A 108,707-nucleotide genomic window follows, 5' to 3' on the forward strand; every position below is an offset into this window, starting at 1 on the left:
AAATCGTATACCAAAAAAACAAACTTTTAAATGTATAAGATAATCGCTTACGTAGTAGCAGTGACGGTCCTGCAGAGTTGCCAGGCACAAGTTTCAGTTGCATATCGAACTTCCCGTACAGAAATTCATACTTGGATTGGAAGCCTGAACCAGAGGCTTTGTCGAGGGAGAGAGTAAGAAGCTGTGCGTCGTTGAGGATTTTTGCACGACCATCTCCCCATGTGATATCGACATCCTGGTTAAAGTTGCCTGCAGAGGCAACCATTAAAGTTTGAACCACGAGAGCACCAACGAGGAGCATTTGTAGAGCATTTGGAAGAGTGGAAACTGTATCCATTGGCTATAGGTTAGAGAATTGATGTAAGATTGAATTGTTGTTACACTATGAAAGATTTGAGGTTGTGGTTAGTTATTTATAGGAGAGCGGAGAATATTGGATATTGTAAGTTGGTTGTTGGGGTGATCTACGAACTGGACATCTGGATGGCATAAACAAGCACAATGATTATAACACAGTCCAATGGAAGGGATTTTCTAGGACCTATAATCTATAAGATTAGTTGCTTCCCAGGTTGTAAATGTGTAGTCAACCTACCCACAAATAAGCGTGTGCTGTGTTTCTAGTAGTTTCCAGCAAACAATGTATGAGTCGATCATATGCATAGGGACGATAAGGGTCGGATCCAATCAGATTTTTAGTTTTTTTGAACTTTATTAAAAAATATATATATATTTCTATTAGTAAAATTAGCCCAATAACGATAATACCAAAATATTTTGAAACATAGCGTTGGTGGAAATTTATTTTGGGATATGTGATATTTATATATATGTGAGTATGATAAATTGTCGAATTTTAATAAAATATAATTCTTTTATTAGAACTCATCATGTCCCCATGACAAGTTCTAAAAATATAATATATTTTATTAAAACTCGTCACACCCACATGACGACGTGACGAGTTCCAAAGCACTGTAAAAAATGTCATATATCTAAAAATATATTTGAAGGTGCCCTACTTCGTAATTAATTATTTCTCTTGTATTATTTAGCTGATTTCTTCCTTTCAATTATTATTTGATTCAAATCTAAAAATATTTCATCTAATCCAAAACTAGATTCTGATTTCTCCCCATGACACCAAGCAATTTTTTTTCTTCATATTTTTATATTATATTCAACTTAAATTATAGATATAATTAATCATAGTCAATAAATAATACATTTATATGTCAATGAAATATTTTTAATTTGTGTTACCTAATTTTTTGAACTCGTACTTAAAAAATAAATATTCAAATATATTAACATATAAAAAATATCTAATCTTAATTAATAAACCTTAATAATAAATATTAACCTAATGAAATTTAACAATAGTGTAGAAGTGAATTCATTAGTATAAAGATAATATAGAAAAGTTAAGGAATACTCATTATAACTTTTGTCATACATTATCATGAAACATAACCTAAACACTCCAATATACCTATATAAACTAACACCATTAGGCTTTTCGACTCATGAAACTAATATGTATTAAATTATGTTATTGGTCTCTATAGTTTTATTTTTTTAAAGTATATATTTTTTTAAATATGCTTTTAGGGAAGGCTCTCCTTATGAAATGTGCTTTCCCAAATGTGCTTTTGATGTGGCAAGAAAACCTCTAGAAGGCGCACCCCTTGCAAAGTGCCTTCTCACGTAGTGTCATGTCAACATTTATCCTATAAAACAATCGCCAGGGGACACGTCTTCAGTCCTGTAACAAACTCAATACCGGGTTAGTGACTAAATTGTAGAGTTTTAGAATTTGGTGATTAAAGTATAATAATTGATTAGTTCAAGGACTTATATGAAATGTTGTGTAGGATCAAATTGTAAAGAAGGAAGAATAGAAGAATAGAATGGTCTTTTGCAAGGAAAATGATTAAAGAAGGGATTTATATATTAGCTCCATGTGGAATAGAAGAAAGAAAAACAAGGTTCTAGAGTTCTCTTCTTCTCTTCTTTTCTCCCAAATGTGAAGACTCATAGAAAATGTGAGATTTTTCATAAGCTGATTGTTAGTTAAAATTTAAGTTTGGTTTTGATCCTTGGATGTTAATTAAGTTAAAGAAAGCTTAATTTGCTTTAAAACAACAAGATGAAGGGTGTAGGAAGAATTAAAGATTAGGAGTTCTTGAATGAAATTTTGAAATAAAGCTCATAATGAGAATTGGAAGTTGAATTTAACTTGTCACCAACTTGATTAAGATATACGAAGTGTTAGAACTAGATTCAGAACATGTTGGAATTTGAGTGAGATTCTTGAATTCTATGTGGAGGATTGGATTTTTAAGTTTAAGAGGTATTGAATGGGTTAATTGGTTTAAATAGGTGTATAAGAGTTAAGAATATTAAATGAGGTGAAAGATGAAGAGTTAAGCTAAAAAGCGAGTGAATTTCGTGCTTAAATGGAATTTATGGGTTGTGTGCATCGATGCATCTTCAATGTGTGTCAATGCACTCTCAAATAAATGAGCATCGAATGCAATTAGTGCATCGATGCACCCCCCTTCAAATACAAACATCGAAGGTGATTTGTGTACCGATGCACAGGTAGTGCATCGATGCACACGTTAAGGAATGCATCGATGCACTCTACAGTGTATCGATGCACTGTAGAGTGCATCGATGCATACCTTCATTAAAAGATGAAAATAGCTTTCTTTTAGCCTAAGGAGTGATAGTTTAGAATATATCAATTCGTATGCTGATAAGTATCAATGTATTACTATGTAGATATAGAACGTAATTTCGTTCCGGAACAAACGAAGGATTAGGATCGAGTCAAAACAAGCGAGGCCAAGGTGAGTGCATATCCTAGATAGAATTACATTGAGATAAGACTTGCGATAAGTCTATCTCTTTTAATTGAATTTATGATTTCATATTCGTGTACATGCATACATATATATGTGTTAATGTTATAGTAATTTCATGCATATTTCATTTGTGATTTAACATGATATTATATGAATGAATACCATTATCAAAGAATCCTTCCAGGTATGTGAAATAATGGAAATAATCATATGAAGTGACCTATGTGTTTACATGGACAGTGATGAAAGAGATATGAAATGAGAAAAATATTTATAATTAAGCCAATGTTATTTAATATGAGAGCTATAGGTATAATTGGCATACCAAGAGTCGAGGGATATACAATGGTCCTTCGGGACATAGTGGTCATTCGGGACAAATATTCAGTGCCCCTAGTGGGATTTTATTCGAGCTGTGGTGACAGTATTGTGCACAACCTCAGTGTACTCGCGTACCTTCTGTTCTCAATAATGTACATGGGCGATCCAAAGATAAATTAAAGTGAAATTAGCATAAGAGTATATTTTTATATGTGCATGTCACCATCATATATGTTATAGTGTAATAGATGCATGCAAATGAAAATGGCATGATCAGATGGTAAGAATGCACATTCATGAATGCATTGTTATATCTATATGTTTGAATTATGCCTCACTAACTCTGTGACTTAGCGTGTAAGTGATTTACACGTAGGTACCAAGAATCGGGAATAATAGAAATAGGAGTGGCAAGAACAGCAGCACTGCTAGAAGATCATATCAGAAGTAACTGATAAAGTATGTATTTTGTTGTGTATACTGTGTTGGCATATAAGAAAAGTGTCAGTTATGAATGCTCTGATCGATTTTGTTTATTCTGGTCAATTTATGTAAATAAACTACTTTTATTTTAATGAAAGTTTTAAATTTCCTTGATTTTCGTCAAGAGTCAAAGTTTGAAAAGTCAATGTGACACCTCAGACTCGTATCCGGGTCGGGTACGGGTTGAGGATGTTACATTTAATGGTATCAGAGCTACAGTTTTGTCGATTCTCGACATAAACCGAAGTCTAGAGTGTCCCATAAGGTATACATGCCAATAAAATAGTGAAAACTTCTGATCTGATATAATAATAAGTATGATGTTTTGCTGATAGAATGATATGGGTATGTTTTTATAGATGTCCAGACATTGTAGCTCTAGAAGTGAAGCGAGAGACGATAGGCCCGCTGAAAGCAGTAATTCGCATGCCCTGTCTAGGAAGAGTGAAGATCAGACACCCTCTGGATTGCCTGTGAGTGATCAAAATGTGTTCTTCAGAACACTAGACGCGGTATTGGCGTGTTTTCAACCTTCTGTTTCTTCAACTCCGAGAATGAATGTTGCAAAGGAGTTGAAGGGTTTAGGAGCACCAGAGTTTAGAGGTGAAGCCGAAGAAGGACCTGTTGTTGCAGACATTTGGCTTAATGATGTGAAAATTATGCTTGAGGGACTTCATTGTTCTGATTTTGACAAGCTGAATGGAGTAGTATCTTTGCTCCGAGGGCAAGCCAGGATTTGGTGGATCAATGTTACATTAAGAATATCTGGTGATCAAGTAACTTGGTCCTTGTTCCTAGAGGAATTCAAACATAAATACATTGGAGATCAGTTCATCCGATAAATGAAACAAGAGTTTATGAATATGAAGCAATGGAACCGTACAGTTTATGAATACGAGTGTGAATTCAACAAGTTGAGCCACTTTGGTGTCGAGCTTATTCCTACAGAAAAGGATGTTTGTGATTCGTTCGTGGAAGGTTTACGTCCAAGACTGAAGGAAATGTTAATTATATTAAATCTATTCTCGTTTCAAGAAGTGGTGAATCGTGCTAAACCTTTGGAAAGAGCTCAGAATGAGAGGTTTGGAGATTTTCGAGCTCAGACATCGAAAAGATCGCACGCATTATCGAGTGTTGCACCATCAAAAAGGGGCAGAGATGTTGGTTCTCGATCTCAAGTGAGATCAGAGTCTGTGGCATCCTCTACGAGGGGATCAAATATGATAAGGGGACGACAAACACAATCAGTGGGATCTGAAGATGGAAGATCTAACCCGACCCAAGTCAGACAATGTCCGCATTGTGGAAAGAATCACTCGGGGATTTTCAGGATGATTTTTGGAGCTTGCTTTAAATGTGGGGACACCGGGCCTTTTCTTAGGGATTGTCACATGTTAGCTGGTGGATCTGCTCAGCCAGAGAGGTCTGCCTCGGTTACCTAGAGAGGAAGAGGCAGAGGAAGAAGTCAATCAGAGTCATCAGCTCCCCAAGAGATATGTTCTACAGCTCATGTGTATAATCTCAAGACTAGCGAGGATCGAGATGACCCAAAGATAATAGAGGGTATCTTTCAGTTGTATGACAAGAATATATTTGTATTGATTGATTCGGGGTCTACGTATTCTTACATTTATAGTAAGTTAGTGAAAGAATTGAATATTCCGTTAGAATCTACTAGCAGTGAGGTAATAGTGACTAATCCGTTAGGACACAATGCTCAAGTCAATATGGTGTGTCGAGGGTATTCCATACGGATTCAGGGAATTGAATTCCCTACTAATCTGATGGAATTACCTTTTGACGAATTTGAGGTGATACTGGGAATTGACTGGTTATATTGTTACTATGCTAATATGGACTGTAGATTGAGAAGAGTAATGCTGAGAAGTTCAGAAGGGGTAGAAGTCATTGTATTTAGTGAATGATGGAACCCATTGGCTAATGTAATATCAGTGATATCGACAAAGAAGTTATTGTTACAGGGATGTCAAGGGTTTATTGCTAGTGTGTTGGATGTCAGAGCTAAAGAGAAGAGGATTGAAGAAATTCTTATAGTCAGAGAGTTTCCTGACGTTTTCCCTGTAGAATTACCGGGTTTCCCCCCAGATAGAGAGGTAGAATTTAATATTGAACTAATATCAGGAACAACGCCTATTGCGATAACACCATATTGAATAACTCCAAAATAATTACAAGAATTAAAGATCCAATTATAAGAATTACTAGACAAAGGGTTTATCAGACCGAGTGTCTCACCATAGGGAGCTTCTGTTTTGTTTGTTAAGAAGAAATATGGATCAATGCGTCTTTGCATTGATTATAGGCAACTTAATAAAGTGGCCATCAAGAATAAGTATCCCCTCCCCCGAATTGACGATTTGTTTGATCAGTTAAAGGGAACTTTAGTGTTTTCGAAGATTGATTTATGTTCTGGTTACCATCAATTGAAGATTCAAGATAAAGATATTCCAAAGACGACATTCAGAATGAGATATGGTCACTATGAGTTTATTGTGATGCTATTTAGAGTTGCGAATGCACTAGCTGCTTTGATTGATCTCATGAACAGAATATTTCAACCCTATTTGGATCGATTCGTAATAGTGTTCATTGATGATATTTTAGTGTACTCAAAGTCGGAAGAAGATCATAGTTCACATTTAAATATCGTTCTACAGACTTTGAGAGAAAAGAAGCTTTATGCTAAACTCTCTAAATGTGAATTCTGATAGAATGAAGTGACGTTCATTGGACATGTGATTTCTGCCGAAGGAATTCGAGTGGATCCCCAAAAGATTAAAGCTATTTTAGAGTGGGAAGTTCCAAAGAATGTGTCAGAATTCTGAAGTTTTTTGGGGTTAGCTGGCTATTACCGAAGGTTTGTTAAAAAAATTTCGATGATAGCATAACCCCTAACCAAGTTATTGAGGAAAGAGATAAAATTTGCTTGGACTCTGGAGTGCCAAGAAAGTTTTGAAAAGCTAAAGAAGATTTTGACAGAAGCTCCAGTCTTGGTTCAACCCAGATTTGGCAAGAACTTTGTAGTGTACAGTGATGCGTCTCATAACGGTTTGGGATGCGTGTTAATGCAAGAAGGCAAGGTGGTGGCCTATGCTTCGAGGCAACTAAAACCACATGAGAAGAATTATCCAACGCACGATCTGGAAATTGCTGCAGTAGTGTTCGCTCTTAAGATCTGGTGTCACTACTTGTATGGGGAACGATGCTACTTGTATACGGACCATAAGAGTTTAAAGTATTTTATGACTCAGAAAGAATTGAATTTAAGACAGAGGAAATGGGTGGAATTCTTAAAGGATTACGATTTAGTGATTGATTTCCATCCGGGGAAAGCGAATGTGGTAGCGGATGCTTTAAGTCGAAAGACATTTGCAGCCTTACGAGCTTTGGATGCCAGACTATCGTTAAGAAGAGACGGTGTCATATATGCGGAATTGACTCTCAAGCCATCATGGCTAGATCAAATTAAAGAATTGTAAGCTATAGATGAAAAGTGTTCAAAGAAGCTACAACAGAAAAGGAATGAAGAGGTTACAGATTATGAATTAAAGGCTGATGGGAACCTATATTATCAAGGGAGGCTAATGATTCCAGATGATGATGAATTAAAGAAAGACTTGTCAATGGAAGCTCATTGTAGTCCATTGACTATGCATCCGGGATGAAGTAAAATATATATGGACCTCAAGAATCGATATTGGTGGCCTGAAATGAAGAAGGACATTACGAAATTTGTATCCAAGTGTTTGACTTGTAAGCAAGTCAAAGCTGAACACAGGTTCCGTCAGGACTGTTGCAACCTATGTCTATTCCCAGTGGAAATGGGAGAATACAACAATGGATTTTGTAACGAGGCTGCCTTCGACTCCAAATAAAAGAGATTCAATCTGGGTTATTGTAGACAGATTGACTAAGTCAGCTCATTTTATTCCAGTACGAGTTAACTTTTTCATGGATAAGTATGTCGAGTTATATATCAGGGAGATTATACTTCTACATGGTGTACCTGTTTCTATTGTTTTGGATCGAGATCCTAGATTTACTTCACGGTTTTAGAAATCATTACATAGAGCGTTGGGAACTCGGTTGAACTTTAGTACAGCGTTTCATCTTCAGTCGGATGGACAATCTGAGCGAATTATACAGATTCTAGAGGACATACTAAGAGTCTGTGTTATAGAATTCAAAGGATCGCGGGAGAAATACTTGCCACTTGTTGAATTTGCGTACAACAATAGTTATCAATCAAGCATCAAAATGGCTCCCTATGAAGCTCTTTATGGAAGAAGATGTTGTACGCCTCTAAATTGGTTTGAGCTTAAAGACAAAGAAATTCTTGGTCCGGAATTGATCCAGGAAGTGGAAGAAAAGGTTCAAGTAATTCAAAGTAATCTCAAAGCAGCAACTGATAGACAGAAATCATACGCGGATCTAAAGAGAAAAGAGATAGAATATCGAATAGGAGATAAAGTGTTTCTCAAAGTGTCTCCTTGGAAGAAGGTTTTGAGATTTGGTCGAAGAGGAAAGTTAAGTCCTCGATTTATTGGACCTTATGAGATCGTAAAGAGAGTTGGACCAATGGCATATCAACTGGCGTTGCCACCTGAAATGGAAAAGATTTATGATGTCTTCCATGTCTCAATGCTTCGGAAGTATCGATTTGATCCCTTCCACACTGTAACTCTAGAAAAGATCGAGATTCAACCGGATTTAACATATGAGGAAGAACCGGTTCAAATCTTAGCTCATGAGATTAAACATATAAGGAACAAGACTATTCCATTAGACAAAGTATTGTGGAGAAATCACAAAGTAGAGGAAGCAACATGGGAGCGTGAAGAGGATATGAGGAATCAATACCCCCATCTCTTCGTGCAATGAAAATTCGATGATGAATTTTCTTAAGGGGGAGATTTATAATATTCTCAATATAGGGTTAGTGACTAAATTGTAGAGTTTCAGAATTTGGTGATTAAAGTATAATAATTGATTAGTTCAAGGACTTATATGAAATGTTACGTAAGATCAAATTGTAAAGAAGGAATAATAGAAGGATATAATGATCTTTTGCAAGGAAAATAATTAAAGAAGGTATTTATATATTAGCTCCACTTGAAAGAGAAGAAAGAAAAACAAGGTTCTAGAGTTCTCTTCTTCTCTTCTTTTCTCCCAAACGTGAAGACTCATAGCAAAGGTGAGATTTTTCATAAGTTGATTGTTAGTTAAAATTTAAGTTTGGTTTTGATCCTTATATGCTAATTAAGCTTAAAGAAAACTTAATTTGCTTTAAAACAATAAGATGAATGGTGTAGGAAGAATTAAAGATTAGGAGTTCTTGAATGAAATTTTGAAATAAAGCTCATAATGAGAATTGGAAGTTGAATTTGACTTGTCACCAACTTGATTAAGATATACGAAGTGTTAGAATTAGATTCAGAACATGTTGGAATTTGAGTGAGATTCTTGAATTCTATGTAGAGGATTGGATTTTTAAGTTTAAGAGGTACTGAATGGGTGTTAATTGGTTTAAATAGGTGTATAAGAGTTAAGAATATTAAATGAGGTGAAAGATGAAGAGTTAAGCTAAAAAGAGAGTGAATTTCGTGCTTAAATGGAATTTCTGGGTTGTGTGCATCGATGCATCTTCAATGTGTGTCGATGCACTCTCAAATAAATGAGCATCGAATGCAATTAGTGCATCGATGCATGAGGAGTGCATCGATGCACCCCTTAAAATACAAACATCGAAGGTGATTTGTGTACCGATGCACACGTTAAGGAATGCATCGATACACTGTAGAGTGCATCGATGCATACCTTTATTAAAAGATGAAAATAGCTTTCTTTTAGCCTAAGAAGTGATAGTTTAGAATATATCAATTCGTATGTTGATAAGTATCAATGTATTACTATGTAGATATAGAACGTAATTTCGTTCCGGAACAAACGAAGGATTAGGATCGAGTCAAAACAAGCGAGGCCAAGGTGAGTGCATATCCTAGATAGAATTGCATTGAGATAAGACTTACGATAAGTTTATCTCTTATAATTGAATTTATGATTCCATATTCATGTACATGCATACATATATATGTATTAATGTTATAGTGATTCCATGCAAATTTTATTTGTGATTTAACATGATATTATATGAATGAATGCCATTATCATAGAATCCTTCCAGGTATGTGAAATAATGGAAATGATCATATGAAGTGAGCTATGTGTTTACATGGACAGTGATGAAAGAGATATGAAATGAGAAGAGTATTTATAATTAAGCCCATGTTATTTAGTATGAGAGCTATAGGTATAATTGGCATGCCAAGAGTCGAGGGATATACAGTGGTCCTTCGGGACAAATATTCAGTGCCCCTAGTGGGATTTTATTCGAGCTGTAGTGACAGCATTGTGCACAACCTCAGTGTACTCGCGTACCTTCTGTTTTCAATAATGTACATGTGTCATCCACAGATAAATTAAAGTGAAATTAGCATAAGAGTATATGTTTTATATGTGCATGTCACCATCATATATGTTATAGTGTAATAGATGTATGCAAATGAAAATGTCATGATCAGATGGTAAGAATGCACGTTCATGAATGTATTGTTATATCTATATGTTTGAATTATGCCTCACTAAGTCTGTGACTTAGCATGTAAGTGATTTACACGTAGGTACCAAGAATCGGAAAGAACAGAAATAGGAGTGGCAAGAACAACAACACTGCTAGAAGATCAGATCAGAAGTAACTGATAAAGTATGTATTTTGTTGTGTATAGTGTGTTGGCATGTAAGAAAAGTGTCAATTATGAATGTTCTGATCAATTTTTTTTATCCTGGTCAATTTATGTAAATAAACTACTTTTATTTTAATGAAAGTTTTAAATTTCCTTGATTTTCGTCAAGAGTTAAAGTTTGAAAAGTCAATGTGACACCTCAGACACGTATCCGAGTCGGGTACGGGTTGAGGGTGTTACAGGTCCACCTAAGAAAAGGCGCGTTTCAAGAAACATTTCTCCCTCTTTTTTGTCAGAATGAGTGTTACTTTGGTTAATATTCGAGAAAATATTTTAATATGGTATTTTTTAATTTAAGGGTGACTTTATGATAAAATTGCCTCTGAGGGATGGATAGAGGGGTGTTAGAATGCAATCCGTCGTACGGTTTATTCTATATATTTTTTATTAATTATCTAATTTTGCACTACTACAATTTTATAGCTTTTCACCCTTAAAATTTTTAATATAATTTCTTTAATTTTATCAGTTTATTCTTTAATTTTATCAGTTTATTCCAAAATTAACTGTACAAATCAGAGATCGTAAACTCTCGTAAAAGTATACCCTTTTAAAACATATGCATTATTCAGTGTACCAAAACGAATTAGTCTTTATAACTAAAGACCAAATATGTTAAGGGTAAATTACACAGATGATTTCTTAATTATAGGATATTATTTTATTGAGTATCTTTACTGTAAAAAGTAACAAAATAGTATTCTAACTCTAGGGTGTTGTTGAGTCTCCCGACTACTAAAAGTTATAAAATGACCGTTCGACTATTCATATGTTTCAAATCATATTTTTCCTTAAAAATTGACATTCATTTGAGATGAGCTTTAACTCGTTGACTAAGATATGATAAAATTTGATCTCATAAGTTGTATTTTGTGGATCTATTCTCCGTTTACATTATGTCACCGACCTGGTTATTGAAATATAATATTGTCGAGTCAGTGCTTGAAAGCAACCACATCGCCAGTAGTCATCATTAAGATATGATTTTATCATATCTCAAATCAACAATTTAACGTCCAACTCAGTAGATCGTCAAAATTTTAACGAAAAAATATGAGTTTTGAACAAATGAATAGTAATGTGGTCATGTTATAATTTTGAATAGTCAAGAGACTAAACAAAATAACACTCTATAGTTAAAGAGTCATTTTATAACTTTTAATAGTAAGGGCACTCAGGAAAATAATATCATATAATTTGGAGACCATTTGTATACTTTACCCATATATTAAATAATAATTTTATACGTTAAAAGTTGTAATAACCTATCCCAATTTTCAACCTTACCGAAATACCCTTTTCTCCGGTGCCTATTGTTTCGGGCATATAGAAAACCTACCATGGAAATTAAAAGGAGAAAAAGAAAGTCAAATTGGGGCATCTTTATATTCTACTGAGATTCCAAGAAAATGAAAAAATTAAAGTTAAAATAGATACTCAAATTATATTTTTTATTGATCTAAGTTCTTAAACAATTATATTTAAACATTAAGTCTCATCGTTTTTCAGTTAGAAAAATATTTTTTGACCAATAAAATATTGACACGTCACATAAAATTGTGTATTTATTTTGATAAGAAAAATAGTTTAAGGACTTAAATCAAAAAAGATTCCTAGTTTAAAGATTTATTTTGACAAAATATAATTTAAGTACTTAAAATGATATGTATAATAGTTTAAAGACAAATTTTGACAAAAAAAATATTTCAAACACTTAAAATGAAAAAACCCCATAATTTTAATACCTATTTCTAGTGTAAGCCAAAAAAAGGCTTAATGTCCAAATAAGTGCCCAAACTATACTTTTTTTGTGATATAAGTGTCTACATTTTTTTTTGCCCATCCGTGTGCCTAACGTTACAAATGTTAGCACTTTAGGTGCCCGGGCCGTCAATGGCATTAGTTTTTCCCATTAAATAAAACGTGTCATAACCTGGTAATTTTAAAAGTTTTAATAAAATTATATATTTTTAAAAAAATACATAAATTTTGAAATAACCCCTAAACTTTGAAAACCTTCAGTTCAACCCCTAAACCTACACCGATCACCGCCCTTTGTAGTCGAAGAAGCTCCACCCGACCTCCCCTCTCCCTGGCGACCAAAACCCCTATGAAATCGTGACAAATCGACGACAAATTGACGTTTTAAATCCCGCGAACCCTAGAATGAAAATCGCAATCCCACACGATCCCAATGGTAAATCGACAACAACTACGACATCATATAACTAGGATGATGGAAATGACTACGTCGATGACGGTGGTCATGGTCGGAGAGGGTGACAACGGCGGATTAAGGTTAGGATTTGAGATTTTGGGGCTTTTTTATAATATAAGAAAAGTTAAGTTTTTTTATAAATATAATAATATTTTTAATGAATTGCCCGTCTAACTCAGTTGTTAGAGCGCAAGGCTCTTAACTTTGTGGTCGTGGAGTCTCATGGTGGGCAATTCATAATTGCTGGAGGTCTTCCACGGAAGTTGCTCTCAACCTAGCGTTGGGGGCAGTCTACTACCCTACTACCCTACCTCCCCCTCACCCACATTACTTATGAGAATAGGGTCAGGTAATTTATAATAATATTTTTAATATTTTTAATATTTTAAAAAATAAATGTCAACATTACGAAGTTGTGACATGTGTCAATTAACAGGGAAAACTAGCCCGGGTACTTAAAGTGCTAACATTTGTAACGTTAAGCACTCGGATGAGCCAAAAATAATTTAGGCACTTATTCAGCACCATAGGTATAGTTTGGGCACTTATTTAGAGATTAAGCCAAAAAATAATGGTTTGTACAAGCTTCCGTTTTCTTGGAAACCAAACAAAAATATTTGAAGCATTTAAAAGCCGCATCATTCTTGAATTACACTTGTGAAAACCTCAAGCTCGAGCTTGTCCGGTTTTGGTTCCACCCAAATTAATTCATATTATTATTTTAATAATTACTAGAACGAAAATTGAATCCTAAAACAAAAACAGAGGGGAAAAACAACTGAAATCCTCCATTGTATTCGATCCTCTTTACATTACAAGTACTACGAGGGGGAAGTATCATGGTTTTCAGAATCGGACCGGTTAACGAATCGATTATGCTATCGGTTTACTGGTTCAATCGGTCGAACTGGTCCGACCGGTAGTGTAACATCCCAAAATACGGGTTAGTGACCAAAATTGTAAAATTTCAGAATATGGTGATTAAAGTATAATAGTTTAATAGTTAATGATTTGTTCGGAAATATTTCCTAAAAGTTTATAGTAATTATCCAAAGAATTAAAGGGCAAAATGGTCATTAGACTTGAAAATTATAATTAAATGATATATATATATGGATAAGGATGGGAGATTTTCCAGAAATCTCTTCTCTCTTTTCTTCTTCATTTTTCTCTTCTCCACGTGTGAAGCCAAGCAAAGGTGAGTGTCTCTTGAGCTGATTATGTGCTGGAATTTAAGTTTAGTTTTGATTATTAGATGCTAAGTAAGATTAAGGAAGGATTAATTTGCTTTAAAACAACAAAATGAAGAGTTTATGAGGATTTAAAGATTAGGAGTTTTTGAATGAAATATTGAAATAAAGTGTATATTGAGGATTGAAAGTTGAATTTGACTTGTCATCAAGTTAATTAAGGGATAGGAAGTGTTAGAATAGGAATTTGAACATGTTGCAAAACTAGTATAATTTTTGCAATTACATAGGAATGACTAGATTTGAAGTTAAAGAAGTGATTATGGAATAGAAATAAGTTTAAGTATGTGTATTAAAGTTAGGATCATTAAAGGAATTGAAATAGGAAGGTTTGAGTTGAAAATTGATGATTTTCGAGCTTAGAATATAATTTCTGGGTAGAGGGAACCGATACCCTATGAATGGGAATCGATTCCCCCTCTTGAACGAAAAATTCCAGTATGTTCAGGGGGTATCGATTCCCCTGGGGGGGGTATCGATTCCCCCATAAATGAAAATATAGAATTTGATTCATTAAACCGGTTTAAATTATTAACATCAAGTTTAAAGTTTAGGCTTCTGATAGTTGTTTTGAAATGATATATTTATGTAGATATTGAGCCTAAATAAGTTCCGGAATAATCAAAGGATTATAATCGAGTCAAAGCAAGGCTAAGGTGAGTGCAATTTAAATTGTACTTATGTGATTGATCAAACATTGGCTTGCGATGAGTCAATAATAGAGTTACTATGGTAAGAATTAACTTATATAATGTTATGTGATTACTTTGTGTGCATTAGTACATAGAAATGGATGTATGTTTATATGTTACATGATTTACATGCTTACATGAAAATGCAACATATGATATTAGATATGTGCTTACACATACATTTGGTATGTGATAGAAGAGAATGAACATGTGATTATGAGATCAAGGATTACACGTACATGTGATACGTGACTGAAAAGAAAAGATATGTGTTTATAAGAGAAAGAATATGAATAAGTAATGTGAACGGTCATAAATGATAATGCCCATGTTATGTGATATGAGAGCTAGGGGTATAGTTGGCATGCCAAGGGTCGAGGGTTACCTATGTTCTTCGGGACATATGGACTGTTTACCTATGTTCTTCGGGACATATGGACTGTTTACCTATGTTCTTCGGGACATATGGACTGTTTACCTATGTTCTTCGGGACATATGGACTGATTACCTAGGTTCTTCGGAATCTATGGACTGGTCCTTCGGGACATTTATATGAGCTGTAGTGACAGCATAATAGTGCACAACCTCAATGTACTCACATACCTTAAGTTCTCAACAGTGTACATGGGCTAATAAAGAGATTTAATAAGTATATTGAATATGATATGTATATGTGATTTGTTATATGTAATAGATCACAGGATTTATGTAAGGATGTTAAATTGCAAGAATATATGTACATGTGAGTATATGTTATAGAAATTACATGATGAGTATATGGTAAGTTAAAGGGATTAATGATAGTATTCGCAGACGTATGCCTTTTATTTATAAGAAATGATATATGTTTATATTATATGGTTTATATGCCTCACTAAGTCATCGACTTAGCGTGTGATTGTTTCACACGTAGGTATGGAAAGCGAGAAGAGTAAAGAGTAATGCAAAGCAAGACAGGTCAGTTCTCCTTACCAAATGTCAGATCAGAAAATATAGGTATTGTATATAGAGTGTAGTTGGCATGTAGTCTAAAGATAAAAATTGTATGAACTCTGATATATTTTGTAAATGTTTTGAATAAGTTAAATGTTATCAAAGTTTTTAAATTACTCACTATTTTATACGAATAAATGTTTGAAAAGTCAATGTGACACTTCGGACTCGTATCCGGGTCGGATACGGGTTGGGGGTGTTACAGGTAGGAAGAACCGGACGACGTCATAAAATCAAGTGAAACAAAATGATTCAAATTAATTATAAAATAATATTTAAGGTAAAACATATTAAATAATAAATATAATTATATAACTATAATTAAAAAATAAATTTGGGGTTAAAAAATCATAAAAAATGATATTGTTTGGTTTAATTTTTTTTTAAACAATCCCACATGGCTAAGAAACATGGAAGAGCATCCCAAAAGTGTAAAGAGTAAAAATATGAGAACAAAACAATCTCACATTGCTAAGAAACATAGAAGAGCATCACAACTAACTTTTATAAATAATAGAGGTAATTTGACATTTAAAATCATGGAGCCTTTTGGTGAGCATTGAGTGAACTATTCTTTCACTTCAATCAAGCTCAAATTTTAGGCTTCAATCGAGCTTCTAAATTTTTTTTAGTTCAAGCCTTTTTGAGTTCAAGTTTCAATATTATATTTCGAGTTTGAGTTGAACTTGATAATTTTTAGCTTGTGAGTTTGAGTCGAGTTGAGCTTACTTTTAAAGTTTTCAAGTTCGAGTCGAGCTCAGCAATATTCGAGTTTGACTTGGCTCGTTTAACAAACGACGTTGTTTGGTTTAATTTAAAAAAAAAAAAACAAAATTTTCGGTTTTTAGCCGGTCCGGTTCGAACGGTTCAACGGTTCTGACCGGTTCACTAATAGCGGTTTAACCAGTTTAGATTAAACCGGACTAGCATATGGTTCTCGGTTGAACCGACCGGTCCGATCCGATTTTTAAAACATTGGGAGAACCCTAATTTTCCTTTACTTTCCCTACTAGTTTCTATATTTACACAAAAAGAAAAGAAATCCCAAAAAGAAACGACGTCGTTCTACTCTACTACAAATCCAGAAAACAGTCGTCGGATAATGAACGGAGGTGATCCTGGAGGTCACGTGACTCGGCCCCGAGTCTCAACGCTTCCATAACACGTTCGAAAATCAGCACGTGACAGGGAATATGAAGCACCCCTTTCTGGTCATATCCATACTCATTGGCGGACTTGTTGAGCAAGCCGACGAAAACCGGATGGTTCAGCAACTCCGCGTCCACCACGAACCGCTCCATCTCTTCCCCGACGTATACCGGCACGTGGCCCTCGGGTACGGACCGGCGCAAATGCTTTTTCAAAGAAGCGACCGCGATGCGATGGCGCATGGAGGCGGTGTCGGAACGGAGAGGTCTGTACTGCGAGGAAGTGTCGGCGACGCGGGTGAGACGGCGGATGAGATGCTTCATTGAGTAATCAATGAAAAGAAAAGAAAAGAAACGAAGAGAACAGAAGTTGTTGGGTTTAAGCAACTGTCATGTTCGTCGGAATCTGGAAATATGACATGGTTCTGTTTGCTTGGAAGGGAGAGGAGAATTGGGGAATATATAAAGCAGAGGGGAGGGAGGGGAGGGAAGGTACGGATAAGAGTACTTTGAAGGTACAACAAAATTAGTTAATTTTAATGCTTCCTTAGGATTTTAATTCTATTTTCTTTTATTGAGGAATTATTCGTAAATTTTATGAATAATAATTTGATAATTTTTCATCAGTGACAAAATTATGATAAATATTCTTATCATTAATTTAAAAATAAAAATAGAATTTATTATAATTCTTAAAATGATTATTATTCCTAAAGTTCCTGAATGTATTATCATATTTTAGTACGAATTAAACAATCTCAATAATTAAAAGTAATAATTAATATTCATAAAGATCTCAAGTCTGAACGCATGATCACATTTTAGTGTCTATTATCAAATTCTTGAAAAAAAATTAAATAAGAAGTATGTATAAATAAATAAATAAAAAAACTCATACTATATTTGAGGTAATAATCTAGTGGAGGGATGCTCTCTTTATTCCGTGGTTCGTTGCCGTGCAGTTCCATGACTTTCGTTGTCTTTATTATTATTATTTGTAACAAAAACTTCGATGATTATGTAGTGAAAGAAGTTGAAGGAAATAAACGTTGTGTTCAAATCACACCAAATAGAGATTTGATTTCGTCAAGGTAAACACTGATTAGGTGATGGTTGGTTTCTATTTCTTGTTAATGTAGTAGAAATTATAAGTTATACATGCAATTCATACAATATATGTACATCAAGACTCATTCAAGAGTTAAAGAATACAAAAGAAGAAGAAGAAGCATAGAGTACATAATATACCATCCCTTCTAGATGATGAGCACGTTTTAAACTTGAGAAGAAAGTGTCAAAATTGTAGTGATTTGGTGATTCAAAACTTTTCAAGGCATCATCTTTATTTCTTAACAATTCTCAAATCTCAATCACACCATCAATGAAAAATAATAATAATAATAATAATAATAATAATAATAATAATAATAATAATAATAATAATAATGAAGGATCAAATGCCCTATGGTCCAAGCTACCACATAGAATTAATGAACAAAACAAATCAATGTGGAAAAGAAAAGAGAGAGGCAAGCTTCAGTCCAAAGCTTGACATTTAATTGATTTGAAAACTAATAATAGAGTCCAACCGTGCACGTCCCATGCCACGGACAATAAATATTATAATAATTGTGTAATGGAATTGAAAATTATAGTCAATATGTGTGTAACAATTTCTTTATTCATATTGGCCCACAAATTTGCAAATGTTGACCGGCTCAAGCTTGGGATTAGGGCAAGTGGGGTTAATGGACCAATGCTCATGATGGGACATTTCTGGCCCAATACCCCAAGTGGTTTGATTTATTAAGGTATTAAGCCAACTCATATTTTGGGAAATACGATAATGTTACAGTAAATATGGAACTCGTCATCTTGATATTATTTTTAAATTGGCTCCATGTAGTGGATCCCATGTGATTATTATTTTATTGTCATTAAGATGACTCGTAACATTAATAGGCAAATGTCAACAGTCACTTTGGAACTTGTAACCTCAACGGGACGAGTTCGGCCGGATAAAATTTAAAAAAAAGAAGAAAATTAAATTTATTTATATTTTAAAAAATAAAAAGTAAATGAATAATTGCAAAAATTAAATTGTTTACAGAAAAATTACTTAGAAAATTTATCTATATTTGTAAGTTCTTGACGATGTGAGGAGTTATCGAATGATAATGGCGTGGGGCTCGTCGAGTACGTCGGGGTCGTAGGCCTTAATCGTCGTCGTCGTCTTCATCTTGATGAGGAGGTGTACTTAACGCACTCTGTGATTCGCCTTCGATATACGGTGATGGGTGTATGGTACTTGTCACCATCATTGTCGTAACTAGTTCGACTTAGTTGCCACTTTGTTGACCATATAGGATATGATCTCACTCATTCACAACCACATGTTCTATCGAAGATGCTTGAGTGTATTACGGTGCATCCCATGAACCTCCAACCCAAGCCGGTCGAGTCCTCGTTAAAGTATGATATGGAGGATAGAAATCAAAAATAGTTTGAGATGCATAATAGTACTCTTCAGCTACTGACAACGGGTCGTTTTGATGTAAAATAAAGTTTAGCCTTAATCTCAATAAAAGAATATGAAAGATATTATAGAGAGAGTAAGGGTCGATTTGCAGAGACTAAGAGGTTGACGAATTTCTTGCTTTTGATCTTGATTCTGGCGTGATTTGTAAAGATAAATAAAATGGGGTTTTGAGAGTTGAAATAAAGATAAAATTTGATTCAAAGAAAAATGAAGAAAGTAAATTAAGAAGATTAAAGTGAAAATTCAATTGATAAATCCAGCCTTAGGCTAAAGCTTTTGCCTTAATTCAAATCGATCATTGAATAGGATTTTACCTTAGGGATAACGCCGGTTACAGTCTACATGGCCCAACCCCTATAACTTGTTTTTCTCTCAAATGAGTCGAGCATCTAAAATCAATTTTTAGATCTAAAATCGTTACCAATTCAACACCTTTAAATTCTGGAAAAACCTGACTCAGATTGTACCGTCTCAATTGAGAATCTAACCCGATTTTAGTTTCTCTTAGCGGACTGCCACTAAGTGTGTTCACAGAAAGTCAAATGTGCCACAGGCTGATCCTTCCTCCCAACTATTAATCGAAACCAAAATTCAATTCCAACGTGCACTTTTTGAAATTAAATCGCATTGATTGTAAAGGATAGTCGATTATTAATCCTTGATTTTTGAAAACTGAAAATGTAACCCTGAAGAGTATAATGTGCTTTTCAATTCTCAAGATTTAGAATCGAGTCATCGCTTCAGCTTTTGGTTTTGGAAAACTTAAAGTAAAACTTGAAAGGTAAATAAAACGAAAGAAAAATAAAGACTTTTATAAAACTAAAAAAGTGACAAGAGAATTCAAGAGTTGAATGAATCAAAGATCAATTGAGGCTTACCAGGTATTTATAGTCCTCAAAAACCCTAAAAGATTACATTCAAACTAAAAGATAATTATGAAAGATAATTCCTAAAATTAAAAATAAATTCTAATTTAAATTTAAAAAATGCAGTTGAATCTCCTATTTCCACCAAGCTGCTGACTGGGCCTTCTAGAAGTTGTTGACTGGACCCCACATCAGACGTGTCATACATAAAGTCATGCCCACTAATTTATTCACGACTCAATAAAATAAAAAATTGCACAATTTCATCAATTTTAACAATATTTCTGGACTCTACTGACCTGCATTAAAAATGAACGAAAAAGCTCAAATTAGCAACTTAAAATAACTAATCAATGAGTAATTATTAACAAAATAATGCATAATTTAAGCACTAATCACCTGCAGATATTGAAGCGGAAGAAGATGACGACAATACTTTTTTCTTGGACTTGGACTTAGACTTAGACTTGGCGCATGTGGCCTGATGATGTTCCCATTCTCCCCTCTCTTACGATGTTGTGAAATATGGTTTCCCATTTGCCTCATAATTTCGGAGATAGGGAATATGGTTGAAATCCAGGTCTTGCGGTGTAATGTCATAACGCGGGGGATCGATAGTTGAAGCTGATTCCATAGCCCGATGTAGTAAGCGCTTCTCACCGACCAATTTTTAGTATGTTTCCTACGCATATTGATTGTATGGAGAACTTCCATTTCAATGCTTTACGTAGGAATTAGGTGATGCGACGCAAACTGTCGCATTACTCTATCAGCGTCGTGCCACTCAACAATCGTAAAATGTAATAGCAACGTCATGACACACCATAACTCGGACCCCTCAAATATTGCGGTGGAAATAATTGGTTGATCTCGTCATCATCATATGGAAGTCAAGAAAACTGTAAATATTAAATGTAAAATTTAGTATATATAAAGTTAAAAAAAATTAAAAAAAATAATAAAAGAACAAATGCATATTGCATATCGATCGACGATGTTGATCCTCATCCGTATATCCCGTGTAGTGGCATCCGCTAACTTTGTATTGATTATTTTATGACGTCATCTAAAATATTTTTAAAAAAATTATCAACAAATAAAAATAATTAAATTAATCAAATTGAAAAAAATAGTTAAATAAATTACCTTGCAGCCAGAGGAACCTCGACCGAGGCTGGGGTAATTGGAGTAAAAAAAGGAATCAATACCAAGCCCAAGATTGTAGCAGTATTAGATAGTTTGCTACAACGTCTTTGCAACCCGATTGGGCAATTGTAACCTTGCAAAGCTCCTTGTACAAAAAGGCTAAAATCGTCGAGCCCCAACTAGTATTACGATACACAGCGAAGTCTAACAAAAATCATAGATACTGAGTGTGCGCCAAATTACAGGATTTATCTGGTAATAATACTCATCCGATCAGTTGGAGAAGATATGCTCAGGACGCAAAAATAACCTCGTCCTCAGTAGAGTCGACAGTCACCTAGATTTAAAAATAATATCCGAGGGAACTCGACACCTCCATGTGCACCGTAGCATTTGTCGTATTTCTCAAAAATAAAATCTGGACCCGCCTAATATCCTAATAAAATAACCCGCTTGGGGTATGGGGGAAAATCACATGATGGGTGCCCTTCCACCTGCGCAGCTGCCACCATGGCTTTCTACAATTTTGCTATTTAGAATTTGGTTTTATAATTGTGTCGTCGAAATCAAGAGAGACTTCACTCACTATTTTTTGAATTAATCACTTGTATACGATTTATTGATTGATTAATTCAGATTGAGTATTATAGAAACTCGTTACTGGGTGATCCTTCTAATTTAGTTTATTCCGTACACAAATATCAGGATTCGAACATTTAACCTTACTTAAAGAATCTAATACCTCATCCTACTAAACCAACTAATTGTTGATACTTCACTTACTTTGTTTTTATTTCATTAGACCTCCCTAACAATTTTCTCAATTTGTACCATTCATGCCCCAATACCACGACTATCAAAATGATAAATTTCAAACCTCATGACATTCTAGAATAATGCTTCACTTGGATTTTTTTAAAGATATTTTTTATATTTATTTTAAAAAATATATTCAAATTTATAACTAACGTTTGTAATGTTTCCTTTAAAATTTGAACTTGAATTCTCTCATTAAAATATAATGTGCCTTATTGCCACACCCTACTCATTAATCTTTATTTTTATTTTCATACAATGTTTAAATTATACATAACCTTTGAACCCCAATTATATTAAGACTCAATTAATTATGTCAAGATATTTCTTTGCTATTACACATTAAGTTGCACGCAATTTCTTTTAAGCTCAACAACGAAAAATTTACTCCGACCCTTAAAAATTGTACTTTTACTCTCTAGCTATGACTTTGTAATTACAAGGGAAAGTTCTCTTGCCATATGAACTATTTGATCTCACCTAACATATGACAAGTTTCATTGAAATTTCTAAAATTTGATTATTTGGAAATAAATAAAGTGATAATAGAAAGCCAAGAAGAGGGGTTGGATTAACAAGTAGGGAATTGAAAACGGTGTGTTGAGTAAAGAATATATGAAGAATGGAAGATTGATTAATAAATGAAATAGCAATCTATAGGACCCCTCGTTTGTGAATTTGAGCATAGAAATGTGAATTTAAAATCAAAACGACTAGACAGAGGCCTGGCTTTACGAGGAAATCAGTGCTTTTTGGCTCAAGATTTGCACACGACTTTTCAATGCATTGCCTGGTATAATTAGACTACTAATACTTCTATTGTCTCAAGTTTACTTTCATAATACGTATTAGCATCGCTTTTCTTCTTGGAAAAAAATTGATCTGAAATTTCAAACATGATAATATCAAAATTCGTTATATTAATTGCGATTAACCTTTGGGTTTATAAGGCTCTCTCTCAATAATATTTTTATAAGATTTAAATTTGATTTCTTATCAATTTTTTAATTGTCTGACTAATCAAAGATGCTCATATTGTCTCATCTTGTGTGAGTTTGAATCTCGACATTGATGTAACCTTTTTACTTAACTAAAAATACTTTTTTCGAAAAATAAGAATAATATATTTTATGATCATCTAATATTTGTTGATTATATATGAATACACACACACATGCACATAATGTTTCCTTAAATAAATCGTCGTGGGAAGTTGGAGTTAAAACGACCCAAACTTTCCACTAAGAAATAGTGGTAGAGGAAATGTGAAGTTTGAAATTTGTGTAGGTTAACACATTAGGTTGGAAATTTAGGACGACGACAAATTTTAGGAAGGGCATTTAAGATGAAACTTGAGAAATAAAATGTTAGGCACTTCTTATGGTTGGCAAGGGTTTAGGGTTTGAATTTTCGATGAGAGGTTACCAATGATATTTAGTTAAATAGATATATTCACGGTCTAGGTTATGTATTTTTAAGTTATTCGAGTTAATTAATTCTATTTTATAACTCAAATTTTATTTAATTTTTTAGTCGATTTAAGTTATTCGAGTTTCTGTTTAAATTTAATTGTAAATATTTATAATATTACGATGCTATTTTATTCTAATTTATGCATGTTCTATAACCATACATAATACATATATATATATATATATCCATTTCTTTATTTGTGATATACATATATCATACAGAATTAATATACTCGACTCATACTCGAGTAAAGTTATTTGTTTGTTTAATGCAATGGTTTCAATGATCCCGTGGATCTGTTTTTTTTTTCATCAATGATCTCATGGGATATGGTGGGCTGCCCTGTTACCTGTTGTCTTCAACAATTAAGCACCACATTGTGTCTCGGTCTCTCTTTCGGACCACAAATGGATTCAATTCATTTTTGTTATAAGGGAATGATGTGACAGGACCAACGCATCCTTCAGCGACGTAGAATATCATTATTTTTCTGAAATGAAATGTACAAAATATGACAAACATGCTTAATTAACGGAATATGTTATAAATACTCAACTAGTGGATACTTAATCTGCTGTGTACATTTTCTATGGTTTTGGAATTGTTGCAGGTGGTTCAGGGATTTCCTTTGGTGTATATGGTCATTGATGCTTTCAAACAGAATCTCTTCGACGTCTCCACATTAAAAGATCTTTCTCAAACGATGAGTCGCAGAGGTGAGACTTTGCATCGTTAAAGTTGTATTCATTCACTCGTTCAGTTTAGTCTACCTAGCTGCCTAAAAATGTATTCCTATTCTATTTCATATTATTGTGAAGCAGAACCGAACATCTCAAGCTTATGTCAGGTTGGCGCTACAATTAACGTTCTTTGACGTCTTCACTTACCCCCAAGCTTCATTAGAAAGAGCTATTATGAATTAGATACTATAGTTGTATTATTATGGTTAGATAATATATATTTTTTTAATATGGTATAGTATTAATTATACACTTTAACAATATTGTTATTTTAATATGGTATAATATTAATTCTACACTTTGACAATATATTTTTAGTAAATTGTTAATATTATATCAAGTGAAACTACTTATAATATTAATTATAAGCTAAAATATAATTTAATTCTAATAAAATTATTTTAATAAAATTTAAAAAAACGCAGGAAAAATTCATAAAATATGTATACTTGTTTATTGAAAATAGATACTGAGGGTTGGAAAACTCAATCGTATTGTCTTCTTTTAAGGTTTCACTTAACCTATCTATCACCTAGACTGAAGCATGTACATAACCGATAGATGAACTCCTTAATTCTCCTCAGTCCTCAGCGAACTCCTAAACCTATTTCATTTGTTTAAGACCTAATCACATAAAACCCGTCGATATTAAAATCCCAAAGTGGTATTGAAACCCACAAACGAATCTCTACTGTAATTAGTACGGAAACAAGAGTAGCGTTGATTTTTTAGTGTGATTTTGACCATCTTTCCACTGAAATTGGGTTTTGAGCTCTTCAAATCTGTTGTCCATACTAAATTAGCTTTCCAATGATTTACAGTGCATCTCCAAATGAGGTTTGCAGCTTGAGATATCCGTTGGAGATGCACTGTACATCATTGGAAAGCTAATTCAGCATTTTTGTCCATACTTATTCATATTCAGAATGCAACGAAAGTCCACTTGGCTCGTTTTAACCCATGGAGTTGTGGGCCAAGTACTCTTAACAAAAGAAACAACATTTTGTTTGTTTAATGCTATCTTCCATTTCTCCAAGATAATCAAAACAATTGCCTTCCCCTCCGGTCTCATGCAATGTTTATAAATTTTGTATACGATAAATTCGGTTTGTCGAACTTGAATAGCTTGTTATCTATTTCGTCTCATTTACCGCGGTGATATGGTTTGGCTGCCCTATTACCGGTTGTCTTCAGGCTTCTTCAGCAGTTAAGCTCCACATTCTGTCGCTGCCTCTTGTTTTGTCCATATAGGACCACAAATGGGTTCACTCCATTTTTTGTTATTCCAGAAGGGAATGCTGTGGTGGGCTCAAATTCAAATCACATGGAAATGATTACACACAGAACATGCGATATCTGTCCTAACCGGTTTTCGTCCGGGCACGCATTTTTTACTTGGCGGGAAAAATAATGTGGATAAAAAATGATTTTAGTAAAGAAAGGCTTCGTGGTCGTTTATAATTAGGGAAGGATTAGCACCCCCACAACGCCCAAAATTGGTACTTATTAATTATAAATTGTCTCTATTTTTAGAAATTTAAAAATTTGAAGATATATTTAATTTATAATATTGTTATTTCAAATTTAAAAATATATTAATATATATATATTTTATAAATAAGATATTTATTTACTTAGAAATATCATAAAAGGGCTTCTAGGTGCTTTAAGACAGCTCTTTCCTTTGATATTAAAAAATAAATAAATATTAATAAAACATTTATCTAAAAATAATAATTTAAAATATTTATTTATTTATTTAAAAATACCAGAAAACGGACATCCAGTTGCTTTAAGACTGCCCCTTCTTAATATTGAAAAATAAATAAACATTTTTCTTAAAAGTAATTTATAAAATTTAAATTCATAAATAGGATTTTAATAGAAAACAAATAAAACAAATAAATAAATATTATTTATTATATATTTATGACTAAATAATAATAACATAATAATTAAAGTAATAATTTAAACTTATTGAAATCAAAAAGATAATAAAAAAATAAATTGCAAATAATTAGTGACTAAAATAAATAAAATTAAAAATAACATAAACAAAATGCAAAATATCAAAATTTAGGGACATAATTCGAATCATAAAAATATAACTACTACTAATGTAATTAGCCCTTATTTATTAATAGGTGATTAAAATAAATATTAACTAAATTATCAGGGACTAATCATAATATTTAACCTAAATATATATAACTACGGTGCAATGACTAAAATATAATAAAGTATAATTGAAAGTCGAAACTAAAAGACACATAAACTGATTTCAGTGACTAAAATGATTAGATTACAAATTGTAGTGACTACGGAAAGGGTTTACCCTTTTACCCAAAACGACGTAGTTTTAGTGAGGGTTTAAATACCCTTTAATTGGCCCAAATGAGCCATTATCTCTCATTTTTTTCATTTTGAGTTCTCTCTCTAAAGAGAGAACTCTCTCCCTTATCTTTAGATCTCTTTCAACGGCGAGAGTCCGGCCACCGTCGCCGGCCATCGTCTATGGTGGCCGGAATTTACAAAAATACACCCGAAAAATCCTCTTTAGATCCTAAAGCCGATTCCGGACTCCTTTTTTCCTAAAAATTCCCCAAACTCCGTAGATCTAAATTTTTACCTTCGGTTTTTCGGTGGTTTACGGCGGTTTGTATGCTCCGACGAGGGTAAACTGCTCGGTATCTTCACTTTTTTTTGTTTCAGTTTTGTAGTTGTGTGTTGTTGGTGATATCCCTTTTTTTCAGGTTCAGTCGATGGGGCTTTTTATAGGCTCCTTCGTACTCCCTTTGGACCGGTTAAAGGAAGGTAACCCGGTGAGTCACCCACCTATGACGGTGGCCGTCTTAGGGGAGATAAGGTGTGCGGTTGATGCTTGCTGGAAGCTGCTTGAATGAGGACGTGGAAGGGCTGCTGGCAGTGCTGGAAGCTGTTGGAATTTGCACGTGGAGGGATGCTGGCACTGGAAGCTGCTGGAAATGCACGTTGAGGGGCTGCTGTCGTTGGTTGCTAAATAGGGGAGGTAAAAATGGTGATTACAGCTGCCCCTCTTTGCTCGTTGTTGTGGAACAAGAATGGAGCAAAGACAAAAAGCACCATTTTTAGCTTGAATTGTCCAAACTTTTGAGCTATAAGTTCTTCGTATTATGAACTCTTCTGCTGGGAATGACGATCCACCTCCTTCTGTGATGGATTTGACAAAAGGTTAAACAATGTTGATGTTGATCTATTTCTCTCTGTGATGAGTCGAACAAAAGGTTGAATAAGTTCTTCACATTATGAACTTCTTCTTCTTCTTCAGATGAGTTCTTCTCATTATGAACTTCTTCTGGAAATGATGATCCTCAAAAGAGGTGTTGATTCAACTTCATATGTGATGAATTAAGGCAAGGTTGAATAAATTCTTCTCATTATGAATTTCTTCTCCCTCTTCAGATGAGTTCTTCTCATTATGAACTCTTCCGGAAATGTTGATGCTGATATATCTTCTTCTGTGATAGAGTCATGCAAAAGGTTGAACAAGTTCTTCTTATTATGAACTTCTTCTTCGTCAGATGATAAGTTCTTCTCATTATGAACTTTCTCTGGAAAAATTGATCCATCGAGTGATGAATTCAAGCAAAAGATTGAACAAGTTCTTCTCATTATGAACTTCTTCTTCATCTTCAGATGAGTTCTTCTCATTATGAACTCTACCTGGCAATGTTGATCCATCGAGTGATGAATTCGAGCAAAAGGTTGAACAAGTTCTTCTCATTATGAACTTCTTCTCCTTCTTCAGATGAGTTCTTCTCATTATGAACTTCCTCTGGAAAAGTTAATCGATCAAGTGATGAATTCAGGCAAAAGGTTGAACAAATTCTTCTCATTATGAATTTATTCTTCCTTTTCAGATAAGTTCTTCTCATTATGAACTTTCTCTGGAAATGTTGATCCATCAAGTGATGAATTCGAGCAAAAGGTTAAACAAGTTCTTCTCATTATGAACTTTTTATTCATTCTTCAGATGAGTTCTTCTCATTATGAACACTTCTGGAAATGTTGATCCATCAAGTGATGGATTTGAGCAAAAGGTTAAACAAGTTCTTCTCATTATGAACTTCCTCTTCCTTCTTCAGACGAGTTCTTCTCATTATGAACTTTCTCTGGCAATGCTAATCCATCGGGTGATGAATTAAAGCAAAAGGTTGAACAAATTCTTCTCATTATGAACTTCTTCTTCCTTCTTCAGATGAGTTCTTCTCATTATGAACTCTACCTGGCATGCTGATCCATTGAGTAATGGATTCAAATCTTTGCTAAAATCTTTGAAGATCCTGTCAAATATTCAATATGGATAAAATGAATGAAAATGCACCTATTTTTGCAAATGCCTAAATATGATGCATGAATGTTAAGTTCATCTTTGTTTGATTTCAAAGTGGTGAACTCGGTCTTCCTTCACTTTGGTTAAAACGTCATTTCAAGCTGGCATTTCTGATTTGGAAGAGCAATCTTTGTGTCTTCATTGCTTTATTTGCATCAAAGTCTCAGAAGAAAATGTTTCATTTATGGAACTCTTGCCGTAGTCAGAACTATGACCTTGATGCCCCTTTTTGTCTTGGATAAAACCAAATTTCTCTGCTTGGACTTGTGCAGAAATTCAATAAAGCTTTCATCTTTGAAAAGATAATCTATCATCTTTGAAGAGTATAGATGTAAATATGTCAAACTTTGCAGAGATTAATTAGGAGAGTATAGTCTGTTCTGATTTGACTCTTGAAACACATCACAAGGAGGATTTATCCTAATTCTTTTCATGTCTTCACATCTAATCAGATCTCGAATAAGGCAACTTGGACCATATCATGTTGAGATGTTTAACAACAACCTGTCGTTCAACATTAGTTGGTTCCACTAGTTTCTTGTTGTTAAAATTTCTATTTCCCTTCTATGGAAAGAAATCTTCATCATATCTCACTTCTGACCTTGGTGTTGAAGAAGACAAACTTTATATTGGATCCATAAATGGAAATACCATATGATTGCAACATTGGTTCAGTACCAGAATAACTGGTTCGTAACACATTTGACAACACATTCATCATCTCATGTGGTTTCTGCTCAGATGTTTGTAAAGTATTTGACAAACATTCATTATTTCTTGTGACTTCTGTATAGATTTCTGGTCAGTGAAGCTCTTTGCACAGTGTTCAAAGCTTTTGTATGATGTCACAAGACCACTTGAAAACAAAAGTTAGTGGGAATACAAATGGAATGCTGGTATGACCAAAAAATTGGTCAAATTCACAAGATATGCTAGTGTCGAATTGAATAAGAGATACCAACTGATCTTGATATCGTCTCAGGAAAGGGTAAGTGTGATATTGATCACATTTTCTTCCATAACAAGTGTTGTAGGAATTATAAACACATCAGCTATAGGGGCCATGTACAAAACGATATCCATGGAATTCTTGCAGCTGGGGATGAAACGCACAGGATAAAACCAAAATAGATGAAAACTCAATTCACCCTGGCTGGCAATGATAACCCCAATAACAACGGGAATAAGAATAACATAAGTTAAGCCTCTTTCTTCAATGTCATCAAGTAAATGAAAACTGATGTGAAAAATGACTTCGTAGCCTCAACAGTATGATTGAAACTAATTGTCAGGAATCTCAAAGAAATATTTCCAATCATCACTGACATACAGAATACAAAATTCAAAATCAAGATTTTGAGGAACTGAACCCTAGATCGAATAGTCCGCCTGGGGACCATCTTTATCTATGTAACCGTGATATAGCTTAACAAAGAACACGTTGTCATGTGACACATGATCAAGAAGATTGGGTATTTGAAACCATACTTGCTGAGTAAATATTTGTTCAACAACAGGACCCTAATACAACTGCCTGATGAACGAAGTAATTATGTATAGTCAGCTCGACTACCATTGTTTCTCCATTTTCATTCTTCATACCTTTTTGCCTCAATGGAAATATTTGCTCAAATCAATGATCTTTTTGTAAGATGATATGGGTTTTAGCATGCCCCAGCATTGGCTGATACAAACATTCAAAATGCGTCAACATTCTCCATTCTGATTGAAAAGGCTTTCAGCATGCCCCAACATTTGCTTCTTGTTAATCTGATCCTTCAAAATGCCCCACATGGATCTGTCTGAAGTGGCATTTGAAATGCCCCAACATTTGCATTCTATTTCTGGATGAAATGATCTTTCAAGATGTCCCGTATAGATCTATCTGAATTTGGCCTTCAAAATGCCCCCAACCTTCTAAACTGTAAGGCTTACTTCAATGTTTGTTTGATTCCAATATCATGATCCCCACGGGGTCCAATTTTGACAATGCACTGTTATGGGTACATGTGGATTTATTCGTGCCCCAAATCTATTTATCTTGAGTACTCTCATTCTGGTGTCACTAAACAGCAGTGTTGTCAAGTAACTGGAGGAATTCTCTTCACGTTGTCACAGACTTAAGAAGTAATCAATCATTCTGACAGAAACGTCTGAGATATGTGCATTTTCTGAATGAGGTGCCCATTTTTGGATCTGGAGGGATTTTAGTCGGACAGAGTGGTATAAATCGCTTGGTAATTCATTCCAGGCTAACATAGTGAACCTTGTTTTCAGTGAAGACTATTTCTGGAATATACTTTTTCATGCAACATGTTAATTCTGATAACTACTCATCTGATTATGAAGCGATCTTTCAAGATGATTTCACAGATATTGATAGTTCTTCTGATATTGAGGAAATCCTGAATTCTGATTCTGATGAGGAGAATAAACTATTATTCTTGATGAAAATGGGGTAAACATCTAGAGTTGGTGTCTCAAAAACAGGTAGAAACATTTCTTCAGAGTCTCAGATAAATGTACGGTCAAAATTTGGTTTTAGTAAGGATCAAGTAATTGGCATTGGATGGAAGGTATAATTTTATCACTTGCCAAAGATATATAATTCTTGAAAAATTAAAAGAATATTTAATCTACTTGATACTCAATAATCTCAAGATTAAAAATTGATTTCTTGCTCATAACCATAAAAGCAACACACATTTATTTATTGCACAAAAGCGGAGAAAAGAAACAAAAAACAAGTTCAAACAAGATGCTGAAAATAGAAAGTACTACAGTGGTAGATAACACTTCCACTTGTTTATGCATCATTACTCCTCTAATGTTGGGTGTGTACTTAGCCCAGGATTTTTATCCTTATTTGCCCCCCATTTCTTGATCATTTCTTGTGTCAAGACTCCCTTGTCGACGAGCGTCTCTATTTCCTTTAACAGTGACCAACAATTCCATGTTGAATGTCTAGATACCCCCAAGTGAAAATTACAGAAGCTATTTTGGTCATAGCAATGGGCATAAGGATTTGGTGACACCTTCACCAATCTTGGTGTAATATATTGACCTTTAACCAAATGAGGGTACAGGTCTGAGATAGATTCTTGAAACAGCTTCAGAGTTTTTCTCGTTCGCGAGGCTATCACCTTCTTTGATCGTTCTGAACGACTGAATGCTCTCATGTTATCGAGGGGGTTCTGGGTGCTCATTTCAGCTATAATTGGGGTAGTGTTCACCAGACTCCTTAGATTGCCCCTTGGGACCAAATCTTGAATCTGTCTTGAATTACCATGCTCTCTAATAGGTTCTTGATCATCAGACACTATCACATCGAGCTCATCATTATCATTCAGAACCTTATTCATAGCCTTCACAGCGGGATCCTTTAAGGGTTTCTCTCCATGGAGTACAACATTTATCAGGTCCATCAGTTTTGTCATTTGCTCTTTTGAATCATTATGGGATTTTTTTACTTGATCAATCATCTCTTGTTGAGTCTTGATAAGTTGCTCTTGTAGTTTCTCAATTCTACTAACCCTTGCTAAAATCTCATTCATGGTTCTTATCCTTGTTTAGGAAGACCAAGTTAGCTCCACTTTGATTTCAGAAATTCTGTCATGGAATCCTCCATGAAGTACTCTCATGTTTTCATGTTTAAATGTATGTAAAATAGTTTAAAACCAAATGTAATTATGTAAAAATGAAAATGTAAATACAAATGTAAAAAATACAAATGTAAATGCAAATGTAAATATATGAATGTAACAATAAAAATGCAAATTGTATAGTACAAAAGCAAATATAAAAGTATAAATGCACAATGAAAAATGCAAAGATGCAAAATGCAAATGCATGTATGAAAAGGTGTTTACTCAAGAGTGATCATCTTAGAACATATTTCATTGAACACAAAAGTTTCGGTACATCAAACAAAACTTTACATATAAGGATATCTTTCACTCCTAACTTCTCCAAAGCCCAGTTAGTTTCCATTCATGCTCAAAAAGTTGAGTCTTCAGTCTACTTCATCTCCTTGTAAAATCAGCTAAATCTATCACTTAAGAACCATATTATTTGTCTGAACTGCAACTTCTTCCATGACATTCTCTTTCATCTTTGTGTCATTTCTCGGAGTTGCTCATTTTCCCTTGTAAGAGAACCTTTCTGTCCAAGAAGTTCTTGAACAAGATCTTCATATATGTTGCAGTTCTTTTTTAGCTTGGTGACCCCTGTGATCCACTCTTCTGGGGTGTTTCCTATGCCAGCATTTCGAAAGGCTTGACTGATCTTCTGGAAATCTTCATGCATGGCTTCCATTTTTGTGCTCAATTTCTTGTTTTGATCATTTAAACAACATGCTTGAGCTTCATAAAAACCTCCTCTATTCTGCGTGTCCCAACTGATACTCTTATTGTAGACTGCTTTTGGTATCAATCTGGCAGGATCTTTGTGGAGTACTTTTGGTATTAATATAACAGGCTCTTTGTGTGCATTGCTTGCTTCTATCCTCAGAGTTTCCTCAGGATATCTTTCCTTGGCCGCATCATATTTTGTTTGATCATAAAACTTTTTGTCCATTTACTATTTCTTTCCAATTTGATGAATTGTATTTCAAGTAAACACCTTTTGGTTATGTCATGATCAAGCAATTTAAACAAAACAAATTAATGTAAACAAGTTAGAGTAATGTAAAATAAAAAAGAGAAAGGAAAAAAATAAACTGGTTAGTACCAATTAATAAAAAGAGGAAAAAATCCTATCTATCAAGGTATATAAATCCTAACCTCATGTTTTCTAGTTCCATGCTTTGTTTGGAAAAATTAACCTAACCACATGATTACCAATTCACATGCATTTATTCAGGAAAAAAATCAATAAAAAACAAAAGTTAGAACTTATTTCTCCTTTGTGTACACCTATTTTGGACAAAATTTCGGCATGGTTTCAGATCGGGAGAGTTTCTAGGGTTTATTATATGCAAAGTTTCAGTTCTAGGAGTAAAGGTACTCGAACTGTCCTTGTTGATGCCCCCTTGGGCTGCCAACCCTCAATCCTAGTCCATTACAGACTTTAAACGGATCGAGTTCAATTCGAGGGGACACATTTCTCTATGCCTGACACAGAGAATAAATTCTCACGAAGACATAGAGCATATGAACCTCGAAAGCTACTTGCTAGGTCTGACACAGAGAATAAATTCTCACGAAGACGTCGCTTTCACTCCCACTTAAAAAGGGACAAGCTTGATTAGAAAGCTTATGTTATGCAATGCAAGTGTTGTGTGTGAGGAGAACTGTTCAAACCTCTGACAAACAAATAAATAAATTTAATACTTGAAAATAAATAATATACATATAAATATTATGAAAATAATAAGTATATAAAAATTTTGAAAAGAAAGAATTATAATTAAATATATGAATTTTTTTTCTAATTAATAGAGACAATTTATAATTAATTTCAAAGCATGACCAGTCCCCAGCGGAGTCGCCAAGCTGTCGTAACCGATTTTTGCTCGGCAAGAATTTTTTACTTGGCGGGAAAAATAATGTGGATAAAAAATGATTTTGATTTAAAAATGTTTTGGGAGTCGCCATTGACCTTTTTGGGTTAGGTAGATCAAATAACTAAAAATTATCTTTTAAAATAATTTTTAAGAAAACCTAATTTAAAAGATAAACTGATATGCGTATAACCAAAAAAATTAGTAAAGAAAGGATTCGTGGTCGTTTACATTTAGGGAAGGATTAGCACCCCACAACGCCCAAAATTGGTACTTATTAATTATAAATTGTCTCTATTTTTAGAAATTTAAAAATTTGAAGATATATTTAATTTATAATATTGTTATTTCAAATTTAAAAATATATATATTTATATATATATATATATATATATATTATAAATAAGATATTTATTTACTTAGAAATATCATAAAAGGGCTTCTAGATGCTTTAAGACAGCTCTTTCCTTCGATATTAAAAAATAAATAAATATTAATAAAACATTTATCTAAAAATAATAATTTAAAATATTTATTTATTTAAAAATACCAGAAAACGGACATCCAGTTGCTTTAAGACTACCCCTTCTTAATATTGAAAAATAAATAAACATTTTTCTTAAAAGTAATTTATAAAATTTAAATTCATAAATAGGATTTTAATAGAAAACAAATAAATAAATAAATAAATATTATTATTATATTTATGACTAAATAATAATAACATAATAATTAAAGTAATAATTTAAACTTATTGAAATCAAAAAGATAATAAAAAAATAAATTGCAAATAATTAGTGACTAAAATAAATAAAATTAAAATACATAAACAAAATGCAAAATATCAAAATTTAGGGACATAATTCGAATCATAAATATAACTACTACTACTACTAATGTAATTAGCCCTTATTTATTAATAAGTGATTAAAATAATATTAACTAAATTATGAGGGACTAATCATAATATTTAACCTAAATATATAACTACGGGCAGTGACTAAAATATAATAAAGTATAATTGAAAGTCGAAACTAAAAGGCACATAAATTGATTTCAGTGACTAAAATGATTAGATTACAAATTGTAGTGACTGCGGAAAGGGTTTACCCTTTTACCCAAAACGACGTAATTTTAATGAGGGTTTAAATACTCTCTTTCAACGGCGAGAGTCCGACCACCGCCGGCAGTCGTACTCCGGCACCGACCGCCGCCGTCGGCCACCGTCTATGGTGGCCGGAATTTACAAAAATACACCCGAAAAATCCTCTTTAGATCCTATAGCCGATTCCAGACTCCTTTTTTTCTAAAAATTCCTCAAACTCCGTAGATCTAAATTTTTACCTTCAGTTTTTCGGTGGTTCATGACGGTTTGGATGCTCCGACGAGGATAAACTGCTCGGTATCTTCACTTTTTTTTTGTTTCGGTTTTGTAGTTGTGTGTTGTTGGTGATCTCCCTTTTTTTCAGGTTCAGTCGATGGGGCTTTTTATAGGCTCCTTCGTACTCCCTTTGGACCGGTTAAAGGAAGGTAACCCGGTGAGTCACCCACCTATGACGGCGGCCGTCTTAGGGGAGATAAGGTGTGCAGTTGATGCTTGCTGGAAGCTGTTTGAATGAGGACGTGGAAGGGCTGCTGGCAGTGCTGGAAGCTGTTGGAATTTGCACGTGGAGGGGATGCTGGCACTGGAAGCTGCTGGAAATGCACGTGGAGGAGCTGCTGTCGTTGGTTGCTAAATAGGGGAGGTAAAAATGGTGATTACAATTAAAGGGCGATGAGAGCACATATAGTTTGTGTGAGAGTGAGCAAAAGGAGCGCAGTTGCAGCAAGCGTAGCGACACTTCTGCACAAAGACGAAAAGTAGAGTAGTCTCAGCTTTGCCATCCATCCATGGCATCGAACTGAGTTGTAAGCATTGAGGTCCCTGAAAGTCTCCGAGTAACGGTTATTCTCCGCCGGAGGAATATGTTTGCAGAGGTCATTGAACAAAGTCACCACCGCCGTGTGACTCCCCAGCTGGTTGATGATAATCCTTTTCCGAACAAGTAAATCCACATCATCACTAGATTTTATGAGATATTCCATTAGAAAAACATAGTCACAGACGAGGGTTTCTTCCGGATAATAGCTCTGCTCCCACCCCATGATGTTTCGGAAAAACGGTTCCGTCGACTCATCCAATTTGATGTCCAGCAAGCACTTGCTCGAGCTCACTCTGAACTTCACCCCCGCTGCACGCAGTAGAGTTGCACTGTATAAATATTTACCTTGAACCCGACCCCGACTCTAGATCCGGGTTGTCCTCTGTCTTTTGGCACGATGAAAGCAATGAAGACCATTTGAGCTTGGGTTCCATTGCTTCCAGGGCTGTCAAATGAATGTTGTAGCTGAAGTGTTCTAAGCAAATCAGTAAAATGCTTAGCACCATCGAGCTTGGCTATAAAATCACCATGAGATTGGTTTTGTTGAAACAAATCATGGATGGATATGTTTTGGTTGAAATAAGGGTAGAAGAAATTGCAGCTGAGATGAATAAACGAAGGGTGATCGGGATTGTTACCAAAGGCACGATGATATATTTGTTTAAGAACAAACAAGGGGAGTTGATTGTGAGCCAAGAACAAGTCTCGTCTGATATCATATATCTTCCCGGGGCTATCAAAGACGAAATCGGTTTCCGATTCCGGCCGACCTTCCTTGTGATAGATTCTCAAGAAGAGTTCAATAATGAATGCTGCATCAGCTAAAACCATCTCTATGAACCACCGGAGGTTGTCGTCACTCGGCGGTATGTTCTGTTGGATTTGGTGTGCCTTAAAATCGCATCTCCGGTAATATGGTTCTTCGTATCGGCTTCGGATTTCGGGGGAGGAGTCTTTGATCGGCTTGCAAAACTCGTTCAAGCTAGCACCGATCCTACGTCGTTGGAGGAAGGAGGCTAGATATATTCGCTTCTGCAATTCCATGGGCTCTAAGAGAGAAGTGTAACAACGAAGGGGGCCGATGAGGACAAATAGCGGTCGGTAGGCTGCTTCATTTACTCGACGGAGCAAAGGGTTTACAGAGCGGATGATACAGTGTTGCGCGGCGGGAAGCTTGGAACTCTTAACGAACTCCAACGTCGATTCAATATCTTTCACCAGATGGTCTAGATTTTCAACGGAGGTGTTATTTTCTGTTCCAGGCTCATGGTTCTCCATCTGTCGAGTCTATATTATTTTTGCACTATAACACGAGACATAAGATGAGAAGACGGAACATAATTTTGGTTTTCCCAAGGAAGAGTAAGAGAGTAACTTATAATGGGTTAAAAAACTTCGATACTCGCTTAGTTACAGTGGCGTTCTAATTAACCATTGATTATTAATTTCATAAATTATGTCACTTAATTATCTAAATAATATCTAATGTTTATGTTTTATTTCATTTTAGTACCCTTACCGTAAAAACTAAACGCGTTTAGTACTTAAACTATCAATTCTTGTCCGTTTTAGCACTTAAACTTCTAAAAAAATTTCAAAACTTAACGTTAAATTTTAAATGAGAATGTTAAAATGAAACAAAAAAATAAAGTTTTTTAACAGCGGAGTACTAAAACGAAACAAAAACTAAACTTGAGTATGGTTTTGAAAAAAAATTAAAGTTTAAGTATTAAAACATATCAAAATTGATAGTGTAGGTAATAAAAATCCTAAAACCCTAAACCCTAAAAATAACTTAAAATTAATTATAAAGAAAGAAAGGGAAGGGGGAAGGAGATGAAGCTTACGGCTAACAAAAAAAGTTAAAGTTTTACTATTAGTTTAGGGGAATTTTTTTTTTTACGAATTATAAAATTTCATTAAATCTAGTCCATTTATTTATTTAAATTCAAGGTTGTAAATTAGTATAAATCTTATTAGTTTTACATAATGTAAGTGGATCCTATCTAATATATATATTATATATATTCACCCTGAACATCTATGAGTAAGGAAAAAAAGAAGGAAAAAAAAACAGAGAGGATAAAGTTATGGGTTTTAATTCATAAGTTTTAATGTTGTTGTATCAATGATTCAGCTAAGCAATATTCATGATAAAAAAAATGGAAAGCCAATCTGAGAAAAGAAAACTCAGAAGTACTTCCAGGGAAGAATGAAAGAAAATCACAGGGGAAGAGAAGACAGGATAGGGTACCTGTTGTTGTGGAGGAAGTCCACCACTAGGCGGGGAGAAGAGTAGCTTCTGCAATGGCCGCAGCAACCCTGGTTTCACTTACCCGGAATGGAAGGCACATGATATAATGAGAACAAAATATAATTAATACATTGTTTTTTAAACAAAATCTAGAAGAAATAAACAAATACTAGCACTGCCACTGTATCCTAGTCGGTCATAAAATAATATCTAATTGACCTGCGTCAACCTCTCAGCTGTTACAAACCAGACCAAATACCCAGGAGAAAAAGAAAAACAACCATATTCGACCAGTGATCGGCTTTACTAATGATTATATGTGATATGCATTCACATTCCAACTTGTAAATAACCCCCACTTTCCTTCAGCATTTTATTGGGTAAAATACCGTTCAAATCATTCAATTATGTGTCCCATTTTAAGTGAGTTGTTCTTTCTTCTAAAACTTACAAACAAGTCATTGACTATGGAATAATTATATAACCTAGTATAAGTAACAATTTTGGTCTCCAAATCATATATATATATATATATATATATATATATATATTCTATCAATTTGGTCCTAGTTTGAAACAAGTCTATAAAATTAACTCTTCATATTTAAAAAATTCTACCAATTTAGTCTTTGTTATTCTTCTAAATTGCTTTTAACATATTACTTTTCTGGTATAATAATAGTTTAACAATAACTCGTTGTTTTATGGCAAAGTACATTTATTCAAATAGTTTTAATCCAACGAACTCGTTTTCTTTGAAAGAATCATAAAAATATTATATTAAAGAAAATTTTAAATATTCAGGTTAAATTTATTGAATTATTTTAAACTAATATTGAATTAATATAACACAAAATTTAAAGACTACTGTTATTATACTAACTTTACATTAGTCGTCTGCTTCAATTTTAATTGATATTATTTTATTTGCAACAATTTTTTTAATTGAGTGACATGTATGTAGCGATGGGCATGGGTTGGGTTTGGGTCAATTTCGGCCAATCCGACCCGATCCGAAAATTTTTATATTCATCACCCGACTCGACCCGACCCAAAAAATAAATGATGAATTGAAGAAATAAGGAAATTATAAAAAAATGAGAGACTAAATTGAAAATACATTTGTATTCTAAAATGGTTTATGAGCAAATGGTTCAAATTTGGTTAAAAGTAGACTTCAAATGAAGGATAAAGTGATGAATAATGAAAACATAGATTAAATAAAAAACTGTCAAAATTCATAGTCAATTTTTTTTTGAGCAACTCGAAATTTTTAAATTTCAACTCGACTTGAACATGAAAATCGATTTGATAATTTGAGTTGCCTCAAATAATTCGAAATTAAAAAAAAACAATTTTTCGAATTAAATTTTATTCTAGGTGGGATAATTAGAGGAATAGAATTTCTCTACCCACTTTATGCCTTTATATATCCCCACCACTTATATTATGACCATGTATCAATAATATATTACCAAATTAAGAAAATTTATTATTAGTTTATTTTCCTTTCCATTTAATTTTATTTTATTACTAAAACAAAATCAACATTAGTATGATAATATTTTTAAATTTTGTCAGTATTATATTAATTTTAGTGAATTTAATTTAAACCCTAAACTCTAATATTAAATTCTAAATCCTAAACATTAAATCTCAAATCCTAAACTTCATACCTAAAATTAAACCTTAACCCCTAAAACACTAATAAATTAATATGATTTTATGAATTCCCTTACCAATGAACTTGGGGTTCAAACAAGTTTTGCCCCTGCACTTGAAGTTCAAGCAGATTGCACCAATAATTTGATCTATCAATGCTGTAATGATTGGCGTTTTTCCAAAAAAATCACCGATGACCAGTATATTTACCGATCTAACACATGTCAGACTATATTTCCTGATCTAACACATTTTGCAGTAAGGCATGCCCCCCTACAGTGCGCTATATGCTGATTTGGCGTCACGTGGGGTAAGACGCCCCCTGCGACACGCCTTATGCTGACATGGATTACACGTGGGTATAGCGCGGCCCCTGGGGCGCACCTTACGCCACGTAGGGTATAGCACGGGTTAGGGGCCGCGCCTGACCTTTATAATTATATATAGCGTGGGGCAGGTACCGCGCCTTGTATAATTGTTACAACTTTTCTCGGCTATAAATACCCTTCTCCCCCGAGTTAAGTTCCTCACATCTCTCCTCTCAACTTATAAATTAATACAACAATTCCGTCAACCAGTCAATAATTCTGACAATTTTCTCATATTTTATTCAGAAGTTCATGCGATTTTTCGTTATAAGGTAGTTTTGTGATAAATTTTTTTATTATATTTATTGTTTATTAAGATTATTTGAAAAAATATTATACTAATTATTGTCAATTAATTTCTGTATTTGTAAAATTAGAAAGCGGGAATATATGTCGAAATAGTTTTGCGGTACATGTAATAATATAAAATTATATTATTTAAATTATTTACGTTTAATTGTAAAAATGTTATTCTATTATATTTTCGTTCATATATTATTTATTTAATCAGCATTGTTTTAGTTTTTTTTTGGAGATATAATGTTGTCGCACTTTTAAACTCAAAGAATGGCACGACTTTCAGCTATTGTTTATTATGATGGTGAAATTCGAGAAGATGAAACCGGCATTGTTTTCATATCAAATGAGCGTGTTAAAATATCATTGAAGAGAAACATAATTCTTGAGGAGCTGATAACGAGGATTTCGAGGAAGATTCATATTGGAAGTAGTAGAAGAATGTCGTCGTTGCAGTACAGATTTTCAACATCATTGTTGTCATTAACTTATACAGCGTTCGAACTTTTGAACAATGATGATGTTGAAATGATGGTTGAAGCTCAAAGTAATTATTCAGATGCCGATATTGAGATGTATGCAAATTTTATTCAAGTGCGTGTCGTTCGGGGTCAATCGTTAAGCTCCCACTGTGGGCTGGCTGAACAAGTTGATCAAGCTGACAGCCCGACGACAGTAATGTGTAATGATTTTAATGCCATAATGGGGAGACATTCATTCGCAACTCTTTACGATATGTACTGAGGTGGGTCGACGAACAATCCGAATGGCAATATCGCATCCAATTCAAGGGGAAGACATTCATCTGCAAATCCGTTTGACCTTAATATGGAGATGCCATCGACGCAACCATCTGTGCAGTTTCCATTTGACACGATAGCTTCAAGCTCCAGGGGGAGGCATTCGACTGCGAGCTTTTTCGATCTGAATGTCGATATGCCTTCCAGTTCAAGGGGAAGGTGTGCAAGTAGTAGGTTCTTCGACCTAAATGTGGATAGCATAGAGGAACCATCATCTCCACCAGAAGAACCATTTCGTGAGCCTGGTGCAGATGATGCTGAGACTGGACTATTCATTCACCCAGAATCACCGCAATTCAACTCCGATGATGATGATGATATGGATGAAGTTTCAGCAAATGTGACACAAACTGACCCTCCAGCACACATGTATGAAGCTGATTATGGTGCAATGTATGGGCCAGAATTTGTGGATATGCCTCATCTTGGTGACTATGGATATTACTCATCAATAAATAATGGTGAGTTATATTTAGGCATGGAGTTTTCAAGCAAAGAAGAAGCGATGATGGCTATAAAAAATTACAATATCCATAATTCAGTTCAATCGAGAGTCGACCGCTCCACGACAAAAAAATATGTATGCTACTGTGCCCGACGCGAAAACGGATGTAATTGGATGGTTCGCGTATCGAAAAGGAAGAGAAAAAACTACAGATAGGAACTAACAGTATACAACGGTCCTCACACATGTTGTGCTGGAGGGGTCAACCAAGATCATCCGAACTTGGACTCTGAAGTGATATGCCAAGCCATCATGCCCATGGTAAAAGCAAGTTCTCATATAGTTGTTGTTGTATTGATTTCAACTATACAATCGCAGTATGGGTACACTGTCTCCTATAAAAAAGCTTGGTTGGCAAAACAAAATGCCATTGTCAAACTTCATGGCGAATGGGATGCATCTTACAACGAACTTCCAGGCTGGCTTAGGCTGGTGCGGAGGTTGAATCCTGGGATAATTGTGGACTTCGAAACCTCCTATGCCTACCATAATGATCGAGTTCTCCGTGATCAATGCCAATTCTACCGGGTTTTTTGGACTTACCCACAGTACGTTAATGTTGTCAAATACTGCAAGCTTGTGGTCCAGATCGATGGGACTTTCTTGTATGGAAAATATAAGCAAGTTTTATTATTGGCAGTTGTACGAGATAGCAATCGCAACATTCTTCCAGTTGCTTTTGCTCTTGTCGAAGGAGAAGATACAGATTCTTGGGCTTTTTTCCTCTGAAATTTACGTGCACGTGTTATCACCATTTCAGATCGCGGAGCTGGGATCAAAGCAGCAAAGGAGTCTTTGGGTCCAAATTGGCAACCACCCTTTGTCCAACATAGGTATTATCTCCGACACATTGTTGTGAACTACCATGGAAGGTACAAGAAGAATAATGAGCGTCAATTAATTGTGCGCATGGGTAAGTGAAACTGATGTAGTTTGTTTTCTTTCGATCGTTTTAATTTTGCAAAGAAAGCAAGTTAGTAAGTTATACATTTTTTTATCAGGTTACGAACTACTTCCTCGAACGTTTAAATCAATGCTTCAAGATTTACGGGCGAAGAACGAGGAAGGATACGATTACATCAGCCTCATCGATAAAGAAATGTGGACGAACGCATATGATGGTGGATATCGATATGGACACATGACGACCAACTTGGCAGAGGCAATCAATTCAACTTTAAAAGGTGCACGTCACTTACCAGTAGCGGCTTTGGTAAAGACTACATATTTTTGTTTGGGGGCACTTTTTGCAAAGCTCAGGGGACAAGCTCAAACCTGGATGCAAGGCGGTCATGTCTATCACCCTAGATTAGTTGCAGATCTACAGAAAAAAATTTCTGCATCAAATGGAATGTCTGTAACAAGCTTCTCTAGAAGGCATGAAATGTTCTGTGTCACAGAGTTGCCGCGACCTCTTCAAGGGATTGAAGTTGTGTCGTTAAGACTAAATCTAAGGGACAGAATGTGCGACTGCGTGTTTTTTCAAGATCTTAAGTAACCATGCTCTCATGTGATAGCAGCTTGCTCGTATACACGTCAAGACTATAACCATTTTGTGGATCTCGTATACCTACTATCTGAAGTTTTTAAGGTATACGAATTTTAGTTTCCCCCCATAGGTAATGACAAAGACCCTGATGAGGTTCAAGTTTGGCTTCCGATTGTACCAAATTCGAGTTTATTGAGGGAGCGTGGTCGTCCAAAATCCAATCGAATTCATTGCGATATGGATATTCGAGAAAGATCTAGACAAGACAGAAGATGTGGGCATTGTAGAAACCCAGGACACACTAGAAAAACATGTCTACTTCTGTTGCCATCAAGTAATAATTAATGAGGAAATGATGTATTTGTTTATCAAATAATAATTATTGTACTTTAATTTGCATTTACTTCAACTTAATGTCATTCGATAATCGCTGATAAAGATTAAAAAAATGATATAATAATACGAGATTGGACGTTTGCGTTATATGTGATTATAATAAAAGAGATAATAAGTGACAAACTTAAGAAAGTTATCGAACAATTTGGTATTTCAAAATAATGTTAAATACAACAAACTTACAATAAGTATTAAATGGTAAATGATAACCAAATTACAATAACTAATATTAAATGGTAATAAACAAAATTAACTGAAATACATTAAAAAAAGTCAAACAAATTTAACAAAATAAAGTAAGTATTAAATGAGAAATAATAAAAAAATTACAATTAAAAAGTCCAATAAACTAAATACAAATATAATAAAAACTAAATCTATCGATGCCTGCGACGCGAATGTGTTCCGCAGGGTGGTGGTTGTCGTTCTTGAGGTTGATTTCTTCGTATCACTGGTTGTGACTCCTCGTTGTCATTATCATCACCATCATCATCGTCATCGTCGTCGTCGTCGTCCTGAGTAGGTACATTAGGTTGATGAGGAGTTGATGACGATGAAGTACCTCCATAGAATAAGGACCCTAGAGGTGTATGACTGACTATCCCACCGGCCTACGAAAACTGGGAAAACTCATAAAACCCAGACATCGCTGAGTGTGAAAACTGTACAAGAGGTGTCTGTGTTGCGGCCATTGGTGATGAGGCTGAACCCGCCAAATATCTAGTATATGAACCCCAAGTCAGATCTATAAACATAAACCCATAATAGCCTCCAGGAGGGGTCATCTGTGACGGTGGCGACGATGGGGTCATAAAAGCAGGTAAAGGCGGCAGCGACGGCATCTGGTAATGGAAAGGCGATGACAACATCATATATGGATGCTGTATGTAAGTCGCTAGATACAGTGACTGCTGTGAAGGTCCTGCTGGTACAATTGAGGATGAACCGGAAGCACCTGCTCTCCGTCCATGAGTCGGGGGACGATGGTGCTGTGTCGGTGCACGTATATGTCAATGTCGTGGAAAGGTCTGCCCTCGTGCATCATCGGGAAGCAGAAACGGTTTCCCGTTACTGTTGAACCACTCGTAATAACCGTCAGCAACCATCAAGAGGTCAAGTAAAATAGGCTCTCTATGGAGAAGGCACCGATGTCGATCCTCCCATAATACGACCCACGCATGATGCCTCACCAGCCAATCTGTATATGTCTTGCCGCGTCTATCTGTACTATGCAACTCGTCCATATTGCGAGGTGCTTCCGGAATTGGTTGACAACAACCAAATTACCGGAGCACGCGATCAGTGGAGTGCCACTCGACGGTCGCATAACAAATCAAGGGGATCGTCGCCATCCAAACATCTTATAGGCCCCTCAACTCAGGTGGGATCACCGCCCTCACATCATCAGTAGAATATGACGCCCATTCAAACTAAAATAAATATATATAATTTTTATCAAAATAATAATCTAATTATATAACTATAATCTAAAATCGATTTTTAAACATTAAAATTCATACCTGTGTGCCAGCCTTCTGATCGATTAACACCCTAATTTTTTCTAAATCATCAGGTAGCTTCTAATGATTTTTCCTATCAGTAGACCACCTATTCAAGAAAAATAATTTTTTATTCACTATATAAAATTATTAATATACAAAATCAGTTTTATAATTACCTCAGAAGTAACGGAAATACGAATGGGTTCTTGACAACGGGACATAAAAAGGGCAATCGATACCATGCCCAAGACTGCAGCAGCAGGAGACATCCACACCGATAGCATTACGCCTATAATCAATGGCTCGACACATCTCCCTGTACAAGCAAGCCAAAACTGCCAAGCCCCAAATGAGTGATCTGGCCAGATGAAAGTCGCCAAGATGTTGCAACCATATACAGTGAACTTGGTTGCACGATTTGTCCGGCATCAGCAACCCTCCTATCAGTTACACTATGCATGCTCGTACATACTGTTTAACTTCATCGTCAGACGCGCCCTCGCTCAACTCCCGAAAATTGGCATCTAACCAATTTAATGGTATCCGTCCACCGTTAAAATTTTCCAGGACACGTCCTAGACTAACCCAGCACAAAGTAGTCCAAGAATTGGAAGTTATCCTTGATATCACACCTCCATCCACCGGAAGCCCTAGGTGCATAGAAACATCCTCAAACGTGATCGTGCACTCTCCGTATGGAAAATAGAATGTATGGGTCTCCGGCCTCCACCGCTCTACTAAGGCAGAAACAATGTCTGGTTCTATCTTACAGTGACCCTGATATATAACTAGGTGACCGAATCCAGCCTCTACTAAATACGTCATTACACGAGTAGGTATAACTAACTTAAGATTCCTAATAAAAGGATATAATATATGGTATGTCCCCTAAAATATAAATAATTACACAAATTAATTTTTAAACTAATAATCATGCATTAAATAAATTAATTAATTAAATTAAAACGTTAAAATGTTACCGTATCAGCAAAGTGTCGAGATATATGATTTCCATCCAACCAAAGTAGACCGCCTTCCATTTTATATCTGCAAAAAAAATTAATTAAATAAAAATATTAAACAATTAAATAAATTAAATAAATTTCTAAAAAATACTAAATATAATAAAATATACCTTAATAAGAGAATATAAGAGTATTTGAGATAAGTTGAAAGGATTTGGTGTAATGAAAGTGATTGAGAATGGCGGTATTTATAGGGAGGGATGGGGGGGAACGGGGGGGTAGGATGGTAATTAAGGGGTATAATGCGTCGCAGGGGCCGCGCCTTTCTGACGCGTGTCAGAATCACAGGTAAGGTGCGGCCCCTACGGTGCGCTATACCCTTAATTACCATCCTACGTGGCGCCAAATCAGCGTATAGCGTGTTTCAGGGGGAGCCTTACTGCAAAGGGTGTTAGATCAAAAATATAGTCTGACCGGTGTTTAGATCGGTATATACCGGTCACCAGTGATTTTTTGGAAAAAAACGTCGTAATGATTCTTATATAAAACTTAATTTATATAATATTTAATCTGTATGAACATAAAATTCAACATCATTCACTTGTAAGAACTTGGTAATTTATATAATTTTAAATAAAATAAATGGAATATTATTTAGAAATAAGAACATGTACAATATTTTATGTTAGGGTGCTAACTTAAAATATATTGTTTTTTAAAAAATTATTTTTTTATTAATGCTCAAATAAGGGTTCAACCTTTTAGAGGTTATTCATATAAGAATTTAACCTTTCAAAACAATTAAATGACAATCTAACTTTTGTAATCTACTCAAGTAAGGTTATTTGCTAAAATTCCGTTGACTTTGACTAAAAAAGTCAAATTTTTCAAAAAGTCAAATTTATGTTTTTTCACGTCATGATTCTGAATCTGAAGTCTGTTTTGTCAAATTTGCACCCGGTAAGTCGTTTTTCAGTGTTTTATCTTTGAATTCAAGTTGATTTCTCAATTAAGTTCAGTTTCTAACGTAAATTCGGTTGTTATGTATCCGAAGAATTATTGCTACCTTATGCATTCTTTATGGAACATGTTGTAAATTGGTATATACAATGATGAATATGATTAGTCTCATCTACATAGTAAATTATTTCTAAACTTGATCCAAATACGATAAAAAGTCGGTAATCGATTATGACTCATATGGCTCGCGTAAGAAAATGGAAGATCAATCGGAAATAATAATAATAAGTTATGTGATTCAGCAATAAATGTTTTGATTTCAAGATCAGTAAATTTTGATAAATTTTCTTTAAAGGCTATATATCGAGATCATTTGGCTATGAAATTACCAAAAATAACGTATGGGTAAAATTATGAAAATGCCCTTGTATTGTAAAAGACCAAGACTTCCTAGTGGTGAAAATAACCATCAGTGATCAAATGAACAAAATACTCTGAACTCTAAAGAAACTAGAATAATTTCAAGCCTAAGTTATCAGAAATAATGCCACCGACATAATTAAATGAAATGACGATAATACCCTTAAAGTGTAAAAAGGACTAGGATAACTATGATAATGGAGACAACCTGAGAACTTATATTATGATCTACTTGAATTTTGGAATCACCGATTAAAATTCTGATTTATTTGGAATGCCCCTAAATGTAATATGATTCGAAGCATATCTAAGCTCTGGAATAACTTTATACCCTCAGCCCTGAAATGAATAAATCAACCTCGAATAACAAAAAGACTATATTATATGACCAGGTGAACTGAATAGAAGTACCGTATGAATCTGAATTTCAAAAACGATTGAATTAACTGGAAACTCTGAAATGACCAAAATAGATTTAACAACTAAATGACCTAAATACCCTCATGACCTAGAAATAAGTGAATGTTTTGGATAAATTCTAGAACACCGAGAAACCTGAGTATTGTATCATCCCTAAAGGTTACAGAGTACGACTCAAGTATGTTGGTCATCTTGGACTGTTACAATTCTTAAAAAAGAAATTGTCATCGGAATAAGTAGAGTTCCTCAAGCTCCGTTCAACGATGGTTCTGAAGAAGATCAGTTCGACAAAAGTCAGTATTAAAGTATGAATACCCTTGAAGTGCAATGATTTGACCGGTTGTCAGGTATCATTGCTGGGATTTGTATAGTTTGAGTTAACTCGATATTCCGATAGATCGACAAATCGTAAATGCCCTGAATCTTTCGTTTCTCCCTTAGCTCAAATTACTAAGAATTCTCAAGGACCTAATGCCAAAATGCCTCTGATTTTCTGGATATGGAATTACTTATGTCATATCTGAAAACACAAATAATCTAATGGAAAGGATTATGAATACATTCTAATTACATAGTGTCTCCGAAAAATATCCAAATACTATATGATCCGATAAATCAAGTTATTGATAATTGATGAATCTGTCAACTGTTTAAACCCTATTTGGGGATCTAGTTTTGAATTTAATCAGTTTACAAAAGTTCATGATTATCTATCTAATAAATACCAATCATCTCCGAATAATATATGGAACCTCTAGTGTTCCCTGATTACACATATATTTTCTTTGATTTTAAAAGTATGTGTTGTTATCTGAAATACAGTATGATCTATGATTTATGTTCTGATCTCTAATATATGCTCTGATTTCTGATATCTTATTTATGGACTGAAATTATTTTATACGGGGTACTCTGGGACTCTAGTATGACTGAAGACACTGACAGGTTCAGTCGCTGTTGGTAATTCCTTGTATAGGTTCAACACTGAATGATAATTCCTTATAGACCTAAGACGACTCTTGGTGGGCTTCTAGGCTAATGGGCCTAGTAGTAAGACCTTATGGACCCTAAGGCATCCCCTTAGGGATAAACACCACTGCTATGTGTTTTTGGGTAAGACCTTATGGATTTGAGGGAACTCCCCTCAGGTGGGCACCTACGCTTCCTCTAGGGTAATCTTATGAACCCAAGGTTTCCCTTAGGTTGAACCTACGCCCTTTGGGCCTAGGGTAAGTCCTTATGGATGCAGTTCTGAGGAACTGCATATTGGCATTCGATTAGAGGGTTTTACTATGGCTTATGAAAAATATGTTTAAATGCTACTGTTTTAAAAAAAATGTATATTTTCACTGGTTTTGTTGGAATACACTAGACACCCTATTCCGATCTCCTGAACTTGGATCTCTGAATGTTTCCTCTGAAATGTAATCTTCATGCCTATTACTCGAAGAGAAATAACCATGAAACCTCAGCTCATTTGAAAACATGTATACGTTTGGATCCATAAGGAAGTTTTATGCTTGTCTATTACATGCATGTTCTCAGCATCATCTAGTAGTATGTATTATTGAGCTTCCCAAAACTCACTCTATTACTCACCATTTCTGGTGAAAAGGATCAAACCAGTGCAACTATTGACTTTAGTAAAGGAGTTCCCGGCATTGCTTGCGGAGTATTGTGCATGTGATTAGGGGGCATGTAGGTTGTATTTTGTTTTATATAAGAGTCTGAAATATGTTTTATTTTCTGAATATTGTTAAATTCTACTTTTGTATTAAAAAAATATTTTATGATTTAAGTGTTTTAACAAAATTTTTAATTTTCTGGGATTTTTACGGTGGCGCTCCGTGCCCTAATGTGACACCTCAGATCGGATTAGGTCACTCGCATCGGTCTGTGGGTGTTACAATAAATCTCTTAGACACTCGAACGAGCTCCGCAAATACTCATAGACAATAGAAACATTGTTGAATCATCAAATTAACAGTTTTAACTAAGTTAATTTACCATAGATGTGTTTGGTATCGTTGTTAAAAGCACTTTTACTTAAAAAGAAATTTGGTTTTGAACTCAAAAAAATTCTAAACAAATAAAAATGAAAAAGAAAAATGTTATGAAAATGGTGGTTTCAAACCAACTGTAGAAGCTAGAATTTATAGTTTTTTCATTTTCAGCTTTGCATTTATTTACATATTTATATTTTACCCTGACTAATGTATGGGCACCACTCATTTGTCTTCAAATCATTTGTCTTGGAAAAGAACTTTGAAATTCAATTTTGTTTATTAATTGTGTATTTATATATTAACGAGTTATCTTAAAATATTTTTATATTTTTATCATAGTTTAAGCTGATATATTTTATATAACATAGTATCTATAAGTGCAAATATAATTTAAATGCTATATTTTTAATCTATAATAATGTCTAAAATTGATATTTTATCTTCTCAAAATCACTTTTTCACTAATCTCAAATAATTAAATTTTGAAATATACTTTTATAAAGCATTTTAAAAGTTCTTTTTTGCCGATTTTTTAAAAGTCACTTTTCAAAACAACGCAAAAAATGTTAAATACATTTAAACTCATACCTTTCAAATATTAAAATAATAATGATAACGAATGAACTAAATTTCACTATATATATAATCTATATATATATATATATATATATATATTTCAGTAACATTAGTTTTTTTTTTTTGTGAAAGAAAAATTTGTACTGAACTCTGAATATTTGTAATGATATTAAATTCTTATGTGCCTGTGAGTGACATTTAAATCAAGGGTATGAATCATTTTTAAGCTTTAATGAGTCACATAATTTGAAAGGGTCGTGCATATACAAAAAGGTGTCATTTTAAACTTTTACCAAGTCTATAATTTGAAAGGGTCATGCATATAACAAATCAATGAAATCATGGAAGGAGGCATTTCTATGAGAATTTAGAGCTATGTATGCATGTAATAGATTCATGATAAGATTAGAATTATTAACTATTTTTTAAATAATTAAATTTGACTCTAATTATTGTAATTATAAATTTCAATCATTAAATATAATTAAAGGTTTTCAATTAGTCTATTCAATTCTTAAGGGAAGAAACGTGAATTGATGTAATTGTATGGGAAATTACATTCTTTAATTTATAATTAGTATTATTTTAAAATTAAAATTGTTTTAAGTGTACAACTATAATTTGTCTATCAAACATGACATATAATAATAATAATAATAATAATATACATTATTTTCTAAATTATTAAATTTAAACAACACTATTAAATCTAAAATTGTTTTTTATAATCAATAAAAAGTAATTTTTTTTGAAATTATAAACAATATTTTTTAAAAAAATAATTTATTTTTTTCTTCTAAAAGTTGAACTATTTTTGAAAATTAATCTATATCATTTAGAAATAATAATAATTTATGATGTTCAATAGGATTATAGGACCGTCGTCCATGACACGTGGGGGGGCGCCGTTGTCGGCGTTCGTATTTGTACAATCGCAACCAAAAGGTCATGGTTAGTGTGAGAGCCACCATGGCTTACCCTAAAACATCATTAAACTAAATAATTAAAAAATTAAAGGAAAAAAGAGAGGCTAAATTACTTTTATAAATCTATAGTCAATCCTCCCTCCTTGCTTTCATACCGCTACCATGAGCATCTCATGACGTTATGCAATCGTTGTTATGAAATTTAAATATAAGTTATAACTAGTTGTTAAGATGCTTGCATACGTGTTTGAATAATATTTAATTATGTAATAAATATTTGAATTTTTAAACAGGTTTATCTTCTTTAAATAAAATAAATAATAATTATTTATTAATATAGGGATGAGTTTGTCGAGCTCGACGAGCACCACTAACGATGAGCACCGCTGAGCACCATTAATTTAATTTATAAAATTTTAAAATTCTAAAGGACTCAATGTAATTATAATTAGTTAAAAATTTAAAGGTAAATTATTTAAAATAAAATATTAATTAGATTATTTTTCATAATTTTTAATAATAATTAGATCAAATACCAACCCTAAATTAGAAAATCCTAAATATTTTTCCTTGTCATTGAAGCCGTCGTCGCCGTTAGGCTTCCGCAAGGCGGCGATTGCCGGTGAAGCAGCACCCGTCGATGACGGCTTGGATGGCGAAATGACTTTAAATTTATTCAGAATAATAAATATCTAATAGGGCTTATTTTTTATATAAATATCATAAAGATAATTATAATATCGTTGTAAACTATTGTCATCCACAATCAATATGATATTAAAGTCAACTTTAGAATTTGACAAATATGTACAAATCAAAATCAAACACAATTATGAGAGGAAAGGAAGTAGATAAAATCCTTCCCTATATTCATACTTTCTGAGATATAAAGAAATAAATAATGGTTTAGTCAACTTCTATGATCCAAGTTGTCATAAAAGGCAACATAACTACTCTCTAAATTTTTTTTCATTCAATATTCAATCATAGAACAAACCTATACACAGACACGCATATATATATATACGTATGGATAGAACAACAAATAGTATTTGAAGAGTGATTGACGAACATGTTGATACCATTTAGAACAGAACAAGTTCTGGGTTTGAGTATTTACGTTCTTTGTGTTTTAGCTTTGCCTTTCGCGGCTGAAGCTCAGAATCGATCTCAACCAACTACTGATCCTGCTGAAGGTAATATTATGTTTTTGTGGTTGGTTTAGGGATTAGGTTTAAACGTATGGAATTCGATAAACCATGCATGATTGAGCTGCAACTTTTGTCGCTTCCTTGTTTGTGTTTCCTTCTTCAAGTTATTGGATACATTTCCTTTCATGTTGTTTGAGAGATTATATATACTGAGGTTACTCAAACATAGTTATAATAGCATTAGCATCCATGTGAATATGATGAATGAAAATCCTATTGCTTGAATTTTTGTGATTTTGCAATTGTCTATATGCTTTAGAATTCGATAATATTATTAATACTAACTAAATATGTTCATGAGTTAAGTTCGATTGCAATAGAATTTTATAATTGTTGTAAGTTTGATTAAAATTATTATTTAAATAGTTAGAACTAATATAATTATCTTTAATAATTAGAGATTTCATCATAAATGTTTTTATCCTTGTCATTTAATTATTGGATACCAGAAAGTTTTAGATTTTTTTTTATATTGAAAACATGTACAAAATTGATACCCTTGAATTGGAGTGCAGTGAGAGCATTGAACACAATATTTCAACAATGGAGAATATCAGCACGACAGGACCAATGGAACACAACCGTGACCCCTGCAGTGGAGCGGCGCTCGACTCCGACTCGACCGACATCGATGACCGAAATTACAACCCTTTCATAAAATGTGTGTGCACTTTCAACAATGGGTCTACATGCCACATCACCCGTCTGTATGTACCCGGATTCTTTCTCCCTTGATAATCTTGCCTTTTCATGCAAGCTATTTGATGGTTGCATAGCATCTGTTTGAGTTTATGTCTGAATGGTCTCGAAATTGCTTGCATTGATGCTATAACAGTCTCCATCCACATGCATATGGGTGTTTCTTCATGGAAAATGTCTATTCCTTCCAGAAATGCTGTTTTAGTTGTACTTTGGATGAATTTGATGTTATGATGAGAATTTAGCATCTGGATTTACTAACATATATGAAAATATTTTATTTTATGCTTTCTTATTCGAGATAACCTTCGTTTTTACAGGAAAGTTTATGCACTGAATGTTGAGGTGTGATCCCTGATGAGCTTTGGACTTTGACTTTTCTTACAATCTGTATGTATTCTACTTACAATTGCTCACAATTCTACATTTCTATGGATCTTATCATTTACTAATATCTCTGCTAAGATCAAGCTGCTGCAAAGCTTGAATTTTAAGTTATGAATACTGTTTTGCATAATGAATTGTCCATGTTTACTGATTATATGGTCACTGACCCCCACCATTTTTAAACCCATTTTCTTTCAGGATTGGGCCAGAATTACTTGACAGTCCCCTTTCTGCTTCCATTGGCAATCTAACTCGAATGCAGTGGCTGTAAGGATTTCCTATTTTTATAATTTGTAAACTCTCAATTATGACATTATTATAAGTAACTTTTGTGTCGAACAGGGACTTTGGAATTAATGCTTTATCAGGGGTTCCTAAGGAAATAGGATTGCTTACTGATTTAAGATCATTGTAAGCTAATTTCTTAAATTTCTCTCTTTAGTTAATTTTGCAACTTGTCTTTTCCACTGTTCCATGATTTTACGATGAACATCATCTCCAAAGCAGATTTTGTCTTTGTTTTAACATTACACAACATTCCAACAATGGAATTTATTTACAGATTTTTTTTTATCTTCCTTTTCCGTTTCTTATTAACTTTTTAGGGTTCATCTTTTCATATTCACTGTACTGATGTAAACTAAATCAATAAATTACTTTGAGTTGTACAGTTTTTTATTGATATACTTTTCAATATTGCAGTGCCTTCGGCACTAATAACTTCTCCGGTCCTCTGCCATCTGAGCTTGGCAACTGTTCAATGCTGGAACAACTGTAAGTTCTTGTACATTGCTAAATGTTTCATTTCAATGCAGATTCTGTAAGCTGTCTTAGGGAGCGGAAAAATAGATGTATAACATCTATGATCAAAATAGCAACAACTCCTATGGTTTGCAATTCCCCAAATATCAAGCTTTACGAGGAAAGATGTTTAATAATATAGTAAGAATATTATACATATAAACAGTCTAAACTCTAAAGAGAAAAACTTACATAGAGAGAATATCATAACAACCATTTAAAACCAAGAGTTTTAGTGAATAACATTATGTATTTACTATTTCTGTGTTGTAAAGCCATAAGTTTTCTGTAGTACATTGACAAATACGTGGAATTATATGCTAACTACAGGGCCATCCTAAAACATTGACACCTTATACCTCAGTCTAGTTCTTGGCTTCCAGTCTACTTGAATACATAATGCCTAACAATTTTAAGAATTACAGTGTCTGTAGGTTTACTTTTTTTTCTCATGTAGGTAGATGAAAAACTAATTTTGGGTAATTTAAAATGATAATTACTTTCAAGATCAAATACTGGTGGCATGATTTCCACTGGATACATTGATCTTTCGTTGCACTGGGTTATTGGTGTTATGAACAATTGAAGTAATGTTCCTTACTGGAGCTACAGTTTGTGAGAACCATCAGATTGATTTGCTTAGGCTTCTGAACAAACTACACTGTAACCCAAGTAGGTTAGAAGAATTTCTTTCATTGATGATATTCATATTTTAATTGAAAAAATAGGCACAAGAAAACAATTAAAAACAAGTACGTGGCAATAGGAACAACTAAATAATTAGATTAAATAAGAAGTTTAAGGCTATTGGAATTAGCCTAGAGTCAAATTGAAAGAGACTCACTTTCGTCAAGGTTCAATAGAAAGTGATTTACTGATTTAGTGCTTCAATTTTTACAGCATATTGCATATTTGCATATGCTTCTGACAGTTAAGAATGTTTCTTTTGAATGTATCATTGATGGTTTGATACTTACGTCCTATTATTTCCATTTTCCTCTTGATGAAAAACCATATAGACCATCAGAAATGATGGAACTTTGTTTATCCTGGCAGTTACTTTGATAGTTCTGGAGTAAGTGGTGAGATCCCTGCAACATTCGCTAATCTGCAGAACTTACAGACAGTGTAAGATTTTTTAGTCTGTTTTTCTATAAAGAAAATGCTATGTTCATAAAGAAAAAAGTTTATTCATGAAATTCTTTAAGCAATAATTCTATTTCAGGTGGGCATCAGATACTCAACTTATGGGGAGGATACCTGACTTCATAGGAAATTGGTCAAGGCTTACTGTCTTGTATGGTTTACTTTTCTTCGTGTTTAAACATCTTCACTGATTTGCGGTGGAGAATAATGAGATCAATATTGTCTTAGTGCATTTCTGCACGATTTATGATGTTTTGATCTATTCTTCATTGTAGGAGATTTCAAGGAAACTCTTTTGAAGGTCCAATACCTTCAACATTTTCCAATCTTACTTCTCTGACAGAGTTGTGAGTGCCTACATCTTTTAGCATTTGTTTTGAACTTGTTGGACTGTAACATCAACATTCTAATGTGATGCACTTATAGGAGAATAAGTGGTTTATCTAATGGAAGTTCTCTAGCATTTATAAGGGATATGAGGTCCTTGAGTGTCTTGTAAGCCAGCTTAATCCCAGCTTCTCTCACATTTTGCTCCATCTTCTCTCTCTTTTTCCGATAAATTAATAGAATTATCTCAAGAAAGGATATTTCATGCAGGGATCTGAGGAACAATAATATTTCAGATACAATTCCAGCCAGCATAGGAGAATATGGGAGTTTGACACAGCTGTAAGTTGCTCTCTTGAATGGTTGTTTCTTTGTATGTCAAGCATCTATCAAGGCAGGTTTAAAGTGTTGAACCAGAAAGCAGTCAATTGACCATTTGATTGGTCCTTCTAAATTGATGGTCAAATTTTTACGGGAGTCCTTTGTAAAGGTTAACTTAAACCCAGAGCCATTTTAGTTAAAATTGGGTTAGCAACCATTTTACAAAAAGCTTGGTTGCGTGTGTGTGTGTGTGTTTTTATGTTTCAGTGGAGGAGAGGTGGTTACCATTTGATGGGTTTGGATGAAACTTTCTGAGCTCCATAATTGACTTGAATATAATTAATATTATTTCTCTTATTACTTTTTGCTTGCTTCATACTTTATAATAACTCTTCGAATATTTTTTTTCTAGGGATTTAAGCTTCAATAATATAATTGGACAGATCCCAGAGTCACTTTTTAACTTGAGTTCACTGACTCATTTGTAAGACTCCCAACTTATGGAAAACTATCTTCATATACCTCTTGATTTTTTTACCGAACTTGTTGATTTATATATGAAAATATAAATCATTTTGATGTTTTTATCTGAAGGTTTCTTGGAAATAATAAGTTGAATGGTACACTTCCTGCAGAAAAGAGTTCATCTCTTCGCAATATGTAAGTACATCTCCTTCAACTCAATTTGAAGATGATACACTAAGATAAATATTTATTTGGATTAAAAGGTCATTACTGTCAATCTTTTCACTTATCGAATCTTAGTAACATCTCAAATTGTAATATCTTGTTTACAATATTCTGGTTCCATAGCCGTATCTTTTTCCCCACAGAATCCCCAAGGACCAGCTGCTAAAGGTGTGTAGGATGAAAGTAATACAATATGAACCGTAGGAACCACTTTCGGGAAAAAATGATAATAAAGTATAGCACACATGTATTGAAGAAATTAGATGCACGGTTGAATGTGACTGTTTCTAATGAATTACCCATCAAGTCTCATAGTAGTTCTTTATGCAAAAGGAAGTATTATCATATGAAAAATGTGTTCTTGGAAAATCATAATTATTTCTGGGTTGGATATCAGAACTAGAAACGAAGGCACATTCATTGTACCAATGTCGTCGCTGCTGGTTTTGCCGACGAAACTAGGGACCATATGCATAAACTTCAATGCCATCTAAGATTGATGGTGAACATAGATTCATAGGAGCTTTGGACGCTGTTTAAAATGTACATGAATGGATGTGATTTACCTTGTTCTTACTTCTCTTGAATATATGCCATTCTCAACATGCAACCCTTGCAGAGATGTGTACAACAATTTAGCTGGAAGTTTTCCCTCTTGGATCTCTGAGCCAAATTTATCAATGTAAGTTTCATATAGGTTTATGAATAAATACATATTCCAATTGTAATTTAAAGTTATTACCACATGTTATGATATTTTATACTCTTCTCAGATTTTGTCTTTTCCTTCTCTTGAGATTGATTGTCCAGTATTATAGAAAGCTTCAAAATTTTTACGCTGTGTCTTCATTTTATACACACTGAATAATCAAGAAATTGATTACTTTTTTCTATGGCGTGTATTATACAGCAACTTAGTTGCCAACAACTTCACAATTGAACGGTCAAACAACAGGTGATTCTTTTGGTGCTATCTTCTCTTTTACGTAATTGAGGATATGAAGTTGATTTAAAGTACTCTCTCTAGTTAGAACATTACACTTGTCCAGTTACTGCTATTAAGCCAGAAGGGTGTTAAGTGATAATCGAATATTCTTATTTGTATTTGGATTTTCGTATGTAGTCTAACATTATTAATTTGCCATCCTCATCCTTAAGCAATTGCATTACATTTTCTTATTTTCAGTGTTTTGCCATCCGGACTGAACTGCCTTCAACGGAACTTCCCTTGCAACCGAGGACGTGGAATCTGTGAGTATAATTAAAACTTTTCCTCTTCATGCTTCTTAAGGAGAAACAATAGGTTGCTTCTTAAGGTTGTTTCTCCTTAAGAAGAAACAAATAGGTTGGCACATAGGATGGAAAGACCTTCCTGAGTTTGGTAGAGTTATTTTGAGCACAATTTTGGATTATTATCATCCATAATCGAGTAAGAATGTGACATGCAAGAATTTCTATTTTTTTGGTGCCAATAGTGTACTTGATTTCAAATTGTCTTTCCTTCTCGTTCAAAGAAAACAAACTCCAGAAAACAAAATAAAACAAAGTCAAATATTTTCATAAGTATTCATGTAACATTTTTTTTAGTTGAATACTTTATTTGGTGATCATCTTGATTTGAGGGAATATCATTTGTAATCATCTTTCCACACTTTTTTCTACTAAAAGTACCCTTTTCAGTGCGGTTGATGAGTATATATCGTGTTTATTTGCAGATTTTAACTTTGGAATTAAGTGTGGTGGTCCGCAGATTACATCGTCAGATAGACTGTTTGAGAGAGACAACCAGACACTTGGTCCAGCATCATATTTTGTTACGGACACAAATAGGTGGGCAGTTTAGTAATGTTGGATATTTTTCGGGGTCCAATAATCCTCAGTACACGTTTAGTTCAGGATCTCAGTTCACAAACACCCTAGACTCGAGCTATTCCAGACAGCACGGTTATCTGCTTCATCACTAAGGTACTATGGTTGGGGCTTGAGAATGGCAACTATACTGTGAGGCCAATTTGCAGAATACAATAGTAGATATCACTGGATGGGAAAGTCTTGGGAGGCGTGTTTTCGTATTTATATCCAGGTCCGTACCTCATTGTCATTCTTCCTGTGCTGCCCTAAAGTCTTAAACAAGTAGCATGCTTATATATTGACAGTAGTCCATCTCTAGAAATAACATACACAGCTATCATGGAATTGTTCTAACTAGAAAAGACTCCCTTTGGTCTTAGCTACGAACATTTTAGCTTAAGAATGTTTATGTCTTTTGAGGTGATTCGTTTCATACTCTTTTATAAGAAAACATTGGCATTTATGTTCTTTATTTTTCAAATTTGTTTACTTTAGGGAAGTCGTGTTTTAGAGGATTTTGACATAAAGAGGGAAGCAGGCGGTGTTCCCAGACGAGCAGTTACAAGACAGTTTACAGCTGTGGTATCAGAAAACTTCCTTGAAATTCATCTGTTTTGGGCTGGGAAAGGGACTTGCTGTGTCCCGACTCAAGGTGCATATGGACCATTGATTTCAGCAATCAGTGCTACCCCAGGTCAGCAATCAACAAACTTATTTTGGTTTATGGCATAGTATTACAGTAATTCTAATTGCTGCTCGATTTATGCAGATTTCGTACCTACTGTTAGTAATGCTCCAACCAGCGGGGACAGTCGGACAGGTTTGATTGTGGGGATTGCTGTTGGTGCTGGAGTTGTATGCCTGCTGTTGGTTGCAGTTTTCTTCTATTTTACAAGACGAAGGCCCCAAATGCAAGATGATGAAGGTAAACTTCATAGTTTTGGTGTATCCAATCTACACCGACCGATCCGTTGATATTTAGATTAGCAATTTTACAATGGTTCTTTCTTCTTGAATTTGCAGAGCTTCTAGGAATGATGCTAGACCGTACACTTTCAGTTATGCCGCTAAAAGATGCTACAGAGGATTCAGTCCTGCAAATAAGCTCGGAGAGGGAGGGTTTGGGCCATCTATAAGGTAACTTTAGTTCTATTATCCCATAACACCGTTGGATCCATTTCTAACATCAGATTACAAACCTTTATGTCAATTTCAATTTCACAAAGTAGAAGCAGTTCCTCTTCATTTGTCTCTCTATCATTGTTAAAATATGGAAAGGAAAGGGAAGAGACAGTAGGATAATACATGAACGCTCGACATAATAATGATTGAATGTGACCGACATTAAAAAGACTGAATGAAAGGAACTCCAGGATAACAAATGATTTGAGTTTGTTATATCTTGTTGTTTATCCTTTTTTTATTTCACTACATAGGGAACACTTGATGATGGAAGAGCAATTGCTCAAGCAATTGTCTGCAGTTTCCCGGCAAGGCAAGAGCCAGTTTGTTACAGAAATTGCCACAATATCTGCCGTGCAACACCGTACCTTGTCAAACTATACGGTTGCTGCATTGAGGCGGATCAACGTCTCCTTGTTTATGAGTATCTGGAAAACAAGAGCTAGACCAAATTTTTGGATGAATGGTCAATAAATTATATGATTTTTCTTTCTAAGACAAATAGTTGGAAACATATTGGACGTATAGTTTACCAATGACTTTCATGAAGCAGGCAAAAAATTGAATCTCAACTGGTCGATGCGGTATGACATATGTTTGGGAGTAGCTCGAGGTTTAGCTTATCTTCATGAAGAATCAAGGATTAGGGTCGTGCACAGAGATGTCAAGTCCAGTATTTTGCTTGATTCTGATCTCACCCCGAAAATCTCTGATTTCGGTTTAGCCAAACTTTACGATGATAAGAAGACCCACATTAGTACCCGTGTTGCAGGGACAATGTAAGTTAACACTAGCAAAACTACTCTTTTTTACCAATTTATTGTTTTTCGATATGGTTTATGCATCCAGGTGATAAATAGTAACCGGTTCTTGTCATTACCCATGTAGTGGATACCTTGCGCCTGAGTATGCCATGCGTGGACACCTTACAGAGAAGACTGACGTGTTTGCCTTCGGTGTCGTGTGCCTAGAGATCGTTAGCGGAAGACCTAATTCCGACTCAGGGTTGGAGGAAAACAAGATGTACCTTCTTGAATGGGTATGATTTACTTTTTAATTGGATATACCTTAGTATTTTAAATGGAACCAACACGGCTAATGTTTTCTTTTCATCTATCTGGTCTATTAGGCCTGGCACCTGCATGAAAACCGGGAAGTTGAACTGGCAGACAGTAGTTTATCTGAATTCGACGAGGAAGAGTGAAGCGTGTTTCGGAATCGCTCTTTTGTGCACTCAGACATCACCAATGCAGGCCGGCCATGTCCCGTGTCGTGGCCATGCTTTCAGGAGACACCGAAGTGAGCAGGGTGGTTTCAAAGCCCATACTTGACCGAATGAGATTCGATGAAGACGAAAGCAGCTTCATGAGTAACGAGGCAACTAGAGCAGCGAAACCAGCTACGGTAGTACAACATAGCAGGTGGAGCAGAAACTTCACCGACAAATCTCACAAAACCAATGCTCCGTAGTATCATTGGAGAGGGAAGATGAGACCTTTAACCTTGTTATCGACGTTATTGTGGTGTAAATCTCAGTAATTCCATTCTTGATTGCAGATCGGTATATAAGTACAGACTAGAGGATGATTTATAGATTGGTTTACTATTACTTTCAGCTAGAAAATTACAAGTTTTGCGTTGGTTAATATGGATTGTGGAGTTTTGGATGAAAGTCAGTGTGTTTGGTTTGTTATTATATACATATAAACTCGTTCATTCATCTATCTGGTCCATTAGGCCTGGCACCTGCATGAAAATGACCGGGAAGTTGAATGGCAGACAGTAGTTTATCTGAATTCGACGAGGAAGAAGTGAAGCGTGTGATCGGAATCGCTCTTTTGTGCACTCAGACATCACCAATGCAGAGGCCGGCCATGTCCCGTGTCGTGGCCATGCTTTCAGGAGACACCGAAGTGAGCAGGGTGGTTTCAAAGCCCGGATACTTGACCGAATGGAGATTCGATGAAGACGAAAGCAGCTTCATGAGTAACGAGGCAACTAGAGCAAGCGAAACCAGCTACGGTAGTACAAGCATAGCAGGTGGAGCAGAAACTTCACCGATAAATCTCACAAAACCAATGCTCCGTGGTATCATTGGAGAGGGAAGATGAGACCTTTAACCCTTGTTATCATCGTTATTGTGGTGTAAATCTCAGTAATTCATACATTCTTGATTGCAGATCGGGTATATAAGTACAGACTAGAGGATGATTTCATAGATTGGTTTTACTATTACTTTCAAGCTAGAAAATTACAAGTTTTTGCGTTGGTTAATATGGATTGTGGAGTTTGGATGAAAGTCTGTGTTTGGTTTGTATTATATACATATAAAGAACTCGTTCACCGATGTGGTTTTATACGTCTATCAATTTTGTGCTCACGTTTTGGATATTTAATTTATTTTAAATAGTGGTTTCAGCTGTTTCATATAAAAAAATTATCCATTAAAATATGAAAAATAAAAATTATGATTATAATATTTAATATATTTTAAATATATAAAACACTGTTACATAATAATATTCATTAATAAATATACAAAATAATAATAATACATGCGTATTAATTAGTAAAGGATTAATCTATAAAATACAAAAGTCGATTAGGTCAAAATAGCAAAAAGAAATGTCAAAAAGACTTGATTAAAATAAAGAAGAAAATGGGAGATTAGGACGTAGATAACCCAAAATATGCTGAAGGCGCGAGTCATGGGCTCCGGGTCGTCTCAAGAGAGAGTCGGATCATTCCTTGGAGCGGATCGTGGAGCTTCCCAACCTTTGGACCAAATCGGAAGAATAAGTAATTATAGAGTAACAAATGCAGAAAATAGCACAACATTGGGGACTAAATTGAACAAATCAAAATATGCAAATAGCCGAGCATAAGAGTATCCCTTTAGAAAATGTGCAGATCTGCATTTACATCTAGGTCAGATCACGAGTCAATTTAATGTAAAACGACTTCGTTTCGATGAATTTAAAAAAATCGATTTCATTTTTTCTCATTTAATTGTTTCTCTCGTCTCTCTCTCTCTCTTTGCCTTCGATATTTGATTTCAGCTGTCACATTGATTTTATTTTGGATAATTCGATCCCTCTCGATGTAACCTGCCTTCTCATCTCACCTATTAGATTCACAGGTGGAATCCCTGATTGCTAAAAAAACCATCGATAATATTCTCTTTTTTTTCTCCTTTTTGTTCTTTGTAACACCTTGTTTTTACCCCAATTAAAAACTCTAGAATTTAGGAAATTTTGACCTAAATTCCTAAATTGAGATTAGCGACCAAATTAAAAATATGTAACGTTTAGATCCATTGTTTCAAAACTCTATAAAGTTAAATGACCAGTTATTAAATTAACCGATTTACGATATATTAGCTGTGCGCGCCGTTCTTCACTTTTTCCGTCTCTCGCTTCAAACCCTAGCAGCGCCATTCGTGGAGTTTTGCATCGTCGCGCCGCCATTCATCATCAAGGTAGGTTCGCCAGCCATTCCTCATGACCCCTTCGCAACCCCTTTCGCAGCCATCGTCGTTGGAGGGGTTATCAACAAACCCGCGAGCTTTGGGCTCGCAAACCCGTCTCTTCCGCCGCCTTGCTCGGCTTTTCGTGGCCGTGGTAAGGCGTATCTTCTCCGGGACACAGCTGGCTTGGGTTGCAGCTGGAAGCGCCGGTTGGCCGTGAAACCTTCCCCATCGGTTTGGGTGTTGCCGCCGTTTCCGTGTGGTGGCCTGCCGTTTAAGGCTCTGGCAAGGTCGGCCGTGACATTCCCGACTGATGGGGACTGCTGCTGTGTTTCCTCGTCGCCGACGATCTTCTCCGTAATACTGACAATATTATATCCGAACCAAACTGCTGCCGGCTCCTTGATCGAGTCGAAAATAAATTCAATTCTTGTTAAATATTATTATGTAGACTGAAATTATTGGATTGAGATAAATTTAGGATGCTATAATTTTGTAGGAGACTTTGACTCAGAATCAGAATTACTGCCTCCTCCGCCGTTACCCACAAACTTCGAACCGAACCATACTACTCGTGTTGAGCATGAGTGATAGTTAATACTTTTAGTCATCTAGATTTGTCAGTTATTTAGATTTATCTAATTATTAAATTAATTCGTATGAACTGATTCAGGTCAAACTGCTGCTCGAGTTGATCATGATAGGCGCTACGATCGACGTTAGCTTTTGTCGAGGTGTGTATCTGTTGATGCTATATTATGTTGTGTTGATTGATTGAAGCATTACTGTATTGTGGTATTGTTGAATTAATTATAATTTAGATAAGCATGTTGATTGGAAGTTTGATTTCGAGTGGATTTTGTGATATTGTTGTATAATATAATTCGAAAATGTATGTTATGTGAAATATGTTAATATGTCGGATTGAAAATTTATGAGATGCATTGGATTTTTGGTATATATGTAATTATTACATTCGAATCATTTCAGAATTCGGATATATGATATTCGAGTATATGTTATTCGGATATGTGCTATTATGATCAGATTGGATATCATATATGTGTGTCATTTGCATATCATATCAGGACGAATTTTTGTAGAGGAAGTTCAGTGCATTCACTCGACGGGGTGAATGTCACTTTTTTGGATTCAGTGGCCTCTGCCTTTGTGGCGGACCCTACTCATATGGTGTGTGTGCGTGTTGGAATTAGTGTGGTTCTAGGGAACTACTCATCTGGGTGTGAATGGAGTACGGGCGAGTGCATGAGCATTTGCATATCATTTACATTGTGATTACCGTTATGTATTACTGTTTGTTTCAGATTATGTTGTGACTTGTATTTGTTCCACTTAGAGACACAGTAAGCCTTGTAGCTTACTTCCCTTTAGTTTCTTCTTTAAGATTACCGAGCTAGGTGAATCGGTACTTGGAGTTCAATTATTTCGTATTCATTTTTATAGTATGGCATTTATTCGGACTTTCTGTTTATTTATTTGGATGATTTATTATGTTTAAATATTGTGGGACATTGGATATAAATTTTGTTTTGGACTTTGGGACTTGGACTTGAATTTTATAAACGTTCGATATTTTTAATTATTGTTAATTTATTTCAGTTATTTTAAGTATTCAAAATCAGTAAATACGAGGGTAAATTTTGAAGTATTTAAAACAACCTTTGTGAAAGGCTTTGGGGAATTTAGTTAATGTGTCTTCAGGATACGGTCTGTTTCGTCTAGGTCGGGTAAAGGGGCACTCTTTTTATTTTTTTTGATGTTTTTCTCACTTTCTGCCGGTGTAGGATTATGTGTAATCTGTGTTTGTAGGATTGTAGTCGATACGTGTGTGGGTCAGTGTAGTGGGTCTTCGGTTATCGTCTAGTGTTGTGGTCTTTAGTCGTTTGGCCAGTGAGCCCGTATGTGGTGTAGGAGCTGACAATGTTTAGGGATTTGTTTAGCGTTTGGGGGAAGGTGAGTGTCCTATTGGGAGTGTTGTAAGGACTTAGGTTCGGGTGTGAGGCCGGGGTGTATCCGGTTAGTGTCTCGGTTGCTGGTCAGGGACTTCGGGTAGCTGCTGGATAGGTAGCCGAGAGGCTTAGAGAATGGTTTTGGCAGTGGAATCAACGTGTTTTGGCAGTGGAATCAACGTGTGTTGGCACGCGGGGTATGGCACCATTGTCTAGGGGCCACTGTCTTTTCCTTCCGATTCCCTTTTGTTTTTTTAGTGGCTGTTCCCCCTGTTTTTTTTTTCACTTCGTTAGCGTAGCTATCATTGTTGTAGCTAACGGTCCTCCTTTTATTGCAGATTCCCAATATTAAGTTGAAGATCATCCTGCAAAATTGGCATAATTGAGTGGGATTTTGTGGATTGTTGGTGGTTGAGAGATTTGAGGAACTCTACTTAACTGAGAGTTGAGGTTGAACGAATCAGGGAGAAGTGTTTGAAGGTTGACTGGATTACTCAGTCTTGGACCCAGGTTTGGGTTGACCCGATTTTTACATTTATCATGCGCATTAGTGAGTCATTGTTTAGTTACAAAGAAACTTTCTGTGAAGGAAGCTTGTGAGACTAGTTGAGAAGTTTTCTAGGTCACTTGAGAACATGATTTTTGAAAGCATAAGGTGCAATGGGATGTTATTTGGACCATTCAATTCATTTCACAAATGAGATGGAAAAAAACCAGTTGTTTGAGCTCAGACTCGCCTGGAAACCAGAACGAGAGATTTAAAACTAGACAAGCTCATGATGCACATTAACAAACTCAAACCATCCTTGATCCACCAGCTTATGTCCTAGCGAAAGCGGGTCCCTTTGTCTCTGTGCAACTGATGTCATGGTGGAGAAACATTGTCAGTCTTAATGTGGGAATGGTTGAATTTCTTCACAAATATCCGCATGTGTTTGAGTTATTTGAGCACCCAATTAGGAGGAATTTATGCTGCAAGATAACTCAAAGAATGAGAAGTTTGATTGATGAGGAGGAAAATGTTGTCCAAGAATATGAAGCTGAATTGGTGCAAAGAGTAAAGAAATTACTCATGATGTCAAGAAATGGGACGCTTCATGTCCATGCTTTGAGGTTGGTTAGGAGAGAGCTTGGTTTGCCTGAGGATTTAGGAGTCTATTTTAAGAAGGCATTCAATGGATTTTAGATTAGCTGATTTGGAAATTGTTGAAATGGTTGACAGAAATGAGAGTTTGGCGAAGGCTGAAGTTGAAAAATGGAGAAAAAGAATATATAGATAAGTGTTGAGTGACTTTGAAACAATTTATGCATTTCCCATCAATTTTCTGACAGGGTTTAAGATAGAGAGACGATATAGGGAGAAATTAAAGAACTGGCAGAGGTTTCCCTATTTGAAGCCTTATGAGAGCAAGGAGGTTCTCAAAGTTTCTACTTGTGGAGGGACCGAGCGTTTTGAGAAGCGGGCAGTTGGGATTATTCATGAACTCTTGAGCTTGACAGTAGAGAGATGCTTGAAGTTGACAGGTTGGCTCATTTTAGAAAGGATTTTTCTATTGAAGTTAATGTGCGTGAACTGCTTTTGAAGCTCCCTGGCATTTTCTATCTATGTACCAAGGGAAGTACTGAGACTGTTTTTCTTAGAGAAGCCTATTCCAAAGGGTGTTTAGCTATGCCAAATCCAATTTATGTTGTCCGAAGGAAAATGTTGGACCTTATCTTACTAGGGTGTCGAAATACTAGATCAATGGAAGATGTGGAAGAAATTGAGGAAAGAAATGGCTCAGTTTTTAGAACATATGGGGGAGGCAGAATAGATGGAGACTGGGTTATCCCAATTTTAGAAAGTTATGATCAAAATGATTTTGGTAGTCTAGATGAACCAATGATTCTAAACAACCATTGGATGGACATGAGAGTGGAAGAAATTGAACTGTTGCTTTGAGGACGACTCTTGTTGATAACAAGGCATTGCACCTTTATCTTTGCAACATATAGTTCCATTCTCTTAAGTAAATGGATCCTAGCTTGAATGGAGACAGTGGGTGTTTTGAAAATCATAATGTGCTTCACAAGTAAAACTAAAAGATTACATCAAGGCAGCGAGAGAATGGTAAATATCTTGTTTCTTTCATTCTCTATTTTTCTTGTTGAATGCTCTGATTTAAGTATATCTTTATTTCGTTCTACAAAATTCCTTTCCAATTAGAGCAGTTTGCTTAAACACATGTCCAACATCTTATTTTGCATACTTTTGCAGTGCTGTAAAAATGAATTTTATTGTCTGACATGCAACCTAGGTTTTTCCTGGCTACATTCCTTTGTTCTCTGTAGACAGATTATCATGGGCAGAAGCTTAATTGACTATTGTCCTGCTTTTTCAAGTGGGTTTACTTGAATGATCCGAGCATGCACTTCTTAAATGTTAGATTTTATCGTCTTTTGTAGGAGATAGTGTTGAACACAGATGTTTGACATGTTAGAATTTTGATTTTGCCATAATTGAGTTCCTGGCTATTGGTCAAGGTGTGAAACTGTTCAGGGGCTCGACGTGGTATCTGAAATTTAAACTAATGGTGGAAAGCGATGTTGCGTCCGTTCTAGGATGGATCTCAGACCATTCAATGCCCCCCGGCCTTCATTCTTGATGAGCTTCGTTTGTTAAATGACTGGATAGCGGAGGGTTGGCTTGTTTTTCGTCACATCCCAGGATACATTAGTGTTGAAGCTGATGGTTTAGCAATTAGCAAAAGCTGCCTGGAATTGAGGCTTCGATTGAAGGTTCCTGCTTTTAACTTTGTGCTTGGTTTAATTTTTCATAAGCTCCGCTGAATGTAGTAGGTTCCAGAGTTGAAGTCTCACTGGTGCTGCTTAGGCGTGCTCGTTGTTTGGAGTTGCTTTTCACGTGGAAATGTTTCAGTGGAGCAGATGGAGGGATGACCAGCAGGTGGCTTGAAGTTGGATAGTGGAATTGTGTTGGATTTATGTAGTTTCTATCAATCGTGGAATGAATATGTCCGAGAGGTCTTGATTGTTGTTGTGTAAAAGATAGAACGACTGTTAGGTGGGTTTGATCAGTTTGCTAGGTGATTGTTGAATGCATTGGCTTTTATTTCTTGATGTTGTGAATTCGATCCCTTTTTTGTTTGAAATGAAATCTCTAGACACTCTTTTCCCCTTTCCGTTATTTATGATTAATCTTCAATTAATTTTCGATTACAAAAGGGGTTTAACGAGGCCCTCCTATTTAAAAAAAAAAGAATTTTGATTTTGAACAATAGAAAGTTTTCAATAATACAAGATTGAGGAAGACTGCCTTTTATCCTGAAGCACATTTCCCTAGGTGAAGTCCCCCTTCGAAAGAATATAGAGCAAGCAAGAGTTGTGTGATCTTGCAACTGTCCCTGTCGAGATGTGCAGGCGGCTTATTACAATATGCTGGTTGCTGCCTCCCCTTGGATGCATGGGTGCTTTCTGCCACCTCCTGGCTCTCTCAAGGTAAATGTTGATGGTTCTTGCTCCACGTCTCTATCTGCTGCAACGTATGGAATTGTGGCTCGAGACGAAACACGCTTGGTAGTTGCTGGTCAGACCCGGGTTGTGTCTGCCTACGATAACCCTGCTATTGTTGAAGCCTCTCACTGATGGCTGTTGTTGAAGCCCTCTCACTGATGGCATTCGTCTAGCGTCCGAGTTTCCTTACTTGCATGCCATTGTTGAAAGGGACGCATCTAATTTGGTCACTCAACTGCTTCGGTTTGGCCAAGATTTTTCAGGGATTAGCTGCCATCTTGTTGCAACGAAATAGCTTCTCGTGGCCAATCCGTATCCGGATGCTCTCTGTCTGGCGCACAGCTACAGCCCACGCTCTTGCTCGCTGGGCGGCATCTACCAATACTATTATATCTTTTGGGTAATCTATGTCAAATACCACTCATCTTTATGTTCGAGATCAAAAATGCCACTGACGTTTTAATTTTGTCAATTTTAGCATGAACGTTTATATTTCACTTCAATTTTATCACTCTGTCGTTAATCGATTAACGACACGATGACATGGTCCAATACGTGACGGAGATGACAAGTATGACTTTTTTAAAGAGGGAAACCAACGGAAAGTGTCTTTTGGTGAAATTGGCAGTCAAAGTTGCTATCCTATCAGAGATGTTAGTCAAAACCCCTCTTTCACCTTCACTGCAGTGAGGAAAAGGGTAACGATGAAAGCAATGGCCAATGGAGAGAGAAAGATGACATCTTGTGAAACAGAATAAAATTTTTCACATTTCGGGTGTGCTTTGCTTTGGGATTTCAATATTGTAGTTCGTCTTCACATTTCTTGTCAAAGAAAACAGTGAAAACTCATGAAAGGCAAGGACTTTTCAGGTCATCTTCTTCAATCAAAGAGGACTCTTTTAGTTTTTTGTGTTTGGTTTTGGTTTGATTTTCCCCAATCCCATTCTTTACCATTTATGGATCCCAAAGGCGCCAAGCAGCACAGCAGCAGGAGGTAGAGGATCAAAGCATGGGAGAATAAAGCAGCTAAGATCAAGGATTTCCAGATTGTGATGGCGGATAAAGGAGAAGGGAAGAAGCAACAGTTGGCCCCAAAGAGAAGTTCCAACAAAGACAGACATACCAAAGTCGAAGGAAGAGGTAGAAGGATAAGGATGTCTGCTTTATGTGCAGCTAGAATCTCTCAGTTGACAAGGGAATTGGGTCACAAATCTGACGGGGAAACAAAACAGTGGCTGTTACAACAAGCTGAACCGTCCATAATTGCCGCCACAGAGAGCGGAACTATTCCGGCATCAGTTTTGGCAGCGGCTGGGGGCTCAGTTTCATCACAGCCAGGGGCCTCTCTATCAGCGGGGTTGCACCAAAAGATGGAAGATTTTGGGGGGTCCAGTATAGGGTCAGGGAGCGAGTAGTTATGCGGTGCGACGCCTAAAAAACGGCTAATATACGGCGTGACCGGTTAAATAAGTGATCGGTTAAAATTTATACCGGTTATATTATATTATTTAACCGGAAATATTATAAATTACAATAACATACTAGGTAGCGCTTATATAATGTAATAGGTAGTGCTTATATTTACCTATTTTATAAGTAAACCGATATATTTTACCGATAGTATTGCAAATTTACCTATTACATTATATTGAAAGTGTCCATACTTTATAAAAGGATCGATACTTCTTTTAAAGTTATGTAATTATGTTTCAATTTTTTTAATAGTGTTTCATATTTTCCACCTACAATATTAATTTAATAACTTTATTTGCACAAAAAATTATTTGATTATTTGATATTTATAAAATATTATTTAGAATTTTAATTTAATATATATATCGTAACGTAAAAATAAATCATTAGAACCTAATTACTAAATTATACTAATACTACTCAATGTCAATTTCATTTTACATATCGAACCGCTCTGTGTGCATCTCCCTTCATCCTTTTGCATTCGGCCATACTGTTAAATTTAAAATTTGTAATCAATTTAAAGTTTATCGATACTTTAATCCAATTATCATTTCAACAATAATAACAAAAAGACATTGATACTTACTAGAAGTACATATATCCACCCTTTGGTTGCTTTCGAGTCTCGGCCTCAATTTCAAAGTCATCTGCTCCACCAACAATTTTCCAACCATTGACTCCATTTCCTTCATATATCAGTTTACGCAAATCAAATTTTTGTTACATACACTTTATTCAATATACAATATAGATAACTACTCTTGTGGTAAAACGGTTTCTTCAAAGAATTTGAATGGCCACACCAAATGTGTCGGCACATTTTAACCTATAATCATTTTCTACCTATAATATTTAATAAAGTATCGACATTATATTTTTCCTTGAATATCTATTTCTACCTGCAATCCGTCCCAAATGCTTCCTTACTCCAAAACCCCAAAACACATAAAAAACCCTATCGCGATTACTGTAATAATAAAAATTAGGGTTTCAACACATACTTTTCGATTCGACTGCAGCAACAAACAAACAAACTTCGCTTTAGAAACGCCTTCTGAAATGCAGCAACAATTACTCTTCGATTTCAAAACTCGTCCGTTCTATCTTTTTTCAGGATATTTAGCTATGGCCTTTATATTTCATCGGATATGTATTTATTTAATCGATACAAATACAAAAGTGTCGATACTTTTATGTCAGGTGTCGATACTTTCGAAAGGATATTACCTATTTCTTTGAAAGTGTCGATAATTATTACACGTACTTACGAAAGTATCGACACTTTGAATATATCCGGTATCATTTTACCAGTTTTATCATTTTGATACCGGTTTTATCATATTTTTACCTGTTATATCGTTGTGGATCGATATTTTTTTAAAGTATCGACATTATAGGCGCTATAACTGCTTCTTTTAAATTCACAAAGTGTCGATCCTTATATAAGTATCGACACTTTTAATATATCCGGTAACGTTTTACCGGTTTTATCATTTTGTTACCGGTTTTATCATATTTTTACTGGTATATAGTTTTGGATCGATACATTTTTTAAAAGTATCGACACTTTATAGGATTTAAAACTGCTTCTCTTTTAAATTCACGAAGTGTCGATCCTTATATTAAAGTACCGACACTTTAAATGTCTGTAGCGCTTGATTATCATTTCTATACCGGTTTTGTCATAGTTTTACCTGTTATATCGTTTTGGATCGACACATTTTTAATTTGGATCGACACGACCGGTAGCACAATTTTTAATTTCTTCATGACTTAGACCTACTTTTATAAGTATGGACACTTTTATAAAAATGATATATACTTTTTTTAAGTTATGTAATTTATGTTTCAATTTTTTAATAGTGTTTCATGTTTTCCACCTACAATATTAATTTAATAATTTCATTTACACAAAAAATTATTTGATTGTTTGATATTTTATAAAATGTTATTTAGATTTAAATTTAATAATATTAACTAAGATAATAATAATATATTTTCACAGTGAAATAAGTATGGACACTTTTATAAAAAGGATAGATAATTACAATATAACATGTAAAATGACAAAACCAGATTCATTATGACAAAACCGGTAAAATTTACTTGATGTTAAAAGTATGTACACTTTTATAAAAAGGATAGATACTTACCGATAACCAAGTTACCGGTTACCAAATTTTTTAATAGTTTTTCATATTTTCTACCTAAAACATTATTAGTTGTCAACATAATAGGTACCGCTAAACCGAATTTATTAAATACATTTTAATGTATCCGGTAATGCTATATATTAGCCGTATATTAACCCGCATTTCCTGAGACATTCCCGTCAGGGAGCAGTAGGACCAGTTGGACAATGGTTGCTGACAATTTGGGGAGACCCCATCATGTGGCAACCGGGTTATGGCCCCCCAGTCAGTGGTAACGGGTTCCAGTCATCATCTGGACAATCTACAACAAATTTAGGCACAGAAAGTTCTAATTATCTGCAAAAGCTTGGCTTTCCCGGTTTTGACTTGACACCTAGTAATATGGGTCAGATGAGTTTCACCTCAATCTTGGGTGGAGCTAATCAGCCGCTCCTTGGTTTGGAACTTGGTCTGTCTCAAGACGGTCATATTGGGGCTCTAAATCTTCATGCTTTGAGCCAGCACCAGCAACAGCAGCAACCCTCTGCTAAGGATGATTCCCAAGGATCAGGCCAATAAAGTTTTGAACTTTGGGAGCAAGATGAACAAAACTACTTCGTTTTAATAAACCGTCCATGTCATCGCCGTCACGGCATTGAAATGCCATGTCATCATGCTGTTAACGGATTAACGGTAGAATGACAAAATTAAAGTGAAACATAAACGTCCGTACTAAAATTGACAAAATTAAAACGTCAGTGTCATTTTCGATCCCGAACATAAAGATGAGTGGTATTTGACATAAATTACCCTATCTTTTACTTCTATTGTCCGGAATATGTTTCGGGTTCTTCCAGGATGCTACTTTTAGTTTATATATATTATGTTGTCCTTCGTTAAGAAAAACTTATATTGTCTTTAAATTTTTTATTTGTAAGGATAATATGTATCATTATCTTATTGATGAAATAAAATTAATTAAAAAAATATTATTAAAAACACTACATGAACACTGCGGTTAATCAATATTCGACACTAACACTAGAGTCTGAATGCAATGACCTAAAGTTCTATGTGAGATTGCCATTCCCAGGGCCGGTTTTGGGCCTGTGCGGGCTGCGTAACCGCACAGGGCCCAATTTTTGTAAGGGCCTCTAAAAATTTTTAAGCCTTTTGTATATATGTGTATTTAGGATGTTTGATCCAAGAATTTTCAAGTCCAAAACCCACATTAAATAATATTTTAGTTTTAAAATATCTATTTTACTGTTATGCATAGGGCCACCAAAATTTACAAGACGGGCATTGCCATTCCCATCACAAAATGTGAAAATTGCAAAACAAAGAATACTAGAATAAGAAACCATCATATTATTCATAAGATGAGAAAACTTCCCAAAATTAAAAGCAGAACAGATATTCTGCAATCCAGAAACCATTATCCCCATTCTATGGCAGAATCCAATATAAACCTTCTTCCAACTACGAAAAAAAAGACAAAAGAATCAATACATTTCCAATGTGCAAAACACCGATTAACACAAATAACCCTAGTCACCCAAGAACCAGACAAGATACAGTGAAGAAAAACAAGTAACAAGTCCCTAGCAGACCATTTCCTTACAGCTTTAGCTTCCACCCTCAAACTCTTAGCCCTCCTAAGAGCATCAACCTCTTTTAACAAATCGAACTCCACCCCTTTCTTTTTCAACTCCTCCACACACTTCCCCAACAGTTTCCCATCCTCTTTCTCCCTCTCGAGCAGCTTCTCCAACTGAACTTCCACATCGGTTTTAATCGAACAGCCCAGATTATCCCCATCGAACACAGAAAGAACAATAATGGGACCAAGACCTATGGCAGCCACCACACAGCAGTCCTTTGAAGAAGAGTTGAAGAGGAGGAGGAGAGAAATGGAGTGGAAGAGGAAGAAGAAGATGTAAGTTGTGTTATCTCTTTACGGACCGAGTCGATCTGAGTCTCCTTGAAGGATATTCTGTTGAGAATGAGTTCTTCTTCTTTCAGCCCATTGTTTCAGAAGCAGCCTGTGGGTGGGCGTTTCTGCGATTTGGTGAAGTGGGTGTGGCTGTTTCGGTAATATGATTGATGGGTTGAGCTTTGATCCGCCATGGATCCCCCGCATGAGAAAATGATAGAGAGAGATTAAGTGGAGATGAAGGAAATTTAGAAGAAATGAGTGATTTGTAAGGAGAAATACCGAGTTTTTCTCTGGTTTTCTCTAACGGTAAAGGGTTTTTTTTCTTTAAATTTGGCAACGGTCGATTGAATTTCATCATTGGGCGGTGATTGGCAACGGTCGTTTGAGCGTGTGACACTAAGTAACGTCTAGCTGAGAACCTGAGATTCGAATGTAGAGCAAAATTACAAAACTGTCCTACAAACGTTACTTTACTTCGGTCTTAACCTTTTCGATAATTAGTTATCAAGCCATCAATTATTTTTTGACAAATAGTAATCAACATTATTCTTTTTATTTTAGTCACTGACTATTAAAATTAAGGCAATAGTGATCTGAATTTTTATGTTAAAATTATGGTAAAGACACAAATAGTCCCTCCGATTATAAGGTGATGTTTTGTGGAGTCCCCTGACTATTAAAAGTTAGAAAATGGTCACTGGACTATTCATATGTTCCAAACTCATCTTTTTGTTAAAAAAATTGACGACATTCTGAGTTGGACGTTAATCTGTTGACCGTGATATGATAAAATCTGATCTCAAAATTTCAAACGACTATCATATCTCAACCAATAGGTAGTCCAGCTCAGACTATCATCAATTTTAACAAAAAGAAAAAAGAAAAGTTTCAAACATATGAATAATCGGATGACCTTTTTTTAATTTTTAATAATTGAGGGACTCAACATAACAGTGCTCTGTAGTAGATGTATCATTTTATAACTTTTAATAGTCGGGTATTCAACAAATCAATCATCTATAATCGGTGGATCATTTTTATACGTTACCCTAAAATTATTAATAGACAGTTATTTCATTTTGTTAGAATAAAAATAAAATATTAATTTTGTTACATTTATATATAATCTAGTTCAATGATTATATGTTGGGGTCGTAAGTGCGAATCTTATTAGTAGCATTTATCTAATTTGGAGGTGGTAATCGATTTAATTTAAGCGCATAAAAATAGCTTATGGAAAATGAATTATATTTTTAAAAAAAATATTTTTTAGAAATTATTTTACGGTGTTTAGATTAGGGGTGAGTAAAACTCGACTCGAAAAATCGATTCTTTTACTCGATTCGACTCGAATTAACTTTGAGTTGTAATTTCATAAGCTTGACTCAATTCGAAAAAAATTTCAATTCAAATTGAGTTGTAAAATATAATTCGGATAACTCAAAATTTTTAGTAATTAATAGATTGATTTTCAAGTTTGAGTAGAGTCCTTCAATTTTTTATGATATATGTATATCATATATGAAAAAAATATGAAGAAATATATATTGTATATATGGTTATAGAAAGTCATCTAAATTGGAATAAAAAATATTATAATATTATAAATATTTACAATTAAATTTAAACAAAAATTCAAAAAAAATTGACTCGACTTGACTTGCAAATTTTATAAATTCAACTTGAAAAAATTTCAAGTCAACTCCGACTTGTAAAATATGACTTATCAACTTGAATAACTCAAAAAATAAATTTAGTCGACTCGACTCGGTTTAACGCTCACCCCTAGTTTGAATGATGTTTTTATTGTAAACATCAAATATAATAAGTAATATTATTTATTAACAAAATAATAATAATACTTTTTAAATTTTAGAATAATTTATTTAATATTATTTATGTCAATATTATTATTAAAATATTATATCTACAATTTTATAAATAAAAACATTAAGATTATTATATTTTATTAAAATCAATTATATTAATTATTTATTAAAAAAATAATAGATTATTAATTATATTAATTACTTATTAAAATAATAATACTATTAAAATATTAAAAATTATAATATTAAAATAAATATATTATATTATAATTTAAGGAGTGTATTTTAAATATTCAACTATTCAATAATATTATTTTATGAAATTAATAGATAATGTTATTTTTATTAATAATCTATATATTATTAAAATAAAAAATATATTATATATATAATTAGAACAATAAAAATATTATATTATAAAAGTATAATAAATATAATTTACTAATTAATATTTTATTAAAATAATTCTAAAATAATATATTAATATTAAATATATAAAATAAAAATGTTTTAAGTGATTATGCTTTGAAGTGAAAAGTTCGTAAAATAACTTACGAAAAATCAGACTGTAAGTTTTTCTAAACAATGCAAAGGAAATTCAGTTGGTCAGAAAAACAAATTATATTGATTATTTGTTTGTTGCGAACTAAATACTAAAAAATAAAGAAAACATTTTCCGAAAAATCAATTACACAAAATCAATCATAAGTTGCAAGAAACATTGCAGGCTAAGAGCGGAAGCAAAGGGGGTGGCATATTGAATAAGGGGAGTGGATGTACAAACCATAATGCATTGCCAATCGTGTTGCGTCCCCACAACGGCGAGAGATAGCAGTGTCCAAGTTGCAAGAGTGGCATCAGCACTGAACATGTATCCGAAACCACGATGCGACATTGAAATCGATGCCTTCATTTGTTATAACTTAGATGCAGAATGAAGGAAGCAAATGGTTCAAGTGCTGGATTAAAATTCGTAATTATGCGCACCTATGTCATACATAAAATTAAGTGACTAATTATTATATATGTGTTATAGGTATTAAAGTGTAGATACTATAAATTATATTTATAATATAATGAGGGACATAATTATAAATACTTAATAGATTGATCTAATATTCATTCTATATAAAGATATAGTGGTCCCCGAAAATATGTCAACTTGTATTACTCTTATTCGTCAAAGAGTTTTCACGACAAGAACAAATATATTTTTTTAGATCACAACTAAAGAAATAATCAAGAATTTCAATCTATCAATTTATTCAAGTACATTTATGCATCTAGTATTTTATTCTTGATAATTTAACATGATTATATCATAATTCTTTTCATATTTGTTATAGTTTGGCTCTAACATTTCTTGCCGTGTTCCTTTATGCTATGACGCCTAGGGGTCGCTCCATTTTTTTTCTTGATTAGGTCTTGTCGAGGATTCTGATGAGGGATTGATGTAATATTTTATATTACGAGGAGTGAATTTTATAAAATTTTAGAAAGAAACGAGTTTATAAAATTTTAGGGTGCAACAATGGATTATAAATATAAAATAAACAAAAAAAATTAAAATATAAGAGAATTTAAAATTTCAAGAGGAGACGATCGCTCTATCTGTACCCCACTTGGTCTATCCCTACCGATGGTCATGTAGTGCTGTAGGGTTCTTCCGATATGTTTCTTATTGTTAACCTTCTATTTTTAATATTATATTTGCTTACTCCATTTTTCTTTTTATTATATTTTGGTCTATCACATGTTTTTAAGCGTTTACGGATTATGTATGTTCCTTGTTTTAATATTATATTTTGCTTACTCCATTTTTCTTTTTCTTAGTGGCAGATCCAAAAAAAAATAGAATATATATGTATTAGGACTAGAAATTTTTTGATAGAAGTCACTAATTTTATTTAAAATATGAAATATTTCAAATTACAATGAAAAAATTATAATTATTATCGTAAATTAAACATATAATTATGATAATTTCCTATAATAATTAAAACAAAACTAGCAACTTAAGGTCACATAAGGACCATACAATTAAAGATTAAGTTATCCACGAAACCGCATTGGCAAACGAGACACAAAAAGGAATCAAGTACTGAAAGACTGTCAAATCGCAAATCAGACTCGAGCGCTAGAAAAATTATCCACGACGCAACGGGTATCCAAATTCAATTTGATGGTCCAAAACATGAAATATCAACAATATAATAAATAAGCGTCTTATTAATCAGTCGTGACGATCAAATCAACCTTTAGAAGAAGAAAAATATAATCGAAAACAACGACCAAACAGTCGAAAAAGTACAAAAGACAAATAAAAATGTTATAATAACATACTTATTGGGGAAAAAATCAAGATGTGATATAAGAAAATAAAAGGACAATAAAGAATATCTTTTGATGTTGATCGTCATTCTTAATAAAATATTTTATTTTTCTTCGTATCTTTAAGTTTAATATTTTATTTTTATATAATTATTTTTTGTGACTATTGTCTTCATTTTTCTCTATATTTTAATGCATTATACTTTTTATTTTTTCCATTATTAATGAAATTCGGTTGCTATAATTAGGGGGAAATACTTCATACCATTTTGTCGAAAAGAAATGTACTGCATGCCATTTGTCAAAAAGGGAACTGCTTCATATCATATATAACATGACACGTGGAGCTCAAGCAATGGTCATTGATTTTCAAAATTAATCCGTAATTCTTAAAAAGAAAAGTATATTCGTAATCTATATATTTTTTTATTAAAGTTCTATGTCCACCTACAATGTTAAAAAATTATATCTATGATTTATAGTCTTTTACAAAGTTTGACCTCCTCTCTATTATTATTTAATGGTTAAAGACTTATAATAATAATAATAATAGAACTATGGTGCTGCTTTTCTCCTGCATGTGGGTGAAATATATGATCCAGTCAATATTGGTGTGCCTGTGTTTATATATAATAGTACAGTTCCAAAGCAAAGCATTGGCTTGTTCATTTGGGTCAAAGTTAAATACTGAAGAGGTCAGGGCAGGCCTTGGGAAAAAACAGACTAGCAGTCTTGTACAGTCATCAGGTGCGCCCTTTTTCTGCAATATCCAATACATAGAATTATGGGAACAGCAGCAGTTCCAGCTTGACCAGTCTTGTTTTTTTGTGTGTGTGATCGGCCATCCGTGTTGAAAAGTCATGGAACGTGGGTAGAAATTTGGTTTAAACCCCGAGACTACTGATCGATTGAGTCGTTAATACTTAATACTGCCTTTAAAACGGTGATTGTGGCTCAAACATAGCGACTGGAAACGCTGAACGATGGTGTAGCATCATGTGCGCATCACAACTCCAGTGACTTTTCTCCATGTTTCGATAATATATATTATCTTCACTAATATTTTAAATATAAAACGTAAAAAAAATGAGAGTCAAGTATGAACTTATAAACAAGTCAATGAACTAGTCGATAAACAAATATGTTCGTGAACATAAATGAATTTAACACACATTTATTTTGTGTTGTTTTTTATTAAATGAACTAACTAATAATCACACATTTATTTAGCTTAATAGACATCGAAACGAATGTTATACAAACAGTTCATGAACGATTCATTTAACGCTCTGTTCATTTACAACTCTACTCTTAATTCAGTTTGCTCGATCACAAATATTAAAATTGAAATCTTTGATAGCTAAATAATAATCTAATAACAAAATATAATAAAAATTATTTTTCAAATGATAACTAAATAAAATAAATCAAAATATTATTAATTAATATAATCAGTATAAACTAAAGGGGTGATTTAAGTGGTAAGCAATTTGATATTGCTTAAGCAAGGTCTTAGGTTTGAGTCTTGTGCATGCATAAATTTCCGATGAAAAACTCACCCACCAAAATCAAATGTGTAACTCAAATCAATCTAAATTATTCAGAAAAACTTTGAAAAATACAATAAAAAGAAATATAGCAATCGGTGCTAGTACAATATCGACAAAGGAAATAGTGAGGAGGATGGGCAAAATCCAGGGAGAGCCATATGTTGACAAAACAGTACGTGGATTAAGAAAATTCAGTAGATGGAGACGTTTATAAAAGGAATAAAAGTTTATTTTCTTTATTTTTTAAAGACGCAACCTATGACCGTTTAGTTACAGGGTTTCATGCTCTACGTTGATGGAACGAAGAGGCTTTATATCAAATAATACAAGGATGAGGGCCATTCCTATTAATTTACTGAATTTTTGTCTTCCTTTGTATTGTTTATGAATTACACTATTTATTTAAAAAATGAATGTCTCTTGTTCCTATATATAATGGGGTAAGGGGAGGTAAGATAGTAAGCTGCCCCTAACACCAGGTTGAGAGCAGCTTTCGTAGAAGACCTCTGAATTATGAAATGCCCTCCGTGAAACTCGATCCCACGATCTCAAAATTAAGAACCTTATGCTCTATCAACTGAGCTGAATAGTCATCTCTACACTATTATTTAAAAGTTTCTTAATTATTCTTTTTGTACTACAGAATTTCTAAATATTGACTTGGATAGCAATTAAGAATAAATGGATTGCTGACCGACACACAATCAACTATATAGGTGGAATTCTTGAACTAAGCACTGCCTACTGTATCATTCCAAAGCTCTATCCCTGATGTAAGCTTAAACGATTTATTTTTATTTGGCTTTAACACCGAAAATAAGTACTCAAACTATACATTGATTTTAAATAGGTGTCTAAATTATTTTTGACTCATTCAAGTGTCTAACATTATAGATGTTACCTATTTAGGTATCTCGGTTCGAACTGCCGTTAAAAAAATATATTAAGTGACACGTGTCACAATCTGATAATTTTAAAATTTTATTTTTTGAAAGAACTTAAAAATATTTATTTCAAAAGGCCCAATTATTTTAAAATATATAAAAAATTCCCTAAATCTCTTATTCTAGTCCTTTACGTCAACCGTCGGTAATCTATCCGTCAACGATCGGTCACTCATACGTCGTCGATCACCCACTGACCGGTCATAACCCTTGCTATTATCTCAAAACCAAAAATTCCAAATCCATAAACTTCAATCCCTAAAATCTAAAATACTAAATCCCTTTGGTCGATCGTGATAACTGACTATTTATCTGACTGTGATAACTGACCCCTTAGTCATTTGGTCGGCAGATGCATGCGGGTTTGAGTTTTTTTAATAATATTTTATTTTAAGAAAATAAAATAAAATTTAAGATTGTAACACGTGTCACTTTACAGGACTACATCTGAGGTATTAAATGGGTAACGTTTGTAATGTTAGACACTTGGATGAGTCAAAAAATAGTTTATGCAACACTACTTAAAAATTAGAGTATAATTTAGACACTTATTTTGGTATTAAACTTTTTATTTTATTTTCTCGCTCAATTTTTATGTCTTACCTGATGACGTATAAAAAGATTTATTGAACAAAATAAATTGAAGGGAATATATATATATATATATATATATATATATATATATATATATATATATATATATATAACCTCAAAGTGTATTAACCTCAAAGTGCATTAAAATAAATAATATTGTTTTTTAACGTAATCCGTTAGCATTGAAATTCATATTATTAAATTTTAGTAACGATGAATTTCAGGTGTTTCAGTAAAGGAAATGCCGAAGAAAAAAATGAGATATTAATAATTATAAAAACTCGAATAAAATAAAGCAGTCAAAAGTAGGTGGCCACATGGAAGCTCAACAGGTTGAGAAAAGCAAACAGCGCTCTCTGTATATATAAATATTTATTAAGGAATGAAATATTAATATAAGTGGGTGTTTGGATGGGGAAATGTAGGATTTCATGAAAATGAAATCTATATTACTCCGTTTGGTTAGCCGGTAATCTCATTCCCGATAATGTAAGATTATCAATGGTAGATTTTTGGGATATATTATCGGAAATGTCATTACCTCCATTTCCTTAGGTATTGTTAGACTACCAGCATTTTGGACTAAAATGCCCTTAATTTTTTTTTCTTTCAAAAATATCCTTATTCTGTCATTGAATAATAAAAATTATACGAATGTTAAATTACAAATTTATCCTTAATCTAGTTTAGATTTACAAAAAAAGTTTATAATTAAAATTTTATATGAAGTTAGGGGTTAAAATAAAATTTTACATTTCATTAAACCTTTTTATATTTTAATTTTGTAAAAAAAATTATATAAATTTATGAATTTAAATTTTTTAAAGAAAATATATAAATATTTTCCAACTTGTTAAAAAAAATAAATATATAATAAGGACAATTTGGTCAAATATAAATTCCAATAATTTTTTATTCTTTTAACCAAACACGGTAATCTTACAATCCTATTAAACAAACCAAACACAAAATATAACATTCTCAGTAATCATATTCCTTAGTAATCTTACATTCCCACTGGTAATCTTATATTCGTGAACCAAACGCACCCTCAGGAATAAAAAATATTAAGGAAAGACAACTTGACTCTCTCTCTCTCTCTACCTGCATGCTTCGCCCCACGCCGCCCACCTCATAAAAAAACTCAAAAATTCACCCAATTAAGTCTTAATAAACTATATTATAATTATTCTCGATTTAATCTAAATAAATAAATAAATATAGTCGTTATTAAAATATTTAAAAATACAAATAAATATTAATATAGACACAAGTCTCATAAAATAATAAAATTATATTTAGATCTCCTACAAATTATAACATTTTAACTTAATCCTTTTAAAAATTACGAAGTCATAAGTTAAAATAATCTTAAAATTATATTTTAACCTTTTAAATTTTGTTATAACGGCAGAAATTTCACAAAGGGTTTAAGTCTTGAATTTAAATTTAAAGAATACAACTTAAAATCATTCAAATATGTGATATAATAATAATATAATCTCACTTATGAGATAATATTCTTAATTATCGATATATAAAATAATGGACATAAAATTTTAATAATTTATTTTTTAATCTAATTTTTTTTTATGAATTCCACCTTAATACAATCCTTTAAGTGTTGACGTTCAAAACATATTCAAATATACAATATCTTTTATTTAAATATTTAATATCCTATAAAATATTTAAAATATTGTATCTAACTTAAATATATATAGAAATATATTTGTATTCATTTGAGTGTTTAAGATATTATTTTATACTACTATTATATAATTTTGGTATATTCATGTTATATTCCTTGGGAATCTTTCCCGTAAAAGATTAATCCCTATTTTGCCAAATCAATATCTCAAAAATATAGACCAACAACCAGTTAGTCTAGTATGATGAGGCACTAGATCTTTTAAGCAATATCAAAAGTTTGAATCATGACAATTGTGAATGGAGTAAACTGGGTTGAAAGGGTGACCCTTGTCTCTAAAGTACTCGATCTGGATTAGTCGATCAATAAATCGAATACTGGTGATTATATAAAAAAACCCCTCAAAAAAGTATATTTGAGCCTTGGTCTATCTATCCTATTAACCTATAAATAATCATTATAACCTTACGTCTGACATCAATATATTAAAATTCATCATACAATCTCTCGATTAAGATAAAAAAAAAAGAGATTCTAGACATTTGAGACCTCAACTTCAACCTTCCTTCTTTACGAAACTAAAAACGTCTTACAATCGCTACACTATTAATATTCTAAAAGGTTCAATGTGTAATTATAAATTAGTTAAAATTTTAAAAGCAAATCATTTAAAATAAAATAGTAATTACATTATTTTCCACCTTTTTAACAATAATTGGATCAAATACCAACTCTAAATTAAAAAACTCTAAATATTTTTCTAAATAATTTACTTTAATATTTTAACTAATTTATAATTATACTTTAAATCTTATAAAATTTTAAAATTTTATAAATTAAATTAATGGTGTTCAACTATACCCAACGTTAGTGGTGAGTCTGGTACACTCATCCTAGGAGGAACGATGCATTTGAAGAGGTAAGATGGTTAATTCTTTGAATTTAATATTTCTTAGTCAGACGGCTAGTCTTTGTCTTGAATTTAATGTTGGTATCTATAGTTAATGAAAATTCTTTATACACAAGTCAAACAACTTGAGTTACTTGACGTCAGGAATAGAACTTGTAGGATAATCGCTATGCGTTAATTTGTAATAAAATCAAATAAATCCATGCATATTACGTCTAAAATCATAATTAATTAACATACTAAAACCTATTAACATTATACGATAAATTCATGGAAACCTATGGTATAATTATGAAAAATATTCTATTAATAATTGATGTTAAGTTTTAAATTCAATTTAAATAATTTTTCTTATTTATTTTCTTTTGCCTCTTCCATCAAAATTTAAAAAATAAAAAACGTCATGGATGTGGTCAGTCTAGAGGTAACCTCACTGGCCTGCTTATTAAATTAGGGTCTAGGGACAGGTGCATTTCCATCTAAAATCATGTTAAATATAATAGTAAAATTTCACTCTTAGTCCCTTAAAATGTTCAACTTATAAAATTTAGACAATGTAAAACTGTCTTTTGGCCTCTAAGATTGATAAAATTTCAGTTTAACCCTATTAATTTTAACCTTTCAAAAATGTATAATTCAATTTTGGTCTTCTAAACAAAATTCTTACCTCACCACTCAATAGATTTATCTTTATGCAATTTCCAACTTAAGGACTAATTTTATTGATTCAATGAATTATTTTTAGATCGAAAAGTTTAAAATTTTAATGTTATGAATGAAACAAACCAAATTTATCCTTATAATGAACATTTATAGTACTTAATTTGGATTAATTATCAAACATGTTGGATATTTGTTATATATATATATATATATTCTATTTATTTTTAAATAAGATTAGAACAAAACTAAATTCAAATCCCAACATTTTTAACTTAGCATAGTAATATGAGATCACTATTTGTTGAAAGATGTCTATTTCTTTGTCTTAACTTGATAATAAAATTATGTGAAATCAAACTTGCATGCATTTATATAAAACCTATAAGGATTTAAGATGATCTTCACGTTCCAAATTAAATAATAGTTTTTTTTAGAAAAGAAACAACATGGAAACATCCTTCACTTACTAGCTAATAAAAGTCATCGGATTGGTATTTCTTGGACTTCAAATGCAGCAATATTGACTCATGTACTACGGCATATTTGTTTAATGCAACTATAAACCGGCCTCATGCGTCAAGCATCTTCAAAATCATTACACGTTCATAGATCAACTCTCTTTCATGACCGGAGAGGTTTTAAATTTCAATCGCAGATCCATTTTTAATTACGTCGAATTTTTCATAAATACAGATATAACGAATGTTATTGTAATTGTAAATCATGGTGTATATCAACAATTAAAAAAAAAAGCAGCTAAAACTTATTTAAGTCTATCGCAGCCACCATGTTTCCCGGTGTCTGGAATCCTCGAAAGAAGAATATTTGAAAAGAACGACTTCCATGCCGGAAACTAGTTGCCGAGGAGTTAAAGAACTGCGACAAATAGGGCAGGTCGAACGCCGGTATCCGACCCATCTGTCCAAGCAAACCTTATGGAAAAGATGGTCGCACCTCAACTCTGGAATCTCATCGTCTTCATCGATCTTGCATAAACAAATAGCGCATTCTTCAACTTCATCGTCGTCACCCGAGCCATGCTTGCAGTTGTAGTTGCGGCTGCCGAGCTTGAAATCATCGCCGCCGACGGTTGCGGGTATTTGATAAGGGAACAAAGAGAACCGGAGGAAGAAATTCCACGCCCAAGCCAGATTCGGGACGATCGAAAGCAGGGAAGAGAAGTGTTTCCCAAGCTTATCGATCTTCATCGTCGAATGCTCGAAAGCGAACGTCGAAACAAACATATTTGGACTATCCTGGAAGATAAAGTACAGAGCGCTTAGCCTACAAGGACGACGGCAGAGAGAGAGAGGTTGGTTTCCAAAGGCATGAATATTAGGTTATTTATAGAGCATTGTGTCCAGAAATGGAAAGCCGTAATCTGGTGCCGAATCATACCATTCAAAAGGAAGACTTTTAATGCAGACTAGCAGACAAAGTAGATTGTATATTTTATTTTAAATATTATCAACATGCGAGGGTTTTTAATGTAAATTTTATTGATAGTCCAAAGCAGGGGCTAATAAAAAAAATTAAGAATAAGAGTTTAAAATTTTAATATTTTTTTTAAAAAATAACGAGTGTAAAAAATTTCATTTTTTCCATTTACTCTTAATACATTAAATTAAATTTCACGTTTTTTTTCAAAATAATAAAGATGCACTTAACTCGTAGGACACATCCACCTTATCCAAAATTTGATTATTTATTTAAAACAAAGGGAAAAAAATGTGATACAAAAAGTTAAACGGGTTTACGTCACCAGCAACAATTTGAAACTTTCGGAATTTTCTTGCTGTTTGAAGATTAGAATCTACATTTTTTAATCTTCAACTTCTGAAATTTCAAGTGAATAGTTTGTTTATTTAACACACACATATATATTCGAACCAAATGATCTTAATAGTAAAAGAATTATTATTATTTTTTGAGATAACATGTTTGTGCATCATGAGTATTAAAAGTATGAGCATTAAATGTCAAATAATTTAAAGTTTATTTAAATCATATTGTCTTATATTTACCCGGTATTAATAATTTATATAACAAAGTTATAATGAAGTATTCATGTGATTTCTAATGAAAATAAGGTTTATGGTTGGAAAAAAGTTGTCCTTTTAATTTATATAACAAGGTTATAATGAAGTATTCATGTGAACTCTATTTTGAAAACCGGACCGGATCGGCCGGTTCAACCGGTTCAACCGGAAATCGTTAATTAGTCCGGTTTAATTTAAATCAGTTGAACCACTATTAGTGAACCGGCTAGAACCGTTGAACCGTTCGAACCGGCCAGAACCGTTGAACCGTTCGAACCGGACCGGCTAAAAACCGGAAAAAAAGGGGAAAACTAGGATTTTTTTTAAAAAAATTAAACCAAACAACGTCGTTTGTTAAACGAGCCAAGTCAAACTCGAGTATTGCTGAGCTCGACTCGAACTTAAAAACTTTAAAAGTAAGCTCAACTCAACTCAAACTCACAAGCTAAAAATTATCAAGTTCAATTCAAACTCAAAATATAATATTGAAACTTGAACTCAAAAAAAATTAGAAGCTCGATTGAAGCCTAAAATTCGAGCTTGATTGAAGTGAAAGAATAGTTCACTCAATGCTCACCAAAAGGCTCCATGATTTTGAATGCCAAATTACCTCTATTATTTATAGAAGTTAGTTGTGATGCGCTTCTATGTTTCTTAGCAACATGAGATTATTTTGTTCTCATATTTTTACTCTTTAGACTTTTGGGATGCTCTTTTATGTTTCTTAGCCATGTGGGATTGTTTTAAAAAAATTAAACCAAACAATATCATTTTGTTATGATTTTTTTAACCCCAAATTTATTTTTTAATTATAGTTATATAATTATATTTATTATTTAATATGTTTTACCTTAAATATTATGTTGTAGTTAATTTGAATCATTTTGTTTCACTTGATTTTATGGGTTTTAACTTATATATGTTATTACTTGCTTTGAATAGGACTTGTGATATAAAAAATTATTTTTTATTAAATATTTTTGATATTTTTATTTAATTTTTTAAATAATTTTGACGTCATCCGGTTCTTCCGACCGATCAGACCGATTCAACCGATTAAATCAGTGAACCGATAGCATGACCGGTTCGCTAACCGGTCCGATTCTGAAAACCATGCATGTGAATGTTAAAAGTATCAGCGTTAAATATTGCTCTTGTTGATCATTATTGACTATTTGCACACTGTGACATTCACTTTCCACCAACTCTTAAGGATTATGCCTTGTCTACTGTAAAATCAGATGCACAGCAAAGTATCGTTCTTCCACAGGTGAGCCGTGGAACAACGCGACAAGGAAGTCTATCACTGAACTACCTCTTTTCGAATATAATTGATATTGATTTTCTATTCTCCTTTCATCAACGATCCGGTAGAGTCTACAGGTATTGTTTCGATAAACATATTCAAGAATCCTTTCAAGGCACAAAAAGCCTCCAAACAGTTCATCTCAACTCGTATTTTACGATAATCAAGTCTTCAAGTACCACGAATCACTCGAAATTATATTAAGGGTAACTATACGAAAAGTGTCCTTTATTTTCGGTATGATCGATTTTTGATCCCAATTTAAAAATTAAGAGTAAATGGTCCCTAACGTTATCGGTTCATCCGGTTTAAGTCTCTCTCATTATCGGTTCATCAGGTTTAAGTCCTTAATCCGTCAACTTCTGATAACCCTGGAGTGGCAATTGAAAAATGTAGCCAAAATCCAAAAGTTACGTGTATTCTTCTTCTATGTATTGCAGTCTGCGATATTTCTGGGTGAAGACTTAAATGCAGAATCAATACTTCTTGCTTATTGAATCAAGACTTAAAAATACAACCAATTTAGAGCAGTTGAAAAAGTGAAATGCAACGGAATTGAGCTGGATATACTCGAATTTCTCAATTAACCATAATTATGAAAAGAAATTCAAGGATTCTTGACAAAACTCAATACATCTATGGAAAGAGAGAAGTAAGATCCTCCATGATAAAAGCTTGAAAACAAAGTAGGAAAAATGAACATGAATTGAAGAAATTCTACCGCAAATCCGCCATTGAATTCAAACCTGGGAAAAACACCCAGAAACTTATTGTCATACCTGAAATGGTAGTTGCCAAGTCCATGTTTAACCCCAGACTTGAACTCACCAACATAGCAACTCCCATCAGCACAAGGTTGAACACCAACACCATGACTTTGCCCCTTACACCATTCTCCAACATATGAATCCCCAGTATCAAACCTATAAACCTCAAATCCATGCCTTAAACCCTGCCTATATTGTCCTCTATACCCACTCCCTCTACTCCAGCTCTCTACTCCATTCCCATCATATCTGCCTTCAACTCAATTCCCTTCGTAACTCCCATTCATGAAATAGTTATAAACCCTACTCCCCCTACCCTTGTGAAATTCACCTTCATAAAACCCCCCCATTGTTATACAACTGGACTCCTTCTCTTACAACCAGCTGAAGCTTTTCTTTTTCTCTGTTGGCGTTTTTATTGCAATGGGTTTCGAAGAAGAAGATTATTTTTTTTTTATAAATTTTAGTTGCTTAGTAATAACTCCGTTAAAGGATTAGGAATCATTTATCTTTAATTTTTAAATTAACGACGAAAATCGATCATACTAAAAATAAAAGACATAATGCAACAAAATAACCTTAACGTTTCATAGTGATATCAAATTTGCCCGTAGTGTTTTTTTTGAAACATTTGACCCTTTAACGTTTTATTTTAGGTAAAAAAATATTCTTGTTGGATGAAAATTATTAGTCAACTAATAGTTAACGCATAGAGACAACATGACAAGCTTACATAACATTGCACGCTGACGTGACAATTTCACGTATGTAAAGGTGATGACATTAAATTTTTCACGTCGGCAAAAATTAATTTTTAAAAAATAATTATATTATTTTTTTAATAATTTTCAACCAATACAAAGATGACATGTGTCATCATTGTATATGTGGAATTACCAAATCAGCAAAAAATATTTTTTAAAAAATAATTATATTAATTTTTTAATAATTTTTTAAATAGAAAGCCTCACACACATCAATGAAAGCTCCACTTTCTAAAAAAAATGCAAAATAAAGAGGGAAAAGAATGAACTGGAAAACAAAATATACCCTTATCGGAGAAATGCTTCCTCGTAAACCTCGGGAGCCATAAGCTATGGTGTTCTTGGAGAGAAAAAGCAAACCCCAAAAAACGGTGACTTTCATTTTCTCGTCTTACCGACTTCCATTACTCAAAAAAGTTGAACATTTATCATACAAGATGCCAACCAAAGTTCAGTTCAAGTAAACATATCGACACAGTGAGATGCATGAGATTTCGAGAGGATCGAAGCGACGCCGAGATCACCGATCTTAACTTCTCCTTGGTTGCCATTAACAAAAATATTATCACATTTAAGATCTCTATGAATCATAGGGGGGGTCATGGCTATGGAGATAAAGAAGGCCCCTCAAGATCTGCCTACACCAATGTTTCACAGCTCTGATGTCGACTCTCTATGTTTAGCCTATACCTATCATAGATCAAAAACCAAGGGAATCCCAACACAGACAAAAGATCAAACACCTAAACTACACCAAGAAAAGGCAAAATTTCAACATGTTCTTTTACTTACTGTCTTAAAGTCCCAGAAGTGAACATTTCAGTGACAAAATTAATGTTCATATTAGTAATATCAACCCAGGAAGTATAAAACTTCATAATATTATCGTGTTTCAATTCAATGTCTTGAGAAGATAAATCTCACAGTAAAGCCTTTCAAGATCTTCAGGGATTTGAAGAAAATCATGAGTTTGGCTTGGTTCCCAGCAACTTCAATCCCTTCATACTCATCAAATACTCTATAACTGCAATAAAAATCAACCCTTTATATCGAATGGAGCTCAAATTCTGAACAAAAAGATGCAAGCAAATTTGATGAAGAAATATGAAATGGGTATTGAAAAAAAAGAAAAAAACTCCTTCAACAAGTTCCTCCACTTGTCCGTACACATAGTCAGTGATCTATCGAACCCTTTCTCCCTCATCTCAGTAGATATCTGCTCCCAAAGGTGCTTGTTTGATTTGGAAGTATTGAAACGACCGTCTGTTTCCCTCCGAAAATCGATAAGGCTTAGTGTTTCGTCTTGGACCCAGGTCTCGGCTCGTTTCTTGGGGGTTTTGATTTCTGGGTCATCACCGCTGCTTTCACCCAACATAATTTGATGCTGCTGCAGCTGGAGCTGATGTGGGAAATTCCCATTGGTGGGGACCTCGATGATCATGTCATTAGCTATGGAAGGGTCTTCCTCCTTGTATAAATCAATTGGATGAGACTTCTCCGAGAGGTACATGGCCAGCTCTGAATCTGAACAGGGAAATGGGTTCTTTTTTAATATTTTTTGCTTTTTTTTTTTTTGGGTTTTCAAGGCTTTTAGGAGTTGAAAAGAGAGGGATTTGACATGGAGAAGAAGAAGTGAAATCAGGTTGGGTTTAATTTGATTTTGATTAGTAATTTTTTCCCTTTTTAGTGTTTTGTCGATAAAGAATGAAGATCGAAGAAGAAGCAGTGAGTTTTGAGTATAGTTTTATATTTAAGCCAATGAAAAGATGACACATGTCATCTTTGTATTGGTTGAAAATTATTAAAAAAACTTAATATAATTATTTTTAAAAATTAATTTTTGTTAACGTCGCAAATGCCATATCATTACCTTTGCATATGTGTCATTGATATGTTAGCGTGCGATGTTATGTAAGCTTATCATGTCATCTCCATTGCATTGATCGTTCGTTGATTAATATTTTCATCTAACGAGTGCGTTTTTTGACTTAAAATGAACCGTTAAGAGGTCAAATGTTTCAAAAAAAAAAACATACAAACAAATTTAACATCACTATCAAACGTTAAAATTATTTTATTACCAAAATAAAGAAAACTATTCGTAGAATTTACCCTTATATTAAAAATGTCCACATAAACTTCTAGAAAATCCTAAGACTCTCTCCCCTATATTATTGCAAATAAAAAATCCAAAAAACTTGTAAGTCGTCAAAATGACGAATGATAATGTTTGACAATATGATAATTATATAATATAGAAATTATATATAAATATATATATAATATCATGACCACAATTATATTAGGGTTAACTATGCATCTCGTATTTAACGCATTTAGTATTTAAACTCTTAATTTTAGTTCGTTTTAATACTTAAATTTTTAATTTTTTCTCATAATTTAACGTAATATTTTAAACTGATACTAAAATAAAATAAAAATTAAATTTTAGGTATAATTTTTAAAAAAATTAAAAATTTAGATACTAAAACATCTAAAACTAATATTTTAGATATTAAACGCATAATGTATCAATTATAATTACCCCACGTCACGGCGCCAATCTTTCCCACAAAAATTTCAAAACCCTTCCAAATCTGAACCGAGCCCACTTCCTTCAATTAAAATAAGGTAAATTACAGCCAAGGTCACTTACTTATGGATTTAGCAATAAATAAATTATTTTCTCTAAAAATTACAAATAAATAATTCAACTAAAATATAGTTACAAAAAATTACTGTCATTAAAATTGAAATAACCGTATAATGTGATATGGTATAATAATTTTTTTAGTTCTAAAAGCTTATATGTCCTATCAATTTTATCCTATTCATCAATTAGTGCTTTTGTGATACTTGTCAAATTGAACAAGTCTATAATGTTAAAGCAATAGTTAGATAATTACATTTTTTATAAAGTAATGACAAATTATTTTTAAACTATTATTATATCATAAAAGAAATATAATATTTATGGTAGTAGAACAAATTGTATAGGAGAAGAATAAAGACTAAAAAGATGAAAAATTTAAATATAAAGAGTTAAGTTTATTAAGTTGTTTGAGATTATGACCAAATTGAATTATTGCATAAATTTTAAAGACTAAAATTGTTATCATACCATGTCACAAACTATTTCAATTCAGTGACATATTTGTAATAATATTTTAATCGAGTGATCTATTTGTTATCAAATCCTTAGTCATGTGACCTTAGGAGTCATTTACCCTAAAAATAAAAACAAAAGAGAATCATAAAATGGTTGTCTTTAAGCTTCACTAATCTCAAATCGCAAACATCATTTCTGGAAACGGGACCTCACTTTTTGTCTTTCTTTCCCTATAAATCTCCTTTAAATTATTTTCAGTCCCATCCAAAACCCATCATCGTTTAACCAGATCGGGGGAACCGAGGGGGCAGGAGCGGGGAGTTTGAACATGGCGACGGCGTCGTTTAACAAGGTCGAAAGGGCCCACCAGATGTATAGAGAAGGCAGGTACGACGAAGCTCTGGGTTACTACACGGAGGCGCTGGCGGTTGCCAAAACGAAGCCTCAAAAGATCGGTCTGCACAGTAACAGAGCCGCTTGTTACTTGAAATTACATCATTTCAAAGAGGTTTTCCTTTTCTCTTTATTTATTTATTTATTTATTTTATCATCACATTGGATCGCCTTTGATTTTTTTCTTATTGGATTTTACTTTTTAGTAGCTTTTAGTAATTGTTTTGCTTCGGATTGGACTTTATGGACTTTGGGAATTCCGAAAAGGTTGATTTTTACTGTTTTATTTCTAAAATTTTGGGGGTTTAGTATAATAATTTCATGGACAAAAGTTGGTTTTGTGGGATTTTATTTATCTGCTTTCAATGAATTAAAATGAAATTAGTAAGGCAGAAGTTAAATGGACAAGAGTTGTTTTATTAGATTATATCAGTAGAAATTATGTTGAAGCCGTTATTAATTCAAAGATTCAGGTTTGCAATTTGTGGCAAAAGGTTCTTGTTTAGATAGTTTTGCTTTCAGTCTAGATTCTAGTAAGAATCATCTTTTGTTTGTTTTAAGCAATCAAACTAGCCATAGTTCGGCAGCTGACATGATCATGCAAGATTTCACATATGTCCATTTAACTTAAGAGAATTATGGTGTTGTATTCTGCAACTTTTATGGTGTTTTTGATGTTTGGTGATGGATATGGGGATGTAAGCTTTCCATATACATGGAAAAAACATAGAAGTGGATACACGTGCGTTGAACATATACCTTAATTCAATATTCACATTCGACTACAAGTGGCATGGATGATGCGGATGCATGACTTGCACACATCACATTTGTGAATCTTGTCATTTTCTCACAAGCATACACATGCAGACGTGGACATACATGTTTAGCAAAAATAGCTGCAATTTACCAATGTGTGGTCGTGGGATCGAGTCTCACGGTGGGCAATTCATAATTCGGAGGTCTCCCACGGAAGTTGCTCTCAACCTGGTGTTGGGGGCAGCCTACTATCCTACCTCCCCTTACCCCATTACATATGGGAATAAGGGTCAGCTAATTTTGTTATCCTCTATTTAGATATACATTTTTCTTTATATGCGAGGCATCTCAATCTGCTGTCTCTATTCGTGGAATGAATACATATTGGGTTATCCGTTTTACTATACTGTTATCTGCAAACTTATGCGGTGAATTCAACCTTAGGCAGCAGAAGAATGTACATCTGTTCTTGAGCTTGACCATAAGCACACTGGAGCTCTGATGCTACGAGCACAAACCCTAGTCACACTAAAGGAGTACAATTCAGCCCTCTTTGATGTCAATCAGCTCATAGAGTTGGATCCATCTTCGGAAGTTTATCATAACCTTCAAGCGCGTTTGAAGACACAAGTGGTATACTCCCTTATCCCTATATTCTTGTGGATGTTTCTCTACTATAGTCTATTTTGTCTCGTTAGTTAACTGGGTACTTAGTCTTTTTATTTCACATAGGCTTTTCCATTGTCTGCTGTTAGCTTATTCTTAATCATTTTTAGCTCATTGTCTTTGGGATAGCTATTACCAAAACCGGTCCGATAATTCTGTCTTGAACTGAATCATACTTGATATTCTGGATGCCAGTGAAAAGGTGGATTTTGTTTTCTTTTCTTAAGGAGAGCCAATTGCTTAAATATCTCTTAGCTAGTACTTAATCAATTGTTTGCTTGTTGTCATTGGGAAAGCTATTGCCAAAATTGGTTCCACTGGTTCTGTCTTAAGCCGACTTGTATTTGATCTTCCGGATGTCAGTAAGAAAGCGGATTTTGTTTTCTTTGCTTAAGGAAAGGCCCTTGCTCCGATACCTGAATCTGAAGCAGAGTTGGAGGAAGAGGAGGAAGAACATGAGCAGCCTTCTACAAGGGAGAAAGAAGCAAGTCAAGATGACAAAAAGGAAGACATGGTAGTGTCAGCTGTTGGGAAAGTTGTTAATGCTGCCGAACTTGAACATCTGGTTAAAGCAAAATTGATTGCCTCTGAGAAACTTGAGATCAGAGCATATGCTAAGCAGGAAACATATTGTAAGAATGTGGCTGAAAGAACTCCTGGAGTGACCGCTCTTCAGGAACCAAATGATAAGGATTCCAAAGGATGTCAATTGATTCCTAAATCCCAGGGATATTCAGGTCAGATTAAAGTACCCCAAAGAGTTGCAGTTACTGCTCCTCGAGAACAGGGCATCAAAGATTCCAAGGGATGGCAGGCAATCCCTAAACCCAAGGGACACTCAACTCTTGACTATGCACGGTGGGACAGAGTTGAAAATGACTCCAGTGAAGAAGATGATGATGATGAGGACTCTCAGCCTCAGTATCGATTCCGGGTAAGAACTGTCGGCATACGACCAGTGAAGTGAAATGATGTCTGATTCCTAAAATCTTCACAATGAGTCTCCCATGATGAGGAAATTATAGTTTGATCTATCGTGTTTGAACATCCAAAAGGCAGAGGCATCACATATTACACTATTACAATTGCATCCCTGGTTTGTGTTCTGGTATCAAAGTTCCTTTCAGAACTTCCAGGCTGCCTCGGATAATTTGGAAATGGCTGCACATATTAACAGTCAATCGGCATCGATTCCAGAGTCAGGTAAACCATCATTTCCGGTACTGTAATTATTTACAAATCTCTCTTCTGGTTGCTTAAGCTATATGGTTAGGGATGATAACTTTGAATCTGTGAACTGGTTTGCATTGGATGAACAACTATATAAATCGGATAGTTCTATAATTTTTCTGGATGTCAATACATTATTTGTTTGTATATTTATCACTACATACAAATCTCACATCGGCTAGCTTATGAATTCCCTGTTATTTTATACTATTAAGTCGATAGAAATATGATCACCTAAGGAATTGTGCTTAATTCTTTCCTAATAAAAGAAGTTGCTTGTTGGTTATATGTCATGTTTAGGGGTGTTTATCGAGCTAGTCGATCGTGAGTTAGACAGTGCTCGACTCGTGTTCGTTAAAAATATTTGATGTTCAACTCGACTCGTTGTTCGTTAAGTTTGTTAAAATTATGCTCGACTCGTCGTGCTCGTTAAAAAAAATTGTTGCTCAATTCGACTCGTTGCTCGTTAAGCTCAATGAAAAATTTACCTTCTATTTTTAACTAAAAATAAAATTTACTAATACTATATGGGGATATTAAGGTTGGTTTTTTTAATTAAAATAATATCATTAATTAATAATATTTTATTATTTATTAAAAAATAATAGATTGGTTAACTTATTATTTTTATTAATAAATTAATAATTATTATTTAGATTTATTTTTTGAATGAAATAATTTAGAAGTAATTACTAAAAATATATTTTTTAAAAATTAATGAGTTGTTTGTGAACTTATGGAGACGAGTTAGATTTTGTTCGACTCAGTTCGTTAAGGTCTTGAGTCGAGTCAACTTGAGTCGAACATTTATCGAATTTTGATCGAGTCAAGTTCGAGTTGCTTACTAGATGCTCAACTCCTTAAGCACCCCTAGTCATGTTTATTACTATTAAATAAATAATGCGAGGTTAACGTATAAATAAGACGCGTATGAGATGAGATTTGACATAGTTTGGCCTTGCTTGCTTCTACTTGCAAGAGAAATAAATAATCTACCATAAATGTAGAGATTATGAAATATATATATATATATATATATATATATGATATTTTATGTATCTTATAACTCGATATGTAAATCCCAAAACACGGTGTGTCTCAAAATATTACCCAACATCCCTGTAAATTCATCTAACAAAAACCCAAAGGTTGTAAAAATCTCAAAAATATTACATTTCTTTTAAAATAATTCTGGCATAAATTTGAAAACATACTCCATATTTATAGTCATCAGTCATGTACTTGATCACCAAAAAACTTAATTGCATATGACTTCTTACTTAAGTAATCTTTCATCACTAGAATTATAATAAAATTTTACTTATTTATCTATTAGAATTTAAGTCAATATCTATCAATATCCTATTTATATAAATTTCATTGGTGTATTGGTATTCAAGTTTTCAACAACTTCAGTTTTTAAATAATCTGTTGAAGAATTATTGTTAAGTCTTGAACACTTCAATTCTTATGTTATATCTACTGAAGATCTGCTGGGTTGGTTGAGAATTACTCGTCCTACAATTGATAATTTGTTGCAGAAAAAATTCTCTTGCATGTTTCCAAAATCACTAACAAAATCTGTAACAACAATTTCTTTCAATACTTCACAATTAAAATCACAGTTCTGATAATACTTGTTAAGAATTTGTAAGTGAAAAATAAATAATACGAGATCAACATAGAAAAATAAATCACAGTTCTGATAAAACCTGTTAAGAATCTATGTTTGGAATTAACATGCATTCTAAAAAAAAATTCTCTCATATTTAATGATGTATTTAAAAAAATTCTTTCAAACTTTAAGGTTTGTGTCGTTTCTATAAATCATATCAATTTTTTTATTTTGTTTACTCGATGGTAACACTAATTTTAATGTTAATTATCGATCATCGGTTCTCTTTTTTCAATACTAATTTAAAGTGGAGCTTCATAGCTTCCTAAATATCTGTTTAGAATTAACATACACTCTAGAAATTCTCTCATATTTATTGATGTATTTAAAAAAAATCTTTTAAACTTTAGGGTTTGTGTCGTTTTCCATAGATCATATCAATTTTTTTTATTTTGTTTAATCAACGGTAGCACTGATTTTGATGTTAGTTATCGATAATTGGTTCTCTTATTACTTTTTTTTTTAATTTTTTAAATAGAATAATTTTGTCATTATGACACTTTTTTTTGTCTTTGTGACACTTTTTGCGTTTTCTTTTTCGGTTATTCGGTCATTTTTTATTTTTTATTTTCTGAAGGTTGGATTTAACAACGCCACGCATAATTTCTCACGACGTTCGATTCTGATTTGCGATTTTCAGTTAGTCTTTCAGTAGCTTAATTTCCTTTTGTGATTCGTTTGTCGATGCGGTCAGATTTATTCGTATCTATTTTTTGTTCGAATCTTTTGGTTAGGTTTTCAAGCTTTTCCATATATGATCATTGTCTGATCTAAAGTGACTAGTGTCAATGTTATAAATCGTGTATTTGATTTACGACAATAGTAATAAACTCTTATTGTAATTTTGAACATGTTTACTTTTTAATAATAATAGAAACTTTTATTAAAAATAAAATAATACTATATACAACTATAATACACGAATATAATTTAAAACTTATAATATGATTATAACATTTAATATAATGGCAGATTGCACACTTAGCACTAATTTGATTTAGGAATAACCCCTTACTATATTCCCAAAACTACATGAAACTCGCTATATAATGACAGATTCGTATCCGCCTTGCTATTCTTTGTCAAATTTTCATGTTTAGACTTTTGGCTAACTCTTCTCACAGTAGTTTCTGTTCGATGTTGCTCTGAATTTTCTTCTGTTGGGAGTTCTTCCCTATTCATATCCTGTTCGTCTTCATTCTGAGTTTCCTTACATAACATCTCAAAACGATTTCCATGTTGAACTTCTTTAGCATTGTCGGGAGGTTTCGTATTAACACGATTATTTTTCTGTCTTCTTTGGACCAGCATCCAGGGGCCAAAGTCTCCCTCCTTATTATTTGAATTTTCTGGAACTCTTTCTTCTTGTTGAACATGATCTTGACTTAATGCAGGTCCTTTCTTTCCTCTTTCTGCTGATTTTCCAAATGTTGCAGTGGACAAGACTCGATGTTTAGAACAATCTTTTCAACTCTTACCTTAGCAAGGAGAGGTTTATTCAAATCTATTTCAACACATATTCTTGCGAACTTACCCCTTGTAGCCCAGGCTGTTCTAAAGGATTCCCTACAAGTTTACCTATATTGACAAGAACCCCTTCATCAAAGTACTCGATAGGAAGCCCTGGAATATGAATCCAGACTGCTGTTGATGGAATCAACGCTTCTTCAGCTATAAAATTTGGTTTCCACTTCTGAACTGCCAAGTAATGGTCCATGATTTTTCAGGGACCTTCTGGCAAGACTTTACTTCTGTCTTTCATGCTTTCAAATTTCACCGCATAGAACCCGTGTACCATATCAATGCAATCAAACCCACTTTCCAGATTCCACAGTGTTGTAGTTCTGTTATGAAGTGTTTTGTATGTTATAGTCTTTCCCGGAGTTTTACAATTAGGGCTTTCTTCCAAGGTTTCCTAATCTTTTGCTTTAAAACTTTCGAAATCTTTACTGAAGGTATTCCATCTTCTTCTACTTCCTCGTCTTCCTCAGATTCATAATCTTCCTCCTCGAATCTGCTTGAACTGTTGAACATGCCAGTAAAGAAAGGTGAGTCGGTCATTGCATCGCTCCAGGATTTAGTCCATACTCTTTCTTCTGTAGCTACTTCTTCTCCCGTTGATCTTACTCTCTTGTTGCCACCACCACTTGCTATTGAATCTTCCGCCGCCCGGGGCACTGTCGTGCCCGGCGGATACTCCCCCTCATGTGCCAAACTTTTCAGAAGATTGCTTTTTAGAATCTTGATTTCTTTTTTTAGTCGTATTGTTTTGTTTTCTTTGTAAAGAAGAAAAACTAAAAAAAAAATTCTCTAGACGAGACGACATTACAAGCACTAAGAATGACTTGTTTATATACATTAAATCTAACTAATAATAAACTAACACTAGAACTGCCTTACAGTCTAAGAGCTAACTGAACTACATTACTCCTCAACAGTTACCAGCCAGTAGTGCATTTTACTTATAACTCTACCAAGATATAAATAAATGTGGATTACTCTAGTTTTATTGTAAGTGCCAACTTGCACCAATGAAAAACGAGACAGTTTTGACAGGCAAGCAGGTACCAAGACCAGAAGCATGCGTAAATTAACAAGAAATGAGAACTTTTTTCAGCAAAACCTGATGAGTTTCCTTTTAGTGTTGTATAGCTTTACCTTGGATAAGTTGCTCCCATTGTCCTTCACCTTCTTTGTGTTCATTTTCATGGTGTTCAAGCTTCGGATGAGAACAAAACTCAAGGACCCTCCTAAAAATGGAACCCCTGCACCATGGAAACTACCTATTATCGGCCACTTGCACCACTTAATTTTCTGTCTTCCCCATTAATGCTTGGCGGAATTAGCCAAAAGCCATGGTCCCGTGATGCACCTACAACTTGGTGAATTACCATACGTTGTTGTTTCTTCTCCGGAGGCTGCTAGAGAGGTGTTGAAAACACATGATATCAATTTTGCTAACAGGCCCTTTCGCCTTATTGCAGAGATCATATTGTATAATTTTTCAGATATTGCTTTTGCACCATACGGAGCCTACTGGAGGCAGCTCCGGAGGTTTGCGCGTTGGAATATATATATATATAACAGGATGATCTGTTTGTAAAGCATGTGAAAAGATTGTTGAATCGCATTTCACATGCTTCCCGTTCCTAATGTATGTTTAAATAATGATTCCCTTTTAATGTACCCTGTGGGGACTCTGCTTGTTGAGTTCAGCAGTTAAAAAGTAAATAAAGATTTGATGATTGTACTCATTTCTCAGCTGAAATTGCATTTTAGTTAGACCGAATGCTAATCTGCAGTTCAATAAGAAGAGAAACAATAATTTGGGAATTCAGATTTGTTCATGTTGATTCAGGCAGTCCCTTATTCCTCTTCGTCTTCCTCCTCATCGATTCATTGATGGCTTGAGCCATCTCATTCTTGCCGAAGAAAACCATCCTTGTTTAATTTTTACTATCAAATGTTAGTGCTATCATGTAGAAATGGTATGAACCGTTGCCTGTGTTTATGATTATTAAGTTATTTATATATTACGACATAATATTTTATACGTAAAAATTATGGTTCGGTTCAAATAACTTTAGTAATCAAATAAAAAATATATATGAATTCTCCCATAAAATAATAGTATTTGACTAAAACTCATCATTCAAAAGATAATGTTCTTGCAGTATCACAGCCGCAACAACTTCCAAGAGAAACGGTGCACTTCCATATTCCCTACATATACAGCCACCCTGCACTCAAAATCATAAAAACGCAATCCAAACAAACTTGCCCTACATTTCATGGCTTCTGTTCCTGAATTCTCCGGCGATTATTCCTTCCCTCAGTTCCAAAATCCATTGTTAATCGCCCAAGAAAACTGCATTGATGGTATCGGCGGTGCAATTCCAAGCTCTGCAACAACCGGTGAAGAAATAAGTCTCTCGATGTTTTTGGACAACGATGGAGTCGATGTTTTTCCAACAGGAAACTAATTATCTTACATCTTCAGCCCAACAGCTGTTTTGCCTGACATTGATGCCGGATATCGATTGCAAGATGTCTGTGATGAGTTCGGAGAGGAATGCAATAGTATTCTTCGTCAGGACATCAAGCCTGTTGAACCAAATATGGGAGAAAACTGGGTATACGATTTTGTCTTAAACTATAAATTAGTGAATTGAGTAGATTTTTTTTTTTTAGAAAAGAGAAATGAATGCTTGGTTTTCTGATAGGGAGTTCAAGGCAATCCTACGCAGGACAACAACCTTAAGGCTGTTCGGTATTCGGTGGAAGAAAGGAAAGACAGGATTCTCAGATATTTGAACAAGAGAAACCGAAGAAATTTCAACAAGACAATTAAGGTCTCTTCTGATATCTTTACTTTTCCTTTCAAATCATCGGTTTTTATTAATATGGGTGATTATAAGGTAATATTGTTTAGAATTCTCATAATGACAACGAACACACATACATTGTATAAATGTTGATGCTCGAACTCGATACCTTTAAAAGAACAATATTCTCTTTAACTACCGACATCGTTTGATGAATTCTAAAAATAATCACTTTTATAAGAAGAAATGTGCAGATTGACTGAATTTCTTGTTTAAACAAACACAGTATGCTTGCCGGAAAACCGTAGCTGACAGAAGGGTTAGAGTTCGAGGAAGATTCGCAAGGAACAACACTGAACTATGTGAAGATGAAATGATAACGAGAAAGGAAGATGACAACAACGCTTCACCTATTGACAAAAACTTGAATCACTGTGAAGCTGTTCAGGTACTTTACTAACTTCACCTATTTATGTTATTCCAACTATTCATCCCCCCCCCCATCTACAGATCAAGCATGACGAGCTGGATGACTGGCTGCAAGAGGCTCTGGCAGATCTTATATATTAACCTCATATTGCTGGTTAATACTCGTGTCAAGCTTATATTCAGAGTTCGTTATTGTCTGAAGTATCGATGATCAACATTCATTCGCAGATAAGTATATAGAGAGAATATGATCTTTCAAATATATTAAAACTATTCAAAGTATTATATATATATATATTTCCCAATAATCTTGAATTACCCTTATTCTTCCCCAATAATCTTGTGATAGTGCTGATGTTGGTGTGGTTATGGCGATTGCTTTCAACAATTTGTGTTCTCAAATTAACTTTATTCGCTTGTGGGAAGTAGAAGCAAAAGGTCCTTAAACTCGTGGCTTTCATTTTCATTTTTGTATTGCTAACTAGAAAATGACATTAAAAATTTTCCCGGAAAAAATGTCTCTTGACCCAGTTTAATTATTATTATTATTTTACTCAAATTAAACTCTTAGTTTTTAATGTGTAATTCATGCAACCTCCACCTAAGCACTTTATTTATGTATAATGAGACACTTTATTTATGCCCCAATAATTATAATCCTTTTAGTATAATTAAAGGGAAATGACCTAATTTAAAGGGGAAAAAGATTATATCGATCAAAACTAATTAAATTAATATTTTTATTAATATATTATTTATCAGAATTTAAGATTTAGAGTTTAGTCACCATAGTATATATAAAAAATCACAATAGTATACATATAATTTAGATGAAATATGTAAACTTTTATTTATCATAAGTATGAACTATTAGTGCTATAATTACCAACAAGCATATAATAGATTATGAGATAGGGGGATGAGAGAAGCATAGTTATATTAATGAACTTGTACAATGAAGCAGTACAAAAGTTACCCAGTGACAATATTAATTAAGTACTAATTGTATACGTACAATATTTTAATGGTCATAATAATCACTATCATGTATTTATCAAATATGAAAGTCGTGATATGTAAACGCTGCTAATGTTATCATTTTGTGACGTTTCTTTATAACGTCGCGATATATAATACTTAGCGGCATTTACTCTTAAAACGTTGCTACAAACATATTTTTGCTGTAGTGCGATAATAAGCCAACAGCTAACCAAAGCCTAGAAGTTTTCCACACTGATAATAACCCTAGACGTGGGAAGGGGAGAGGAGGCCGAAGGGGCTTGAGTGTTATATGGAGATATTCTTATGTAACACCAAATCTAGTTGGGGGTTAGATTTTGTGGGAAAAAATCTTTATTCGTAAGATCTTTAGGTCCATCTTAATTGTGATATATATTTTTATAATTTTAATTGATTTCTAAAGTGAACAAGCTATTATTTTAGTTGTAAAATAATTTCCCCATGTCAATCAAATAAGCTGGCAACTGATATGGATTCTGTAGGCAACAATTAATGGGTGAAATTGTTTGTTCCCATCTAGAAACTGAGTAAGATGAACTTGTTTGTACTTTCTAATTTCAATTCAATATGAATGCAAGTGCACACAAAATATTTAAGGATAAATTACACGTTTAGTACCTAAATCATTAGTTTTGGTCCGTTTTAATACCTAAATTTTCATTTTTTTTCAAACTATACCTAAAGTTTAGTTTTTGTTTCATTTTAGTACACCCGTTCAAAATTTAACATTAAATTTTGGAAAAAAATATGAAAGTCTAGGTACTAAAACGGGCTAAAACTGATAGTTTAGGTACTAAACGCGTTATGTTTTTAACGGCGAGGTACTAAAATGAAACAAAAGCTAAACGTTAGGTATGCTTTTGAAAAATTTTAAAAGTTTAAATACTAAAACGGACCAAAACTAATAGTTTATGCACTAAATATGTAGTTTACCCAATATTTAAATAACAACTGAAACCCATTTATATCCGATCCTAATTGCGATGTAAAACCCCAATCATAGAGTTGGACAGGGATTCAAATAGCGGTTTGATAGAAGAATAGCGATCGCTATATTGCGATTGTGGTGGCGGCCAAAAGCACGAAACTGTTATCGTAGAAAATAGTAGTGTGAAACGGAATCACACCAATAACAAAATAGCGATCACAATTTAATGGATAACGGTCAATCACTATAATCCACTATTTTACTTTTTTTTAAAACCTAGTTTTTTAATAAATTATTTCAGAAAAAAAATTCACGACCGCGATACTCACAATGACCGTAATAACATCCGTAATCACGATAAACGTAATGCGAGGAGAACCATAATTTAAATCCCTGGAGTTGTGTCCTAAAATAATTAAACGATAGTCCAGTACTCCTAACCTTTGAGGTTTGCTTATTTTGGCCTAATTAATTACGTAAGACCGAGTTGCAGGCCTCTAAAGAGACATACAATGAAGATAAAGCATTGAAGATGTTAGGATTTTTGGAAATTCGAGTTGACAATCGAAAATTGTATTAGGGGTGAACTAGCAAGAATATGTTTAGGGAGTAAGAAGAATAAAGATAGAGAAATTTGGCACAAGGATTTATAGTTATTCCACTTATCAATCGAGTCTACCTTCACTACCTAAGCTCCTTACTTAAGATTTTCTAACAAATTCACTAATTTGTTCTTTCTTTTTCAATGATCAAGAGATGACCTTTACACTCTCTAGTTTTTCACTTGGATAAACTAGAACTAGTCCCCTTTTACATAAGGTAAAAAGAAGTAAACAATAAAACGTCTCAAAGGTAGGGTGTTTACAAATTTAGCTCACTAAACACTAATATTTACAAGAGAGAAGAAATAAGATTGGAAAACTCTTCTCGTGTGTTTGATTGCTTGGATAGGTGTTCTAACCCGTCTCCAAGTGTCCTCAACTTATATTTATATGTTGGAATGAAGTTGTGGCCGTTTATAGCCGTTGGGAGTGATTTTGGGGATATTTTCTCTGCAAAATAAAGCTGCACAATACAGAGGGTATCAATACTCCTAAAAGAAGTATCGGTATTACCTTTGTTATTTTTAAATCAACTAGCCGTTGGGGCCTGATGGTATCAATACTATTATACAAAGTAGTATCGGTACCCCTTTGGGTATCGGTACCATTTTTGCATTCTGTAATTTGAGCAATGATGGTAGATCGATACTATCTAGTAAGTATCGATACTTCCCTTACCTTTGGTATCAGTACCATATGAACAATATCAATAATGTTCATAAGGTATCGATACTATAAGAACAATATCAATACTTCTTGTCCACAAAATCATTTTGTGCTCAAATCCACTTTTAAGGACTTTGAATTATTTTTGAAAACTTTGAAAAACTTTGAATAAATTCAATTCAAGTCCAAAAACATTTTGCCCTAATTGTTATATCAAAATATATTTTCACAATCTCCCCTTTTTTGATATGACAAAACATTTGAAAATTTGTTTTTGACAAAACTTCCCCTTAGTAAAATATTTCATAAAAAATATACCAAATGTATGAAAATGTTCAGCCCTCCCTTTTTCATTAAGAAATTGAATTTTTCAAACCTATACTTCTCCCCCTTTTTGTTATATAAAAATAATTCAACTTTAAAATTCAAAAATAACTTTGGAGAGTAAGTGATAAATTTGACATAAAATCATTTGAAAAATCAAAAACTCCCCCTCAAAAAATGCATTCCAAACAAAAGCTTGACTTTTAAGAACTTGACACTTAAACAAAATTGAATTTCAACAAATAATAATAAACATGTTAGTAGCACATGAAATTCAATATATCCAAGTCTAAAATACTTTATGTAATACCAAATATTGAAATTAAGTGCATATGCATAAAGTTTTCCAAAAATGTTATGCAATTGAAAATTTTGATATCAATTGTTAGAGAGATATCATTTTTATTTTAACCACATGCATAAACATTTAATTTTTAGGTCAAAAATTAAAATTTGTAAAATCAAAGCATTTTAAAAATTTGATATCAATTGTTAGATATATATCATTTACATTTAAAATCAAATTTGACCAAAATTCATTATGATGAACTAAAAAATATGATAAATCATTAAATCTTTAAAGTGATCATCATAACATCTTTTTAACATACATGAGATAGAAAACATAAAATCATTTAAAATCAAAACTCATGTATGCATAAAACTAAATGAGAAACCAAATAATAAAAAACAAAAGCACTAAGCTTAGAGGTTACTCTTTCCTTTTCATGTGTGGCTAGAGCATTTGAAAGTCTTCATTTTCATCACCATTGCTCCTATACACCTACAAGAGACATATAAGTAGATTTTGGTATCCAAATTGCTTTGGATCCTTGGAAGTTAATTTCAATGCCCCTTGTTCCCTTAGGAACCTATATTTGTCTAATTTTAAAACGTTTTTCTTTCTTAAAAGGACAAGTATGTTCCAAGTGACCATAAAAATGACAATGTGAGCATTTTTTTCCATTTTTAAACATAATGAGTTGTTTTTAGAAATTAATTCTTTTTCTTTTGTTAAGCTCTCAAGCTTAACTCTCAAATCAAAATTTTCTTTTTCTAAATCATTGATTTTGACTTTTGAAAACTCTAAATCATTTTTCAAAATTTCATTTTGATTTTCAAAATCAAATTTTGATTTCAAAACCAAATCATTTTCAACTTTAAGTTTTAAAATTATTTCCAAATACAACTTATTATAATCATCTTGTAACTCATCAAAAGAATGTGAATTTAAATTATTTGAGTTAGAAGATACCATTGAATCTTCTTCGATGGCCATGAGGCATAGGTTGGCTACTTAATCTTCATCATTGGAGTCATCTTCATCACTCCAAGTTGCCACAAATGCCTTTTTCTTGGATGATCTCTTCTTCTTTAGGAGGGGACATTCATATTTGACATGTCCCGTTCTTTGATAATTAAAGCATAACTGGGAACTCTTCTTCTTGCTCGATTCATGTTTCACTTCTTTGAAAGTCATGAACCTCTTGAATCTTTTTAAGAGCTTGGCCATCTCTTCTTCTTCATCGTCTTCATCTACCTCTTTACTTGAATCTTGATTACTCTCATTGGTGGATTTGAAGCCAATGCATACCTTTTTCTTCTTCTTGTTTTGCTTTTCTTCATCTTCATCTTCTTCCTCTTCCTTCACCATCAACTCATGAGTGAGAAGAGAACCAATCAATTCATCGAGAGTGAGAGACTTTAGATTCTTAGCCTCAATGATCACCATCTTCTTCGTTTGCCAAGACTTTGGAAGAGAGTATATCATCTTTCTCACAAGCTTCTCGTTAGGGATTACTTCTCCAAATCCCTTGAGACCATTGACAATCACAGAAAATCTATCCTTCATAGTTTTGATATCATTATTGGTTTCATCTTGAAATTCTCATAGCTATGATTGAGAAGACTTATCTTGGTTTCCCTCACTTTATCGGTTCCTTCATGAGTGACTTTGAGCTTATCCCATATCTCCTTGACATTGGAACAAGAGGAGACTCTTCCATATTCATCCGGGCTCAATGCACAAAAGAGAATGTGCATAAACTTAGCATTGAGTTGTCACTTATTTTTCTCTCCATCACTCCAATCGTCCATCTCGCCGATTTGAATGGTGTATCCATTCATGATAGAGTTCCAAGCACCTAAATCATTTACTTGAATGAAGAGTATCATCATATTCTTTCACTAGGCATAATTTGCTCCATTGAAGTAGAGTGGCCTGTTGACCGGTTGTGAATCTTCAATGTAATAGCCACCGGAGGTTGAAGCCATCTTTTTGTCGGTTGCATCGGGAATCGGTATAGCTTCTTCTAGGATCATCTCAAGGTGGTTAAACCTTCTAAAGAGTCAAGCTATGATACCAATTGTTAGGATTTGTAGAAGCTCAAATTGACAACCGAAAA

General features: G+C 33.7%; 5 protein-coding genes and 4 pseudogenes across 5 annotated transcripts in view; 4 read left to right on the plus strand and 5 right to left on the minus strand.

Annotated features, from left to right (window-relative positions):
- LOC120152922 (probable xyloglucan endotransglucosylase/hydrolase protein 21) overlaps positions 1-337 on the minus strand; it is a 1,004-nt gene extending 667 nt beyond the window's left edge. The window contains exon 1 of the mRNA XM_039165003.1: positions 66-337. Coding sequence (XP_039020934.1) covers positions 66-337 — 272 coding nt within the window. The remainder of the gene's footprint in view (positions 1-65) is intronic.
- A 16,307-nt stretch (positions 338-16,644) lies between these two features.
- On the minus strand, positions 16,645-17,213 carry LOC120154117 (auxin-responsive protein SAUR71-like). The gene has a single exon (XM_039165942.1). The coding sequence runs from the start codon at positions 17,122-17,124 to the stop codon at positions 16,726-16,728; it is 399 nt and encodes a 132-aa protein (XP_039021873.1). The 5' UTR covers positions 17,125-17,213; the 3' UTR covers positions 16,645-16,725.
- An 18,740-nt stretch (positions 17,214-35,953) lies between these two features.
- On the minus strand, positions 35,954-37,452 carry LOC120152930. The gene is made up of 2 exons (XM_039165010.1): positions 36,589-37,452; positions 35,954-36,538 (listed from the first exon to the last, which is right to left on the minus strand). Exons 1-2 carry the CDS (start codon positions 37,450-37,452, stop codon positions 36,017-36,019), a joined length of 1,386 nt encoding a protein of 461 aa, XP_039020941.1. The 3' UTR covers positions 35,954-36,016.
- Positions 37,453-52,667: 15,215 nt separating this feature from the next.
- Positions 52,668-61,546, plus strand: LOC120157703 (annotated as a pseudogene).
- Positions 61,547-63,746: 2,200 nt separating this feature from the next.
- LOC120157715 lies at positions 63,747-68,899 on the plus strand (annotated as a pseudogene).
- Positions 68,900-70,236: 1,337 nt separating this feature from the next.
- Positions 70,237-73,495, plus strand: LOC120152941 (annotated as a pseudogene).
- Positions 73,496-74,443: 948 nt separating this feature from the next.
- Positions 74,444-75,098, minus strand: LOC120152952 (annotated as a pseudogene).
- A 15,941-nt stretch (positions 75,099-91,039) lies between these two features.
- LOC120154097 (trihelix transcription factor GT-1-like) lies at positions 91,040-91,829 on the minus strand. The gene has a single exon (XM_039165927.1). It carries the CDS (start codon positions 91,684-91,686, stop codon positions 91,237-91,239), a length of 450 nt encoding a protein of 149 aa, XP_039021858.1. The 5' UTR covers positions 91,687-91,829; the 3' UTR covers positions 91,040-91,236.
- A 1,627-nt stretch (positions 91,830-93,456) lies between these two features.
- LOC120157724 (sperm-associated antigen 1-like) lies at positions 93,457-96,465 on the plus strand. Its single transcript, XM_039168772.1, has 3 exons — positions 93,457-93,793; positions 94,882-95,070; positions 95,504-96,465. Exons 1-3 carry the CDS (start codon positions 93,614-93,616, stop codon positions 96,068-96,070), a joined length of 936 nt encoding a protein of 311 aa, XP_039024703.1. The 5' UTR covers positions 93,457-93,613; the 3' UTR covers positions 96,071-96,465.
- The last annotated feature ends 12,242 nt before the right edge of the window (positions 96,466-108,707 follow it).

The sequence above is a fragment of the Hibiscus syriacus genome, unplaced genomic scaffold, assembly GCF_006381635.1.
Source record: "Hibiscus syriacus cultivar Baekdansim isolate YM2019G1 unplaced genomic scaffold, ASM638163v2 tig00002840_pilon, whole genome shotgun sequence".
NCBI lineage: Eukaryota > Viridiplantae > Streptophyta > Magnoliopsida > Malvales > Malvaceae > Hibiscus > Hibiscus syriacus.

Bases quoted from the DNA above. Each gene is read 5' to 3' on its own strand.
- LOC120154117 (XM_039165942.1), bottom strand. From the start codon at position 17,124: ATGAAGCATCTCATCCGCCGTCTCACCCGCGTCGCCGACACTTCCTCG.
- LOC120152930 (XM_039165010.1), bottom strand. From the start codon at position 37,452: ATGGAGAACCATGAGCCTGGAACAGAAAATAACACCTCCGTTGAAAAT. The intron at 36,539-36,588 runs GTCTTCATTGCT...ACCCGGATCTAG, and splicing joins ATGGAACCCAAGCTCAAATG to AGTCGGGGTCGGGTTCAAGG.
- LOC120154097 (XM_039165927.1), bottom strand. From the start codon at position 91,686: ATGTACCTCTCGGAGAAGTCTCATCCAATTGATTTATACAAGGAGGAA.
- LOC120157724 (XM_039168772.1), top strand. From the start codon at position 93,614: ATGGCGACGGCGTCGTTTAACAAGGTCGAAAGGGCCCACCAGATGTAT. The intron at 93,794-94,881 runs GTTTTCCTTTTC...ATTCAACCTTAG, and splicing joins AATTACATCATTTCAAAGAG to GCAGCAGAAGAATGTACATC. The intron at 95,071-95,503 runs GTATACTCCCTT...GCTTAAGGAAAG, and splicing joins CGCGTTTGAAGACACAAGTG to GCCCTTGCTCCGATACCTGA.